Here is a 121,639-nt window from a genome sequence, read left to right as displayed (position 1 = left end):
TAACCCTAACCCTAACCCTAACCCTAACCCTAACCCTAACCCTAACCCTAACCCTAACCCTAACCCTAACCCTAACCCTAACCCTAACCCTAACCCTAACCCTAACCCTAACCCTAACCCTAACCCTAACCCTAACCCTAACCCTAACCCTAACCCTAACCCTAACCCTAACCCTAACCCTAACCCTAACCCTAACCCTAACCCTAACCCTAACCCTAACCCTAACCCTAACCCTAACCCTAACCCTAACCCTAACCCTAACCCTAACCCTAACCCTAACCCTAACCCTAACCCTAACCCTAACCCTAACCCTAACCCTAACCCTAACCCTAACCCTAACCCTAACCCTAACCCTAACCCTAACCCTAACCCTAACCCTAACCCTAACCCTAACCCTAACCCTAACCCTAACCCTAACCCTAACCCTAACCCTAACCCTAACCCTAACCCTAACCCTAACCCTAACCCTAACCCTAACCCTAACCCTAACCCTAACCCTAACCCTAACCCTAACCCTAACCCTAACCCTAACCCTAACCCTAACCCTAACCCTAACCCTAACCCTAACCCTAACCCTAACCCTAACCCTAACCCTAACCCTAACCCTAACCCTAACCCTAACCCTAACCCTAACCCTAACCCTAACCCTAACCCTAACCCTAACCCTAACCCTAACCCTAACCCTAACCCTAACCCTAACCCTAACCCTAACCCTAACCCTAACCCTAACCCTAACCCTAACCCTAACCCTAACCCTAACCCTAACCCTAACCCTAACCCTAACCCTAACCCTAACCCTAACCCTAACCCTAACCCTAACCCTAACCCTAACCCTAACCCTAACCCTAACCCTAACCCTAACCCTAACCCTAACCCTAACCCTAACCCTAACCCTAACCCTAACCCTAACCCTAACCCTAACCCTAACCCTAACCCTAACCCTAACCCTAACCCTAACCCTAACCCTAACCCTAACCCTAACCCTAACCCTAACCCTAACCCTAACCCTAACCCTAACCCTAACCCTAACCCTAACCCTAACCCTAACCCTAACCCTAACCCTAACCCTAACCCTAACCCTAACCCTAACCCTAACCCTAACCCTAACCCTAACCCTAACCCTAACCCTAACCCTAACCCTAACCCTAACCCTAACCCTAACCCTAACCCTAACCCTAACCCTAACCCTAACCCTAACCCTAACCCTAACCCTAACCCTAACCCTAACCCTAACCCTAACCCTAACCCTAACCCTAACCCTAACCCTAACCCTAACCCTAACCCTAACCCTAACCCTAACCCTAACCCTAACCCTAACCCTAACCCTAACCCTAACCCTAACCCTAACCCTAACCCTAACCCTAACCCTAACCCTAACCCTAACCCTAACCCTAACCCTAACCCTAACCCTAACCCTAACCCTAACCCTAACCCTAACCCTAACCCTAACCCTAACCCTAACCCTAACCCTAACCCTAACCCTAACCCTAACCCTAACCCTAACCCTAACCCTAACCCTAACCCTAACCCTAACCCTAACCCTAACCCTAACCCTAACCCTAACCCTAACCCTAACCCTAACCCTAACCCTAACCCTAACCCTAACCCTAACCCTAACCCTAACCCTAACCCTAACCCTAACCCTAACCCTAACCCTAACCCTAACCCTAACCCTAACCCTAACCCTAACCCTAACCCTAACCCTAACCCTAACCCTAACCCTAACCCTAACCCTAACCCTAACCCTAACCATGAGTCTAACCCTAACCCTAACCCTAACCCTAACCCTAACCCTAACCCTAACCCTAACCATGAGTCTAACCCTAACCCTAACCCTAACCCTAACCCTAACCCTAACCCTAACCCTAACCCTAACCCTAACCCTAACCCTAACCCTAACCCTAACCCTAACCCTAACCCTAACCCTAACCATGAGTCTAACCCTAACCCTAACCCTAACCCTAACCCTAACCCTAACCCTAACCATGAGTCTAACCCTAACCATGAGTCTAACCCTAACCCTAACCCTAACCCTAACCCTAACCCTAACCCTAACCATGAGTCTAACCCTAACCATGAGTCTAACCCTAACCCTAACCCTAACCCTAACCCTAACCCTAACCCTGAGTCTAACCCTAACCCTAACCCTAACCCTAACCCTAACCCTAACCCTGAGTCTAACCCTAACCCTGAGTCTAACCCTAACCCTAACCCTAACCCTAACCCTAACCCTAACCCTAACCCTGAGTCTAACCCTAACCCTAACCCTAACCCTGAGTCTAACCCTAACCCTGAGTCTAACCCTAACCCTGAGTCTAACCCTAACCCTGAGTCTAACCCCTAACCCTGAGTCTAACCCTAACCCTAACCCTAACCCCTAACCCTAACCCTGAGTCTAACCCTAACCCTGAGTCTAACCCTAACCCTAACCCTGAGTCTAACCCTAACCCTAACCCTAACCCTGAGTCTAACCCTGAGTCTAACCCTAACCCTGAGTCTAACCCTGAGTCTAACCCTGAGTCTAACCCTGAGTCTAACCCTAACCCTGAGTCTAACCCTGAGTCTAACCCTGAGTCTAACCCTAACCCTAACCCTGAGTCTAACCCTGAGTCTAACCCTGAGTCTAACCCTAACCCTGAGTCTAACCCTGAGTCTAACCCTGAGTCTAACCCTGAGTCTAACCCTAACCCTGAGTCTAACCCTGAGTCTAACCCTAACCCTGAGTCTAACCCTAACCCTAACCCTGAGTCTAACCCTAACCCTAACCCTGAGTCTAACCCTGAGTCTAACCCTGAGTCTAACCCTGAGTCTAACCCTAACCCTGAGTCTAACCCTGAGTCTAACCCTAACCCTGAGTCTAACCCTGAGTCTAACCCTGAGTCTAACCCTAACCCTGAGTCTAACCCTGAGTCTAACCCTAACCCTGAGTCTAACCCTAACCCTAACCCTAACCCTAACCCTGAGTCTAACCCTGAGTCTAACCCTAACCCTGAGTCTAACCCTGAGTCTAACCCTGAGTCTAACCCTGAGTCTAACCCTAACCCTAACCCTGAGTCTAACCCTGAGTCTAACCCTGAGTCTAACCCTGAGTCTAACCCTAACCCTGAGTCTAACCCTGAGTCTAACCCTGAGTCTAACCCTAACCCTAACCCTAACCCTAACCCTGAGTCTAACCCTGAGTCTAACCCTGAGTCTAACCCTAACCCTAGCCCTAGCCCTAGCCCTAACCCTAACCCTGAGTCTAACCCTGAGTCTAACCCTAACCCTAACCCTAACCCTAACCCTGAGTCTAACCCTGAGTCTAACCCTAACCCTAACCCTAACCCCTAACCCTGAGTCTAACCCTGAATTTAACCCTGAGTCTAACCCTGACCCTCTAACACTGAACACTGAGTCTAACCCTAACCCTTTCTGTTCCCTAATGCATTACCTATGTTGTAGCCTAACCCATACCTTACCCATACTCTGAACTTAACCTGTTCTCAAACTCCTATCCTAACCTGTACTCTAACCCGTTCTCGTATCCTAATCCGTACCCTAACCCTTTCCCTAACTCTCACCAGTACCGTCACACTGACCGTAACTCTAACCCATTCCCATACCCTACCCCCAATTTTGACCCTGGTGCTAATCCTTAATTCTATTTTCTTGTAACAACCTAGCACTCTCCTGATTGTTAAATCTCATGAAGACGTAACAAAAATACATCAACTAGCCAATGACATAGAATCCTCCACTTCCCTGTGTGTTACTACTTACCTGAAATTAACAGCACATTAGAAGCAAGTGTGTACCTCCTGCAAATGTCTCCAAAGCAGATAATCCAGTTTTAACATTGTAAACCAAGCGTTGTCATAAATTATTACATAAAGCTAAGCAATGTGATAAACAAAAATTGTACAATACAGAGAAATCACATCATCCCATCCACTAGACTCACCACAAGCTTTAAACAAATTCCACTCCTACTTCATAGCATAAACACTCGTGAAAATAGGACTAGGAACAAATTATTCAGTATGATACAAAGCAGTATAAAAAATGCACAGTCAATGTCAATCATCTGGAACATGGCCCAGAGAGTTCCTTTCACCTCTGTTATTCACTACTGTACAGGAAGTTCCAGGCAAATCCAGGATGAAAGAGAATAAACATAAAATTTTTACATATAAAAGGACGTCTATTCACAAACACAGTTGACATCATTTTACATATACATCTTGAAAGCACACCCAATTCATTGACCAGCTCAATTTTTAAACTGTGAGTAACTCAAATACTTCAGCAAGTAGATGATACAAAGTATCAATGAATCAAAATTTGTCTACATGTACACATTAACAATGAATAATCTCAAGAATTTAAGAGAACTGTATTTTACATGATGTCAATATTACTAAAATAGTTGAATCAATTTAATCAAGGTACAAGACTAGTAAATTAAAATGGAAATGACACCACTAAAAGAAGTGAAATAAAATCTTAAAAAAAAAAGACGACATTTTGTTTGTTGATAACAAAACTAAATATGGCATGAGTGCCCAAAGCGATCTACGGAGACAATATTATATCTATGACAATTTTGCAACAAACACAGAAGTTGATTTTAACATTTGTATATAATTTTAGAGACCCCAAAAATACAAAACAAACTTGAAAAGGGAAAACCAAACATAAAGCTTCATATTTTCAAATTTCATGTGAATTCAAAGCAATATAAAAATATGATATTGCCATAAAAACATAAATATAGATAAATGGCAGTACATAAGAAGCCCGAACATAATCCCATTCACTTAGGATCAATACAGTTTTGACAAGCGTGAATGTTTAGGTGTTTTTTTTTTTTTTTTTACTACTCTTTTCCACAAATGGTGCTGGGTAACTGGCTATCCACATACAGGGGAATAAACCACATATACAATTAACTCAAACTACATACATTGGGATATGGCTGATGGTTTTATATTATTGATTGTACTTAAAAAAATTAAAATCACCACGAATGAAAGAGACACCTCCTAAACACATGGAGGACATGGCTAGGTCGGCAGAGGCTCCTACGTGGCCAGACTGCCACCTAGAGGTGGATGTACACATGGTTCAACAAGTGCTGGCACTTATTACAGCTCAGCAAAGGTTCAAAGTAGTGTCTGTGTGTTAGTTTGGGGGTAGATATCCAACTATACTTATCTTTAAATCAAATTAAAATAATTATAATTACTTCACACATTTAAACAGGATTCAGCCTTTAAAATGAAGGTAATTCTGACACATGCTACAATGTGAATGAACCTTGAAGTCATTCAAGGGAAACAAACCAAATCAAACCAAAAAAGGACATACATTCTATGATTCTAAGATGAGGTATCCGTATAAGTCTAATTCAATAACAAAATGTACAATGTACTTGCCAGGGGGTTAGGAGTTGGTGTCTCATGGATACAGTCTCACTTGGGGAAACTGAAAAAGTAGTGGAGATGAGTGCTGAGAATATTTCTACAACAATGTAAATGTAGTCAATATCCAAAAACTACATGACATGAATGTAATGAAAGTGTATACTTAAAGCAGTAATTGGTCAATGCCATATGGAATAGATTTAATCACAATGAAAAACATGAAGTGCTGATATTTGTTACAACATGGATGAAAAATGAAAACATCCTAAGAAAAAGAGGCCATACAGAAAAGGCCATCCAGATCATACTCATCGTGTGCCCTTTAATTCGATCAAAGTTGGGGAAATAAGGGAAAGTCTCGAGAACAGTTCCAGGAAAAAACAAAACAAAACAAAACAAAACAAAACACTGGATCAGATTGGGAAAACCCATTGCCGTACAGCTGGAGCAGGTGCCAACAGTGGAACTGAGTCTGTGGACTGCGTTATGAAGTGAGAACCATAATGAATCCTCATTTGGATGTTATGTGGTGACACAGAGTGTCTCTACTCAAAGCAAAAACACACTAGAGATTGTCATGAGAAGTGGCATACGTGCTACATCAGTGATGAGTGAGAAACCTGAGCTTACAGATGAAGAGTACACTGTACTGCTACTGCACACATTCTGTATGTTTAAAATTATTGGAAAGTATTTTTTTTTAAATCAAACATATCAAATTCATAACAGGAAAGCAGAGAAAATGTCAAACTTCACTATAGAGCCCAAGCCTTCTTTCTCCATTTCCAGTTGATCCAAAATGGTTAAGCTAATCACCCTTGCAGGAATCTACATATTATTGAGACACCATAAGATAATTTCATAAGCCACTGTGTCTTGGTTGTTGTGAAGGACTTGGATGTGATAAAAAAAAAAAGTGGCAATTTTGAATTCTACTTTTCCACATCAACATACCAAAAAAAAACTGTTAAAAAGTAATAAATAACTTTAGTAAAGTTACATGATACAATATCAATATACAAAAATCAATTGACTTTCTACACAATAATAAAGAAGTTTCAGAAAGATAAATTAATAAAGCAATTCCATTTAACAATTGTACCAAAAATAAAATAAAATAAAACCCAGGAATAAAATGAACCAAGGATGTGAAAGGCCTGCACATGAAAAGTTAGAAAACACTGATAGAGAAATTGAAGAGGACGCACACAAAATAAAAGCTGTGCTCGTGCCCTAGAAGAACATTACTATAACATTCACGAAGCCTAAGCAGTGTACACATTAACTGCGAACTCTACCAAACTCTACCAAATGGCATTTTCTTTCACAGAAACAAAAAACAAGAAATCCTAACATTTGCATGGAACAAAAAAGAACCTGGAATAGCCTAAGCAACCTTGAGAAGGGAGAACTCAGTTGGAGGCGTCTCCCTCCCTGGCTTCACATGATGTTAGGAAGCCACAGTCCCCAGCAGAGATACAGTAAGGTATTGGCACAAAAACAGGCACATGGACCAGAGGAACAGAACAGGGAGCACAGAAATAAACCCATCTTTATGTTGTCAGTTAGTTTATGGCAAAAGAGCCAAGAACACAAAGTGGGAAAAGGACAGTCCCCTCCATAAACGGTGCCAAGAACATGGGACACCATACCCCCAAAAATGACACCAGACACTATCAACACTAGACAAAAAATCAAGTAAATTTGAAAATTTTCCACATCAAGTCCCTCCTCAGCTGGATCCTCTAAAAATGGACCTCCTTAGGTGCAATCACACACAGGAAGCTTCTCCCCACTTTTCCCTCACCTTTTACTCCCACAGTGATGCCTCCTGGTGATTCTTGGAGACATCTGGCTCCTGTCTGGGTGGACTTGGTTGGTCGAGTGTTGTCCTGAAGCTGAAGCCAAGGCGGGTCCTGAAGAGACCCAGCCTCCACCAGCCCCACAAGGAGCCAAGTTCCCACAGGAGCCAAACCCCCCAGTGAGACACGTGCACCTTGAGGGTCAGAGAACAGGCGTGGTGCCACCCGCTAGCCAGCTGGGAACTGCAGGCCACAACCACTCAGGTTTTACCACTCACACCAAAATGTACTCTAAATTGTTCATAGACAATTATAAAATGCACATCTGGGATTATTCTAAAAGAAAACATGTAAGGAAATCGACATAACCTTGTCTAGGTGATGAACTTTTACAAAAATCCCCAAGTCTATCCACAGAAGTAAAATTTATACCATGGAATTTAAAAAAATTAAAAATTTAAACTCTGTTTATGACCTTATTCAGAAAACCTAAAGACAAGACACATACTGAGAAACATAAATTTACAAAACACATAACTGATTAAGGATTTGGACTCAAATTACACCAAGAACTTTACAACAAACAACCCCAATAGAAATAGGTAAAGATCTTAACAAACACCGCTCCAAAGAAAACACAGATAATAAATATGCATACAAAAATGTTCTCAAAAATCATATACCAGTAGGAAATAGCAAACTAAAACAACGATGATATAACACTGCACACTCATTAGAACCACTAAACTCCAAAATAATGACATTACTTGTGATTGATGGAAGATGAAGAAAACCAGGAACTCTCCCTCACTGCAGGTGGAATGCATGTGTGGCTACTTTGAAAGACAGTTGGGCAGTTTTTTCCAAAGCTACTCAATGCTCACCTGAGAATCCAACATTCCACCTCTAGTATTTAGACAATTGCTTTGATAAAGTGTCCAAACAAAAACTAGCACGCAATTATGCACAGCAACTCTACTCACAATGGCTAAAATCTTTAAAATATGAGAATGTCCTTCCGTGCATGAATACACAAGCATTTTGGGGTACACCCATGGAAAGAGGACAAATGACACCCTAAAATACATCTCTTTGGCATGAAGATTACAATGGGCAGATTTCTTGAAAAAAATAAGACACATGAGACTCTATGAAACCCAAGTCAACTTTGCCTTTTGTGAGGCAAATTTACATTTATAAGGGAACTCTCCATTTGAAAAGTAACCTCCCTTTCTGTACCAGGAATAAAAGAAAGACCAAATCTAAAAAAAAAAAAAATTATCAATAGAGAAGGCTAAGACTTAAGTCTATATGATGAACATAACCTTCCTTTCTCTTGCTGTTAGAGAAAGATGGTATTTCAGGTGAAGTCGTGGGTCATTTCAGGGAATTACTCAATTTCCTGGGCATCTCCCATGCTTCAAGTAGGCACACAAGTTCTTGAACTTGTTCGTACCATTATGTAAAGGTAGTTAATACCACAAAAATGTGTACTTGAAATGATTTCAGTTAAAAGTGTCATATGCATTTTTAATCACAGTGAAAATCATGTACGGATGTAGAACTGATACAATTTACACCATTACCAAACACTGAAAAGATCCCTAGTGAAAAGAGCCATAAAGAAAAGTTTCACCAGATCACATGGTCACTGTGTGTGCTTTACACCCATCAAGGCTGTCACAGTGAGAGTCTCAGTAACAAACCCAGAAACAGAGAACAAGCAGCTGGACCAAGTGGTGACAGCTGAAGGGGCCGGCAGGTCACACAATAATGTGGAAGCCACACGGCTTCTTCACTGGTGGGTTATATGACGGCTCCTCAGGAGACTACCCCTGTTTGGGGTAAAACGCCCTACGGTATTTTGTATAAAGTGGCAACTGTGAGTAGTTTTTACCAGCATAGAAATCACTGGAAAGTCCATCACTTTTCAAAACAACCATATCAATCCCACAGCAGAGAAGTTGATAAGACAGACATCAAACCTTGCTATAGAAGCCAAGACTCACCCAGACCGAGGTCAGCCAGAGGTGTGATGCTCATTGCCCTTGTCGGAATCCACTTGTTATTAAGAGGCACTGTGGGAGGAGTACACCCGTGGCCAGCAAGTCTTGGATCCTGTGCATGACCTGGGATGCAGGAGAAACAGTGAGATTTTAACATTACAGTTTTCCGCAACACTTAACAAACATTTGTTAAAATAAATAAATTCAGTAAAGTTCAGTAAGAAATCAATGTACAAAAATCAGTTGCATTTCTATACACTAATAACCCATCAGAAGGAAAATTCAAGGAAACAATCACATTTATAATTGCATCAAAAAGAACAAAATATCCAGGAACAAATTTAACCAAGGATGTGAAAGACTTGCACTCAAAAAACCATAAACCATTGAAAAAGAAGTTAAAGAAGACACAAATAAACAGAAAAATGTTCTGTACTCATGGATTGGAAGAATTACGGGTATTAAATTGTTGATTCTACCCAAAGCTATTAACAAATTCACTGCAACAACAACGTAATGTTCAATGATATGTTTCATTGAAATAGAAATAACAATCCTGTTATTAATATAGGACAACTAAGGACCCTGAACAGCCAAACAGATTCTGAGAAAGGAGGACACAACTGGAGGCATCTCCCTCCCTAGCATCAAACTGTATCACGGAGCTGTAGTGACCACAGCAGTGAGGAACTGGCACAAACACAGACACACGGATGAGAGTAACAGTATAAAGAGCCCAGAGATAAACCCGCATGGCTGTGGTCAATGAATTCATGAAAATAGGGCCAAGGACATACAAAGGGGGAGGGACACTCCCCTCCATAAACATTGCTGGGAAAATGGGACACCAAGCACCAAAGAACGTCACTGGTGACCATCTCGACTGCACACAAAACTAAATAAAACCACAGTTTTCCACATCAACCTCTTTCTGAGCTTCCTCTGAAGACAGAACTCCCCTGAGCAGTCAGCTGCACACAGGAAGCTTCTCCCCACTTTGTCTCTTTTTCCTCTTATGGCACCTTTTCACAGTGATGCCCAAGAAAACTCAGCCCATGACAGCATGGACACAGTGCCACTGTCTAGAAGACGAAGCTCTGACAGTCCTGAAGAGACCAAGCCCCTGCCTGCTGCGCAAGGGGACAAGTTCATGGGCAGAATGCACCTGTGCCCTGTGGGTCAGAGGTGGATTTGGCGCCCCGCTGTGGACCATCAGAAAAGTTCAGGGGACGCTGAGTTCACAAAGCCCCGGGACCTCATCCTGAATGCAGTTCTGCTCTATGTAGTGCCTTTGGAAATCCAAACTGAAACACAGCCAAATAGCTCACTATGTTGTCTCAAAAACTGGTTCAGGGGCAATTAATTTAAAAAAACATATAGAATGAAGAGAACATAGACACAAACTACAACTGATAGCAAAATTCACTCATGATTGCCCATAGACAAATTTAAATGGCAAAACTATAAGAGTCTTAAAAGGAAAAGGGAGAAAACCTGTAAGACCCTGGGCCTGGTGATGAGTTTTAACTCACAACAACAAATGCCTGTGAACAAATCAACACAAAATTAGTAACGTGGACTTTATAGAACTATAAACTTCTACTCTGTGAAAGGTCTTATTCATAAAGGCAAAAGAGAGACCACACACTAGGAGAAAGTATTTGCAAAATGCGTATCTGATAAAGGATTTGTACTCAGATTATACCAGTAAAATCTAAAACAAACAACTCCACTAAAATGGGCAAACAACTCCACTAAAACGGGTAAAGATAGAAACAAACATCAAGCTAAAGAAGGTATACAGATAGTAAATAATCATGCAAAAATATATTCAAGATCCTAGTGGAAAACAGGTATGGCCAACTTTGGAAGTCAGTTTGGCAGTTTCTCCCAAAGCTAAGCATTCTAAACTTAGAGTCCCCTCAAAAGCCAACTCTTGAATTTAGACATCTGCTTTGAAAAACTGTTCAAACAGAAACATCAAGTAATGCACAGGAGGTCTATTCATAATGGCTTAGAAGCTCAATTGGTCAGTATGCCCGTCTGTAGATGAACTCCTAAGTCAAGTAGTGCACATTCATGTCACGGGGAGCAGAATGTGCCACCCCCCAAATAGGTCTGTAGCCTAGTGACTACTAGAATCTGAGTAATTTTTTTTAAAGACTCTCAGAAAACTGAGTAGAGGTTCTCATTTTGTGAGGGACATTTTCATTTTTTACAGAAATAAGTCAATTAAGTGATCAAGTAAGCGGTAGTGTCACAGGATGGAATACAGGATGTAACAAAGGATCTGTATTAGAAATGAATGATAACACCCACTGCTGATGGTGGAGCAGAAGGTGCCAGCCTCAGTGACTGCAGGAATGAATGGAACGTGTAGCCTACAGGGAAAATGTACTGCACGTAAACAGTGGGATCTGTAAGATCCATCCCACACAGGTAGGAGCTGAGAACGCTGAAACCACTCATCTGGAGCAGAATGAGAAATGAATTGAATGGACTGAAGATGGTGGGAACCAGGATTCTACCGTCTGACTGGGAGTTACAGATAAGCAGGGGGGAGATGTACACTGTCCATAAGATAATGGATCAAGTTGGAGGCATCAGTATAAACCCATCTTCTGCTTAATATGAATACAGACATTTCCACATAGAAATCTTTATAATTAGGAGTGTATACTATTGGGAAGGGGGAAATTTCACTCTCTCTCCCTCTTGCCTTCTTGTGGTTGGACTAATAACAAAACTAACACAAGACAGAGCAGCAGAAGAAAAAGACATTTTAATTCCTACACACAAAAGTCTCATAGAAATGAGAAGTAAGAGGTAGTGAAAACAGGCAGATTTTATACATCTAGAAAACTATAAATTTGTTAGGAATTGACAGCCCAAAGAAGTGTAACTTTTGGGTACTCAATGAAGAGTCTAAACAGAGTCTGGGCTTGGGGTTGTAAATTTAAAAAGTTACAAGTTATGTCTATATGCGCCTCTGAACCTTTCACATGACAGGCTTATTTCCTGCTTTCAGGGAGATAGAGCGGGGGTCAGAGTGTCCCTCCTGCTTTGGCCATTTCTAAGTAACTTAAATTTAAAACACTATGTGGTCGAGGCAGATTGGGGTGGGGGGACGGGTGGTGGTCCCTGAGCAACAACAATACACTGAGGTGGGAACACATGCACACATTTCCTTGCATTGTCAGCTGAGAACATTTTCCTCCCATATGTAAGTTCTTAATACCATTCTTCAATTAAAGGAATCAGGACTCTTTGAAGAAATGGCTTCTACTAGGACTGAGACAGTCAATATATGAGCCAGGATCATCTTGAATCTTGTATCAGAAAGTAAGGAGGTACCAGGGCGGAAAAACCCAAAATATGGAATGACTTCAAAGGAAACAGGAGCCAATGAAAGAGTTCTCAGTAGCCAAAGCAGGAATAAACCGAGCAACCAAACCTGTGGTGCTGGATTATAACCAAAAGACTAAAATAACTATTCAGGTGTCCACAATGGTGAAGTTAAATGATGACATAGGTTGTTGGGTTTTCTTGTTGTTGTTGCTGTTGAATAGATGGGATTGAATGGAGAACTCCTATGCAGAAGAATTCCTAATAATCCATGACATCCATCAAGGAGGTGGAGCTAAAGCCCCCTCCCCTGAAGTGTAGGTTCCACATAGTGACCTTCTCCTGCTTAGGTCAGAAGCAAGAAAAGTCCGAGATCCCACTGCTGGGCGTGTATCCAGAGCAAAACTCCAATGTGAAAAGACACATCCACTGATTTTTTTTTTTTTTACCACAGTGGGCAACATTAAATTGGGGGGAAAATTGTTTTCAACAAGTGGTGCCAGGCAATTGTCTATCCAGTGAAATTTTTTCATTTCTAAGAGAAATGAAATTGGATCCCTGCTTCATACCACATGCAAAGTTAACTCAAGATACATAAAAAGCTTAAATTTAAAGTGGTAAAGTGACAATCAGCCCTCATCTGCTGATTCCACATTTGCAGAATCAGTCTCCTTCAGATAAAAAAATAATAATAATTTGAGAAAGTTCCATAAAGAAAAACTTGAATTTGTGGCATGCCAGAAACTATTTAAATAATGCTATATTTTCTTCATAATTATTTACATACCATTTACATTGTACTATTTGGTATAATAATCTAGAGATTATTTTAAGTATACAGGAAGCTGTGCTTAGATTATTTGCCAATACTACACCACTTTGTATAATGGGCTTGAGCACCGACAGATATTTAGTATCCACAGGGTGTCCTGGAACCAATACCTCACAGATAGGGAGGGAAGATGTATAAATTCTCAAAGAAACAATGGGTATTAGTCATCATCACCTTGGACTTAGCAAATTTTTTAGATCTGGTAGCTAACACAAGCAAGGAAAGAAAAAAGTAAATCACCTTTCATCAAAGTAAAGACACTTGTACATCAAAGATGCTATCCAGAAACTGAAAAGACAGTACACAAAATCAAAGAAAACATCTGCACATTACATACTTGAAAAAAATTTTATCAAGAATATATCAAGAACTTTTACAACTCATAAAAGGACAAAACAAACCCAATTTTTAACATGGTAAAAGGACTTAAATACACCCTTCTCTATATGTAAACTAAAAAAAAAAAAGTACAGTATATTGTATATATGTATTTACATGCAATATAATGTATATGTGCAGTCAAACAGTAATAATCTACCTAATAAAAGTGAAAAATAAGAAAAACCAATAAATAAATCAAATTAAATATTTTTTAGAATCGACCCTTCTCCAGACAAGACAAATTGTCAACAAGCACACGAAAAAACGTTTAAAATCAGTCGTGATTGAAATGTAAATTAATACCATAATGCCATACCCTTTCAAGCACACTAGAAGCCCTACAATCCAGAAAACTAAAATAAAAAAAAAAGGAAAAGTGTAGAGAAATTGAAACTTTAAACATTACTTGAAAAATTGGAAAATGGTACAGCCCATGTTTCCAGTTACCTTATGGTTCAACAACTACACTCTTAGATATAGACCCCAAAACATCAAAAACAGCTGTCCAAACAAGAAAAAGGCACACAAATATTCACAGCAGCGCTATGCTCAATGGTCCCAAAGGCAGAACAATTGAAATGTCCATCAAAGGCTAAACAGATAAACAAACAGGGTACATCCATAAACTGCCATGTTATTCTGCCATATAAAGGACTAAAATGGTGCAGCCACAGTGGAGAACCATACGAGAGTTCCTCAAAAACTTACACATGGGGTTAACATGTGATCCATCAATGCCACTTCAGGATATATGTTCAAAATATTTGAAAGCAGGAACTGGAATAGAAATGGGTACACCCCTACCCATGGCAGCACTAATCACAGCAGCAAAAGGTGGAAACAACTCACCTGTCCATCAGCGGGTGAATGGATAAAGTACACGTGGTGTACACACAGTGGGATACTGCACAGCCTCAAAAACTAAGGAAATTATGACACACGCTGCAACGTGGATAAATCTTGAAGTCCCTATGCTAAGTGAAATAAGCCAGACACAGAAGGACAAATATTACAGGTTTCCCCTTATACAAGGCATCCAGAGAAGTCAGATGCAGAGATAGAAAGAGTGTCACTGCCAGGGGCTGAGGGGAGTCAGTGTTCACTGGATACAGGGCTTCACTTGGGAAAAATGAGGAAGATCTGGAGATGGATGGTGAGGCATCTGTACAACAATATGAATTTAGTTAATACCATAGAACTGCATAGGTAAATGGCTTAAATGGTAAATGTTATCTTCTGTATTTTTAATGACAATGAAAAATGTGAATGAATCGCTAATGATTCAAACTGGATACAGATTGAAAACATTCTAAGTGAAAGGAGACACACAGAAGAGGCCACCCAGATCGTACTCATCTTGTGCGCCTTAAGTCCATTCAGATTTTGAGAAAGGGAAACGCTCAGTAATAGTTTCAGAAAAAGAAAACTGGCACAGAAAGGAAAAAGGGATTTCCATAAATAGGGGCAATGGGGAAGGCTGAAGTGGGCCTGTGACTAGGGTTACAAGGTGAACCCATACAATCTCTTCATTTGGGGTTTATGCGCTGGTTCCCTGGGGGAGTATCCCAGGGTTAGGTAAAACCCACTGGAGTGTTTTATGTGAAGTGGCAAATGTGAGTACTGCGTAATGCTATTTAAAGTATTTTATACGGAACTTCATAAGAAAACTTTATAAGAAACTTTGTTAGAAACTGTATTACTTTTGAAAATAACCATGTCAATACCACACCAAAAAAGTAGAGAAGACATCAGATTTCCCTACAGAGGCCCACCCTAACACGATCCAGTTCACCCCAAGTGCTGATGTTCGTCGCCCTTGCAGGAGTCCACATGTAACTTAGAGGCACTGTGGGAAGATTAGAAGCCACTGTGTCTTAGGTGCTGTGGATGACTCCAGGATGGAGTCCCAACAGGGTGACTTCTGATTTCTAGCTTTCCACATCAAACCATCAAAAAACTGTTAGAACTAATAAATCATGTCAGTAAAGCTACAAGGTACAAAATCAATACACAAAAATCAGTTGTCTTTCTACACATTAATAATGAAACATCAGAAAGAGACTTTTTTTTAAAATCCCATTTACAATTGCATTCAAAAAAAAAAAACAACCTAGCAATAGACTGAATCAAGGCGGTGAAAGACCTGCACCCTGAAAATTCTGAGACACTGAGGAAAGAAACTGAACAGACACAAATAAATGGAAGGATACCCTGTGCTCATGGACAGAACGAATTAATGTTGTTAAAATGTCCATTCTACCCAAAGCGGTGCTCAAACTCAAAGCAAGCCTCGTCAAATCATCATGCCCTACATCAGAAAAAAACAGAATATCGTGAATTGACTATACTTCAATAAAATAAACTTCAGTGGTATTTTTCACAGAAACAGAACAAACTTTCTTAACATTCATGTGGAAACACAAAGGACCCTGAACAGCCACAGATTCTACAAAAGGGAAACAGGCTGGAGGCATCTCCTTCCCTGACTTCACACGGCATTACAAAAGCAGTCACCAAAACTTTGTGGAATTGGCCCAACAACAGGGACATGGACCAGAGAGAGTCTGCAAATAAACCTACGCGGATGTGGTCAGTTAACTCACAAGAAAGGAGCCAGGAACCTGCACCAGGGAAAGGATAGTCTCCTCAATGAATGGTGCTGGGAAAACTGGACACCACACGCCAAAGGACACAGCACACTGTCTGCACCACACACAGAACCTGACTAAGACCCACAGCGTCCCGCATCCAGCCCTTCCTCTCCCGGGGCCTCTGAGGAGGGATTCTCCTCAGCAGTCAGCTCCTCGTGGGAAGCTTCTCCTCACTTTCCCTCACTTTTCCTTCCTCCTCACCTTCCCTTCAGTGCAGCACCTCCTGTTGGGTCCTGAGACTGGGCTCCTATCAGTGTGGACATAACCCCCTGTAGTCCTGAAGCCCCGGCAGGTCCTGAGGAGATGCGGCTCCAGTCAGCTGCGCAGGATGCCAAATCCTCAGGCAGAATGCAGCTGGGGGAGGCGGGCTCCGGGCACGGCCAGCCAATGGGAAAGCGCGAACCCAGCTGCCCTCACAGCCAGCAGAGGCCCCGCCCCAACAGCGGCTCTACTCAATCCTTTAAACTGGAAATTCAAACTGAAATAGAGCCAAATACCCATAACTTCTCCAAATAGTTAGGGAAAACTTAATTGGAAGCCGTATGGAATGAATTGAATGGAGACAAACTTTAAAACTTACAACAAATTCACTCAGATTTATTCATACATATTTAATATCCCAAACTATCAAAACTATAGAGAAAAACATAAGAAAATCTACATGACCTCGGATTTGGTTACGTAGATTATGACCTTTGAGTTTTATCACACAACACAAAAAGCCAATCCACAAAACAGTAATATTGTGGACTTTATAAAACATTTCTACTCTGAAAGACCTTACTTAGAAAGCCAAAAGATAAGCCACAAACTGAGAAAAATACTTACAAAACACATATCTGATAAGTGGTATGTCTTATAATATACAAAGAACTCTAAAATAGCCCCATGAAAATGTGTAAAGATCTGAATAGACACCTGGCACAGGAAGACATACAGATAGTAAATAACGTACAAAAATATGCTCAGCATCGTATACCATTAGGGAATTGCAAATTAAAATCACGAGATATCACGGCACACCAATTAGGACCACTAAACTCCAAAACTATGACAACCCCATTGCTGGTGGTGAAGAACAACAGGGCTCTCCCTCCCTGCTGCTGGAATGCATGCACAGCCACTTTGTAAGACAGGTTGGAATTTTTTCCCAAAGCTAAACAAGTCTCACCTTGGGATCCAACAATCCCTCTTTCAGTATTTAGGCAAGTACTTTGAAAAACTATGTCCACACACAACCTGGGATGCAGTTATGCACAGCAGCTCTGCCCACACTGGCTAAAAACTTGAAATTAGGATATCCTTCAATAAATGAAGCATAAGCAAACGGGGGTACATGCATGTCAAGAGGACCAGAATGAGCCACTCCAAATAGGCCTCTTTGGCATAAGGATTAGTCTGGTCTGACTAATTTAAAAAATCATAGAAAACTGAGTAGACATTGCCCTTTTGGGAGTGATATTTACATTTAATAGGAAAATCTACATTTGTAAGCATATGTCCCTCTTTGTACCAGAAATAGAAGGCAAATTAAACCTCAACTACCTCTTATCAATAGAGAAGTCCTGACTTAGATCTGCATAACAAACACACCCTTGTTCACTGTGATTTCATGGTAACCTGCCAAAACCTACTTCCTCCCTCCCCAAGGCCTTGCTTTTGTTTTTAGCTAAATATTGTATTTAAGATGATGACTTTGGCTATTTCAGGGAGGGACTCAGTTGTCCTGGGTGTCTCCCCTGTATACAGGAGGTATACATGTTATTAAATTTGTTTCTTTTTCTCCCTGTAATCTGTCTTATTAGGGGGTGGGGGATGTCAACCAAGAACCTAGAAAGGGAGAGGGAAAACTGGTTTTCCTACCATACACACGCAGTGGAATACTACTCAGCAATAGCAATAAAACCACAACCCAAGGAAAGACACGGGTAAATCTTATATACTACTAGGTGAAAGAATCCAGTCTGAGGAGGCTGCACACAGTATGGCCCTATTTATGACAATTTTGGAAAAGACAAAACTATCCACATAAGCAGATCATGGGGTGAGGGTGGGGGATTGAAGTATTCCATGTGATATTTAGCTTGGTGTCACTACGAGTCTAAGCCCACACATTTGCACAACACAAAGGTCAATCATAATCTCAAAGTTAGTTGTTTAGGGTGTAGCAGTGTCGCAGGATAGAACACACAATGTGACAGAATACAACTATATTAGAAATCGATGGAAAAAACTCAGTTGGTGGTGGGGCAAAAGGTGCTGACCTGTTAACTTGGGATATGAGAAGAATCATTTTGCAAAGGCAAAATGTACTATTGTTAAACTGTGGGCTTTATATTATAAAGTTCTTTCTGGGGTGTAGTACCTAACAATTCTAAAACCACTGTGCAAAGGGTCAGGACATGGATACAGCTTTGGGGCAGAGCCCCACTCAATCCACTAAAGCAGCCCAGTTCCCAGACGCCGGCTGAGGGCGTATTTGCCGGCTGGCAGTGTTCTGCTTTCTGAACGGAGGTATCTTTGGTTTCTTGCTGCAATTTCGTGCGCGGAGGGGACACTACTGGAGCCGTCCCAAACGTTCACCTGAAGCCCGGAGCGCCCGGGGCGTGCAGCCGACTCCCGGGACACCCCACGGAACAGAAGCCGAGACATGAGGTGTGTCGGGCTGAAGGACCCGCAGAGCCGGAGCGGCCAGGGTGGGGCGGTGGGGCGGGGCAGGCTCCTGTCACGCCTACGCCACGCCCACGCCACGCCCCCTATTCTCTCGCCCCGCGCCCGGCGAGCGGCTCCCTAAGGCCCCGCCCCCAGGGCGGAATTTCCTGCCCACCCGGAAGCGGATTTCGGGAGCGAGGGTCCCCTCGGGTGAGTGAGCTCTGGGTCTCTGCGGTTCAGGCCCGCGCTCCAAGGCCCCTCCCCGTCCGGTCCTCCACGCCCAGGGTCTGGGGATGCGGAGGTGATGGACCCCGCCCTCGCCCGCTCCTGCCCTTGTCGCTCTGAGACTCGGGATGCCGCGGGTTAAAGTCGCCCCGAGGCCGTCCCCGGCCGCCTTTCCGCCTTCGGTCTCTTCACCGTCTTCCGCCCCCGCCCGCGCGGTGTCAGGGCCCCACTCGCAATGTGGACTCTCGCCCCTCACTGCCCGCTTCGCCCTTCCTGGCCCTGGCATGGCGCAGACCCCAGTCTTCTCCTGCGGCCGGGCCCTGCCGCACGCGCCCCTCCACGGTCACCGCCTCAGAAGGGCCCTGGAGCCCCGGGCTGGGGGAGGGGCCCCGGGTCCTTGTGTCCCGCCGCGCTGGCGATACCGGCCACGGTGTTTGCCTTCCTGACGTCTCACGGGAAAGTGTGCTCTTCCGGGGCAGAGAGCTTCTTTGTTCCACCCCCGTGGACGTCGCGCTGTGGCAAGGGGTGGGACAGGACGAGACCGAAGGAGTAAGGGAGAGTGAGGACTTGGAAAGTAAAATCGAGGGGGGAGGGAGGGGACGGATTGGACTTGGAAAGACAAAATACAGGTGAAAAAGGAAGTGACCTGGGCAAGAAGCAGTAGGATACGTGAAAACAGACAAAAGAGATCAACAGGGAGGTGGCCAAGGACAGAATAATTGAGGGGGCTTTCAACAACAGTAGCAGTTGGGGACAGTAGAAGGATAGATTCCAAATTCACTAGGGTTTTTTTCACTTTCCAAATTACTTTTCTTTTTAAACTTACCGTATCAAATTAAGATCATGAGGCCTCAGCGCTTTCCTTGTCTTTATTGTATACTAAAAGAATTCTGTAGTGCTTAGTAAACAAGTTTTACACTTTTCACTGTGCAGTTGGTAAGGATAATGATTTTTGTCTTAACGGTCAAAACCAAGTTTAAACAGGTAGTGTAGTATTCAACAGCATCTTTTCTTCAGTATATGATTTTTTACATTTACTGCTCTGTAAGCTACAGTTTCCACCTAAGTATATCGTCTCTTCAAATTCCCTTTGTTTTGCAAATATTGAAGGATAGGCTGGATGGTTCTGGAGCTTTGTTCTAACCAATCTTATCTGTTCGTGATGAATACATTACTCAGAGCTATTTCCATAGCTGAACTTTTTTTTTCCAGTGTCGATAATTAGGTGTTTTTAAAATTATTTATGGAAGTATATATTATGGAAAAGATAAATTAAATGCTTTTAGTCAATATGATTAAAACCATGAAAGAGAACTTGCCCTTGCTCAGGAAAAGGAAATAATTGTCTGGAATCTTTAGGGGCAGTGGTGAGAATGGCAAGCCTTGCCACTATCCAGTCCAGACCACCCCATGCCTGTGAGGTCAGTAATTGTTGCTCCCTCCTGTTCACATGTCCGAAACACATTCACACAGTCAAAAGGCAGCTGGTAGGGAAAGACTAATATTTTTTTAACTGAACACAAAAGAAAAAAAATTACTTTCTCCAATGATGAGATGGCACTTGGCTCTGGGAAGAGAGCTTGGAGGACAAAGGGCAATGTAATTGGATGTTAAGGAATGGAAGAGAGCCTGAGAAGCCTAGGAATAGGAGAAAAGGAGCAGTCTACCCATCCTCACCTGGTGATCCTGTGCTCAGCAGGTATTGGAAGACACTGTGGGGATTGTGACTTGAAAGGAAGGTCTCACCAACTCACATTCCCATAGCTGCCATGTAAAGTGTGGGCTCTACAGGATAGAAGGATATATGAAGTGACAGGCAGACAAGCTTAGCTGTTGGTCTCCATGTAGGAGTTTATTGTGCCTGCTCCTTGATTGTTCAGCATACAGCAGAGGACCATTTTTTCCAAATGTTGAATTTCTCCCTATGTGTGTGGTTGTGGCATGGCAGGAGATAAGACCTGAATGGCATATTCTCAACTCTCAGGAGTGACTTCTTAGATGAGAAAGGCACTCGGAGGAGGAAGAAGATGAGGAGTCAGGAATGAATACTTATTTGGAAAAAGTCATATTTCCTATCCTCTCCTTCCTGAAATGCTGTTTTTAGGACATACTAAAATCTGACTCAGATATCCTGCCTAACACGTTTCGTCACTCATCCACGGCCTCTCTCATCTACAGACCAGTTGCATCTTACTGTCAGCCAGTGACGTGCAGTGTGTGAAGTGGCTCCATCTGGGGGCTCATCGAGAGAAATGCTGCATGCCAGACATTGATTAGAGACAAGGACTGGGCACCATGTTGTCAATAAGATTTGCCAGTAGCGATTGCATAGGGAGCAGATCTGGATGTACTATAGACCAAGATTAAAGAAACTGCACACATTAGTACTCAATGTCAGGAATAAATAGAAAATAATGGAAAAGTATATCCATATGGGTAAATTTGTTCTACCAGGTTGTGTAATGCATTTGAAGCTTAACAAAGTGGATCAGTTTATTTGACCTCAAAATATTAATGATTTGCAGTAGAAGGGTGAGATTAGAAACATAACCCTGAGAAATTAAGGTTGCATTTCATCCACATCATGGAGTATATTTTTTCCTGTAACTGTTAAAAAATAGAATCAACCCAAATGTCTAACAGTAAGAGGTTTTTAAACATTGTTCATAGCACATTCATCCTAGGGAGACCTTGGTGTTCATGAATTTGTAAAGAATTGACTTCTCTGCACGTATCTCAGCGTTCTTCCATTTAGAGTAAGTTGGTATTTTATTACTGGGCCAAGAGATGATACATTTCATGTTGTAATAGATTCTGGCACAGTCTCCTCTTCACACATACACAAAACTGCAAAGAGATCCTCATCCATCACCAATTCCTGAGGTTTCCCCCATAGTTAAACCAGGACTTCATTATAACTGTGTATATTTGTAGATTTGAATAAAATTACAGCTCTTTGTTTTTATTTCCAATTTACTAATTACTTAAGAGACTGAATAAATTTTTTTATTTATAGACATGGATTTTTCTACTTGACTTTTGATGTGCATTTAGATTTTTTTATTTTTTAGTTTAATTCTACACATGTACACTTTGGTCTGATAATATTCATGCAGTGAAACCAAAATTCTTTCATGACCTCCTTCCACACCCCTTTTGGAAGCTATCATGCATTTCATATTATAAAATACTATGTTCCATTTCGTCCTAATATATTGTTTACTATTGTTTGTTTCAACTACTTAATTTGAATTATTTTAAAGTTTTAAGTAATATAGGTTGAGGTGTAATGTGACCTGTCTTCTTTTTTTTTTTTTCCTTTTCACAATTATTTTGGCTATATCCTCATCCCAAATCAAAATAGAGAGAAAATTGACTTTTAAAACAATTCTCAGTTTTTATGTGAAATGTTCCATATGACTTTTAGATTCGAGTTGCACCAAATTTTTGCAGCTACTGAGACTTTTTTGCTACCATGTCCTCTAGTCTAAGAATTTGATTTGGCAGACTTTGTTTGTGTCATATTTATGTCCTCACAAAGTTTTAAAATTTCTTTACATGGGTTTGTAAATTTACTTCAAATCAGAGTCATAATATTTTGCTGTTGTATGTACAGACTGGCTTTTGTGTGTTTACTTAGTTTTTAAATTATTGTTTCTAAACAGGAAATAGTGATTTCGGTATATTAAGATTGGATTTGTCCACTTGAAAAGAAATTAGGTATGATAGTTAAAATGGATTGTCTTATTTTTTTGATTTTGAAATCATATCTTCTGAGAATCACTACATGAGCTGCTTTACTCCATTTTTTTAAAGGGGGAGGTAATTAGGTTTATATATTTATTTTTTAATGGAGGTACCAGGGATTGAACGCAGGACCTTGTGCCTGCTAAGCACACAGTCTACCATTGAGCTATATATACCCTCCCCTCCAACACCATTTTTTAATTTCCTCTCCTTTCCTCTATTTTTCTTGGTCCTGACTCAAGCATCGTGTGCACTGATTCCTAGGATACTTCCTACCTCTATTTCCTTCTGATAATTTTTGAATAAATTTAGACAGGCCTCAGACAGGCCATCTTTATACTGTGCACAACCAAATATGAAGTTTAGTTGGCCTTTCTCAGAGATCTCACTGTTTTATGGCTTTTGGTTGTCCATGATTTTATACTTGTTTTGTACTTCTAAACCTATTTCCATCTCTGTAGAAGTCCCTCGGTCCTTGCCAAACTAAATTTTTAAAGTGTCATAAACAATGAGTGCATTTCATGGGAGCTTCCCCACCTCAACAAATGAAATACTCTAGTATATGTACACAGAGTGTTCTTGTCATTATTTATTTAAATAATCTCTTCTTAGCTAGACTTTTAACTCCATAGGGACAAATGATCTGTCTGTTTTACTCATCAGTATGAATTCACTCCCTGCTACAATCTTGGTTCTGAGTTGACATGAAACATGGATTCATTTATGGCAAAAGGAGATCATCACTTGCCTCAGATATGTTGCAGTACATAGGCTGAAAAGACAGGACATCTCAGTTACATGAAAATCAAATAATTGATATAGTTTACTTACAAAAGTAAAACTAAATCATTTTTACTGTCATAACAGTATAATTTTTAAAAAAGAAAATTAAACAGTATTTCTTTGGGATCAAATGCCTATGCTAAAATGAAAATATATTGCTTGATTTTCCTTCAGAAATAATAATGTCCTTCTATAAAGAAATGACTTAAGATTTTTAACTGTTTAATCTCCTTTTTAACATCAGTTTTTAAAATAACCTATTCAGAGACAGAAAGCAGAATGTTGGTTGCCAGGGGCGGGGGGAGGAAGGAATGGGGGTAGTTGTTTAATGGGTGTAGAGTTTCAGTTTTATCAGATGAGGAGAGTTTCAGAGGTGGGCGGCAGTGATGATTGTACAACTTTATGAATGTATTTACCACTGAACTATACGCTTAAACATGGCTAAGATGGTAAATGCTATGTGTATTTTACCACAGTAAAAAAATGGAAACATATTCTGTGTATAATAAAATGAATCCTGAAACAGATCATTTATTCTGGAAATCCTTAACATTTTGAGGGTTGTATGGCTTTACAGTTTTTAGGACATCAGCTAGACCTGACTTGAAGAGACCTACACTGGATGAGCTTTTTCTTGCTTGGTAGTAAAAAATGCATATTCTAGAGCCTTGAAAGATATTTCCCTTGGTTTTAGATATTTATTCAGCACATATATTTACATTTATATAGAGTTACACTTAGGTCCACAACCTGAGAATATGTCAGTAGATTACAAATCTTAAAAATAAAGAGCAGGAAGGATTCTCTTGCTGTAGATTTTCAGTACTGCCCAGAACAACCAAAATCCATAAAACAGTGAAATCTCTGAGAAAAGCCATCAAGTTTGCTTTTAAGACTTTTAGAAGAATTGCAGAATTAAAGGATATTATTTGTTGTCCTTAATTTCATCTACAGGATTAACCTAAAGAGAAGGAAGGAATCTCCTTAAAGAGGCATTTCTTGATTGATTTGAAAGCAAGTTTATTTAGAGAGATACACACTCCATAGGCAGAATGTGGGCCATCTCAGAAAGGTGAGAGGGAGAGAGGCCGAGAGGTGTGGGGGTGTTTAGGTAAAAGTAGATACTCCATAGACAGAGTGTGGGCCGTCTCAGAAGGCAAGAGAGAGAGCGACCTTAAAATATATTCTTAATTCTCTTGGTTCATAACAAAGTCCGTGCAGAAGAAATCTAAAAGAGTGTTTCAGGAGCGTTATTGTTGGAAACCCTTCTTGGAGAAGACAAAATAATTCAGGATGAGTGTATCCAGAGGTACAGGGTCAGAGAAAAGAAAGGACAATTGAGGCAGTAGAGGGCCAGGATGGAACGGGGGAAATCAGTAGTGTACAGACTGAAAGTAATTAAGCCTGAGAAGTTCCACAGTGGTTGCTAGAGGCAGGGACACGTGTGGCATGAGTCAGGGATCCCTGTATTTTGGAATTGCGAGGGAATTGGACGCTTCTGAATACCGTGGGTTAATTAGCAAACAAAGCTCATTTGTTTTTTCACAGTCAGATCTCTAAATTGAAGGTATTTGTATCCTCTTTACCACCAACAATAGTCTTAGCCCTCTGGCTGCGGGGAGAGCTACCCATTCTCACTTTTAGAGCACACCGTATGTTTCTTTTGGTTGTCCTGGGGGCTAGTTCCAGGTGAGGGATTGGGGCTTCATGGCAAATGAGTATGAAGACTGTGAACAGCTAGAGTCTCATGGCTTTTTCCTTCTTCCTCAGTTTGACCTTCTGTTGCTTGGACTGTGTGTGAGCGAAAAACCAGAAGACAGTTGCCAGCTGAACTAGTTACAATGGACTCACAGGTGAAAAGGGAATTACTCTTTCTACTGAAATTGCGTCTCTGTTACCAGCACATGGGCTTATTTCTACTGTAGGCAAATATGTTCTAAGTGCACTCAGGAGACTTTTCAAAGCTCTGAACTAAAGCTGTTCCCCCAGAACTCCGGAAAGCTCATGTTGGGTCAGGGACTCCTCAAGTGGCCGTCTCCTTCCCAGCATTAGACTCAGATGGTCTAGTCTCTGTCGATGCTGCATATTCATAGAAGGGGTGAGAGGGGGTTTCTTTTTCTCATCCAGCCCATGGCTTAGTTGGCAAAAAAGTTTTAGTTATTAACCATTTTATTAAGTGTAATGGGCTTATGATTGAGGTGAATATAGATGATAACCATAAGTAAGGAGCAAAACATCACAGCCCAATGGAGCAGATGTTTCCACGGGTGAGACCAGTCAGTCTGGTGTTACAGATGCTGCAGGGAGTGCTGATTAGTGTTGAGGGAAGACGAATGATGGTTATGCCAGAGAAGGCAATGAGGAGTCATTCCATTGTTTTTTAAATTTTCAACCTCTTAAAGTTTTAATAGAATGTATTTGTGCTTTTTGAAAACTTCTAAAAAAGAAAACTAAAATCCTCATTACTACATATGTCCTGAATCATACATTTTCCCCCTTTGTGTAATTTTCTCTTTATTAAAATTTCACAACTGGAAACAATATTTAGGGAGTAGTGTTTTCTTAATTTGGGCTGTGATTCAGGAGAAGGAATATAGGAGGCAGAGTAAAAGTTTAAGCCCTGAGGAATTTTTTGATTAACTGAAGAGGCCAGAATTATCACGTGGCTTCAGGTGTGCTTGAATAGAGAGACAGGATGAGGAAACAAAAGGCAATTTTCTTTATACCCAAATAAGTGATATTTGGAAGTCCACGAATAAGGGGAGGCTTCAGACTGTAGGAACGGTCAGAATCAGAGTGTCCTCAGTATGGAAGTCTCAGAGCCTCTGGCTTGAGCTGCTGAACTACTTATCCTTTGTAACGAACACCTCAGTTTTGTACAGATGAACGACTATACCTGCTGACCTCAAGATCTGTGTGAATTCTAGTCAGTTATGCAGAATCTGGACGTTGCTTCAATATTCTCTGCCATTTAGTGAATAAAAAACCTACAAGTTATATTTAGGAAATATTTGTTAGATAGTTAGCACTTTACATAGCTCAGTAGATCTTTCAGAACTCATAACAGATTATTACACAGTTTCATTGATGAAGAAACTGAGGTCAAAAGGGCTTAGTCATGCTAACCATAGTCATGCTTTTAAAGTGGCAGATCATGGATACCTCATCCCTTGTGATGAGTCTTTAGATTTACTTGAAGTTGGTTGAGAAGACTTTTATGATAAGTTTTCAAGTGAAAATTTAATAATCATGATATGGAAGTCATGTTTACAGATTTATTGGGAAATCTCCAGGTTATATTACACCATACCTCATATGTTATCTCTCTTTTTTTTTTAATTGAAGTATAGTCAGTTTACTTGTTGTGTCAATTTCTGGTGTACAGCACAATTCCTCAGCCATACATGAATATACATATATTCATTTTCACATTCTTTTTCACCATGAGCTTCTACAAGACATTGAATATATTTCGCTGTGCTGTACAGTATAAACTTGTTTATCTGTTTTATGTATACCAGTCAGTATCTGCAAATCTTGAACTCGCAGTCTAACCCTTCCCACCCTCCTCCCCACTGGCAACCACAAATCTGTATTCTATGTCTGTGAGTCTGTCCCTCTTCTATATATAAGTTCATTTGTCTTTTTTTTTTTAATTCCACATATGAGTGATATTATATGTATTTTTCCTTCTCTTTCTGGCTAACTTCACTTAAAATGACATTCACCAGGGCCATCGATGTTGGCCATCCTGCAAATGGCATTATTTTATCATTTTTTATGGCTTTATAATGAAGTTCTATGTATTTAGAGTATGTCTCTGTAGGTATATCTGAAAGTAAAATGTCCATGTCAACACTAAGAGTGATGTGATTGGACCCAGAATAATGTTTGAGATTTCTGTACTCTCAACCCCCACTTCCTTAGTGCTTGTCACTTGTAACATCCTCCTCAGCAGAGATGGTCCTGTCTGAAACAACGTCCATAATGTTTTAGGAATCAGTGACCTTCGAGGATGTAGCTGTGGACTTCACCCAGGAAGAGTGGGCCCTACTGGACACATCCCAGAGAAAACTATTCAGAGATGTGATGCTAGAGAACATCAGTCATCTGGTCTCAGTTGGTGAGTCCCTTACTGTTTCTTTTGTATGTATTCATTCATTTATCAAATGTGTAGAAAAGTTTTCCTATTTCTCACTCCAAACTCTGTCTCGATTTTTTCATGCTCTCACAACTACCTTATAGCAATTTTTCCTTACTTCTTACTTATAATTAGTTTATCAATCCCACTACAATGTAATCTTCCTGACACAATTTCATGTCTTTCTTGCTACTCAATCTCTAACCCTCAAACAATAGTGAGAACTCACTATTTTTGTGTGGGTAAGTAAATGGATTGATTTTTTTTAAATTATTTTATGGCAAGGACTGTGGTTTGATCAGATTACAGTGTTAAGAATAATAGATGTATTGTTTTTCACATAGAACCTAGATGTTTCTGGTGGATGTTGTATTCATTGAATTCTTTTTGGATATAATATTAAAACACTGTGAAAACTTACATTTTGACAATAAATGAAAATATTGGAGATTCCGCAGTCTGTCTTTGGGGCATGGGCATCAGCAATGATAGGTCATTAATGTCTTTGGGAACAAGTTCAAGAGCTGTCATTTTGCAAGTCAAAGATCATACATGTTATTTCAACATACTCTTTCTGTACTGAACTTTGGAGGTTATTCTTCCCCCATTAGTCTGTCCTGTACTGATGATCATGCACTGTTAGAAGCACAGAACTCAAAATCCACATATCTTTCTCCTATAATCAGGCAATCAATTCTACAAATCAGATGTGATTTCCCATTTGGAGCAAGGAGAGCAACTTTCAAGAGAAAGGTTAGATTTTCTGCAAGGCCAGAGTCCAGATGAGCTACAGGAAGCTGTGCTTCAATAGGAGGAGGTGCCTGGTCAGTGACTGAATAGGCCCTAAGAAATAGCAAGTGGAGATACCTAAGTTTAGTGATGTTTTTTAAATTTAGACAATGTCATAGGGGGGAAATTTTTTCAGATGATGTCATACCTTGGCAGGTAAAAAATTTCTATTCACATATCTTTCTGCCGTTGTCTTTGGCTTTAGGCAAGGTGAAATTTATGTACTCACTGTAGTTAAGCATTCACAAAAATTCCCTTTTCATGTTCCTATTCTATGAATAGGACCTTCTCTTTTCCTCCCCAACCTTTCATCTTTATTTTATTTTTCTCATATTTTAGTCCTGAGAATGACAGTTGTTACAGCCTACTATAATATGTTTCTTCTCCTTAGAGTATTTCATAATTTAACATTCTTTCCCATCTATGTGTCAATATTTGAAACATTTGAAAGTGGGCATTGGGTCTTTTCAACATTTTAGTCCTCCTAATACCACTATAGCAATTTATTTTTTTCCAGTCATTTCAGATAGAGAAGATGATCTGAAAAAACAAATGATATCCATGCAGCATATCAACAAGAAGGACGCACCTTTAATTAGGACAGTGGTGAGCTTCATGGGTGTGAATGTGTTCTTCCAAATGATGACCTGGGAACTGAACAAGTTAGGAATTTGGCATAATTACCTGATTGTAGGTAAAGTTGGGATCATGGGCTCCCACAGGAGAAAATTTTAGTTAGTTTGATTTTGGGGAAGAAACATTAAGCTGTAGTCAAAACCATAACCTGAGTTCTTATAAACAGACAATTAAGTAATCGTGGCTTATATTCCTAATCATTGAAACATAATAATGTCTTTAAAATTAAACATATATATCTGCATTTGGGATACTACGAAAGACACAATCTCTATGCTTGCAAGAGAATAAAACCCCATGTTTATGTACATAATACAGGAATAGTTTTAACTAGAGTCTGTCACTGAATGTTTACTCTTGAATTTATATGTAGAGAAGTGAATGAAGAAATGAGTAAATGTGGGCAAACCTTTAACAGTCTCTCATTTCCTTTCAAAAAGCAGAGCTCTCACACTCAAGAGGATCCTCTGGAACACAATGATTTCAGAGAAACATTTACTGAAATCTTAACATTGACTCAATATGAGATACCTCAAATGGGAAAGAAACCCTGTGTCAGCCAAGATTTTGGAAAACCCGTCAATTACTTGTCATCCTTTAATCTACATAAGCAAATTCATGCTAGAAGTACATCATATGAATATCATCAACGTAGGAATGCCTTTAATCAAAGTTCTGCCCTTAGACAACACAATAATGCCACAACTGGAGAGAAAACATTTGAATGTCATGTATGTAGGAAAGCCTTCAGTAAAAGTTCTAACCTTAGACGACATGAGATGATTCACACTGGAGTGAAACCACATGGATGTCATCTTTGTGGGAAATCCTTTACTCATTGTTCTGATCTTAGAAAACATGAAAGAATTCACACTGGAGAGAAATTATATGGATGTCATCTGTGTGGGAAAGCCTTCAGTAAAAGTTATAACCTTAGGCGACATGAGATGATTCACACCAGAGAGAAACCAAATGAATGTCATCTGTGTGGGAAAGCCTTCACTTACTGTTCTGACCTTAGAAAACATGAGAGAACACACTTTGGAGAGAAACCATATGAATGTCGTCTATGTGGGAAGACATTCAGTAAAACTTCTTACCTTAGACAACATGAGAGAACTCACAATGGAGAGAAACCATATGAATGTCATCTATGTGGGAAGGCCTTCACTCATTGTTCTCACCTTAGAAAACATGAGAGAACTCACACTGGAGAGAAACCATATGAATGTCATCTATGTGGAAAAGCCTTCACTGAATCTTCTGTCCTTAGACGACATGAGAGAACTCACACTGGAGAAAAACCATATGAATGTCATCTATGTTGGAAGGCCTTCACTGATTCTTCTGTCCTTAAGCGACATGAGAGAACTCACACTGGAGAGAAACCATATGAATGTCACTTATGTGGGAAAACCTTCAATCACTCTTCTGTCCTTAGACGACATGAAAGAACTCACACTGGTGAGAAACCATATGAATGCAATATATGTGGTAAAGCTTTCAATAGAAGTTATAACTTTAGATTGCATAAGAGAATTCACACTGGAGAGAAACCATATAAATGTTATCTCTGTGGGAAAGCCTTCAGTAAATATTTTAACCTTAGACAACATGAAAGAACTCATGCTATAAAGATAATAAATGAAGAGTCACCACCCATGGCTTCAAACTATAAACACTCTTGAGGACTCACAATAAGAAATACTATGTTTTGGGTTTTTTTGTTTTTTGTATATATATATTTATTGAAGTATAGTCAGTTTAAAATGTGTCAATTTCTGGTGTACAGCATAATGCTTCAGTCATACATGAACATACATATATTCATTTTCATATTATTTTTCACCATAAGTTACTGCAAAATATTGAATATAGTCCCCTGTATTATAAAGTATGAACTTGTTATTTATCTATTTTATATATATATTGATTAGTATCTGTAAATCTCAAACTCCCAATTTATCCCTCCCCACCCCCTGCCCCCTGGTAACCATAGGTTTGTTTTCTAGGTCTGTGAGTCTGTTTCTGTTTTGTAAATAAGTTTGTATTTTTTTTTATCCCACCTGTAAGTGATATCATATGGTATTTTTCTTTTTCTGGCTTACTTCACTTAGAATGATGATCTCCAGGTCCATCCATGTTGCTGCAAATAGCATTATTATATTCTTTTTTATGGCTGAGTAGTATTCCATAGTATAAATGTACCACAACTTCTTTATCCAGTCATCTGTCGATGGACATTCAGGTTGTTTCCATGTTTTGGCTATTGTAAATAGTGCTGCTGTGAACATTGGGGTGCATGTGTCTTTTTGAATTAAGGTTCCCTCTGGATATGTACCTAGGAGTCATGCCCTTTCTTCTTGTCCTCTTCAGGTCAGGTGATGCTGAGGTTTTCATCTAAACAGAGAAGCTAAATTTCTGTATTCTGGTTTTACTTCCTTTGTGTGTGTTAGATACTTTGCTTCAAAAGATAAGAATCATTTCTGTTGACATTTCTATCCATTTGTTTCCATTTGCTTTTCTAAATTAGTTGGATTTGCTTTAATTTCATTTTCTCCCATACATTACTGGAAGAATGATTAATGCAGCCCATTAACCATTTCACCATTTTATTGCTCGTAACCAAACCAGAATTAACTTTCCAAAATTATACAGCACGTTACCATAATGATTTACTAAAACCCAGATGTATTTAAAATAGTGCCTTTCTATTGTTTCTGCTTTTTTCAATTCAGTCAAAAAAGCAGTAAGTTTCTGCTGACAAAATTGCTTGGAAAACCCAGTTGTTTATTAGGTAATTTTGAATTTATCTTCAATTTATTAGGCATTCACTGTAACCCTGGCGACTGGGCGGGCATCTGTGGCAGGTTGTCTTCATTTTTGCAACTAGTGATCCTAACCAGGAACTCAGGAGATACTCACGACTGGACTATCTGACGCTTAGAAACACTCTCATCAAATGTGTTGAAATGAGGGCTCATTGAGAAACAGGACACACCCGCCTTTGCAGTTTTCAGCTGACACAGACCCAGTGGGGCTCTCGTTGGTTCGTAAGAGTTGTTAAGCACGTGTCTTCCCAGCTCCTCATTCAGGGACGTCACATCAGCAGCTGGAAATTGTCGGTGGTGGGAGTATTTACACTACAGAAACTGGCAAACACTACAGTCAGGGCTTCTCTCCCTCCTCCGAGAGCTGGTTTACCAGCATGCACTGGACATCCCCTAGCTGGCAACACCGCCAGGATGGCTCAGAACTCGTGGTGCTTCATGGCCTGTGCCCTCACGTGACACACCTTTGGTGGTCCTTAGAGCCCTCCTCCCCGCGGGGCTGAGGAGGGTGCTAACACTACACCACGTGGCTGGTTTTCTCCCCTGGCTTCCCCAAGCCAGCGTCCAGCATCTAGTCAGTGGCCTGGCCTCCTTACCCACCTGCTGTCCAGACAGCCAGCAATGCTCAGCCTCTCCCTCTCCTCCCAGCTGCCCACTCAGCCTCCCAGGGCCCCTCTGCTCTGCTCACATCCGCCTGTCGAAGGGTTCCCTGGAAAGGCTTTGCTCATCTCACCCAGAGGTTGCAGCATTGTGCCCAGTCCCAGGAGGACACAGTCAGTCGTCCCTTCTACTAGGCAGAGGGACAGAGTCCTGATGGACAAGAGACCAGGGTGACCAAAGGTGCCTGGAAGCTGGAGATGGTCAGAGGGCCGGCCCAGCGGATGCCCAGGGATGCTGTTGTTAAAAGGCTGCAGCTACGTTAGCGACCAAGCCCGGCTCATGCTGCCGCAGAGTCAGGTGGACGTAGGGAGAGGGGTCTGGGAACTCCAGGCTCAGGCAACAGCAGACACAGAAACCCGTCTCGTGCGAGAGAAAGAAAACGACGTTTGCAGTGGGAGGCGAGGCTCCTGTCCCAGTCCTGCTGTCCAGGCACCGCTGCCTGAGTCCTGAAGGTTTGGCCATATCTGCAATGAGGGATTGGGCTCCCTCTAGGAGTTCGCTCTGGGTTCTAACCGTCTGCCTCTAGTGGGTCCCACACAAAGCAACGTAGAAGCAGAAGAGCAGCAAGGACATAATCACACGTGATGAGCCACCTTCAGTATCACCTCTGAAGCGACCTGGAGGGCTGACCTGCTCCCATTGTTCAGGCTGTGGTTGTGTTGTTGAGGTCAAACGATTTCGGCTGGATGGTGGCCAGTCTCTCTCTCCCTTTCCGTGGGGAGCTAGACTCCCCAGGCCCCATAAATTGTCAGACCCTAGTCCCTGCCTGCAGAGAGCTTATGGTCTTCATGCAAAAGTGAGATTTTTTTTTTTTAAAAAAAGGTTGAGGGCAGTGCTGGGCTGGGATTTAAATAACTGAAATTCATTACAAGATACTGTGGTCATGTAGAGAATGGTAAAGATTACATGCACTCAGAGGGCTGGGGGCGAGGGACACTTAAAACAGGCCCCTCGGGGGCAATTTCCAGGAATGGTGGACGAGTGACTGTCAGACGAACCAATTCTCACCTAGATCCACGTCTGCCTATTTGTAGGGTCCCGGCAAGGTTGCCAACCTTTCTGGAAGCCTCGGGGCCTTGTCTTCAAGACGTGGTAATGGTAGGATTGACATCTAGGGTTATTCTGAACATAGCTGAAGCAGAGTGCTCAGCACGGAGCCTGGTGTGTAATGAGCACAAAGTCAGTGTCGGGCACTAACATCATTCCTGCTACTAGCAAGGCTTTGTTCTGTAAAGACGTGGGAGCTGACCTGAGTCTTAAGGAGTAGGGTCCTGTGGACAGGCCAATTTGGAACAGTGTGGAGATGCTCCCTTGAATTTGTGTGTAGAGTTTCGAGTCACAAGAACTGGGAGGTAATGGAGATTTACTATTTATTTTTCTAGATTGGAGTATCTGCTGTCTGGGGTTTCCCATTAGAGGAAGGTGAGCATGGCTCTAAGAGATGTTACAGAAAAGTCTGCCCTGTTAGATTCCATACTAAGTTATGAAACTATGCTTTTCACCTTTGACCTGCCAAAGTAATTTCTCTACACCTGTGACCCCCTATAAAAGTTACTAGCAATTTGTGCAACTGATGTGGCCCTTCCTTGGGTTCTTTTGAATTAAATAAAAATTTGATTGCTCTTTGACAGTTCTTACATGCATTTCCTGCCACAGTCACAGAGCACAACTCCCAGCAGCAGCGGAAGGTTTCTATGTTGTTCTGTAGTTCCTACAACTCTTAATGGGATTCTGGCTGCAGGGTAAGCACTCAACATATTTGCTAATTGTTTGATTTTTTTATTCAATATGGTGTATAAAATTTGACCAAGGATGTCAGAAAATGTTCCTCCCATAGAAAAAATATGTCTTGGTTTATGGTTTATTGAGGTTTAACATACTTATGGTAACACTGTCAGTCATATTTAAGACACCTGTAATCTCGTCCCAAATGACACCAGACTTTTCCATCACCGCAGAAGATGGCCTCTGTCCCTCCTCCAGCCCTGCAAACCCACCACTGAAGGGGTTCTGTCATCACGTGTTAGCTCCACCTGTTCTGGGACTCCCGTGAACAGAGTCATGACACGTGAACCTCTGTGCCTGCGTCCCTCACTAAGATAATAGTCTTGATAATAACCCGTGTTGTCCCACATGTCTGAGGCTCACACTTCTGCACCAGGGAGTGGTATTCACCACTTGCATAGTCCACAGTTTGTCTGCCCACTTTCTTGTATCTAGGCTGTTCCAATAAATAAAACTGCCACAAGCATTATTGCACATACTCCTTGTGGACACGTTTTCATTTATCTTTGATAAATGCCCAGGGTGGAATGTGCTGGGTCCTATGTATTAACATAAATGTATCCATAAGCCAGGTTATAGGCAGCCTAACCTTTTCCATATAGATCAGTTCACTGCCTAAAACATGCAAGAAAGACAGAGGGAAATAATGTTTGCTGAATAAATGGATACAAATATTTACACATTTAACATTCCCAATATCCTCAGAGGCAGACACCATGACCTTCACTGCAGGTGAGAAACCAAGGCCTTTTTTGTTTTTTAACTAGCAAAATACTTCTATTATTTTATAATGATAAAATAAGGACAGTAAAGATTCCTTTTTGGTGTATACCAGGGTTAAGGGAAGTAGAAGAAAAGGGGATTATCAGGATTTCTATGTGACAATACTTGCCCCAGCCTGTAAACCCCCCAGACTCTGTTTCAGCACATGGCAGGGCCACCTGGCTGTGGCATTGGACCAGGCTGAACAGAGCGGCTGCCGAGTTGGGTGAGGGGCTGTGGGGGTGCAGACTGGCTGCTCTTAGGATGAATTCTGCTGATGATACATTTTGCTGGGCAGGCAAAGAGTTCCTGAAATGGAGGGGTGAGGTGGCTGTAGGAGTCAGTGCAGTCTTCATGGCCCCTGCCCCCATTCCTACATCACATTCACCATGTGCTCCTGGCCGCCAACCTGGTTTACAACCCTAAAATTCTGTCCCAATCCCTGTTTTAAGGGTAAGGAGACCCAAGACCAAGAGGAGATTTGAAACAAATAAGCAAACACACAGATTGCCAGATGCTGGCTCCTCCCTGTGGCCTCACTTCCGCACCTGTTGGCCTGGCGGTGTCTCCGACAGAGGCGAGCTTTGGCCCCGATCCCTTCCAGATTTGTACATGCTTACGGCCCTCATCACCCTGCTTTTTAACTGTGTATTTGCCATCCTGTACTTCCTTGAACAGTGAGCTCCTGAAAATCAAGGATTTCAACCTTGCGTCCACACCACCTGCCATGGTGCCCAGCATGTGGTCTGTGTGGCATGTTCATGCTTGAGACACTAAGGTACATGCTGCTCTACCAGTTCTACACTAGGGTGACAGGGTTCTGTCTGGGTGGCTTGGTTTGGTTTTTATTTCTTACCCCAGTATCATTGCTGTGTAGAAAACAGAATTGGTCTTCATGTGCTGTGTAAAGATACCATTAAACCTAGTATGTGTTCCAGAGGAGGTGGACGAGGAAAAGCGACAATTCCCTGAGCCTGGCGGGAGCAAAGCTGAGATTTCAGGATCAAGGACACACACCCTGTCCTGTGCAGCATTTGGGAACAGCCGTGTGGCGGCCTCTAAGAAGAGTGGGGCCCCTGTGCTGGCCATCACCCCAAGCCCAGGTGAGGCACGCAGGTACCCAGCAACGCCTGTGACCAGTGACTGTCCCAGTTCACCGTTACGAGGGTCCCCAACTTTGGGGAGGGGCTGTAACGATGATTTAAATGTCCCAAGTCCTTGGATAGAATCACAACTGGATTATTTTAAAGAAAATAAAGAAACCTGGCATTTTCCATCACCAAGCAGGTACACATGTTAGACGAACAGATGCTTGGTGAGTAGGCCGCTCTTCCAGGGGACCATCTCCCCACACTGAGCCCTCCCCTGAGGTCCCCAGCCACAGGTCACCATCACAGAAACACCTCTGCCCCCTCTACTGCCTCCCCTCCTCCACAGGGGGGGTGTTTATAGAGGGCAGTGTGCAGGTTTGTCTTACAAGCAAAGAGTGCAGTTAGGGGAACAAGAGCTCTCAGAGGTATTTTTGACCACTGTTGACCATGGGCTCCAGCTAGTTCTCTGTGGATGCCTGTTATTTAGCTTCTTCTTGACCCAGCCAGTGGAATTCCTCCACAAGGAGCAGGTGGATGCTGGCAAATTAGGCTAAACTTAATACTCTCCTTATGACCCCTCTGGTGGCAGTGGGGTCTTCGCTTGGCAGTACCTATGGAAACTCCACCCCGGACGTAACAATTCCAATTACAGTAATTTACCTGCAAACACCCCACCACAGGTTTTAAAAATAAAGGCCCATACTACAGTTACTCATTGGGTAGTATTAATGGCGAAGTACTGGAAGGAACCTAATGTTCGTCCATCGAGAAAATCTAAATAAAGTATGGTAAGTCCACAGAATGGAATTTCCGCAATCGTGAGAGAAGGAGAAAGGGGGAGGAGGAGGAGAAGGGGCTGGTTCTTAAATATTGCCGACCTCCCTCCATAATAACGTTTGCATTATTTTAAAAGCATATAGACAAAGGACGCTATTAAGACAAGCACATCAGGAATACTTTACTAAAATATTTTTCTAAAATATGGGTACCTACCATATGCTTCCTGCAGCGTGTTCCAAACATACAAACATATTTCATAAAGAAAAATACTAAGATCAGATACATACTGCTCACAACAAACAGGCCCTGTTTTGAATATTTTTAATGTGCTCAGTTATTTAATTCTTATACAGCTCCTGTGAGGTAGGCACCATTATAGTCTTCGTTCTACTTGCGGGGAATGTGAGGTAGAGACCTTAGGAACTCATTGATTTCCACGCCTCCGGGCAGCGGGTTCTGATTCGAACCGAAGCCCAGCTGAGAGCTTGTTCCCCTGCTCTCGCCTCTCCTAACCGGGAAAACCTCGGGGGGCACTTCCCACCTTCCAGAAAGATATGCACAATAGTCTAAGTCGTTTGTACACAAAGTACTTGAGCCTTAAAACTCAGTACACAAGGTAACGAGGCGCACAGGGGCTGGGGGCAAATCGAAGCTGCATTCCAGAAACTCAGGCCGTTTCTGGCGGCGGCTGGCCTGTAAAGTCAAGCAGGTTGTGGTGAGCGTATATAGGTATCAGACTGCAGCCCACGCCGCCCTCCCGGCTCCCCAAGTGCCAACACGCACCGTACCTGGGGCCTCCCCCGCTAGGACCCCGCCCAAAGCGGGCCGGGCCCACTGCGCTCGCGCGGACAAGAGCGGGGCGGGGGGCGGCTCCCACTGCGCACGCGCACGCCGTAGGCCCCGGGCTCAGGGTAGCAACAAGGCCACGCGGAGCCGCACCGGCCAATCAGCGCGGCCGGGGGCGGGGCTTCCCCGCGGCGTTTCGCGGTAGGCAGCGGACGACTTCCGGCAATAAAGGCCGACGCGTCGCCGTCAGGTGCGGCCTTTGGACGTCCGCGCTCCAGATGGGCCGGGGACAGTCGGCGCTGCAGGTAAGGACTCGGACGACGCGCGCTTCAGGTGGGGACTGTCGGCGTCCGCGCGTCAAGTGGGCCGGGGACCGTCCGCGGGTCACAAGGCGCGGTCCCCCACCCTGGGCGTCCTGTCGCCCCCCGCCTCCCCAGGTCCTCCACCACCCCCGTCTCCCCGCCTTCCCTCCTGAACTCGCCCCCCGCCTCCCCTCCTGAACTCGCCCCCCGCCTCCCCAGGTCTTCCTTTCCACCACCCTGGTCCTCCTGCCACCCCTCGTCCTTCCACCCGCTTCCGCCTGAACCGCCCTCCGCCTCCCTTCCCCCGACCCACCCTCCCGCTTCCCAGGCTCGAACTCCTTCTCCGCCTCTCCCGGCCCCTCCCTTCCTCCCCTCGGGTCTCCCCGTCTGTCCCCGCCCTGCCCTGCTGAGCCCCCTTCTCCTGGAGCATCTGCCCGGGTCCGACCGCGTTCTCCCATGTCTGTGGCTCCGGGCTCGTCTTCAGTCTCCGTCCTGGCTTATTTCTCTTACGCTGATACTTCTGAATTTTGCATCCTTCCCGTCGCAGTAAGCTCGGTTTGACCGTTCTCTCAGCCCCTTTTGGAAGGAATCGGGGAAATCGTGGATTTTCCTGTGGAGCCTTATTTTCTCGCGTCTTCCAGACCCTTACCACGCACCCCTAGTCAGAAGTGATACACTTTCTCTTATTATTTCATAGTCTGTTTTCCCCTATCTGGGCGCACGGTTTCCATTTCCACGAAGCGTCTGTGTCTCTCAGGCCTTCTTGCAGTACCTCGCATTTCCGATCCTCAGCCCTCAGTTTACCCTTTCTTGATGTTCTTTCTGGACCAGATTCTTCCACACTTAAAAGCCATATTCAGGTCTGACCTTAAATTGTTTGACTCAGTTATTTGGAAATCTTGTAAGGAAAAGAAGGCAATAGAAAAGGCCAAATGCTTATCAAATTGAGGACCAGTCATCCTTATCGCAGAACAAAGAAAATTACTTTTTAAAAATTTATGAAGAAACGTAAGAAATAAGGAGAAAAGAAACTCCTTTGCCAGCTTTTCCCCCCTGAATTTCAAACTGCTTTACCCTTATTTTCACTGAAACTTGTTTATTTCTTATTTGTTTCTACTATATACAGCACTAGCTCTGGCTCTGCAGTTAATAGTTTTGAACATCAACTTGATAACTGCAGTAAGTACTGATCACACCACTTCCTTTTCACGTAACTTAAAAATAAATAGCAAAATACATGTAGCCTTTTCAAATTTATTATTTATATTTCCTGTCGTATATTTTCCTTGCCTTATGTATTTACATGTGTGTTTATATGTAAATTGACCATTACTTTAGATCACACCTGGTGATGTAGGTCAGATAAGGTAAAAAATGTAAAAGAAAATAAAACGCTGCAATTTTATGACATCTGTTTTTATAGGGTGTTCAGAAATTGCTGTTATAAAAAGAGAGTGATAGAGCATGGATTGTGGAGTGAGATTCCATGAGTGTAAATGCCAGCTCCACCAAACATTTTGCCTTCTTTTTCATCTATAAAATAGAGAATTGAACTTGTAAAATGGGGATTGTAGTATTTCCTGCCTTGTAGGGTAGTGTGAGTGCTAAATGAGATAACAGAGGTAAATTGTCGAGGGTGATGCCTGACCCATACTAATGTAGCAAGTGTTTGCTGGTCTCACTAGTTAACAAAAAGCATGCTTGCTGAAGGAAGGACGTTTCTTGGTTAGTTCTGATTCTTTCATGTCAAGAGTTTCTTTTTCTCTGTGTTGAAAATAAACTCTTGGAAATGTACTGTTTTTTTATTTCCACAGTCTGCTTAGCTGCATTTCACTCCTTCAACCTCTGGAAATGCAAACGCTTAGCAGGTGAAAAGTTCTGGCCAGCTATATTTGAGTCAACATGAGTTATCTGTAGAGTTTTGGTAGTTGTAAAAAAGAATCTTATCTCACTGGAAACACCAGGCTGACTCTTAACTTCACAGTAGGAAGTTAGTGTAAATGTTGATTGCCTGTGAGGCCTGAATAGAAGTGTATTAAGTGGTGAGTGGGCGTAGGGTCTAAATAGGTAAGTGCAGTGTTTGTGCGTCAAGTCTTAAAAGTACTTAAAGTTGGCTGAGGTGTAGGCTCGAAGTTTCTGTTGCCTAGTTAGTCGTTCTTTCTGCCCCATTCTCCCATTCATTCTCTCCTGCAGACCGTTCTCAAATCAACTGCTCATGGTGCTAGATTGCGCAAAAGCTTTGAATTATTTGGAGAATAAAGCCCAGATACCATTGACAGTCAGCGTTCTCCTGGTCCCCTTTCCATCTGCTGGTCTGTAGATTTCTCTGCCTCAGCCAGCCTTTCTGCTTATTCTCAGACATATTACATGTCTTCCCATCTTTAGTTTTTCATCCACTGTTTCTGTGATTGGTATTTTTTCCTTTCCTTTCTGTTCACTTAAGATCTAACCATGCTTTAGGGCCAAGCTCATGTCCTAGTTCCTCTTCAGAGGTTTCCCAGGTGATTTTGCTTTTTACTCTGAATTTGTTATTCTCTTTACCGTTCATTTGGTACTCACGTTACAGGATTGTAAGTATGCATATTTACACATGTATTTTAAATGGGAAACCAAGTATGTTAATTTAAATATATGAAGACTTCTAAATTATCCTAGAAGGAAGAAAACTAAAATAATAAATTTGTAAAACCTATGAGCATACAAATCACAAAAGGAAAAAATGAAACAAATACTGGGGAAAATTCTTTAGCTGCATGAAAGAATACAAATTAACATCACCATTTCTGCCTTTCAGATCAGTCGTGTTCTATAAAAATTATCACATGGGTAATAAATGTTTATCTAATAAAAGAAATACTAAAAATGTCCCAGAGAAAAAATAATGTAAACTCACTTGGAATTCAGATATGCAGAGATATTCACTGTTTACATTTTGCTGTATCTGCTTTTAGATTTTTCCAATGCACACGTATAAGTTTGTGCCCACATTTAGAAATACATAGAAGTATCACATATATTTTCCTAAAATTTGTTGCTTTCACTTAATATATCCTGAAAATCTTTTCATGTTAATAAAGATCCATACAATTATTGATTGTTAAGAGCCATTTACTATCCCAATGTAATAACGAATGTATTTAACAAAGCCTCTTTTGGATATTTTAATTATTTATAATCATTAAAATTTGTTCATATTACAAGGAATTCTTCAAAGCACAGTTTTCTACATAATCTCTCCTCCCCCAACCAGTTTTACTGAGATGTAATTGATATATAGCACTGTCTAAGTTTAAGGTGTACAACATACTGATTTGGCTCATACATCATGAAATGATTACCACGGTAAGTTTAGTGAACATCTATCATCTCATACAGATACAACGTTAAAAAAAAGATAGAAAAAAAGTATTTTTTCCTTGCAATGAGAACTCTCAGGATGTACTCTTTTAACAATTTTCAGATGTAACTCATACAGCAGTGTTAATTATCTCTATCATGTACGTTACATCAGTAGTACTTATTTTATAACTGTAAGTTTGTTCCTTTTGATTACTTTCATGTGCACATATTTATATATATATATATATTTACGTATTTGTGGGGTTGGGGTTTCATTTGTTTTGCTGTTGTTTTTGTAGTTCGTCAGCTAGATGGTGTACTCTGAGGGAAGGGACATACAGTGTAATAACAAATTTAGTCTGTGTTTAAGTGTTTCTGTCATTGAAGTAATCCTATATTTGGCCTATTAGCAGCATTCTGCATGGTTGCCACTTGATTTTTTTTTTTTAAACACAGTTTAAATGTGATATCAGGGATACTTTGGCAATTGTCGGAGATGGTCCTAACAGACACTGTTGTGTTGTATGTATTTTATGAGACTGAATTTGCCATTATCATCTGCTTCATCATGGTACTTGCCTTCTTCTGTAAGAGTGTTCTCTGGCCTGTGTCTGAAGCTTCATGAAAATCAAAATATCAGACACATGATGTTGGGGGCGATTTTAAATAATCTGACTGGACATGGTGGTGGCTTTTACATTTTAGGGTGATCAGTAGTTGTGAAACAAGTCTGTAAGATGAGGCTTATCAAAGTAGTGATGAGATTTAAGGAATTATTTTCATTGTCCTCTAAAGCAGGAATCTAAGTTAAACAGTATGTGACTGGAAAAGTTGTGTGCTGATTACTGATTAGTTTAGCGAGGTTTTGAGATCCTCTTGGATTACTTCGTCATGTACTTCATCCATTTCATACTCCAGTTCAGTAATTGGGTGCTTGTAGGTGGACCCAGGAGTATTGTTGAAGACTTATTATTTTCTTCTGAAACTTTTTTGTCTTTCTTAAGCCAGTATAAATGCCTATTTAGTAACCTGTTCTTTGTAATGGTAAATATAGTTGGGAGATGGTATTTAAACACTTTCATCTGTCCTGTACTCTGTGGCATATTTTTCCAAACTGATGAAATGTCTCAAATCTACCTAGGACATGAGGTTTATATAACACATCACTCTATTGAAACTGTTTCTGTTATCAACTACCTTTTTGTAGCTAAAGTCAATGTATGCTTTCTAATTCTTACCATACTGGCTTCTTTGTAAGTTTCTTCAGTTGATCATTTCTTTCCTAAAAACATTCTTCTCGTGGCTCTTGCTTTTCGGTGCCTTTCTCAGCTCATCTTCACCTGCTGCCCTTTAAATGTCAGGGCCCTGAGCACCGCTGCCTGGCTGCCTTCTCCCAGTCTGCCCACCCCCATGCCTTTACTGACTCAATGCGGATGGTTTTCCTGCTTGCTGTGCAGCCTCACCCCTCTCCCGGCCATGGGTCTCTCTGTGCGTTAGGGTGAACCGTTCGGTGATTGCTGGGCCGCTCTGGGGTGCCTAGCCTCGGTGCAGATGGGTGGGCATTGCACTTCCTGGAGGAAGGCAGGCTGCAGACAGGCGCTGTTTGCGCAGCACTTGTTACTGTGGAGACAGCGGGCAATGGCCAGGAGGCAGCGTCACCCTGAGTTCTTTGTGACCCTCAGACCTGGTCAAACCCTCCCTCCCTGAGGAAAGCCCCTTCCTTGGCTGCTTAGTGCCCTCGGAGTAAAGTCCAGCTCTTTTGACTTAACTGCCCCTCACTTGCTCTCCATCCTCGCTGGCATCCACTCCCCCTCACGTTGTCAGCTTCGGCGTCACTGAGCAGGAATGTTTCATGTGGTGTTGCGTCTGATTTCTGGCAAGTTTTCTCTGTTTGGTCTAATACTCCCTTTTTTTCCTCACTCCCTGTCCACACTCTTCTCTGTCAGGTGTGAGTGAGATACGCAGCTTTGGGCTAACATCAGCAGTGCTTGTCCATCTCCCGGTTCTAGTGACCACCGCTATCCCATCACTGGTGCCTGGCTAGCACTGAAGGCGTGTGCAGACATTTAAATGTTAAGTAAGAACTTCATTCACTAAAATTAATGAATAAATAACCTTTAAAAATTGTGCATCGTATTGTACATCTGTGACTTATGTAATACTGTGCATCACCTATACTTAAATAAAAAATCAAATACTCTAGGCAAAAAAATCATTAAAGAAATTAATGAATAAATGTTATAAATGAAAAGAAACTTTTACTAATTACACATAACATTTTTAACATAAATTAACCGTTTTTTTAATAGAACCATGCCATTTTTGGGTCAGGACTGGAGATCTCCTGGATGGAGTTGGATTAAAACAGAAGATGGCTGGAAAAGATGTGAACCCTGGAGTCAGGAACTTGAAAGGGAGAATAACCAGTGTAACATCAGTCACAGCATGTGAGTTATAGCTCAGCAAAGCTGTGTCATTTCCTGCTTAACATTTATGGATTTTGTTTGTTTTTCATGTCTCTGTGAAGCCCCAGGACTGCACTGTGGCTGGGAGTCGCCCCCACACAGGGCTGGTGTGAGGGAGGAAGCACGTCATTCAGCTGAAGACTGAGCCTCGTAGATGCCTAGGACCCACCCAGAGATACTACTTTCTTCTTTCTGTTTAAAACGTTTAATCCTTATGATAATCTGAGAGCTGAGTATTATTATTATTAACCTCCCATTAGAGCTGAGGAAGTTAAAAGACACGATTTTGGCAGCCTGCATTGGAGGCCCATGAGATGTTCTCTCTCCGAGGCCCAGGCTGTGTAGCGACTTTGTTCAGACGGTGACATCTTCTCACTCTGCTGCCCAGAGTCGGCCTCGTCTGCTCTGTGCAGGGTGGCGTTGGCCCGGTGCATCTGCACCCCACCCGCTGGAGTAGAGGTGGCCGAGGGTGCTTGTACCACAGGTGGCACGTCCCCCACAACTCGCTGGCTGGAGCACCAGCTGCCAGGGAGGCCGGGGTTGTCCTTCCCCTGGTGGCCGTGGTCCAGGTGGAAGTCAGACCGTGGGCGCGGAAGCAGGCGTGCGGCCTGGTGTGCGCGAGTATGGGGAAGCTTTGGCCCTCCTCCTCCACAGGGTCATAGGTCTCCTCATAGATTTTACTGCGCATTTTTTTCTCACATTTGCATAGTTATCAGTTGTGGATTTTGAACTGACAGGTCATCTGTTTTTCTGACAGGAATTTACTTCTTCAGACTAGAGATTGGTTTTGACAGTATTTAATCTTACATTTCAGATTATAGCAAAGATAACGGGTAATATATGTTGAATTTCTGTTGAGGCATTTCTGTCATTTTGAATTTTATTTAATGTTGATGGCTGTAAAATTTACAGAGTTGGTAATTACATGTACTGTTAGTATTAGGTAGTTAGTATTACACAGTTAAGAATTTTCAAGGTTATTTTTGTGTTACAATTTTTATAGCAAATTTTAAAAATTTAGAGTTGGTTAAGTGTATATAGAAATGTTAGGTGTCCCAATGTCCATGATTCAGTGTGGAGACTCCTCAAGTCACTTTTGTAGGATGGGTAAGTAGGTTACAGAGTGTTGGTTTTAAAAAAGCTGTAATGCGTGAGAGAGAGTGTTAACTGCTACATCTGCACTAAGGAATTTGCAGGTCTTTGTTTTTTCCTCACGTATCCTTTTTCCCCTCATCCCACATTACTGGGAGTGTCTCCACACACAGAATTAGAGAATACAAGCAGGACATGTTTGCTTGATCAGCTTCGTGGCCTCCCGTTTCCCTGAGCCCCTTCCCCGAAAACACTCCTACGTACCCACTTGCATTCAGACTCATTCCAGACTCCTTTGCAGTAGTAAGTAGTGCCAATGGGAGCTTCTTAGTGCAGGGGGTCCTTCCTAAGACAGAAGGCTGTGTGACAGCACTGTGGACATGCACTGTCAACAAGTGAGCGGAGAGATAGTCAGCACCCTTCCTTCCCCCATCCTGCTGCCTTTCTTTCACACACTGCCTGTTTTCTTGTCTTTCTGCTCCTCTTGCCCATTCCTACCAGAACACACATCCATACCTGTGGGGTGGGGTCAGGGATGGCCTGAAACTGAGGCAAACATCTGATATTTTTCCCCCAGAAGAAAAAGCAATTTTACTTTAGAAACAAAGCTAGAATTTGAGAAAGAAGGTAAAATTTTATGTTACCACCATTTTAAATCACTATGTAAAATGAGACCTTATCTTCCCCCGGATGTTTTTAGGAAACAGAGCACTCCTGTTCCTTAGATTTAGAGGCTGGGTTTCCTAAAATTGGAAAAATTATTGTAGTAAAAATCGTTTAGGCAATCGGGACTCTAAGTAAGTTTGTTAATTTTCTTTTTTCTAAATGGGCATGAAAATAGAAGACCTTTAAATATCCCCCTGCTTACTTTTCGCCACATTTTAGGATTGAAGTTCAGAGGAAATGGTTTTCATTTCAACACGGTCAGTTTGGGGGCTACTAGCCAGCCCACACTCTGAGTACCGATTAATCTACTCTTTTAGGCAACACTCATGATATTATGGAGGTTAATGATGATAAGCAAATATAAACCTCTCTTTTAAAAGTTCTAAAATTTACCCATTCAAAAGATGTCTAGAACTTAAAAAAACATCCTTGCTGCCGAGATCCTTGTGAAGCCGCCCTTCCCACATGGAGGGTGCAGGAGTCTCTTCACAGACATGTTTTAAACGTCGAGATGCTCTATGGTCCCTTCATGTACATCTGTCTCCCGGTCTGTCTCCCCCTTCAGACAAGAGAAGCTGGCGGGCCGGCCCTTCAGGGATTTCCCCAGGGCCCCTCGTCTCCTGTGACAGAAGGGTCAGCTCTCCGCTCCTGGCACCTGGCTTCATTTCTTTGACACTGTTTCTGGAAACAGTGGTTTTCTGCTTTTCTTTGATGTGTTTGTGATTGTAGTTAGAAAAGCTATTCAGATTTGAAAGCATCTACATTCTTATTTGAATCAATGGCAGTGAACTAGTGTGAGATTAAATATGAGCTACAACCAGGATCAGCCAGTTTCTGTGAATTGGTATATTTAACGCCTGCCACTGAATGGTAATTTGTTTGTCTTTTTAAATGCACTTTTGCCTGTCTTGATAATTTACAACTATTGCCAGTGTTGTTTAAGTCTATTCTGACAGTGATAAATGGATTCATTTGGCAAATTCAGCTGTTTTTGTTAAAAGTGAGTACTGGTTAGTGGAAGGAGCTTGTGTACAATTTTCTTTCCTTTTTTTTTTAAAGAAAGAAATGGAAAATTTTATTCAAGCCAAATTTGAGGATTACAACCAAGGAAGAGTATCTCAGAAAACTCTTGAGAACTGTTCTGCCCTTCAGAAGTCAAGACACAGTTACATAACCTTTTCTGAGACAGGCTGTGCATCGAATGGTGTATTGACAGTTTACATAACCCAGACCTAAGCACCACGTGACCCCTTATCAAGAAGGAATGTTATCTTTAAGGAGTTGTCTTACGAGAATGTTGCTTCGTATGGTTGAGTGGAAATTTCTGCTGATGGGGAAGGCTTGGTCAATGTATGATGCACAATGTACAGTGTGGGCAGAAAGGAGGCCAAAGGGCAGAGAAAATTTGTTGTTTAAATTTTCTTGTCTTGCCATAAAATATAAACTTTATTTCACAGTTCTCTCTTATATTCACTGAGAGTGACCAGGATATTCTTAAATATTTTTATGAATTAACTCTGGTGATCTTTCTCCCCTTTGCATTGGCCTCTTTTTTTTTTTTGTTTTTTAAATAGACTTTATTCTTTTAGAGCAGTCTCAGGTTCACAACAGAATTGAGCAGAAAGCACAGAGTTGGCACATAGCCCTCCCCACCCATACATATATACTCCCCTACCCCCAACATCCTTCATCAGTGTGGCATATTTGGTACAATTAATGAACCAACATGGGCACTTTATGATCAACCAAAGTCCACAGTTTACATTATGGTTCACTCTTGATGGTGTACATTGTATGGGTTTTGACAAATGCACTATGACATGTAGCCACTGTAATATCATACAGAATAATTTCATTGCCCTAAAAATCCCTTGTGCTCCATCTATTCATTCCTCCCTCCCTCCTTCTCCCCAAACCCCTGGAAACCACAATCTTTTTATTTCTATGGCTGTGCCTTTTCCAGAATGTCGTTTGGTTGGAATTGTACAGTTTGTAGCCTTTTCAGATTGGCTTCTTTCATTTAGTAATATGTCTTTTGAGTTTCTTCCATGTCTTTCATGGCTTGATAGATTTTTTTTTTCCACTGCACAAATTTTTTTAAATTTACATATATGTACTGTTCATTGTTTCTAAGAAAATTTAGAGCTTTAGCTTTTTAAACTTATATAGTTATCAAAGGAATAAAGCCAAGCACAAAATAAGAATTAACTCCAAAAGATACATACACCCTGGTATTAACAGCAACATTATAATTGCCAAGATACGGAAGCATCCTAAGTGCACATCAATAGTTGCATAGATAATGGAGATGCAGTGTGTGTAAGTAATGGAATACAATTCATCCATAAAAAAGAAGGCTATTTTGCCATTTGCAGCCCTTCATTCACTTTTTTTTTTTCACTTCAAAAACTGGAATTTTATTACCAGCAAAGGCATTTCCAGTACATCGAAAATAACAAAATACCTAGAAATAAACTTAACTAAGGAGATTACCTATACTCTGAAAACTGAAATGACACAAAGAAATGGAAAGATTTGTTGTGCTCTTGGCTTAGCAGAATCAGCACTATCAAAATGGCCACACTACCCAGAGCAATCCACAGCTCCAACATAACCCCCATCAAAATACTTGTGACATTCTTCGCAGAACTAGAACAAACAATTCCAAAATTTATAAGGAACCACAAAAATACCCTGAATAGCCAAAACAACCTTTTGTAGGTCTCTCTTTTTTTTTTCTCTCTCTCTGTCCTTTTTCTACTCTTTTCTTGTGGTTTGATAACTAGAGAAGGTCCTTCAACATTTGTTGTAAAGCTGGTTTGGTCATGCTGAGTTCTTTTAGCTTTTGCTTATATGCGAAGCTTGATTTCTGTATCAAGTCTGAATGAGAGCCTTGCCGGGTAGAGTATTCTTGGTTGTAAGTTTCCCCCTTGCATATCATGCCACTCCCTTCTGGCCTAGAAAGTTTCTGCTGAAAAATCAGCTGATAACCTTATGGGAGTTCCCGTGTTGTTATTTGTTCCTTTTCTCTTGCTAGTTTTAATATTTTCTCCTTATCCTTAATTGTTGTCAGTTTGAATGACTATGTGCCTTGGTGTGTTCCTCTTTGGGTTGATTCTGTGTGGTACTTTTTGTGCTTCCAGGACTTGGGTGAGTGTTCCCTTTCCCAAGTTGGGGAAGTTTTCGGTTATTATGTCCCCCCAAATTTTCTCAGGTCCTCTGTCTCTCTCTTCTCTTTCTGGGACCCCTACAATATGAATATTAGAGTGTTTCATGTTGTCCCAGAGTGCTCTTAGACTATCCTCATTTCTTTTTATTCTTTTTTCTGTTTTCTGTTCTGAAGTAGTGATTTCCACTAATCTGCCTTCTAGCTCAGTGATCTGTTCTTCTGCCTCATTTAGTCTATTCTTGGTTCCTTCTAGTGTGTTATTCATTTCAATGATTTTATTCTTCAACTCTGTTTAGGTATTCTTTGTATTTTCCAACTCTTTGCTAAAAACTTCACTCTGTGCATCTATATTCCTCTTGAGTTCTCTGAGCATCTTGGCCATCATTACTTAAAACTCTTTCTCAGATAAATTGCCTGTCTCCTCATCACTTATTTCTTCTGGGATTTTAGCCTGTACCTTGGCCTGGGAGATATTCCTCTGCCACTTCATATCATCTGTCTTTCTACATGTTTGTGGGTTCCTTCCACAGGCTTTGGGATTATTGTTTTCTTATTTCTGGAATCTGCCCCTGGTGGATAAGACTGGACTAGAGGCTTATGCAGGTTTCCTGGCAGGAGGAGCCAGTGCCTGCCCACTGCTGGGTGAAGCTTGGTCCTGGACCTCTGGTGGGTAGGGCTGTGTCTGGAGGCCTTTGTGACTTAGGAAGTCTGCTGACGGGTGGTGTTGTGTTCCCACCCTGTACATTGTTTGACCTTAGGCTGCCCTACAGGCTGCTGGGTGGGGCTGGGTCTTGGTGCTAATGATCCAATCATGATGTCAGCCTCCAGGAAAGCTCATGTAGATTAACACTCCTGGAATGTCCGCCACTAGCTTTTATGTCCCCTGAGTGAGCTGCAGCCATCTTCCACGTCCCCAGGAGACCCTCCAAATCCAGCAGGCAGGTCTGGCCCAGGTTCCTATGAAATCACTGCCTCTGTCCTTGGACCTGGTGCACATGAGTTTCCATGTACACTTCTCAAGTGAATGGTGTCTCTGTTTTCCCCAGTCCCGTGGGGCTCCCAGAGCCAAGCCCCCGAGCCTTCAAAACCAGATGTCCTTGGGTCTCCTTCTCTTCCCAATGCTGGGACCCAAGCTGGGGATCCTGATGTGGGGCTTAGAGCTCTCACTCCTGTGGGAGGGCCTTGGCAGCCTAACTATTCTTCAGCTTGTGGGTCGTCCACCCCTGGGGGGGGTATGGGGCCCAGTTATATCGTGCGCACACCCCTCCTACAGTCCTGCTGTGGTTCCCTCTTTATGTTTCCAGTTGCAAAAGATCTTTTTTGCTAGGTTCCAGTCTTTTTTTCGATGGTTGTTTAGCATTCAGTTGTGGTTTTGTTGTAGTCACGAGGAGAGGCAAGCTTGTGGTCCTACCACTCCGCCATCTTGACTGGAACTCCTTGTGTACAATCTTCTTGTCAGAGTAGTGATGGGGAAATAAGCAGTGTTACTCCTGTGGTTTTGAGCCTCAGTCCCTGGGCCTCTGCTAGCCAGCTCAGCCCCACAGACCACCCTGCTTGCTGTCAGACCAGAAACAGCTCAGTTATCAGTGTGCTGAAAATAAAAACCGTGTGCATCTTCAATTTTGAGGGGGTGGACTGCTTTTTGCATAGTCTTTTTTTTTTTAACTACAAGAAAGAATTTTTTTTAAAATAAAATGTGTTCAAGCTATTTAGTTATCATATGATTTTAATTTCTTATTTCATGCAGAAAATGGGAAAGCTTAAAATTGGATGTATTCAAGTGAAAAAATGTTTTAATTCAGATTTTATTTATAGTTTTACAATCTGAAACTGTCTTAGTTGAGTATTGTCTAAGTCCTTAAGGGATTCTAAACCATATTCATAACTTCTAGATACCACATTCTGAAAAGAACCAGGGTAAATCTCAGATTTTTTAAAACAAAGCAACAACAACAAAAAATTGAATGGTAGCCTTATAATTTCAAACCTGTGATTTGTTTCTTTGAAAATTAAATGGTTGCTTTCAGAATTTAACATGATTTTCATTTTGGTCTCCTGAATTACAAACCAGGTTTTTTGTTTTTGTTTTTGTTTTTGTTTTTTGGTGACAAATGAAATCCCTGTCAAAATATTTTAATAAGATGTATCTTTTTTTCAGTATCTTAAATAGTGAAGATGAAGAAATATTCAATAATGAAGAGCATGAATATGCATCCAAAAAAAGGAAAAAGGACCATTTTAGAAATGACACAAATACTCAATGTAAGATCATCTTCATTAATAATTTTATGATATTTCACTTGTTAAGGATGCTGGTGCCTGGAGTGCTTTGACATCAGTGCTGATGCAGGTATGTGAGTAGCAGCACCATGTCCATTGCTTCCCGCTGGCTTAGTGGTCAGGCTTTCACAGCTCAGCCATTTAGTTGAGTAAGTAGTAAGATTTGCAGCAGCAAAACAAAAGACAGCGAAACCCATAAAACAGCCTCTGTGTCTGAATGTGGAATAGCCATCCTGAATTCCGGTCAGTTTGCCCCCAAGCAGTGATGTGGAACCTGAGGTGTCTTGACTTTGGACTTTGGTTCAGGAGATGCTGCTGATTTGGAGCAGCAGGTGGAGGTGGTCACCACTGGAAGCTGTGCAGGATGGGTCCGGGGGTGGGGGACAGGGGCTCCGAAAGGCCCTGTGCCACTGGGAACATGTTAGTGAATTCCGTCATGGGCCTTGGAGGGTCCCATGGGGGATGGAGTCACAGTCTTCAAAGCTTTGGGGGTTTTTTTGTTAATTGAAGTATAGTCAGTTTACAAGGTTGTGTCAATTTCTGGTGTACAGCACATTGCTTCTGTCATACATGAATATACATATATTCACTTTCATATTCTTTTTCACCATGAGCTACTACAAGATATCACATATAGTACCCTGTGCTATACAGTATAAACTTGTTTATCTATTTTGTATATATCACTCAGTATCTGCAAATCTCGAACTCCCAATTTATCCCTTCCCACCCCCTTGCCCCTGATAATCGTAGTATGTTTTCTATGTCTGTGAGTCTGTTTCTGTTTTATATATGTTCATTTGTCTTTTTTTAAAATTAGATTCCACATATGAGTGATATCATATGGTATTTGTCTTTCTCCTTCTGGCTTACTTCACTTAGAATGACATTCTCCAGAGCCATCCATGTTGCTGCAAACGGCATTATTTTATTATTTTTTATGGCTGAGTAGTATTCCGTTGTGTAAATATACCACAACTTCTTTATCCAGTCATCTGTCAATGGACATTTAGGTTGTTCCCATGTCTTAAGGTAGTGTAAGTAGTGCTGCTGTGAACATTGGGGTGCAGGTGTCTTTGGATTAAGGTTCCCTTTGAATATATGCTTGAAAGTGGGATTGCTGGATCATATGGTAAGTCTATTTTTAGTCTTTTGAGGAATCTCCATACTGTTTTCCACAATGGCTGCACCACAACGCATTCCCACCAATGGTGTAGGAGGGTTCCCTTTTCTCCACACCCTCTCCAGCATTTATTGTTTGTGGACTTTTGAATGATGGCCATTCTGGCTGGTGTGAGGTGATACCTCATTGTAGTTTTGATTCACATTTCTCTGATAATTAGTGATATTGAGCACTTTTTCATGTGCCTGTTGGCCATTCGTGTGTCTTCATTGGAGAGTTGCTTGTTTAGGCCTTCTGCCCATTTTTAGATTGGGTTGTTTGTATTTTTCTTATTAAGTTGTATGAGCTGTTTGTATATTCTGGAAATCAAGCCCCTGTCAGTCTCATCTTTTGCAAATATTTTCTCCCATTCTGTAGGTGGTGGTTCTGTTTTGCTTATGGTTTCCTTTGCTGTGCAAAAGCTTATAAGTTTAGTTAGGTCCCATTTATCTATTTTCGCTTTTATTTCTGTTGCTTAGGTAGACTGCCCTAGGAGAACATTGCTGAGATGTATGTGAGATAATGTTTTGCCTATGTTTTCTTCTAGGAGATTTATTGTGACTTGTCTTATATTTAAGTTTTTAAGCCATTTTGAGTTTATTTTTGTGTATGGTGTAAGGGAGTGTTCTAGCTTCATTGATTTACATGCTGCTGTCCAGTTTTCCCAACACGACTTGCTGAAGAGATTGTCTTTTCTCCATTGTATATCCTTGCTTCCCTTGTCAAAGATTAGTTAACCATAGGTCTGTGGCTTTATTTCTGGGCTCTGTCTTCTGTTCCATTGATCCATGTGTCTGTTTTTAATGCCTGTACCACCCTGTTTTGATTACTGTAGCTCTGTAGTATTGTCTGAAGTCTAGGAGGGTTATTCCTCCAGCTTCATCCTTTTTCTTTAATATTGCTTTGGCAATTCTGGGTCTTTTATGATTCCATACAAATTTTAGGATTATTTGTTTTAATTCTGTGGAAAATGTCCTGGGTAATTTGATAGAGATTGCATTAAATCTTTTGATTGCCTTGGGTAGTATGGGCATTTTAACAGTATTAATTCTTCCAATCCAGGAACATGGGATATCTTTCCATTTTTTAAAGTCTTCTTTAATTTCCTTAATCAATGTTTTGTAGTTCTCCGTGTGTAAGTGTTTCACCTCCTATGTTAGATTTATTCCTACTACTTTGGGTGCAATTTTAAAAGGGATTGTTTCTGTACTTTCTTTTCCTGTTGATTCATTGTTAGTGTAAAGAAACACAACTGATTTTTGTACATTAATCTTGTATCCTGCCACCATGCCAAATTCTTTTATTAGCTCTAGTTAGTATTCGTGTGGAGGTTTTGGGATTTTCTATATGTAGTATCATGTCGTCTGCCTATAGCGACAGTTTTACCTCTTTTTTCCCAATTTGGATCTCCTTTATTTCTTTTTCTTCCCTGATTACTGAGGCTAGGACTTTCAAGACTGTTGAATAGGAGCGGTGAGAGTGAACAACTTTGTCTTGTCCCAGATTTTAGTGGGAAGGCTTTCAGCTTTTCACTGTTGAGTACTATGCTGGCTGTAGGTTTGTCATATTTGGCTTTTATTATGTTGAGATATGTTCCCTTTATACCCACTTTGGTAAAGTTTTTTATCATAAATGGGTGTTGAATTTTATCCAGTGTTTTTTCTGCATCTGTTGAGATGATCATATGATTTTTGTCCTTTCTCTTGTTGATGTCATGTATCACATTGATTGATTTGTGTGTGTTGGACCACCCCTGTGTCCCTGGGATGAACCCAACTTGATCATGGTGTATGATCTTTTTTATGTGCTACTGGATTCTGTTTGCTAATATTTTGTTGAGGATTTTTGCATCTATGTTCATCAGTGATATTGGCCTGTAATTTTCACTTTGGGGGGAGTGTCTTTTTCTGGGTTTGGTATGAGAATGATGGTGACTTCATAGAATGAGTTTGGGAGTACTCCTCCTTTTTGGTCTTCTGAAAGAGTTTGAGAATGATTGGTGTAAGTTCTTTGTATGTTTGGTAGAATTCCCCAGTGAAGCCATGCGGTCCTAGACTTTTGTTCACAGGGAAGTTTTTTATTGCTAATTCTGTTTCATTTCTAGTGATCGGTTTGTCCAAGTGGTCAGTTTCTTCTTGATTCAGTCTTGGTGGACAGTATGTTTCCAGAAACGTGTCCATTTCTTCTAGGTTGTCCATTTTGCTTTCATATAGTTGTTCATAGTATCCTCATATGCTATTTTGTATTTCTGTGGTATTGGTTGTAATTTCTACATTTTCCTTTCTTATGTTGCTTATTTGTGCTCTCTCTTTTCTCTTCTTGGTGAGCTTGGCCAAAGGTTTGTCGATTTTGTTTACTCTTTCAAAAAACCAGCTCTTGGTTTGATTGATTTTTTTAATCTCTATTTTATTTATTTCCTCCCTGATCTTTATTATTTCCTTCCTTCTGCTGACTTCCAGTTTTGCTTGCTTTTCTTTTTCTCATTCTTTTAGCTGGTAGGTTAGATTGTTTATTTAAGATTGTTCTTTTTTGAGGGAGGCCTGTATCACTATGAACTTCCCTCTTAGGACTGCTTTTGCTGCATCCCATAGATTTTGTGTGGTTGTGGAAGCTTTGGGATTTGAGTAACATGGAAAAATGTATTTAAATGGAATACCATGGACAGGCAGTAAAGGAGGAAATTTTATTAGGGTGTATACAAAATGCATGTTTATAGCTACATATGTTTTGATAGGACTGTAGTCACAGTTCACTCTTCTGAGTTACTAAGACTTGGTTCTGTCGTATCATTTCTCATGTAAAAATGTTTCAGCACCTTTAAAAAGATGCTGTTCTGTTAGGAAACAAAGCAGTTCTGTTTACATTTAGTCAAGTAAAGATATCTCTTATCCATACAATGTCAGATAATTTTTTTAGCATGTGCAGCTACTGAAGTTCTTTAAACTCTTCATTTTGTAATGATTTAACAGATTTTTAAAATAAAATTAATTTTTATTCTAGGTTTTTATCGTGAAAAATGGATCTATGTCCATAAAGAAAGCACAAGAGAAGTAAGTATTCTGTTATAAATAAGAGTATGTTTTGTATTATTTTTCTTGAATATGTGATGTCACATTAAATTATTTCTTTTGCAGTATTGAATCTCTATTCACATTCTGGCAGGTGAAAGCATGTGAGTGTCTTTGAGACAGTGATTTGTGTGTGTACATAGTGTGTGTCAGGGCCCCTGGTACAAATCTAAATCAGCAGAGGGCTATTTCAGAACAAGTGTGGATCCCCAGGTACTTTGATGTTTTCTCCCACGCCCCCCCAAAGCTGTTCATAGTGAGCCTCTGGGACTGATGGGGATGTGTCCTGGCTCTCCTGTGTTTTGAGAGGGTGAGGACATTTGTAAACCCCTCATTTATTTTGTACATTACCTAAGGTGCATTAGTAATTAAACTGGAATCTGCAGAGAGCAGTTTGAGCCCTACCCCTACCTTCTTTTGCAAACAGTCTGTTCACCTCAACTCTGCATGTTTCTTTTTTCTCTGCTTGGTATCTGGGGAGGCTTGTTTCCTTCTGCAGTCTGAGAAAAACATTTGCCTTATTTTGCAGCAATTGGGGAAAATAATTTAGGGGGCAGTTGTTTAGCATATATTACTTTAGCATAAGTTAACATGTTCCAGAAGTGTTAATGATGTGTGTTTTGAAACCAGCCCAGCTTTCTAGAAGCTTGAGGGCTAGATTCGAGACAGAATTTATTTGACCTCTTTGGTGATGGTTAATACTGTTAAATGAATGTGAAACCACTCTGATCCTTAAGATACACTCCAGGGCACCGTTGGAAGGTATTGGGTGGAATCTAACCTAGTCTGAACTTAGGAAAGACTATTAGATACTTTACAGTGGGAATTACCACACTGACCACAGGACGGAGATCCAGGTGAGGCTGGCTCAGGAAACAGAAGGGCACCTTCCTGCGAGTGTGCAGGGGTGTTTTTTGGATCCTGGGGATGGGGCACAGGCAGGCGCAGGAAGGGGTTCCCCCACTCTCACCACCACCTTATGCCTTTAGTCTTGTCAGTTGCTGCAGGCCAGCTGTCTACTGCTTTGTTCCCGTGGCCGACCCCAGATGGGACAGCCCCTGAGGTGGATGCTGTCATGTGGCTCAAATGTGCAATTTTAAGTTCCCCCTAAGAAGAGGCTGTGGTGAGATGGTGGCTGCCTGGAAGGAATCTGTTACACTAGCATTTAGAATTCTGTTCACTGAGAAGAGAAAAATTATCAGCTGGGACTGATTTCAGATTATGATCTGTGTCTAATTACTTCCTTCACAGCTCACAGGAAGATATTTTGCACAGAGTAGGTATTCAGTTAACACACATATTGAATGTTTTAAATAAATGTATGTTGTTGACTTGTGGCACATTGGGACTATTGTTGGGATCTGGGTGCAGAACCAGATCAGCCCTCTTAGTCTGAGACTACGGTGCTCCTGCTCCAGCCGCCCTCTGGACCCCCTCCTGTGTCAGTTTGAAATGTGAGGCAAATCTGTCTCCTCGTGTTTTCTGTGACTGTTCCCCACTCTCTGTCCCGACAACTCTGAGGTGAATATCTGTGTTCTGAGTATTTCAGATACAGAAGAGAGTTTAAAATGTCTCCTGCAACCTGAGGTACACATCTGTACCAATCAGTAGAGTATAGGACATATCGTTGAGGGAGAACATCTGAAATAGAATGGCAGTGCTTCTGGTCCTGAAAGACAGTTACTCATGTCACCCTTGTGGCCTTTGCCTCTTGGACCTGTGGGCCTAATTACTGGCTTCTTGGGTTTTGGGTTCCCAGCCTGGACACTGACCACCACTACTTCCATCGCCCCAGCCCTCTCCACCCAAATGCTGATTTTCAGAACCTCCCCCCAACCCCACCCGCTCAGCTGCCCCTCGACCCTGATCCTGTGTGGCTGGCCTGGGCTGGGCCTGCGGGCACACGTGACTCCCTGCAGAGGACTCGAACGTGTCCACATGTCTCTCTGTAGCAGGTGCTTCTTCACAATAGCCATGCCTTTGAGTATTTATTTGTAGTTGTACAGCCAGAACACATCCAGTTATTCTATGATTTTAGGGTTAATGTCACCTTCCCCCACACACATCCCAACAAAACAAATCAACAAGACATTTAATAACTATTTTTGTCGTTATATCAACAGTGGTGTAAAAACGCCAGTGCATGGGATCTGGATTATACATAAATGACTTAAATTTAGTATTGCTTTATTTTTACTCTCATCTAAATATGGAATAAATAAAAAACTAACATCCTTTGCCAAAATTAAAAAAAAAATCATACAGACTGGTTGACATTAACTGTTGGTTCATTTTGACTTATTGACTCATTCAGTGAATTTGAAGTATCGTGTGTCTGTCTTTCCAGAGACACGGCTATTGCACCTTGGGGGAAGCCTTTAACCGCTTAGACTTCTCCAGTGCGATCCAGGACACCCGAAGGTTCAATTACGTGGTCAGAGTGAGTGTTTTATTTCAAAGCCACTTGGTGATGCTTTTGAGTGGCTGGGTTTTGGAGGCGGAGTGTGAAATACTTAAGATGCTTTTGGCAGCTGAGTAAAGTTGTGCTTGTTCGCGGGTAGGAAACCCCCAGGGAGCGTGCCTGGAGGAAGCGTGGTCCTGAGGCTTCTCGGCGGGTGCTGGGGCACCTCCCCACGCTTTCCTCCTGAGGTTTCACTGAGCCCCACATGCAGCCTGGAACCTTCAGAGATAGAGAGGAGATCGGAGTTTTTCCTGGGATTCATTACCCGGTTGTTACATGTGCATTGTCTGCTTTGTTCTTCAGAGTATGAGCCCTCCTTAGTAGAGGAACAGTGGGCTAGGAGAAAAAAAGAAATTCATACAAAATAGAACTCCACAGAAGCTTTACTGTGTTAATGATATGTTTTAGAAGAGATTTTTATTCCTGGCCTACATCCAGGAAAGAAAGGGTCTTACCATATATTCCACGTGTGGTTTACTCTTATTTGCACAAAGATGAATCACCCTGTGACTTTCTCACCTTCCTACTGCTGTGGGCAGGGTAAGTGATGGTCAGGAAGCTGTTAATTTGAGGTTTTTAATGGTGCTGTGAGACTTTGGGAGGATTTTCCTTGTAATGGCTCCTAGGCATTTGGAAGTAGTACCAGAAGGATAAAAAGTTGGGGAGTTAAGTGACTTTAAGCTTGAGTGGATTATTCCTGTTTGATTTGGCCCCAGTCAGCGTTTGCCAGGGGACTGACGTGACCAGCACCTGGGGCTCCTTTGGGGCCGTGGGCTCCCCGGCAGCCTCGCCAGGCTGGGGCTGTGTTGTGGCCGAGTCCCATTGTGGGTTTCTGTGTTCTCACCCTGAGTTCTCACCAGACAGGGTTTCTGCCAGTTACCTCTTCTCTCCATAGTGGAACCGGGATTCAACTCCACTTTGTGGAAATATCGAGATTGAGTAGAGGGAAGGTGTGTCTGTTGACACATAAGAAAGATGCAGAGTCTCTTATTTTAGGGATGTAATGTTTTCTTTTTGTAGAACAAGGTTTGGTGGTCATATAGTTCTTCCACATCCTTCCTTGTTTTTAGTTGTCAGATTTGAAGAGGTATGTAAAATCTCTACAATATTTGTTTCTAACAAATTTTCATTAAGTTTCCAGCAGATTTTGTTTTATATATCTCACTGAAAGGAGGCCAGAGACATATAAAGCAAAATCTGTTGGAAACTTAACGGGTGTGTGGTCACCTGAGAGTCATACCACTGAGCTTCCCTGCAGCAGCAGAGGAGAGGGGACAGTGCTCCGGCTGAGGAGCCCCTTCCCCACCAGGGACCCTGCCTCACTCAGAGCAGGTTAACAAAGAAGGAACGTGACCAGCTTCGAGAGCAGCACACCACTGGGAGGTGAGGCGCCCAGGGAGGCAGGACGGCATGCAGACCAGACAGGTGTCAGGGTGGACATCACACTAGGGCCAAGGGCACATCTGTGTATCTCAGATGGAGAGGCCAGAGGGGACAAGGCTGCGAAGCCCCTGCCCCCTGCAGGAGAAGCTGGGCTGAGAGGGGCCCGAGGGCAGGCCCAGGACCTAGGACGAGATGGCAGGCAGGAAGAGGGGGTCTGAGGACTGGCGGGGGGACCCAGTTGTGAGGATGGTCAGGTATGTGGCCAGCTTGTGACTGGTCTTCACAGGAGACGGCGCAGCTGTGGGGCTGGGCAGACCTGGAGCCCATGCAGGACCACCTGCCCGGTCACCTCCTGCAGATGGAGTGCAGACACGCATCTGTCCTGGGGGAGGGGCCGGGCCTGCATCCCTGCAGAGGGGACCTCACCCTGACTCTCTCTCCAGCTGCTGCAGCTGATCGCCAAGTCCCAGCTGACCTCGCTGAGTGGTGTGGCCCAGAAAAATTACTTCCACATTCTGGACAAAATCGTTCAGAAGGGTAAGTGGTGACTGATACTTTTAATCATCTAAATCTTAGTTAGGAATTTGGTGCAAGGAGATTGGATTTTTCTGTCGTTTTCCCCAGTGTTAATGGTGTCAAATACTGTGATAGTGTCACTGCTGTTTCCTTCCAAGGTGCTTTTGCGCACACAGGGGTATATTATAATGACAAAGGGTAACTAATTCCTGAGCTTTAAGAAGACACCTTACTGTCCCTGGTTAACAGTCACAGTCCGCCTTCACTATGTAGTGTTCCCATAATTATTAGCAAGTCATGACTTAGTTGCTTAGGCGCAAGTGCGCCTGTAATTCTCTTTCTAATTTCATGTTTGTCTTGGTTTGTTAGTGGCCATAATAAATGAAACTGAGTTTATGCATATTATGCTATTTTAAATATCAGTTCTTTACAATGGAACACTACTCAGCCATAAAAACAGTAACGCCATTTGCAGCAACGTGGAGGGACCTGGAGATCGTCATTCTGAGTGATGTAAGCGAAAGAGAAAGAAAAATGCTCAATGATATCACTCGTATGTGGTATCTTAAAAAAACAAAAGACAAATGAACTACTATTTATACCTTAGATGATCGATTTCTTGAATACATGTAAGCACATCTGACGGTCCTTTATGACTGGATTACTGCATTCTGTTGATGCTTCTTTTGTGCTTGGCTTTATTCCTTTGATAACTATGTAAGTTTAAAAAGCTTAAGCTCTAAACTGTTCTTAGAAACAATGAATAGGACATATATGTAAACTAAAAAAATGATGTGCAGTGTATCGTATATATGTACTTACATGCCATGTATTGTATATGTGCAGTCAGATTTTAAAAATTTTACCTAGTAAAACTGAAAAATGAAAAAAAGTACAGTAATATTCAAAAAAAAGAAATTACAAATAAAATTAAAACTAGATTTCTGATTAAGTTCACTCAAAAAATAAATTTTACAATACAAATTCTATTTACAAACCAAACACAGATTCACAGACACAGAAAATGAACTATGGTTACCAAAGGTGAAAGGGGGAGAGGGATAAATTAGTGGTTGAGGGTTAACAGGGTTTACACATTACTGTATAAAAAATAGATGAACCAGGACCTACTGTATAGCACAGGAAACTGCATTCAGTTTCTTCCAATAACATATAATGGAAAAGAATCTGGAAAAATATATATACGTATGTATATGTATAACTGAATTACTTTGCTGTACACCTGAAACTAACAGTGTAAGTCAACTACACTTCAATAAAAAAAATTTTAAATGTATTTTAAAGGTATTACAGAATGAAGCACAAAATCATGAGACTACCAGAAAAAACAAAAAACAAAACTAACAAATATCAGTTCTTCATGACACATACAAAAGAAAACAGAGACTACTGACAGTTTTAAAGATAAAACCATAGAGTCAACCAAAAAGACTAGCAGACAATATTTTAAAGTTTTTTTAATCTCATCATATTTGTGATATCTCAAAAATGATGCCACTGTAGGGTTACAGTGAAATTACGTCATTTTTATTTTGGTAAAATAAACGTAAAATTTACAATCTTAACTATTTTTAAGTATACAGTTCAGTGCAATAAAATACATTCACACTGTTGTGCAGCCGTCTCCACCACCATCTCCAGAACTCTTCATCTTGCAAAACTGACACTCTGTCTCTGTTAAACACTGACTCCCCACCCGTCCTCCACCCCCGGCACCTCTGCCTACTTTCTGTCGCTATGAATTTGACTGTTCTAAGGACCTCACATAAGGAGCATCAAACAATAGTTATCCATTTGTGACTGGTTATTTCACTTATATAAAGTCTTTGGGGTTCACCTGAGGGTAGCACATATCAGCTTCCTTCCTTTTTAAGGCTGAGTAATTCTCCACTGTGTATAAAGCACAGTTTATTTGTGTTGTCTGTTGATGGACCCTTGGGTTACAAAAGCACCTCTCTTCGAGCAGCGATAGTGACCAATGTGTGGTTCTGTTTCTGTTTCTCCCAGTTCTCAGTGACCACCAAAACCCTCGCCTAATCAAAGACCTCCTCCAAGACCTAAGTTCTACCCTTTGCATTCTGATCAGAGGAGTGGGGAAGTCTGTTCTGGTGGGAAATATCAACATTTGGATTTGCCGACTAGAAACTGTTCTCAGCTGGCAGCAGCAGCTACAGAATCTTCAGATGGCTAAGGTGTGAATCTTCTGGCCCGAAAAGTGATTACACTCTGTGCTGTGTTGTCAGGGTCATTGCTGCTTCTCAGTGTGTGTGAAAAACTGTTAGAGCTTTTTGAAAGGTTTTTTTCCTTATATCTCAAAAGTGTGCATTAAACTGTTGTAAGATGAATTCAGACCAGAAGGGCCTTTCATGGCCTACAGTCGTCAGTGGGAAGAGAGCAGGGATGGTAATTAGAAGAGATGCTGTGGGTGATGAAGTCATTACCTTCACAGGACGTTAGGGGTTTGAGGCCAGAATGACGTTCGACAAGTTAAGGCTCAGTTGTATTGCAGTGACTGCGTTCGTCTGGCTGGTACTTCTGGAGGGTTCGTGTTTCCCACCTCGTCTTGTGCGTTGTGTGTGTGTGTCTTTCAGAGGGGACTTGCAGATCACGCCAGTTGCTTTATGTTTTCTGTTTATTATGGTAACTAGTTTCAACAAGAAAAACATTGACACTATTGACTAAGAGGTGTTTCATTTATCTCTGGTGCTGAACAAGAGAAAGAGTTAAATGGAATATGTGGCCTAGAGTGTAAGTCATCTACAAATTGCACCCTCGGTCGGGCCAAGGTCCGTTTGTCACTGCACTCGAGGCTCCACGTGAAGGTGGTGGTTTTCAAAGGTGACTTAGCTTTGGGCCACGTATTTGCCATTGAAATAAAGGATTTACAAAGAGCAGGGATCCCTAGTTCAGCTCTAAGGGGTGACCTGACAGTCAGGTCTATGCGGCCCTAATGTGAGGTCGGCTAGAGTGCTGCCCTCCTGTCATCCCTGTCCTGGGAGATCTGTCTGCAAGACATGTTCCCAGGGAGCCTGTCTGTCGAGGCCTGGACAGACGTGGCCACCACCCATGTGGCTGATGCATGTGGTGATGCCACGTCAGGAGGGGTGCTTGTCAGGGAAGGTCCCGGTGGGGCCAGCTGCTGTGCGTTATTCAGACTGGAGTGGGGGAGGTGGGCGCACGCATCCCGAGGCGGGAGGAGGAGGGAGACATGGGACCTGACGGGGCTGCCTGGTGCTGTCGCAGACTGAGTGTTTGTTCCCTCCCAGCATGTGAGTGGCGGCCTGACACTCAGCGACCTCCCGGTGCACATGCTCAACAACATCCTGTACAGGCTCTCGGATGGCTGGGACATCGTCACTCTGGGGCAGGTGACCCCAACACTGGCCGTTCTCAGTGAGGACCGGCGGCTGTGGAAGAAGCTCTGCCAATACCACTTCGCCGAGAAGCAGGTGAGTGTGGGGCCGGGACGAGCTGCTCAGGGATAGTATTTCTCAGGAAGAAGCAGAATTGACAAAAATCACTGTGCTCAAGCTTATTTTTCATGTTCAGAAAAGCCATGATTCTAAAAACAGCCCAGAACAGAGCAGAAGGAGAGTGAGTTCTCACTCTGTCGAGGGCAGGCCCCTGTCTTCCCCCATGATGCCTCTCCTGGGGCTGCGTGTGGCCCATTGGTGCTGCCCTGGGCTGCCCCCATCCCTCCAGGACCAGAACCAGCCATGGGACTGGGGATGGGGCGTGCACTTCATGTTTCATGCAGAAAATTCTTATGCACATAGAAAATCAGCTGATTCTGAACAGGATTTTGTTTGTCTAGTTTTGTAGACATTTGATCCTTTCAGAAAAAGGTCACATCGAATGGAAGTTGATGTATTTTGCACTTCAGAAATACTACCCAACTAAGGAGCAGTACGGAGACACATTACATTTTTGTCGGCACTGCAGCATTCTCTTTTGGAAGGTAAGAATTCTAAATATGTTGTTGGATTTTGAGGATTAAAATTTAGAGAAACAAATTGTTTGTCTGTATTTTCAGTGTAATGTGAAAAAAAAAAAGGAAAGTTGTATTTGTGATAAGAAATTTACTGATGTATCAGCAAGTACTGGGGCAGGGGAACACAAAGGTAAAACACACAGCTTGTGGTTGGAACTGGATGTGGGGCCACCTCTGTCCCCTTGGATGATGGTAGTGTGTGGGGGACTGTCCCCAAGGGTGTGGCTCCAAGCTCCCTGCAGCGCTCAGTTCCATCCTCTTCTGGAAACAGGGAAGGCACCCACCAGGTGTTGTCCACACTCTCCTCAGCCTCCACTGTCAGGACCCCAGCTCCATCCCTGGAGCAGAGGTGAGGCCACAAAGGCATCCAGGCTTCTAGTGTATTGGACCCAGATTTAGCAAGTGCAGTTCTCAGCAGGGACTGAGCCGTGGAGGCACGTCCCCTGCCATCTCCATGTCAGAATTCGTCAGCCTCCCCAGCCCTGCCCTGGTTCCCTTCACTTTTCTGTCCAGACTCATCTCCGATGAAAACAGGTCTCAGGTTGGGCAGTTTCTGCGCCTCCTCCTAGTAGAACCTGTCTCCTCAGCACGTTAACAGTCTTGCTCTGGAGTGCACTTCCATGGTTTGCCTTGAGTTTGTGGGGGAAATGGTGAAACTGGCAGGGTGGCTGCGGGGCCCTGAGCCTGCCTGGCCGGCACCACAGCTGTTTATTTCTTTGGATTTTCATTTATCTGTAAATTGTTGGAAAAGAAATGACTTCTTTACATTTTTTTTCATTTCAGATTATATTTATGGTAGTGTGGCTTTTTTTGGAGTTATAGCCTGTGGTCCAGGGGTGAGAGTGTCCATGTTTTAATAGAGCTTTACTTATTGTGCAGAAGGTGAGCAGCGTCCTGATGCCTCCATGTACGAATAGCAGGAGGTTATGTTAATTCTGATTTATTGTTTTATGTTTTAGTGTGACTTCTTTCTTGAAACTGAAAGAGGAAATGCCATCTGTGGCTGCAGTAGTTGTTTTTGTTCCTCGGGAGCAGGGACAGCTCCCGCTTCTCCTGGCCTGGGTGCCAGGCACGTGCTGCAGGGACTCGGGGAACATCAGGAGTCGGTCAGTTGGTGGGGACCACAGCACACAGAGGAGAGCTCGTGTTTTGTGCCCTTGCTCCCGGTCCAGGGACGGAAACACACACGCAGGCAGGTGCCAGCGGTCGAGTGAGTGGGGTCCCTGGTGCTGATGGAAACCGTGAGGACGTCTTCAGGGACGAGTCAGAGCACGTGAGACGCCCTGGTTCCCACTCCGAATCAGTCAGCTCCTCCCAAGGGTTTCCCGCTCTTCTTCTGTCCTAAAGAAATACTAGGAGCAGGAGTGTCTCAGGTACCGCAGTGCTCCTGGGACAGAAGTCTGCAGCCTGGCATGTGAGATGTTTTTCCAAGTACAGTGTTTGGGAGGGTTGGAGCCCTGTGTCCTGAGCAGTGAACGAGGGAGCAGACACTCTCCTTAGTTTCTGTGTAGCTGGTGTGAGGCTGTGCTGCGGGGGTGTCGAGGAGCATGAAAGTTCTGCGTTGTTAAAAATAGAGAGGGTATGTTTTAGCTTTCCAAAAGAATTTGCCTGCAGTTTCTTCTATTTATAAAAATTTAAAACCAGTCTTTCAGTTCTGAAATGTTCATCACCTGGGCCGTGGCTTCCCTGAGCCACGGGCCCCCAGGACTGGCTAGGTCCGGTTGCCTGGTCACGTCGCACTTTTTCTCCATAGACTGCTCCAGGAGACGCAGTTACAGCCAACATCATTTCTGAATCTGTGTGAAAGTTTAGAAATAGACGTGTCTCTAGCTCTGGCATAACCTGCTTCCGAGGTTGGCGCCTGAGGAACCCCTCTGCTCTGCACACCAGCCACTGGGCTGTCCTGGGCCTCACAGGCCTCCTGTGGGGTGGACGCTTCTCGAGGAGGTGCTCAGGGAATGGCACCTGCTGGTGTTTCTCTCTGTCTTTGGCCTGATGGAGAGACTACAGCAACTTCAACCCCCTCGAGTGTCAGCAGGGCCTGCGGTCTGGCCAACGCATCATCTTGGGCACATGGACCCTCTGACAGGTGGCCCCCCAGCCTCTTGTCTGCCCCCAGGTCTTGTCTATTGAGGCTTCACTCTGTTGGAGGCTGGGTGCCTTAGTGGAAGGCCGAGCATGGACGGTCACCAAGTTCTCCTTCCTCTCCCCGTCCTCCAGCCGAGTGTCTCTGCTTCTCAACTTGATGAAACTCCAGTTAAAACTGGGTGTCGGGTGGTGGGAAGCTGGTGGAATGAGTCCAGTTCAAGGCCAGGACTCAGGACCCTGTGTCCCTGTTGTCCCTGCATGTCCACTGCCAGAAGCGTGTGCGCACATCAGGTGTGGACACGGGGCTGCGGTGAGGGTGAGGGAGGCCGTGGAGTGGCCAGTCCATTCACCTTGAGCAGGACAGGCGACGTGAGAGCAGCAGGCAGGGGCCTATCTCATGTTGCAAACAGGTGAGAAAAAGGGGAGCCTGGCCGCCAGGCCTGAGGCTCAGGTGGAGTCCATTTCCCACACTCTGGCAGAGCTGACCCTCAGATGTTAAAGAGGGAGCAAGTGACCTTCCAGGAAGCATGCTCTGACGTGTTCATTGTCAGCTGAAGGTGGGGACAGCGGCCAGGCTGCACGTTTTCAGGGTAAAGTCAGGTGGCGCTTTAGCTCCGTGGCCTCATTGTCGTCAGTCAGACTCTGAAGCGGAGACATGAATCTGTGTGCTCAGACGGCCTCCTGTATGTCCTTCGTGGTACTTCCACTGCTCAGACTTAACTCCCTGATGATTCTAGATGCTTCCATAAATACTGCTGTCAAACCGACGTCCTGAGAACAGCCTGCCTCTTCCTAACCCTGTTTTCCCTTTTTTCCTCCCCCACTGCACTCCTTCCTGGCCCTTTCTCCACGCCTCCAAGGACCGCCGCCTCGCTTTATTACTCGAGGTACCTCCTGCTTTGCCGTGTGCTGTGCTTGTCCCCAGAGGCCAGTCCCCTTTGCCACCACAGGGTTCCCATGAGCTGCCATGTAGGCCAGCCTGTGGGGCGGAGGCCCAGCCGGGGGGAGGTGGTGGACCTGGCTGTAAGAACCTCGCTCAGGTGGACGGATGGCACCACAGGTCTCTCCCGCCTCCTCACAGGCCTTAGGCTGCTGTGTCCGTCTGTTTTCCACACATGATCTGTTCTGTGAGATGTGGTGCTGGGCCTGCAGGTGGGCAGGGGTGAACCCTGACCCACAGTGGGCATGGGTAGAGCAGGGCCAGGACCAGGGCAGAACTGTGGGCTTCAGGGCCCCCCGTCTCACACCTGCTGGAGCAGGGATTCCTGCGGGAAGCCTCCCCTGCGGAGAAGCTGCATGGCTGGATTCGTTTCCATGATCCTCATGGCTTACTGTCCACATACGTTTGCGAGGATGGGGCCTGGGGTCCATTTAAACAAACAGCTGGTGACGTCTGAGCCACCGTCTTCCCTCCACAAAGGTGCATCTGTGGTAATGCCTGCCCTCCTCCCGCAGGACTCGGGGCACCCCTGCACGGCCGCCGACCCTGACAGCTGCTTCACACCCGTGTCCCCGCAGCACTTCATTGACCTCTTCAAGTTTTAAGAGCAGCGTCACCCCGCCATGGCCGCTGGTGCAGGCACTGGAGAGGACGGGGAAGGCTGTGGGGAAGGTCCCTGGCATGTGGGGCAGGAGTGCACTGCTGTGTGCCCATCTTTGAAAGGCATCAGGCATGCCCAGCAAAACCATTCCTACTTCCTTCTTTAAGAAATTCTTTTCTGCTAATAAGCACATTAAAATTTGCAACTTTGCATATTTGTGAATGTGGTTCAAAAAAGATTCTATATTTTCAGCACATTTCTGTGCTGAGTTAACACTAACAGCCCATAATATGCTTCTAAACTGTTAAATGATAGTTTCTCGATTTTGTAGTAATTGGGGGTAGATACAGAGCATTGATCCTTGTAAGGACACTGCACAGAGTATTTATTTTTCCTAAGATGTATTTTAACTGTATTGATTGTATCCAGATGAACCCTCCCTGATGCAGAAGGAACCTGGGGAGATGTGTTCGGTGGTGGGCTGTGGTCCTGGGCTCACAGCAGACACTGCAGGGATGGCCCTGCTCTCTGCTGACCCTGGGGTCTCAGCCCAGTCAGAACAGCCCAGTGCAGCCTCACTTCACTGCTCTAAAACCACTTTGATAGGCAAAGTAATAAATCATGTTTACTGATTTTAACTTTGTCAGTTTTGCATCTTAACTGAAAAAAGTAGTATTAATGATTTTATTTTTGATTTCTTTATATAAGTATATAAAAGAAAATAAAACTCATGCATAACCCTGCCACCCAGAAATGGAGCAGTGGCCCTGGCAGCTGCAGGGGAGACTGAATAGGGTCGGGACCCGAGCAAGATCGTTTCTGCCTCCTTCAGAGCACGTGCAAATGTGCGGTTTTACATATTACATAAAGGTTCTGTATTTTCAGCACCACGTTCTATGCTGAACTGACACTAACAGCCAAGAATATGCTTCATTGTCAAACAGTAGATTCTGTGTGTGTGTGTGTGTGTGTGTGTGTGTGTGTGTATGGGTGAAGGCTTGAACCGTAAGCATTGAATATACTGTTTTCATTTAATAACCACCCTTTTTCAAAAGCGTGAAAATACGGTTTTTATTAGATAGATGGTATCACACAGATGGATCAGTGTCTGTCATTTTGTGATAAGCACCACGGCACATGTGCTTTTGTGCATCTGATTGTCTCCGTAAGATAAGCGAGAAGCAGAATGCAGGAGAAGCATCCAGTATTTGTAAGGGTATTTCCAGACCACTGGCAGGATGGACACTGTCACCTTTCTTCCCTGAAGGTGGGCACAAGAAGATGACTGTGAGGTTGGACCTAATGTGTGTTCTCTGCCTGTTTTACTTTTGGGGTGTTGGTTTTTTGGTATTAATTTCTCCTTAACAGGCATTAACCTACTGAAGTTGACTTCTTTTCTCCAAATAATGTTCACAGTCTTGGGAGAGAAGTCCAGCTGTCCCACGGGCAACAGATGCGCTGGGAGCCAGCGCTGCACACGGGCAGGTGAGTGAGGCCGGGCAGCGCTGGTAGCTGGTGTGGGTGCTGATAGAATGAGGGAGGGACAGCGCCCAAGCCCGGACCAGCTGTTCACAGGAGCTCCGACAGCAGCACCAAGTAGGAAGAGAAACAAGAGGAAACAAACGGTCCTGAGCTGTGCGTTCACGTGGTGCTTATGAGTGTGGGGCGGTCAGGGGGCCTGCCTGACAAGGGCTGCACAGGCGTTGCCACCTTGATGTGTGCGGACCAGGGCAGGGCCGGCTCTCAGGACAACAGGGAGTGGGCCTCAGGCTCTGCCCAGAGCCACACCGAAGGCACCGCCACATCTCCTTCCGCCTTTCGAGGTAGAAAAAGGCCCTCGTCTCAGCTGGGTGTGCGTCGGGAGCCACAGCGGGTTCTGCAGGTTCAGGGGCTGCTCTGGACTCTTACCTCCATCTGTGTCGTGTGTGTTCGCTGCCCAGGGCCATCCGTGGAAAACCGTCTCTTGAGGGACAGTGTGGAAGGATCTGTGTAACTTGCTTGTAAAAGCTTTTAGAATGATATACAAACAAAATGCCCACGTGAGATGTTTGTACACTGACTATATCCCACAGCTGTGCTGAACTCACTAACTCTAGTGGCATTTCTATAGGTTCCTTAGGAGGAGACACACACATCTTGTCGTCTGCACACGAAGGTGGTTGCTATTTCTGTTCCTTGCCAGCTTTCCTGCCAGGCCCTCCTGTGCACGGTGAGGCAGTGCACATGTGTCCCGTATGTTCGTGATCCTAGGACGCTCTCGGCCTTCACCCATGAGGGTGGTGTAACTGGGCATTTCCATGGATGCCCTCATCAGGGTGAGGTGTTCCCTTCCAGTCCTGCCTTGTTGACGTTTTTCTCTTTTATCATGAAAGTGTTGGATTTTGAGATGTGCTTTTCTGCAGCTGCTGAGTTGGTCTTGTGATTACCTTTTGTATGTCAAACCAGCCCTGCCTGCCCAGACCCACGTCTCACGTGGCTTCTGCACACCACTGGTGGGTTTAGCTTGCTGGGTTTTACTGAGTTTTCACCAGAGAGATGAATCTGTGCTTTTCTGGTGACGTCTTTGGTTTTGGCATCAGGGTGAACAGTCTCCTAGGACGGGCTCGCCTTGGGAGGGCCCCCACCCCTGCTGTCTTTAGGAAGTTTGTGGACGATTGGTGCAGGCCCTCCTTTAAGCATTAGGGTAATACACGGGAGACTGAACCTCCTGAGTGAAACTTTCGTTTGAGGGGCCCTGGGACCTGCCAACACCCAGCGTCACACTCTTACCAGCCTGCCTCCCTGCTCCGTCCTCTGTCGTTCCTACAGAGGGAGCAGGCCCTCACTTTCAGGAAGCAGTGGGGTCCCTGCGACTGAGCTTAGTGTCTCCCAGAATCCTGGCTGGGACGGTGCCGTGTGCACCTGAAGAGAGGCTGCACCAGCCCGTCCTGACCGGAGCTGTGGCCAGTGCAGTGGGTCCTCCCCTCCAGCAGGGGCACCTGTGGCTCACCCCCGTGTGTGGGCGGGGTCCTTGCTGTCCGGCTACTCCGTGGGCTCATGCGTCTCTCAGGCGTGACCTTTCGGAGGGCTGTTGCCCCTCCCTCACCCCCTCACTTCCCACTGACTCAGTCCCCCAGCGAGAACGCGGTGCTCAGAGCACAGCCAGCCCAGGACGGGACGCGGCTTTCACCCGCCGCCTGGCTTCTCTGCCTTGCGCTCGGGGCAGTGGGCTCCTCAGCACACACTGTCGTTCCTCCTGCTCAAGACCTTCCGAGCCATACGAGAGAGACACCCCGACTGCTGTTTGGATGAAATTTGCACAGATGAATGCAAGTAGCTTTTTACTGTTTAATCTACATAGAAAATTCAAATGTCACTTAATTTTAATTATGGTAAAATACACATAAAATTTACCATCCTAACCATGCTTCAGTGAATTCTTCAGTAGTGTTAAGCTCCTTTGTATTGCTGTGCAAAGATCACCACCATCATCTCCAGAATACTTTTCATCTTTGCAGACTGAACTTGTCCCCAGTGAACACGTTGATCGCCACGTCCCCCAAATCTAGGTGACACCTGTGTTTCCTCAGGGGCACCTGATCCACAGTGGGCGATCAGCATGTTACACACTCACTCCCTGCCCTCCTCCTGCATCCCTAGGCCCCCGTCTTCTCTGTCTCAGTGGATTTGACTCCTGTAGACGCACGTGTACCTGGAACCACACAGCATCTCCTTCCCTCCCGTGGTAGCGTGGGTCAGGACCGCCTTCCCTCACAAGCTGCGAGGTGCTCCGTCGTGGACCAGACTATGCTCATCCCTCATCTGTTGATGCACTTGAGTTGCTTTCACCTTTTGGCTGCTGTGAACATGGTCTACAAATCTCTCTTCTACAAAATGATTTTCTTTCCTTTGGGTTTATGCCTGGAAGTGGACTTGCTAGATCATGTGGTAATTGTATGTTTAATATTTTCAGGAACTGCCACTTTTTCACAGTGGCGGCACCATTTTACATTCCTGCCAACAGTGTGCAAGGGTTCAATTTCTCTGCATCCTCACAAGCACTTACTTTGTGGAGGTTTTTGGTTTGGTGGTCATCCGGATGGTGATGTGACATCTCACTGTGGCTGTGAGCTGTGTCTCCCTGGGGAAGAGTGAGGTTTAAGCAGTTTCTTGTGCTTGTTGGCCATTTGTGTGTCTCACTTGGGGGAAATGTCTATTCAAGTCCAATTTTAGTCACGTTTTATGTGTTTCTGTTAAATATAGAAGGAACTACTGCAGCTCTGGGTGTGTGTTACCTCATCAGACGCGATTTGAAAACGACTCCTCGCCTTCCCGAGGCTGCTTTCCGCTCTGCTGGCAGTGCCCTCTTACGCACAGGGCTCACACCTGGATGTGGGCCAAGGCCTGTGCCTCCTGGTCACACCCAGGCACTCACAGGCAAGTCCAGTGTCTTGAGCTTCCACCCTGCTTCCTCTAAGCCTTTTATAATCATAGCTGTTAGGTCTTTGATCTGTTTTGAGTTAGTTTTTGCATCTGGGGTAAGGAAGGGCCCAACCTCATTCTCTTGCATGAGGATGTCTGGTTTTCCCCTGGTTCACAGGTGTGCAGGTGAGCTGACACCAGACCATGCATCGGACCAGTAGCTGATGTTCCAGGTGGGCGCAGGTGGGGAAGCAGATGAGGCACCTTCTATTTCTGGTGATTTGATGCACCCTTGGGACTGCAGTCAGGGGGTCCAGCGCTGGGTAGCTGCCCAGTGACTTCCCTGTGGGCCCCAACCAAGTGTGGGTTTGGGGTCACTGTGCCATGTGCTTGGCCCAGACAACAGCTCCCCAGGCCGTGGAAGGGGTCGCCTGCCCATCCCACGGTTGCTGTCCATGCTGCACCTGTGACCCCCGGGGCCAGGGGCACCAGCCTGGCCTTCGCTGGCCCATGTGGGTTTTGCACACTGGTTAAATTGGAGCTGTGCGCTCCTGCTGGATCTGGCTGCTCGCCGGCCTGGGCCTCCCTGAGGCTTCACTGTAATTAAAGTGACCCTGCCCCTCTCCCCCACCCATGGGGAGGTTAGAAGAGGTGGGTCACCAGAGAGCCCATCTGTCCGGCCTAACCACCAATGTCAGATCCTGGTGTGGCCTGCTTTCAGCTCACTTGGACACCCGTGAACAGGGGCAGTGGCGGCCCCACCACCCATCCTCGCTGAGCACGAGCCAGCAGGCTCCCGGGTCCCTCGTGGTGTGTGGGTGCACTCACCACACGCCGGCCACTCGCCTGTCCTCTGTTGAAGCACTTCCCGTTCTGAACTCGGGGTTTTCTCAGGAAGTCTGATTGGCTCCTCACCTGGGACATTCTTCCCACTGGAGTTTCCACTTTGGGAACCAAAATGCAGGAACTCAGATGATGGCATCCTTCCTTCATCTCCATGTAGTCTCACTGCCAAATCCCGTTGGACCTGGGCAGCTGGACGAGCTGCAGTGGCTGTCCCTCTAGGCCACGTCCAGTCTCGGGCAGACTCGGGCTGGTCTTGCCTGTGCCGGGTGAGACGTGCCCCGGGCCACTCTCACCTCGGATGGTGGTGGCCCACTTCCTGCAGCACTGGCCGGGGCCGCACCGCCGGCCCAGGGCACAGACATGGGGCCAGCGCCCACATTCCTGTGTGGCCCATCCTCGTACGAACACGACGGAGCTGCTGGACAAGGACTCATGCCATTTGCCATGAGGATGGTCTGCGGGCTCCTCTGCCTTATTTCCAGCACATTCCAGGAGGGAGAGAAGATAGAGGTCAGGGTCATCCCTTCCTCCTGATGCGATGCAGTGTCACTGTCTCGGGGAAGCACCCGGCCAGGGGTGCTGACGACACAGTGTCTCGTGGTTTCAAAGTGATGCTGCTCTCCTAGATGTGGCACTAACCCTCATGTCCTGGGGTCACCCTGGCACTGACTCTGGAGCCGTGTCCCAAGGGTTCTCTCCAGGAAGAGGTCGGCTCGGGCCCACAACCAGCTCTCCTGTCCCCACCGCCCTCTGGATGCCCTGAGGTCACACTGAAAATCAGACCACCTCTAAGCTCCTGTTATGAGCACGCGACGCAAGGGCTGCACATGTTCCACCACCTTCGCACGCTAGTTAGCTGACAGTAATGTACCTGATTGTTCCTTGTGGTTCTAGAAAAAGGCACAAATGCTTGTACACCTGAGATGTAAACACCATGGTTACGTGTTCCACGTCAGACCTGAGGAACTGCTCTGGGGCACGTTCAGGAAACAGTCTTCAGAGGGAGTCAGGGAAAACCTCCTTCCTTCCACCATTAGCAACAAGGACACTGAGCTCCAGAGACGGGCGCTGGCCTCCAGTACCTACACGACCAGCTTCCCTCCCTGATCCTCTGCTCCCAGTAAAAAACAATGAAATCAGATAAGAAGCAACTGCTATTGAAATCAAGTCTCTCCCAAGAAAAATACTGTATCTTTGGTGCTTTCAGGAGAGGAAGACGTTGGACCCCAGGTACCCACGTCTGCAGCACTTCAGGGCCTCTGACCCGACGAGACACGCCAGTGCCACCCGCCCTGGGCCGTAGCTCACCTGCCACAGCTCTGCCCCAGGCAGGTGGTGGTGGGAGGTTGTGAGGGTGGGGCCCAGGCCCCAGGACTGGGGAGCAGGGTCTGCAGGGATCTATTCCAGAGACCCCACCCTGCTCGGAACAGGTGGGAGGAGAGGCAGGCGGGCCAAGCTTGTCCAGAGGCCTTGGGGTTGTGTAGGGGGGAGGACAGCACTCCAGGTAACATGGGACCGGAGTCTTCTCAGCGCCAGCAGGGGAGAGAGGAGAGCAGGGAGGGTGACAGTGGTGGGTCCGAGCCGAGAGACCAGCAGGGAAAAAGGCACAGGAGCAGCTGGTGGGTCCTCTCCCAAGAGGCCACTGTTTTGGGAAAAGGGTTGGAAGTTGAGCTGAAAGATGATTAAGTGAAGGACGTGCTCGCTGGACAGCCAGGAGCTGGGGATCTCTCCAGGCCTCACTCACAACTGGCCCTGGCCAAGGTTTCCGCGCACTGACACCGGGGCAGCGTGGTCCTTGAAGGCCATGCAGATTCACGAAAGATGACATTTTGAGAACGGAGCCTGCAGCCAGTGTTTACTCACGTGTCGTCACCAGAAGTGAGGCTGGGAGTGCGGAGACGGGGCCGCAGCACTGGTCCCCAAGTCATCAGGTGCAGACGCCGGAAATCACGCAAACTGATGGTGAGAGGATACAAACCACGTCTTTATTTAAAAGAAACCTCAGCATTAAGGATGAATTCTACCTTGAAGTCAGTCCCCTTCCTATTAAAAATGATGAACAAAACAAAGTTGCTTTGGTAAATTCTATCAAGAAAAAATATTTTCCCCCAAAGCACGCCAATAAATATATTAAAAGCCACAAACATAGTTACTTTCATTTGATCAGATACAACATAAGAAAAATTCATTTTCACATTCATTTTTGTGGATAAGAAGTATGGTTTGCATATTCCAACCCCATCTGGCTTTGTCTTCACATTGAGAAACAACACTACACAGGTGCATCCTGGGGGCGTCAACCAAGAGGGGCTACAGGCACTTCTGTCACTGCTCGCGGGTGCGCAGACCTGGGGGGGGGCCAGCATCCCCACCCCCAACCCCACGGGGCTCACTTCCCAGAGTCTCAGTGTCCCTGCCGCCACCTCTATGCAGGAATCGGCACAAGACACCCACAGTGGCTCCTGCTGTGACACAGCGCAGACCATGCTCAGAGCCGTCTGCACAACCACAGCAAGTGCCTTTACGTGCTCAGCTATCTACCTGAGGAGCAAGGTTTCCAACTCTGCTGTTAAGAAACAAAAATCTCCACAAAATGGATTTGAACACCACTTACAACATGTTCCTCTTCCAGGGCTCAGTGAAGTAAACTTCTTGTTCTGTTAAAACAAGAGATGATACGGAGACACAGGCAGATGGACTGACAGATGGTAATGACTCTGTCCCCCTCCGGAGCCCGTGGGAAAGCCCACGACGCCCCTTAAATGGAACAGCATAGACACTCTCGGGGAACAACCGGAGGGCGGCCTTTTTTATGAGAAGAGCGCACAGTGTAACTGGAGGCTTTAACCAAAGAAACCTGTAACTTCTCGCAGAACCTCCGTTACCTAAGACAGGCCCGTGCTCCTGTGGCTCTGAGCTGTCCCACCGTGGAGACACGTGCCTGGGTACCTGACATGAGGTCACTCAGTCAAGGACACAGTTCAAGTCTAGAGACACAGGAGGGGGTGGTGCTACCGTGTGGCAGCTCCAGGGCTCCAGCAGCAACCTCAGTCTCTTATCAAAGGGAAATAAAACCCTGGGTGTGCAGGAGAGAGGCACTTCCAGCATTTTATACAATCATAACTCCATAACGAGCAAGTCCGTATTTCCCAAAAATTGTGTCTAGTTACTAAAACTGATCCATGCTTTATAGCATTCTTTAATCTGCGATCAAAAACGGAGAACAAATTTTTAGAAGAAAATAAAGATCAATATTCAAAAGTTCAGGAGAAGTAAATAAGAAAGAACCACCGTCACCACCTGACGCACACACTGGAGGCAGGAGACGAAGCTGCGTCTGCAGGCAGTGGTGGCGTTTCGTGCTGGGTCCAGCACAGCCTTGGCTTCTGCAGTTTTCAAATGACTTACATATTTTTAAATTTAATACAAAAGAAGAGTTTAGTTTGCCAGGTTAAACACAGTGTAACGTAACTGGAAGATTCATTCTACACCTGGATTGCAGATTTCTGGCAACAGAAGGGAATTGCACAACCGCTACATTCTTGTGTCGTAGACTCTACACAGGTGCTACATGCAGAGAAGGTGTCAAGTCAGGAGCAGAGAAGCACGACCGAGGACGCGGGAAGACGGTTTTGTGGAGAACTGCAGTCATCCCAGGACAGCGTCAACGCCTCACGTCTCCATTTTCAGCAGCAAGAATGACAGGGAGTGGGTGTTTCCGTGGTAAGGCAGTCGCTGTGTGGTCTGCGGAATCACAGTATGCTGGGAATTCCCTAAATCAGCATATGAAAAGGACAGTCAAAAAATGAAACAGCTCAGAGCAGATTCCCTGCTCTCTTCACAGGGGGAAGACCAAACAACTGGATGCACTACTGAAAAATCACCACGATGCGGCAAACTCTAAGAATCTGAGTGAAATGAGATGCAGAAGTGCAAAACTAGGCAGATTTTGGTTTGATACTTGGGAGCTGCGCCGTCCGCGGACACCGTCACTCCAGCTCCTCCCAGTTGTCCGTCAGGTGGCCTCTGCTCTGCCGGCGAATGCTGACTAGCTTCCCGGCCGACCTGAGGCTCCAGCGGGAGCTGTTCCCTGCACCGGCCAGGCTGGTGTACTTGGAGCCCTTGGCGCCCTCCTCCCAACCTGGCCGGGACGGACGGTCACTCTCTGTGTCCCCTGAGTCGGCTGCCACATCCTCAAGGGCAAGTGTTGGAGGCTCCCAACCTTCAATCTCATCTGGTTTCTTGGACTGTGTATTCTGTTTTAAAACCAAATTGTCCCAAAATCCAGATTTCTTCTCAGTCTTCAACTCTTCTTTTAATCGTAAATTTGTTCTGTAGGAGATGAAAGAGTTAAGTGTTGGTGATCCAATAATCTTAGGGCCTCAACTTGTGTCTATTTTATAAATGTTCTTTAAAGAAAAGTTTTACTTGTTTAGAAAGCTCACACAAATTTAAATTAGAATTGGAATGTTAACATATTAAAGGAAAAGCCAGTCACTACGTGACATTAATGCCTTATTTAAGGTGCCATGCTTGGCAAAACGCCAGCAAAGATGTCCTCCTCAGACAACAGGGATGCAGATTCTCAAGGCCATGTGGAGGCTGTGCTCGTCTCTGAGCAAAGGAGAAAAAAGATTGCCCAGGTCCGGATTAGGAAGTGGGGGATTATTCCATTTATGAAGCCGATCTCACCAGGTTAATCATGGAGTTTCCAGGCTCAGAAGCTCAGGATACAGAGCTCCGGGAACCACGAAGAAACAGCAGCTGGTGGGGGGTGGCACTTAGCTGCCGGGAGCCTCCCCAGGTCATGGTGGTAAAAACACCGGCATCCAGACCTGACCCCTTACAAGTCCCACTGACCGGGCTGAGAGGGGCAGGACACAGCAGACACTGACTTCACTGACCGGTGCAGTCCTCACAAAAGAGACGGTATGAGGGCACAACCGTGTGGTCAGAGGAGGCTGAGGCCGCACGTGGCTGGCAGTGCAGAGGTGCTGCCATCCCCAGAGGGTGCCCTGTTTCCTGCGCACCAAGACTCACCTGCCTGTCACACTGCATTGCGCTGGCAACACTGTCAGGTTGTCACTGATATATGTTCTCGTCTTCAAATACATCTTTAAAAACGTCAAAACACTTATAACTTAGCAGCAGTGTTAGCTTAAATATATTCAATCTTCTAAAATCTTTTACAGTTTACCAATCTTCGCATTTTTAACTGTGTATCTTCCTTGATTTTCTGAAACTACTACATACCTTAAGCATGGCTCCAAGCTCCTTTAAAGCTAGTAAGTTCGGTTTACAATTCTTAAGTTCGAGAGCTTGTCTGAGACGCCTTTTTTCCACTTTTCCATAATCCTTCCAAACACGTACAGGTTACCCCATGACCTTCTACTGAATGTACATTTCATCTGTCTCCAGGCGTTGTTACCAGTACAACTCCTACTGCTTCCTCACAGGGCGAGGAGCCCGACTTACCTCCCAGCACACCCTGCCCTCTGCCTGCCAGGAGCGGCCACCACTCACCCTCTGGATTTGGGGGGTCTGCGCCTTTCCAGCAGGTGCTGTTCATCATCCTTGTAAGACAGAGAAGTCACATCTTTCCAGCCTCGGAAACTTGCTCCCTGAATCTGATAGAAGTTGGAGGAAAGGTCAACCCTGATGAGTAAATAAACAGGCCACCATTCTATGAGCCAGCAGCATGGAGCTGAGACTGAGAAGCTGGCGCCGTTTCTAGTGCAGCCGCCTCCACATACGCGGTGTTTCTCCCTGTGGCTGCAGGTAATCTCTGAGCTGCTGAGGACAGTCGCCCATGTTAAGTCACACTGAGAAGTAATCACATTTCACCCAAACCAGCGCTGGGAGTGAGGCCCGCACTAACCTCCAGTTGCACTCTATGAGAATTTTGTTGGTTCTAAGGCAAATGATTTTATACAACTTTTCCATTCCTGAAATCAGGGTGTGTCTTGTAATTAGTACCTGGCACTTTAGATTCATAGAAATACTGTAATAATAAGGAAAGAGAAAAAGGAACTATGTTTCCAGAAGTCCTGTGTGTCAAGTACCTTCCCCGGGAGCCACTCTGACACCCAGGCAGCCCAGACTCTCACCAACTACAGCTGCTTTTCTCTTCTTTTTATGGGGAGGGGAGTGGGGAAGGGCATCTCCCCTGGGGCAGACCTAGCTTTAAAATGATTTGAAATGCTACAAATGCAACATAAAAGTAAAGCAGTGCTGAACACTGAGCCAAGAGGCTGCCTGTGAGCACTGCTGTAAAACTGTCTACCAGAGCAGAAAACTAGCCACCCCACGACCAAGGACTTACTACTGCAGCCTGAACCCAGTGCCTGGGGGTCCCCGACAGTGACCTGGGTGCTTGGGGCCCCCTCTGGCTTGTTTGGGCTAGGCTTGCTGACCCCACTCTGGGTGGAGGCCAGCCGGCATCCTTCGCTGAGATGGCATGTTCCTGAGGGGGTGCTGTGTCCGCTGAGAGGAAATCGGAGGTCACAAAGAACAGGTGTCAGTTTGCCATGTCCGGGCCACACAAGACCATGAACAACCTCAATGGCTTTAAGACGCCAGGTGGGACAGGACATGTGGCCCCCAGGCTCCTCCGTGGGAAGCAGTGGTCGCCCTGCAGCAGAGGTCCTGCTGAGAAGGTGCAGCTCACGAGAGCACAGCTCGGCCCACTGCACACTCAGCGTGAGCCCATGTGGAGGATGCTGCGCTGTCACAAGGGCCAGGGCTAGGGTGTCATTACACCTGATCTGCCTCACAAGACATGCTGAAAGTTCTCTGGGTGAAAATAAAAGGGCTCTAACATCATAAAAACATATGAAGATGGTGTAAAACTCACTATTATAGGTAAATTTATAGTCAAAATTAGAGTCTGTAATATGGTAATGGCGGTGCATAATTCGCTTACACCTCTAGCTTAAAGGTTAGAAAGTACTAAAAACAATTATGACTCCAATAATCTGTTACTGAATACACAATATTAAAAAATACATAAACTGTAACATTAATGACCTAAAATATGAGGGGGAGAAAAAAGTTAAGTTGTTATCAGTTTAAAACAGGGTGTTGTGAAATATTTCATGTCATCTCCATGGTAACCCCAAGGGGAATACCTGTGGTAATTACACAAAAGAACATAAAGAAGTCAAAGCATAAATTACCAAAAGACATCAAAACACACACAAAAAAGAGCAGGATAAAAAGCAAGTAACGATGGGTCTATAATACAGCAAGAAAATAATTAAAGTGTCTTGCCTAACAATAAATATAAATGGATTAAAGTCTCCAATAAGAAGACAGAATGACTGAATGGATTAAAAAACAAGATCCAACAATATGCTGCCTATAAGAGACTCACTTTAGCCTTAAAGATAAACAGGCTGAGTGAAAAGATGGAGAAAGATATTTCAAGCAAATAGTAACTAAAAAAAAAGTAGGGACAGCTATACTTATATAAGACAAAATAGACTTTACAAATGGTAAAAAGAGATAAAGAAGGTCATTATACAATGATAAAGGGGTCAATCCATCAAGAGGGTACAACCATAAATATTTATGCACCCAGTGCTGGGGCACATAAATGTATAAAGCAAAAACTAACAGAGGTGAAAAAAAGCAACACAGTGACAGCTGGGGATGCAATGTACCTCACCTTCAGCAATGGACACAGACCATCCAGAGAAACAGAGAGCCTGCACACCACTTCAGACCAGCAGACCTCACAGACATACAGAACACCATACGACAAAAGCAGAATAACATTCTTCTCAAGCACACATTGAACATTTCCTAGGACAGACCATGTGTTAGGCCACAAAACACGTCTGAGCAAATTCAAGAAGACTGAAAGCATGCTAAGTACCTTCTCTGACCACGATGTACACCATCAATAAGATGAAAACTGGAAACTGCAGATAACACAGAAACCGAGCAACCAACAGATTTGGAGACAGACAAAAATGGAAACCCAACATACCAGAACTTACGGGATGCAAAAATAGTTGTGCTAAAAGAGAAGTTCACAGAAACAATAAAGATCTCAAACAGTGTGACACTATGCCTCAAGGAACAAGAAGAACTGAGCCCAAAGTTAGTAGAATGAAGAAAATGATAGAGAAGAAGTAAGTGAAACAGAGAACAAGGAAATTATAGAAGAGATTTACAAAACTAAGAGTTGGTTCTTTGAAAACAAACAAAATTGACAAACCTCTCGTCAGACTCCCCAAGGAAAAAAGAGGAAGAACCAAAATCAACAAAAGTATAAATGAAAGGAGACATTACAGCTGCATAAATACGAGGATCATAAGAAGCTACTATGAAATTACAGCTTACATCACAGAAGAACCACCACAAGAGAATCTATGAACAGCTGTAACGCCAACAACCAAAAGACATGGAAAGAGTCTCAAAAACATACAACCTACTGAGACTGAAAAGGGAAAAAAAAAAAAAAAAAAGAACGTGAACAGACCTATGTAACTAGTAAGAAAGCTGAATCAGTAATTTTTTTTGAAATCACCCAGTGAAGAAAAGCCCAGGACCAGGTGGCTTCACTGGTCAGGTTTACAAGACGTTTGAAGGAGAATTAACATAAGCCTCCTCAAACCCTTACAGAGAATCCGAGAACAGGGAGCATTCCCAACTCATTTTATGAGACCAGAATTACCCTGACACCAAAGCCAGAAAAGGACAGTACAAGGAAAGAAAATTACAGGCCAATATCCCTGATGAACACAGATGTCAAGCTTTTCAGTAAAATACCAGCAAGCCAAATGCAGCAGCACAATGAAGGGATCATTCACTGCGATCAAGTGGGGTTTATCCCTGGGATGCAAGCATGGTTGAAACACACAAAGCAAGTAAATGAGATACATCACAACAATAAGACGAAGGAAAAAATGATCGTCTCAATAGATGCAGAAAAAGCATCTGGCAAAATTCAACATTCATTCATGATAAAAATTCTTCACAAATCAGGTACAGAAGGAATATACCTCATGATAATAGGGGCCACCTATTAACATCATACAACTAACATACTCAATGACGAAAGGCTGAACGCTTTCTAGAAGATCAGGAACAAGACAAGGATGCCCACTCTCACCTCTTCAATTCAACACAGTACTGAAAGTCCTGGTCAGAGCAGAGAAGAAAAAGAAACAAACAACATCATAATTGGAAAGGAGGAAGTAAAACTTTTTCTGTTTTTTAAATCCATAATTTTATATACAGAAAATCCTAATGACTCCACCAAAAAAAGAAAGAAAGAAAGAAAGAAAGAAAGAAAGAAAGAAAGAAAGAAAAAAACTCTGTTAAAACGACTCAATAAATTCAGTAAAGCTGCAGGTTACAAAATTAACATTCAAAAATTAGTACCATTTCTATACACTAACAATACTTATCTGAAAAATAAAACAATCTGATTTACAACAACATCTGAAACAAAAAATACTTAGGAATAAATATAACAAGGAAGTGAAAGATTTCTACACTGAGAACTACAAGACATTGAAAGAAACTGAAGATACAAATAAATTGGAAGTATCCCATGAATATGGCTGGAAGAATTAATATTGTTAAAATTGTCCATATTCCCTAAAGCCATCTGTAGATTCAGTGCAATCCCTATTGAGATTGCGATGGCATTTTTCACAGAAGTAGGAAAACAATCCTGAAGTTTGTATGGAACCATCAAAGCAATCCTGAGAAAGGAGCACAAAGCAAAAGGCATCACACTTCTTGATGTCAAAGAAATGACTATAAAGCTGTAGTCATCAGAACAGTATGGTCCTGGCATAAAAACAGACACACTGACCAACAGAACAGAATCAAGAGCCCAGAAATAAACCCACGTATACCCTCATGTAATACTTGACAAGGGAGCCAAGAACAGTCTCCAGAGAAAAGAGAGTCTCCAGGAAATGGTCATGGGAAAGCTGGACGGCCACATACACGCGAAAGAACGAAACTGGCCCCCTATCTTACACCATAAAATTCACTTGAAATGTATTAAAGACCTAACTATAAGACTGGAAACCATAAAACTCCTAGAAGGAAACATAAGGAGAAAGCTCCTTGACATGAGTCTTGGCAATGATTTTTTGGAAATCACAACTAAAGCACAAGAAAGAACAACAAAAAATAAACAGGAGGGACTACATCAAATGACAAAGCTTCTGCACCATAAAGGAAACCATCAGCAAAATGAAAAGACAACCCATGGAATAGGGAAAAGAACTGCAAACCATATATACGATAAGCATTAATAGCCCAAATACGTAGAGAACTCATACAACTCATCACCAACAACAAAAAGCAATCTGAGTAAACAAAGGACGGAAGATCTGAACAGACGTGTTTCCAAAGTGCGCACACAGACGGCCAGAGGTGCATGGAAAGGTGCTCGGCGTCACTCATCGTCAGGGAAGTGCAAATCAAAACCACAGTGAGACAGCACCTCGCACCTGTCAGAACGGCTGTCATCAGACAGGCAAGAGGTAACAAGTGCTGGTGAGGAAGTGGAGAAAGGGAGCCCTTGTGCACTGGTGGTGGGAAAGTAAATCTGTGCAGCCACGTGAAAACAGTAGGAGGTTCCTCAAAAAATTAAAAACATGACCCAGAAATACTACACCACCTTTGGGTATTGACCCAACGGAAACAGAAACACTGACTTGAAAAGGTTTATGTTCCTTCACGTTTATAGCAGTATTTTTACAACTGCCAGGACGGAGACCATCCAAGGGTCCATTAGCAGGTGAGTGAAGTGGCGTATATATATACACAACGGAAGGTTACTCAGCCATAGAAACAAGTGAAATCCTGCCACTTGCGACAACACGGACGGACCTTGAGGGCATTGTGCTACGTGAAGTAAGTCAGAGAAAGCCAAATACCATATGATCTCAGTTATCAGTAAATCTTGAAAAATAAAACCAAAATACAAAAGATGAGATTTGTGGTTAACAGAGGAGAGTGGGCAGAATGGAGGAAGGCAGTCAGTGGCACAAACTCCCAGCTGTGAGGTAAACACACCCAGGGACGCACAGTGGGACTGCGGTCAACGCTGCTGTCATGTGCATCTGAAAGCTGTTCACAGCCCAGATCCTGAGGGTGCTCATCACAAGGAAAAAACACTTTTCCTTTTTTTTTTTATCTGTATGAGATGATGGATGTTAACTAAATTTACTGTTCCCCTCATTTCAAAATATATGTAAGTCAGGGTCACTATGCTGTCCACCCACACTTACTCAGTGCTATGTGTCCACTGTGTCACGTGAAACTGGAGAAGAGTAAAATAACTGGACCCGCACACTTTGCCTCCTTGGATGAGGAAAACAGAATCTTGTCTAACCAAGTTAAACACACTGAAGCACCATCCTTCAGACTGAGTCTCACAATTTGTCATCATAAAGTATTAAACAAAATGTCCCAAAGTTAAATACCAAAATATACTGTCATTTACATTTACTGCTATTTTTCCTCAAATACAAAGCTCCAACTTGAAGTGCTTTAATTATCCAAATGCAACAGCTGCCAATTTCTCAACCCGAATTTTTCTGGCAAAGTGTGTAACCCAGTTGTTAGGCACATCTGTGTCCGCATGTGGTGAAGGCCACGGGGAAGCAGCAGCCGCCTGCCTCCAGGTGCCAAGCAACTCTTGGTCCAAAAGAGGATCAAAACCCAAATTTCTCTAGAGCAAGAAAAATTACATAAATAAATGAGACGCACCATTTCAATGGCAGGGACAAAGGAAATACTATGCCAAAACCTCTCTGCAAATGAGAATCTCCTCAAGGGACGATTAAGAGGAGCACCACACGGGGCTCTGGTCAGTCCTGTCGGTCAGGGTCCCGTCGGTCGGGGTCCTCTGTCAGTCAGGATTCCGGAAAACCCCACTGCCACCCCGCAGTGGCGGAGTTCGGCCTGGGTGTCACCTGCACCTGGGGCGAGATGTGAGTGGTGGGGGCTGTGTACCACCAGTGTGGTCACCCCACCGTCACCTGCACCTTAGTCATTTCCTCGTGTGGATCAAACAGGTCGAAGTGCACGGGGCAGCCACCAGAAACCAGAGGCCACCTTCTCTGTCGTATCAGGTCCTCGCTCCAGAGTTGTCCTGTAGGAAGGGCTTAAAGCCATCACTTGCCCGCAAGGAAGGGCTAAGATACATGCCTCGAAGCTTCAAGTAAAAAGCATTCGGTGTGGGGGTGGGTGACATGGTGACGTACAGGGTCTTGGCGTCACCTTAGCTACCTCCACCCCGACTCTGTCCGAGGGCTCTGGAGAGGACAGTGACTGCAGGGCCTTACTTCCAAGCCAGAGGGAGACACCAGCACTGCTGCCAGTCCCCACCCAGGCATGGGCCCAAAGGGAGACTGCAGAGGCCACAGCCAGGGCTGAGGTTCCAGTTATAATGTAGTGAGTCCAGTTTTCTTTCTGACCATTTTAAATTCTAGAACTCACAATAACCTTATCTTTAAACACTCTGAATTTATTGAGAAATTGGTAATCCTGGCGGAAACAGATGGCACAACCCAGCCTAGGCCTCTCAGTCAAGCTGTGACCCAGAACCCTAGGCTGTCTTATCAGACTGGACTCTCAGCCACAGGCACAGTCTTGTGGGACCGTCACAGGCTCAGGGAATCCACGAGGTGCAGGGGCCGTAGAGGACAGTCATCCCACTCCTGGTCTCACTGAAGAGAAACACGGAGGCTCCTGGAGGGAGGGAGGGAGGGAGCAACATGGCCAGCCTTCCGGGTACCAGGGAGGAACCAACCAGCCATGTGACATCCAGGGAAGCCGCCCCCCACCCCACTTGCTCCCCACTCCTGGCCTGTCCAAGCTGCTGCACTCAAAACGCCAGACGCTGTGCGACACAAGGAATGCAGCCAGTGTTATATAACAACTGTACACGGAGTATCAGCTTTAACAGTTGTGAATGGCTGTCGTACCCATATAACTTAACAATAATATTGTACGTCAACTACACCGCAATTTAAAAAACCCATTCAGACAACGCAGGAACACAAAGAGGAACAGCCCCATCCTCTGCTGAGGGTGTGTGGGTAACAGGAGGCCCCTCCCCAGAGCCGGCGCAGGCCATTCTCCAGACCACAGCCGCACCACGCGGGCCGTGCGCCAGCTGCTGGGCTCTGCGTCCATCCAGCTGACGGCTTTCATTGTCGGGCTGGCGCTCACAGCAAACGCCACAGAAACTCCTTAGATTAAGCAGAGAAACAGCCAGGGCTTGGCGTGGCCTGCTCTGACAACAACATTCTGTACGAGGTTGTGCTGTGGAAACGGTCTTCAGTGGGGACCCAATGTCCGAGTGACGCCCACCACAGAGCAGGACAGGACGGGAGGGACAGCTGCCCACGCTGAGGTTACGACTCTCAGCCACTTTTGTTGACAGTAAAAAGCACGTGCAGCAGTTCCTAAAATGTGAAAAGCGTCTGTGATCAACCGCCAGCTAAACTTTGGGTATTTGGCTTACTTGGTCCCTTGTTCAACAATATTTATATCTTTTCTTTTAAATACGCTAATCATTTGACAGTCAACTAAATTATTCATGCTAATGGAAGGGAAGAAAGACATCGGTGAGTCAAAGCAAAGTGCATCTCTGTGCAAAAGTGGGCAGAAGCCTTGCACAGTCATGAGGGAGGGGCCCTAACCCCGCCAGAGGAGGGCTCCTTAGACCCACGTGGTGCATCCACGACCGGGGGAAAGAAGCCAGGCTAGAAGGGGCCGCAGCACTGACACCAGACTACCAGTACGACGCACGAGCAAATCAGAAAGCACGGTGCCAAGGTGCCGCCACCTGTCTGTGCAGATCCGGGGACACATGCCCACTTTCTGCACTAACGACATCTGTGTACATACATGCACATTCTCACGATCTGTCTGTGTGTACGTTCCACACAGACAGCATCTCTAGAGGGAACTGTCACCTGAAGAGACCTGGGCAGCAGATAGAAACAAAGACCCATCGTGTCCTCTTCCGTACATTCAGAACCTCCTACCATGTGTCCTGCTCGGACAGAGCATGGAAGAGGGCATCCCTGAAGGGCTGGCTGATGGGGGCAGAGGAGAGGTGGCCCAGGGACACCAGATGCTGGGGATGGACATGCGGGGTGCGAGGTGTTGCCAAACGAGAACCAAGTGCGGGGGGAGGAGCCACCAGATGGAGCCTGGCCCAGGGCTGATCTCAGAACAGTTTGTGCATCCAAGAAAAGTCTCACCAGGAAGGGCAAGAGGATGGCTGCGAATCTTCCAGAATCAAAGACAGACGTGGAGTGGCCACACGGAGCAGCACTCGGCTCAGAATGAAACTCGCTCCGCAGCCCACACCACAGACTGAAGGAACGTGCTCAGGCTGAGTGCCGCTGCAGGCACACGCTCCCAGGGACGCACACTCAGGTCATCAGCTAGTGTGACCAGCAACAGAGGCTGGAATGAAATGTGTCTTCCCAGTGACCCAGAACTCTGCACCTCAGGAAACAGGTGAAACAGAGCAGTCTCCGCCCCCGGGGAGCGTCTCTAACGCTGCAGAAGAGCGCTGCTCTGAAACTCTGGGCAGTGAGCAAACAGCTTGCACGGCCAGGGTTCTCATCTCCACCAAGGCTCTTCCTGCGTGGTCCTGACTCTACGGTGTAGAATCAGCACTGAGCCTGGAGGCACACAGGCAGTTCACAGCCTGAATTAACCAATTTCTCTGTGCTCCGCTATCGCAGAAAGTCAACATAAAGCTCGGGGTACCCCTTACATTCTAACACATCAGAAGTATTCAAAGACAGTAACAGACAGTCATTGTGACAGAAGAACTTGTGTTCTCAGCTTATGCACATTTTGGAACCCAAACTTAATAAATTCATTCAGAGCTTTTAAGCTGCACTTTTAATCATTTCCCGTTCTGAAAAACTCCTACCTTGTCTTTTAAAAATATCTATTTGAAGACTAAATGGCTAGTTGTATAATAATAATGATGATAATTATTTACTTAAGGCAGAATTTAAGTTAGGAATTTTTACTTCCCACACCCAATTTTTTAACAAAATATTTCACTGAAATAAAAATTAACCTTCTTAAAAGATTACTTAATATTCATTTGTGTACCCAATATAAATTATAGCCTTGACATAATTTTGGAGGCCTGATGAAAACAAACATTAATACATGTGGAGTACTCATGTAATTGAAAACTTAAAAACCATGCTCACTACAACCTTCTTTGGTACAAATACTCTTGTCCAACAGGTTTGCAAAGCGCTGAAAAGGACTAATCCAGTAAGTGCATTGAGTGTCCTGCACAAATCCATGCACATCTGTCATTAGGAGTGAACTGGCTTTAACAGCAGCTTTGTTACACACGCCCTCCTGTAAAACCCTGGGGCCCAGGGCCTTTCACAGGAGGAATGTTGTTCTTCATGCATCAGAGGCTCTGGAGTAAATGTATACTTCCCCTAAATCCACATCCTGGAACCCTGAACCCCAGTGTGATGGCTTGAGGAGGCGACCAGGTCCTGAGGGTGGAGCTGGAGATGAGGTGAGCACCCTTCTAACAGAGGCCACAGACGGCCTCCTCACCCTCCTTCCAAGTGAGGACACAGCCACAGAGCGAGGCCTGCCCCCAGAAGAAGGCCCTCACCAGGACTGTGAAAAACGAGCTCTGCTGTGCAAGCCGCTCCGTCTGTGCTGTGTTGTTACAGCAGCCTCATCAGGCTAAGAGGAAGATGCTTTAAATTTCTCTTCTGTTGGTAAGAAACTGGACAAGGGAATCCTGCTGAAGAGACAGAATCCGTCACTTTGCGACTAAAATCCCAAATACAGGGGTTTTACTTGCTAGAAATATTTCAGACAGACGAACTTCACCTGCTGCCAGAAGCCAAAGAGAAGCCCCACGAACGCCTACGCGCTTGGTACAGCCTGTGATTACCCTCTTCAGTTCCAGCGGTGGGAACACAGCTGACAGAAACCAGAGTCATCGGATAACCAACACTTCAGTGAGGCTCAGGGTGAGAAAAAGGGGCCAGTAATTATCCTCAAAGCCCGGACTTCTGCGTAGCAGAACAGAAATCATGCAAGAAGTGTGAACAGGCCTGGAAGGATCAGGCCTTGTCCGGGACGCAGCACCCGGGCCTGGGTGGGCTGGAAACCTGAAACCAGGCCCCGGCTGTGAGGAAGACATGGGTGTGGGAAGGGCTGCTCTCCTCCTGCTCCCTCCCCAGCTCGGCTTCCTCCCAGGGCCCATCCCCACTGTCCTGGGAGGAGGGACAGGCTCGGACTCAAACTGGTCTCAGCTCCAGGCCTCCTGTGGCAGGAGCAGTGGCTCCCCAGCCTTCACACTCACCCGGGCATGGAATTGTAGAGGGTCTGGGGTCTGGTCTCTGGACCTGGCTTAGGCAGTGGCAGCTAATAGGCAATCCCAGGCTGCTTCCCACCCCTCCACCAAGCCCCCTGCCCCTCAGGTGTGGGGGCCATGCAGAGAGAAGCTGGTCGTGGTCTCCACCCCGAGCTCCAGAGCTCTGGCTCAGAGACTCTGCCTGGGGCAGGGGCAGGGCACAAGCCAGCTGTGAGACAGAGGTAGGGTTTGGAGCCATGGAAGAAAGACTCTCTTCCCAAAGGCCCTGACTTCATTAGGAACAGAGCACAGAGAAAGAAGTGTAAAACCAAGGATGCTGTCAGGAGCAGGGAGGTTGTGGTGAAAGGCAGTCAAGGGAGGATTCAAGGTTCTGATAAACTGAGCAGCTGGCTTGCTGGAGAGAACTGGTCAAGAGAAACCAGAGCAGTTATCAAACAGGGGCCTCAGAAATGCTTCCCTCCAAGAAGCCAGTCAGACTGCATTCATTTGTAGGGCAATTTATGCCCCAGCGTATTGCTGAAAATAACATAGCCAGCCGGCAGTCAGTGGAGTTTAACAGCTGGATGCTGTCAGGGAAAGAGGAAAGAAGGCTGCCAGACCCACCCCATCCCAGGTGAGGCAGGTGCACCTAGAGCGGCACCTCCCCGAGAAGCAAAACCTGACATTCAACACTGGGGTGGGGGCAGTGGGGAAGGAATGGACCTCGATAAAACAACCTAGCTGATGTTAAACAAACAAACAAGTAATGAATAAACGAACAACAGGAACGGGGTGGCACCCAGAGCTCCCACAATACAGTATCTAAAGTGTCCAGTTTCTTCACAGAAACACAGCAAACACCCTAAAATTTGGACATACAAAAGGCTCCAAAGAAGGAGAGACTGGAAGTAAAAGGGAGAGAAGAGACACATCGTACAGACAGCAACCACAGAAAAGCTGGAGTGGCTGTATCCATGAACATTCAGATTTTTTAAGTCGCTAAAGAGATCATTTCGTAATGAAAATGTTTTACCATCAGGGAGATATAACAATTAAAAACATACAGGCACATAATAACACAACAGCAAAATACAAGGAGCACAAATGCAGAGAAATAAAAGGAGAACAAGTCGATTCAACAATGAAAGAGACTTCGGAACGCCACTGTCAATAACGGATAAAACCAGAACGACAGAAGACACGAGAAACACCACAAACTGACGAGACCTACAGGTGCAGTAAGCACTCTGTCCAGCAGCGGCGGGTCCTCCTCAGGTGCGCGTGGAGCAGTCTCCAGGACGCCCATGTACTCGGCCATAAGACAAACCTCAGCACGTTTAATGTGACAAAGTTATTCACAGTAGATCCTCTGATGACAGAGGAATTAAAGTGAAAATTAACAGCAGGAAAAACTCACAACTATGTGGAAATTAAACAACACATTCCTAAATAACCAACGAGTCAAAAAGGAACTCAGAAGGGAAATCAGAAATAGTCTGAAATGAATTAAAGTGAAAACAAACATTCAAGTTTCAAGTACAATTTGCATATACTGTCTAGTTACAATAAAACTGTCATATGTTCTAAGTAAAGAAGCAAAAAGTTTAAAGTGTTTGTTTTGCTTATTATGCTATTTTTTTTAAATCGGTGTTGTTTTTTTTAAAGAGAACTTCCTCAATCTGATAATGGGCATCTATGAAAAACTCACAGCTAACACCATACCAAATGGTGAAATACTAAAAGCTTCCCCTTAAGATCAGGACTGAGACAGATGCCTGTCTCATCACTCCTGTTCAGCACTATGTTGAGGTGCCAGCACAGCAATTAGACAAGAAATAAAAAGCATCCAAATTGGAAAGGAAAAAGTGCAATACTTCTATTTGCAAATGACATCATATTTTACAAAGAAAATCCTGATAAATCCCCTAAAAACCAGTTCAACAAGGTGACAGGGTACATGATCAATATACAAAAATCAGTGTTTCTGGACACCAACAGTGAGCAATCAAAAAATAAATTAAGAAAACAGTTCTACTTACGAACACATCAAAAAGAATACTTAGGAATATGTTTTACAAAAGTTCAAAACTTTGTCACTAAAAGCACTTGGGGAGGGGAAATGGGTGTGTAACTACAGCGCACAGGGTTTCTTTTTGAGGTCCTGAAAATGTGCTAAAGTTGGCAGGTTGCACATATCTATGAATACACTAAAAACCATTTAATCGTACCATTTAAGTGAATGAATTCAATGCGAATGCTATCTCAATAAAGCTGTTTAAAAAGAAAAGAGGCAGTGATTCTATTTAAAAATACTGTGGAAGGGGTGCAGATGAAACTCAGAAGCCCAGAGATCTTACTCCCAACACCTCTACCAGCCTTGGCCCAGCAATGGAGGAAAATGCCCAGCTCTTATTAGTAATTTTACGCTGAGACAGTGTGTAGCACAGCCACGGGGTGCACTACCCTTTCTGTTCATGGGTCACGATGCCCAAGCACGGATGCTCGTTGCCATAACTCATCTGCTCCAGTCCTGGTAACGGCACACCAGGGCCTACGTGAACCCGGGGACTGGACACAGAGAACCAGCTGCATGTCAGACTGCTGTAAGACTGAAGGATGGGCTCTATGCTGAGCCTGCAGGAACGGCTCCTAGAAGTCTGTCCCAGAGCTGACCAGACGGGAACAGCCAGCGATTCACCACCACAGCACCGGAGGAGCAGGAGGGCGCCGTCCTCAGTGCTTCTCAAGATCAACATCAACCCAGGGTCCAGGATGCTTCTGCCTACCCTGCAGACTCCAGGTCAACATTACCTTACCTTACAGGTGAAAATACAAGGAAGTGTTTGGCTACAAAGCCTCTCTGTGACTCCAAGATCCACATCAGCAAAATGGACTAGTTACCTCCATGCGCAGCCTTAGAGAAATGACACAGACACTGGGAAACGGCAAAACTACTGTCCAACTCTAGGGGATGAAGTTCCCACCCCAGGACCATGTGGACATATGTCAAGTGAGCTGGCGACGCAGCGCCCACAGTCCCACCTCCCCTAGCCCTCCCGGGGCCCAGCACCAGCAGGTGAGAGCACTGGTTTCTGAGCTTAAAGGATACCTGAAATTAAGGTTCTTATTTTGTAAATCAAAGGAACTGGATCTTGATGGCGTTTATCCTGAAAAAAAAAATCTAGAAAAGTTTTACAATTCAGACTTCATGACATTTCAGCTAATACCTCTGAATAGAGATGCCATACATGCTGGGAATGCAGGCAAAGTCTGAAACCTAGTGGAAACTCCCTAGTGCTGCCCTGGCCTGCATTTCACAGACCACACTGACCTCTGCCTGATGACACAGCTGTGGAATTAAACCCAACAGGCCCCTCCTCCACCCTCACCTTAAATGCACTTTCTGATCTACATTTTCTGTAATTTTTAAATGCTCACTAATCAATCTCCTGGCTAGCCAAAAAACTCTGCCTATGATACTATGAACTCTCCTTCTCTGATTAACACCACAAATACAGGCATTTAAAATACTGTGTATATTAGTATGTTTACAGTACCATCAAAGTAAATGATATTCTAGAGAGCATAACCCACTAAAGTCAGAAAGATATGGTAACTCTCTAACATTATTACCCAACATTACTTTGTAAACTCTATAAGGCATAAAACAGAAACGAGTAAGACTCCTGGGAAGAAAAATACAATTATTACTATTTAGGCAAAGACCATATAATTAGAAAATGGAAAAGCCCCAAATGAAGAACCATCAGACCTAGTGAAATGGCTAAATATAAACTAAACATACAAAAATAGTTTTATTGCAGTTAAAAAGAATAGAAAAAAAATGCTGCTCTCAAGACAATAACATTTAACATGTCCAGGAAAAAAAATTACACATTACCTTAACAAATTATTTTAAAAAGATGACCTGAATAAATGAAAATAAAAAATCATTACCTGAATGGCAAGACTAAGCATTAGAGAACAATGTCTTCTCAAATTACTGGTCTGGCAGCGTGACTTCCACATGGAGTGGGGGCAGACACAGCGCTGCTCCAAGTCACTCAGGCATCAGAAGACTCGGATCTAAGCCCACTCGCCTCCTCCCCAAGTCCCTCTGGATAGTGAGCTGCTGCCATCTGCTCTACATCATGGTCCTCAGGAGTGGGGAATACAAGAAAAAAAGGTGAAATTCAAGAAAATGAGAAAAAAATCCACAGACCTGAAGAAAATGTTTGCAAAACACGTATCTATCAGGTATTTGGACTATTGTCCAATATATACAAGGAGCTCTTAAAACTCAACAATAAGAAGGTAAAAACTCAATTTAAAAATGGGCAAAAGACCTGAACAGACCCCTCACAAAAGATGATATACAGGGTGAAACCAAAAAGGTGAATTTCTACTTTCCCATACAAAAACAGCCTGTTTTCCACTTTCCCGTACAAGAATGAATAATCACAGAGGTCAGTTTTAACTAGTGTCCCAGCCTTAGTGTGTGCTCATTTAAATATCAGGGGGTACACAACACATCTATTTCACGGAAAACAATTAAGCATTAAACAAGATATATGGATAGTAAATAAGTACATGAAAAGACGACAAACATCATATCTCATCAGGAAACTGCAAATTAAAACAACAGGTCTCCTACACACTATGAAAACGGCCAAACTGCAGAACATGGACACCACCAAATGCTGCTGAGCGTGCGGAGCAACAGCTCTCACTGCTGGCAGGAATGTGACATGAAAAAGTCTCTTTGGAACACAGTTTGGCAGTTTCTTATGAAAATAAACATACACTAACCATAAAGTCCAGCAATCACATGCCTCAGTATTACCCAGAGAAGCCCAAAATTTTGCCACACACAAATCTGCACATGGATGTTACAGAAGCTTCATTCATAATTTCCAAAACTTGGAAGCAACCAAGATGTCCTTCAGCAGGTGAATGGATAAATAAACTTGGTGCATCCAGACAGTGGAATATTATTCAGCTAAAAAGAAATGAGCCTTCAAGCCATGAAGAGACATGGAGGAACTTTAAATGCATCTTAAGTGAAAGAAGCCAATCTGAAAAGGCTACATGTGTGATTCCAACTCTAGGACATTCTAGAAAAGGTGAAACCAAGAAGACAGAAAAAAGACCAGTGGTTGTCAGGGGTTGAGGGGAGAGAGAGAAACAGGCAGAGAACAGAGCGTATTTAGGGCAGTGAAACTGCTCTGTACGACACTATAATGGTGGGTACGTGTCATGATACACTTGTCCAAACCCACTGAATGTACACCACCAAGCGTGAACCCCAATGTAAGCCATGGACTCTGGGTGATTATAATGTGTCAACAGAGGCTCACCAGTTGTAACGATGTACCATCTGGTGGGGATGCTGATAGTTGGGAAGGCTGTGCATGGGTGGACGCAGGGGGTATGTGGGAAATCTCTGTGCCTTATCCTCAATTTTGCTGTGAACCTGAGACAGGAGGGAAGGGTCAGGGCACAATCACTGAAGGAATGACACAGCAGCTGAGGACAGGACAAACTGGTTAGAACCAGGGTGGTGGAAGCTTCCTCTTCCAGTAGACCTTGAGCCTCATGGCACACCCACAGGCACCATGACAGTTCCCAGGCTGACCATAAAAGGTCAAAAAGCGGGTGGGGGGGCCCAATTCCTGGAAATCCCCACCCCTTCCCCAAAAGAGTTGGAATAATCCTCCTACTTGTTAGCACATGAAATTACTCAGCCCATAAACCCAACAACTTCACCCCTCGTGGTCGCTCTCTTTCTTGCCTTTTGAGATGGCCCGCACTCTGTGGAGTGTGTATCTACTTTTACTTTAACCTAAACACCCCCACACCTCTCGGCCTCTCTCCCTCTCGCCTTTAGAGATGGCCCACATTTTGCCTATGGACTGTGTGTCTCCTGAGCCACTCTCCCTTCTGAGTGCAATGGACCACACTCTGTCCATGGAGTGTGCATCTCTCTAAATAAACTTGCTTTCACTTTACTATGCCTCACTCTTGAATTCTTTCCTGCATGAGGAAAGAACCTATTCTCTGGCAACAAACCTGAAACTGCTCTAAAAAATAAGGTTGTATTAAAAACAGAAAAGATAATAATCTAGCTCAGTAAGACACAGACACACAGAAAGTAAACAGGAAAAGGAAGACATTTCTAAAAGTCTAATGAAAGACAATGGGTGCCACCAGTTATTAAATATAAAACTTCAGTAAGCAGGGCTGTGGAAGGGGAACAAGAATGTACAGCAGAATTCAAGGGAACAGAATGGAAAACCCAGCAACCCTAACACACAGCGATCTTACTAAGAGTGACATGACAAAGAGGGCAAAAGAACAATGATTAAAAAGAACAGATTTAGGACAAATGGTTATCCATTTTGAGAGGAAAAAACTTAAATACTTATTTTCATAACAGGCAGAAAAATGAATTCCACACAGATGAAAGAGTTGTTCCTTTTAAGTGAAGCCATAAAGGGACTAGAAGAATCTGATCTCAAGGAAGGAAATGCCTTTCTAAGCATAAAAGCAAGAGGAAAAACACAGAGAAAAACTGAGATTTTATCCTTTTTATAAGTTTTAAATAAAACACTTACATATTTAATTAAAAGTCTAATTTGAAATCCACACACATTTATAGCAAACCAAATATTGAGGGTTTGGTACAGTAAAAAATAGTTGGTCTGTGTCCATTTCCTGGCACAAAGCTTCCAAAGGCCTGGAATTTAGTCTTTTGTATGCTAATGAGATGACGCATAGGGGTCTGAGGGGGCTAGAGAGCTTCAGGATGGGGGCTGGTCACCAGAAAAGCCAACCCCTACAGTTAGAACTTTCAGTGCCTCCCCTGCCCCGCCCCGACCTCTGGGATGGAAAGACTAAAACTGAGTTCAGTGACCAGTGGACAGGGATTTAATCTAATCTGCCCTGCGCAGGCAGCGGGGGGGGGGGGGGGGGGGCGTAAAATCCCCTAAGTAGCAGGGTCTGGGAGCCTCCAGGTTGGTGCTGGCACTCACCTGCTGGGAGGTCAAGGAAGCTCGGTGCCCCTCCCCACGCACCGGGCTCCCTGCATCTCTTCCAATGGGCTGTTCCTGAGTTTCATCCTTTCTGATAAACCAGTAATCCTAGATAAAGTGCCTTCTTGCATTTCTGTAAGCTGTCCTAGTGAGTTATGGAACCTGATGTGAGAACATGGAACCCGACTTGCAATCAGCTGGACTGAAGCATGGGCAGCCTGGGCACCCACTTTTTTATTTTGGTTAAAAAATAAATAAATAAATTGACCATCTTAACCATTTCTAAGTATATAGCGCTGTCTCAGTTTGGGATATGCCATACACAACAGACCAGTTACCTTATAAACAACAGAAATTTCTCACAGCTCTGGAGGCTGGACATCCAAGATGAAGAGGCCTGCAGATCCAGTGTGTGACTAGGCCCCTTCCTGGGTCACAGACAGCATTTTCCCTGTGTCCTCAGATGGCAGGAGGGGCAAGGGAGCTCCCTGGTGCTTCATTTCTAAGGGCACTAATCCCATTCATGAGGCCCCACCCTCATGACCTGATCACCTCCCACAGGCCCCTCCTCCTAACCCCACTGCCTTGGGGACTAGGTTCCAACATACGAATCTGGAGGAAGATAGGGACCTTCAGTCTGTAGCAAGTACAGTACTGACTACATCATGTTGTTCTACAACAGAACGTAGAGCTCTTCCATCTTGCAAAACTGAGACTCCCACCCCCTGAGCAGCACGCCCCCTTTCCCTGACCTCCCTAGCCCCTGGCACCCAGCTCTAGTTTCTGTGTCTGAGACTCTGATTGTTTCAATACCTCATGTAAGTGGAATCGTGCAGTGCCCGTCTCTGTGTGGCGGGCTTCTTCCACTTAGCACAGTGTCCCCAGGGCTCATCAGTATTGGAACACTCCCCTCTCTTCAGAGGCTAAACACTGCTGCTCCAGCAATGTGTGTATACAGCACATTTTCTTTATCCATTCATGCTTTGATAGGTATTACAGCTGTTTCAAGTTTCTGGCCATTGTGAGATACAGATGGATGGATGGATTGGTTGATAGACAGGTAGAAAGATAGAAACAGGATTACTGAATCATATGGTAATTCTATTTTTAAAACTTTTTCAGAATCTCTATCCTGTTTTCCACAACAGCTGCACCATTTTACATCCACACCAACAGTGCACAGGGTTCCAATTTCTCCACATCCTTGCCAACCCTTGTTATTTTCTGTTTTTCTGACAGTGGCCATCCTGTGTGTGAGGTGATACTACGGTTTTGATTTGCATTTCCAAGCAAGTAAAATACAGGCAACTTGCATATTTTTTTTTTTTGAGAAATGTATCCTTAAGTTCTTTACCCATTTTTTTAATAAGGTTTTTTTTTGCTTGTTTTGGGGGGGGTTGTTTTGTTTTTGTTTTTGGTGTTGAGTTGAAGTTCATCACATATTCTGGATGTTAACCCCTTATCAGACATATGGTTTGCTAATACTCCACAGGCTGCCTTTTTACTGCTGACTGTCTCCTTTGCTGCACAGAAGTTTTTAAGTTTCATGTAGGCCATGAACTTGTCAATTTTTGCTTTTGTTGCCTGTGTTTTTGGTGGCATATCCAAGAAATCATTTCCAAGACTAACATGAAGAACATTTTACCTACGTCTTCTTCTGGGAGTCTTCTAGTTTCAGGCCTTACGTTTAGGTCTCTAATTCACTTTGAGTCACCTTCCGTATGTGGTGTAGTACCAGGATCCAGCTTCACTCTTCTGAACCTGGGCGGCCAGTTTCCTGAACTCCATTTGCTGAAGAGACTGTTCGTTCCCCACTGTGTGTTTTCCTCACTCTTGTCCAGGGTTCTCTGACCACACAAGTGAGGGTTTATTTCTGGGCTCTCTAGTCTGTTCCACAGGTCTGTATGTCTGTCTGTGTGCCAGTAGCATAATGTTTATGTTACTATAGTCTGTAATGTTCTGAGGTCAGGAAGTGTGAGGTTTCCAGCTTTGTCTTCCAAGAAAAAATTGGGGCCTATTCAGAAAGTATTTTGGCTAGTCATAGTTCTTTAGGATTGACTTCATGTCCATCTCAAAATAGATTTTTCTATTTCTGCAAAAACAGCCATTGGATTTGGTTGGGACGCAGTGAACCTGCAGCTCACTCTGGGCAGAGTGGACACTTAAACAATGTTCAGTCTTCCACTCCACGATCACAGGATGTCTCTCTACTTACCCTTGTCTTCTTTAATTCCTTTCAGCAATGTTTTCTAGTTTCAGCATTACAGCTTCTTTGTCCCCATGGTTAGATATATTCCTAAGTTTTTCATTCTTTATGATGCTACTGTAAATGGGATTTTTTTTTCTTAATCTCCTTTTTGGAATTTTCACTGTACTATATAGAAATACAACTGACTTTATATCCAGCAACTTTTCAAATTTGCTTACTGGTTGTAACAGGTTTTTGTGGAATCTTTAAGTTTTCTATGTATAAGATCATTTCATTTTCAAACAGAGGTAATTTTACTTCTTCCTTTCCAATTCAGATGCCTTTTATGTCTCTTTCTTGCTTAACTTCTCAGACTAGGACTTCCAGCACTACATGGAACGGGAGTGGTTAAGAATGGGCATCCGCACACTATTACTGACCTTAGAGAAGACGCTTTCGGTATCTCACCACTGAGTAGGACGTTAGCTGTAGCCTTTCCACATATGGTCTTAATTATGTTGTGATAGTGCCCTCGATTTATAATTAGTTGAATGCTTTGTCATGATAAGGTGCTGAATCTGGTGAAACGCTTTTTCTGCCTCAGCTGAGATGATTATGTGGTTTTTCTCCTTCACTGAGTTAACGTCGTGTGTTACACAATGATTTTCAAATGTTTCAAGTGCCCTCCTTGCACTCTAGGACTCAACCCCGCTTGGTCCTAGTGCATCGCCCTTTTAACGTGTTGCTGAATCTGGCTTGCTACTATTTTGTTGAGGATTTTTGTATCAGTATTCATGAGATATTCTATACTTTTCTCATAGTATCTTTTTCTGATTTTGCTATTCGAGTAATGCTGGCCTCATAAAACCAGTTTGGGATTGTTCCTTCCTCTTCAGTTTTTGGAAGAGCTCAAGAAGTATTGCTGTTAATTCTTCTTCAGACGTTTGATAGAATTTTCCAGGGACACCATCTGGTCTAAGGTTTCCCTTTGTTGGGAGGTTGCCGATTACTGATTCAAACTCATTACTAGTTATATGTCGTTCAGGTTTTTATTTCTTCATGTTAAGTCTTGGTTGGTTGTATGTTTCTAGGAATTCATCCATATCTTCTAGTTGTTCGTAGCAGTCTTTTATCACTTTTATTTCTGACATTAGTTATAATATCACATCTTTCATTTCTGATTTTGGGTTTTTTCCCTCTGAGGGTCTGTCAATTTTGTTAATCTTTTCAAAAAATCAACTCTTAGTTTGAATAATTTTTTAATATTTTTCTACTCTTTAATCATTAATCTCTGCTCTAATCTTTATGATTTCCTTCCTTCTGCTAAGTTTGAGTTTAGTTTGTTCTTTTTCTAGTTCCTTAAAGTGTAAATACAGGTTGTTGACTTGAGGTCTAATTTTTAACATAGGCATCTGCCACTATAAACTCCCTCTTCATACTGTTTTGCCACATCCCATAAATTCTGGTATCTTGTGTTTTTGTTTTCATTTGTCTCAAGGTATTTTCTGTCTTGTGATTTTTCTTTAGCCCATTGGTCATTCGGTGGTGTGTTAATTTCACATGTCTGTGACTTTCCCAGTTTTCCTTTAACCACTGGTTTCCAGTTTCATTCCACTGTGGTTCAGAAAGATCTCTGGTGTGATTTCAGTCTTCTTAAATTTGTTAAGGCTTGTCTTATGGCCTCACATGTCATCTCTCTTGGAGAATGTTCTCTGTAGACCTGAGAAGAGTGTGTATTCTGCTGTCGTTAGGTGAAATGCTCTGTACAGTCCAGTTGGGTCTGTTTGGTCCAGAGTGTTACTCATGTCTACTGTTTCCTTACAGATCTTCTGTCTGGTTGTTCTATTCACTACTGGAAGTGGAGTATGCAAGCTTCCTACATTATTATGTTGCTATTTCTGTCTTCAATTCTGCCAATGTTTGCTTCATATATTTGGAAGCCCTGATTTTATACATATCTGTAACACATACGTATATTATATATGTAATATACATACAGTTATATTATGATTTTCTCTGTCTCTTCTGACAGTTTGACTTATTTGTCTGACATACTGCCATACTTGAAAAAAAATCTATTCAGTTACTCTATGTCTTTTAATTGGGTTTAATCCATTTACACTGAAGTCATTACCAACAGGCAAGCACTTATTATTTCCATGTTGTAGATTGTTTCTTGCCTCTCTTACAGTTTGCTCCTCTTTCTATCTGCTCTTGCTTCCTCCCTCTGTGTGTCACTGGTTTTCTGCGGTGCCGCGCCGCGACTCTGTTCTCATTTTCCTTTGTGTAGCTACTGTAGGTGTTTTCTTTGTGGGGGGTTACATAATACATTCTACAGTTACAATGATCTATTCCAAACTGATAACAATTTAACTTCATCACATACAGAAACTCTGCTCCTGTACATCTCCCCTCCATTTATGTTATCAATGTCACAAATTACATCTTTTAATAATTTATAGTTGTTAGTTACTTATGCTTTTAACTTCTATACCAAAACTAAAAGTGACTTATGTACCACTATTACAGTGTTACAGAATCTTGTATCTGTCTATATATTTACCTTTACCAAAGAGCTTTATGCTTTCACATGTTTTCATGTTATACCTAGCATCCTTTCATTTCAACCTGAAGGGACTCCCTTTAGTATTTCTGGTAAAGCAAAGTCTAGTGGCAATAAAATCCCTCAGCTTTTGTTTCTTTAGGAGCTTTTATTTCTCCTTCATTTTTGAAGGACAATTTTGCCAGATACAGTTTTCTTGGTTGGCTTTTTCTTTTTTTTCTGTCAGCACTTTGACTATAGCATCCCACTCCCTCCCAGCCTGTAATGTTACACCCAAAATGCCCACTGAAGATCTTATGGGAGCTCCCTTGTATGAGACAACTCGCTTTTTTCTCGCTGCTTTCAAGATTCTCTCTCTGCCTTTGCCTTTTGACAGTTTTGTTATAATGTGTCTTGGTTTGGGCCTCTTTGAGCTTCTTAAATTTTAATGTTCATTTCCTTCCTCAGATTTGGGAAGTGTTGTGCTGTTGTTTCCTCAAACACGCTCTCTGCCCTTTTCTCCTTCTAGTTCTCTCGTACTGCATATGTCAGTCCACTTATTCACAGCCCACAAGTCTCTTATGCTTTCTACATGCTTTGTTATTCTTTGTTCTTTCTGCTCCCAACTCAATAATTTCAAGTGACTTGTCTCCAAATTCACTGATTCTTTCACTTGGTTGGTTCTGTAGTTGAACCTCTCTGGAGAATTTTTCAATTTAGTTATTGAATTCTTCAGCTCCAGAATTTGTTCAGTTCTTTTTTGTACTTTGTTGATATTCACATTTTGTTCATGCATCATTTTCAAGACTGTAGTTAGTTCTCTATGTTCTCTTACAGTTTTTTGAGTCTAAGGCAATTATTTTGAATTCCTAGGAAACTCAGATTTCAGCTTCTATAGGGGTAGTTTCTGGATATTTATTTTGTTCCTGTGATTGGACCTTATTTCCCTGTTTCTTCATATGCTCATTATTTTTTGCTAGGATTTGGGAATTTGAAAAAAACAGCCCCTTCTACCAGTCTTTACAGACTGGCTTCATACGGGGAAAGACCTTCACCCATCAGCCTGGCTAGAGGCTCTGGGAGCCTCTCAAATCTTCTCTGGGAGTGTCTTCTCTAAGCTTGTGCATTAGAGAGTTTTCCAGTTTCTTCTTCCTCCCTCTGCCATCTGTCTGTCCCCCAGGTTCTCTGGCTCTGCAGCCAGCAGCTGGGCTCTCGTCTGTCCTCAGTGGCCCCCAGCATACCCAGTGGGCCAGTCAGGTGAGAGAGAAACCAGTCCCTCGAGCAGCTTCGCAGACAGCCAGAACACTGGGCACGTGCTCCACGCTGCTGTCTCCCTCTGGAAGGACAAGGCCCGAGTTTGGCGCCTACCACCAGGTGCACTGAGGTGTGTCACTTGTGGGGGTGGCCATTGTGAGTGAAATGAAGCAGCTTTCCATGCCTGTTTCAACACAGATGTTCCTGGATTCATGCTCGCCTGGCTTAACTGCAACTGCTTAACTGGTTGCTGGAGTCATAAAGGCTTTTTGGACCGTGTGTTGTTGAGTCAGTGTCTGTGGGGGTGCAGGTCTGGGGCTTGTTTTCCACCACTGTGCTGGCATCACTGCTCTCAAGTCTGCCTGGGCACTCCGTTTGTGGCTGAGCCCTGAAGTCCTGTGAGACCCAGCCCTTAACTTGCAGGTCTGTGCTAACTTTAGGTAGTTAGTGTCAGAACTGAACTGACTTGAAGGACACCCAGTTGGTGTCGGGGAACTGGAGAACTGCTTGGTATCAGGGAAAGAAAAAACCAACACGGGGATATACATCTTTATGACAAAAGTGGAAAGGTGTCGGTTATCATCTCTCTTAATTATGGTCATACACAGTCTTTTCCCTGTAACATTTCTTAGCATACTTTCTTGCCGCATCAAACAAAATGTCTGTAATCATACCATGGGGCCAAACTTCCCCATTTATTTTTTAAAACACCATCACTATAAAACAACTTTTTATTTAAAAAAAACTATTATTCATCTTCAGTGAACAAGCTTAGTATTAGCTATAGCCAAATACTCGGCAAAGATCTAAAAAGAGATGTAAACAGTTACAAGGAAACACTAAATCACACCAAGAATTATTTGAAAGTTTAAGTAACTGATACAGAAGAGGTAGAATGAAGTAACTGGTACATGACTAACAGTGGGCCACTGGGGAGAATTGTGTAATAAAGCCTCTGGGCTATAATAAAATTTGCTCCTGCAGCACAGCACAGCACAGCACAGCACAGCACACCTCTGGATTCTGCTCTCCTCCATGGGGCAGAAGACGGCCCACCAAAACCACAAACCCACGCATAAAGAAGGACACATCCGGGAGGTGCACACACGGCCTCCTCTCATACGTAACTGACCAGCTCTTGGATCCAGAGCCACTGCTCATGCAAAGGATGCTGGGAATTGCAGTGACGGCTGGGGAGCTGTGCAGCCAATGAACACTTGACATTGAGGGGAAACCAGCAGTCTTTCTCAGAAGGGTACCTTACAGCCCCCAGGCTCTGCAGAACTAAGATGATGAACACCGTTACACAGAGTTCTCACTGTCTACAAAAAAGGTCTCCCCGTTCCTTCTCACCTCTGTGCTCTGTTAGGGTTAAGACGGTGCCTATGGGCACACGCTGTTCTCAGCGTCTTCTCCTGACCATAAAAGCATCACTCGTTTCATCGTGGAGTGAGAGAAAGGACCAAACAAGACAACCAGTTTATGTGACAGCACGCCAAGCTACACAAAGGCACACTTGTTAATTAATAAAATGTAAGCCCAGGAAGAGTACAATGAGCTCTAGGGCTGCCATTTACTTCCAGGTGCAGCAATTAAGACTTCCTACTTGTGCCCTAAATCCTAACACCTTCCACGTCAGACCTCCAATGACTAAAGCCACCTTAGCGTCAGAAGAGACTTCAGAGGTCCCCTAGTCTACACTAGGGGTCAGCAAGTGACGGCCCAGCCCCACTTGTGTGAGTAGAGTTTTACTGGAATGCAGCCACACTTGCTCACTTACAGGTGTCCTCGCCGCGGCACAGACAGCTGCAAGTTGGGCGGTTGTGACGAAGACCGTGCGGCCCACCCACCCCTTGACAGTAAGCATGCCCATTCCTGCCCTAAACCTAAACTTAAATCAGGGATTCTGGAGAGGGAGTAACTAAGTCATCTAACGTCACACAATCAGGGACAGCCTCCTGGCACCATGCTGCCCACCCCCTTTCCCCCGTCCCAGCTCACCCATCAGCTGACCAGTAAGTTCTGAAATGGAGAGCCAGGTTCTTGTAATTTTTTACACACAAATGATGAGCATTTCAGTTTCTCCCCCCAGCACAACAGCTGCGAAGCCCTTCGATCTGATGCCAGACGTGGTCTCAATGTCGACCTGGCTACAACCGACTCAGCGTCCTGCCACCGAAGCCCTTGGCTCCCCAGCTGCTGCCACAGGTGACACCTTTGTCCCGGTCACTCCAGCTGCCCTTCAGCCTTGACCCTCTCCTCCAAAGGCACCAGCTCCCTTCCACCGGCCTTGGCAAGCTCACCTCTTCCCGTTTTTCTTGGCTCCTAATCAATCCAGAATCCAGGCTTTTATCTCCCATCTGAACCCTTACACTAGAATCCTGTTTTATCTGCATCTTGCCCCTAATCCCACCTCCTCAGACACGGATTCCTTGTAAAAGAGCAGAAAGCCCTCACTCCAAAGCCTTCAAAATTCTTCTAAGAGGTGAGGTCCAACTCCTTCATGCGGCCTCCCAGTTCTCCCCGTATAAACCCCCTGTGTCCGTCCAGCTGGCTCATCCTCCACCCCAGACCTGCCGTGGGTCTTCTGCTCCCAGTCCGCTGCCATCTCCTCCTTTTCTCACTCTCATTCCTCAAGAACCAGCTGACATTCTACCTGCTCCTCCTCAAGTAATTAAGTGAAAAGGAGGTGTATGGAGGAAAGGCAGGCGGATGTCCAACAGTTCCTGTCTCACCATGCTCCCATGCTTTTCAAACACTAATTCTCCATAGAACCATCCACTTCCCACAGCAAGACTTCTGCAAACATACTATTATAAAACTTAAACACAGCAAAAAGTAAAAGCATACGATGATGTTTTTTATACTGAAATTTGAGCCAAAACACAATTTTATCAATGCTCTTTAAAGCATTAATTGTTGAAGCCCTAGTATTTTTTAATATAAAATATGAATATTTGGAAAATGAAGACAAATGTTATCCCAAATTTATAATGACCTGTAAGGTAAGAGAAAGAGTGTAGCAAAAAATATGAACTCAGAGAAACCTGGATTCAGATCCCTGTTAGGAGCGACGTAACTTACACAAGCTTTCAACTTCCTGAGTTCCTCAACTGCAAAATACAGCTGACGACTGTTACTTGAGTACGTAGATAACGGTCACCGTGAACAACACATCAGCAAGCGCTGAGTCAGCGCTCTTGGGGGGGGGGGGGGACTCCAGTCGGCCCCCTGCCGGCCTCTGGCCGCAGCACCTTCATCAGTCATTCAACACGTGACCTTGTAAGCGTGCTTCTGGACAAGCGCTCATTTAGCACATGCTCTCCAGCCATTAACGTTGGACCCATGGCCCACACGCCCTGCACGAAGCCTCCCGGACACCCATTTCCTCCCTGAGACACAGCCCCATCCTCCAGCAGTCAGGACACCAGACGGCACTTCAGCACTGAGCCTGGAGGTATTAAACCAGCAAAATCACCAATAAAAAAGAACAGAACTTTGGAACACATGGCACTCGACTGCAGAGAGGACACCTATTTACAGCGCGAGAGCTGGAGTGAGAAGTCAGGGTTTCGCCTGTCACCCTTGGCTGGGAACGTGTGTGGGACTCAGAATGCTCTCTGCTCTGCAGACGTCTCTGAGAGGCTGCGAGCACCACAACCACTGGTTAGGGGGTTACTCGTAACTGTGCAAGGATGGAATCCACGACTACCGAGGATCCACTGCACCTGTCCCTCTGGGCTGCCGCCAGGCTCTGCGACAACACAGGAAGCACTCACCACAGTGCCTGGCAGGCGGCGGGAGCCGGAATCCCACCTCCAAACCGTCACTTATTTTAAGAAACACCTCTACCAAATAAAGACTTCCATCTGCTGTATGTTGTAGCCTCAAGGGATGCAAGGCCCTTTCAAACCCAACAACAGGTCAGTATCTGACACTTAGTTTCAATAGTGTACATTTTGTACAGAATATCGTACTCCCGTCTGTAAGATTATAAAGCTGAGCCATAGTTTTCTTTCTTTAACACATATTTATTATCATCAAGGAAAGAGAAGGAGTTCCTAGGGACACTTCCTCCGCCTTGGCCCAGGGCCTCCAGGGTCTCCGGTGAGAACCCTGTCTTCCGCTCTGCCTGCTGGATCCCTCTTCTCTTCAGATTCTGCAGACTCAAGGGCAGACACTTCGGTTTATCAGACGATCCACGGCACCCAGTCAGACAAGAGCTCACTCAACGTGCGACCCGGGAGCAGGGAACAAGGCAAGGTGCACAGGACTCAAGCGGCTGTCCCTGGATCTTGGCTCACTCAGAAGTAATGGACAGACGCCCTCTTGAGCTTCAGGCTTTGGCTCTCAGTCCCAAAGCGAGGGCTTCTTACCCCTGCACACCCACCTCACTCCCCAAGCCCAGACGTAAGGCAAAGTCAGGCATCCTTCCCAGCAGACAACCTCATTAAAGCAGAGTCAGCACCGCCAGCCTCACCCCAGGGAAAGAGCACCCACCTCGGGAAGGTCTGGGCGAGACGAGGAGGACAGGTGAGCTACACTCTGTTTGGTGACCTTCAAATTCAGTTCGATACACATACTGAAACCCAGAGTCTAACACAAGTGTAATAATACGTAGCAATTTTTAAAGAATATTCTAAGTCACACGACCTTAAGATCTAGTAACAAATCAGTAAAAGTGAATCATATGAGTTAGGATTTTGAACTCTGAGGAATAACAATTTCAATCTAAATGCTGAATACAAGCATTCACAGGTAAACACCACACAGAGCAGCGTGCGAGGGCCTGAGAGAGACACTGACCCTAGTCATTTCCATCCTCAGATCCTCACTGTGCTAGGAAGTTGCGGAGAACCGGGGACCCCTGGGAACTGCCTCACTGATTCCTACAGAGCTTCCACGGCCCAGGCACGGAGAGAATCCACAAACCCTGAAGGAGCTGAGCTGAGTCTGTGGGGGAGAGTCTGGAACTGTGCTGTCCAACTCAGCAACCAGTAGCTAAACACAGCTCCTGGGAGCTGGAACAGGGCTGAGACAACTGAGGAAATGCATTTTAAGTTATTTAAACATCAGTTTAAAAAAAGATACTCAATTCAGTTATTGGAAAACTTTTATGTGTGTTTAGAACAATTTGGATAAAACAATCTACTTTTCCAGCTAGAAGGGCAACTGAGAGACATCTGTTGAAACTATAAATGTCTGTCCCCTTGGCCTCTGCAGCTCCCCTTCTGAACATTTATCCACAGATAAGTGAAGCGATTTATGCTCATGTTTGTAATACAAAGAGACTAGAAATAACCTCCTAAAGGCCATCGGTAGAAGTCTAGGGTTTAAAAATCTGTATCTCCACACCAGGAAATAGCCCACAACACTGAAACATACATACACACACACACACACACACACACACACACACACACACACACACACACACACACGATGCACCAGCCTGGCCAGCGGGCACCCTCCTCCTGCAGCTCCCCCCAGAACTGCCGGCAGTGCCTAAACCAGACTCAGGACCTCAAAATCCATCAGAAGAGGCCCAGTTAGACAAATTTTGGCATTTAATAATACACAGCCTTAAACATGATTTTTTTTCAGCTGCAGTGCTGAGACAGGAAGTGCTTCATGATAGACACATTCTATTTATTGAGAGAACAATTCAAAGTGCAGAAAAATGTTTGTAGTGGGAAAGCAAATGTATGACTCAAACACACATTTATGTATACGCACAAATGTTTCATGGATGGCCACACAAAAAATGTAACAATTCTTCCCACTGGAAAAAGGAAGATGACCTAACATTTACTATCCAGAAATCTTTTACCATATGCAGAGCAGATTTGTTTTTTAAATAAATATTAGACTCATTTAAATGTTTAAGTCTCCCCTTGTTAAATGATTACGACACATGATTCACCCTTTAAAACCTCGCTGTCACACTGTCATACGAAATGGATGTGTATTCTTGACAAAAAAGGCCAATCAGCTAAGCGCAGCTCAGGGAAACTCATTTTCCACAATACTGAACTATTGTAGTAACAGTGCTTCTTAAATACAAGCAATGATTGAATGCTTCACGTTTCACACTTATTAGAACCTAACATTAAACTACTTTTTCTTTTCTTAAAAAAAACACACAGATTACAGCCATTTGACCTAATTTTCAAGTAAGCTGAACAGAGCAGATGTGAATACAAACTACATGCCTTTCTACAGTAAGGCAAATTGTACTCCCAGCCCATATGTTTAACATGAACTGGCTGACTGATGGGGGGGGCGCAAAAGACTGAAAATGAAACAGAATGAGAACTTTCTGATGAGACACTGAATTTAACAAATACACTAAATCCTTCTCATGTATTAATTCCTACCTCTTTCGACTTTAAAGTTTTGTAAGTAGAAGTCTTATGGTAGACTTGTCATGAATTTTAAAATTTAATTTTAAGAGAAGCTGGTTTTGGGATAAAGATCAATCTTCCTGATGAAATGAACTAAATTTAGAGTATGACTAACCTGTCACAAAAAGTCTGTTTTTCTATATTAAAGTCCTTTCAACACATTAAACTACAGATACCATTAATAAAATAACATAAAAACTGCAGTCAAATCTCACGCCTAGAAGATAACAGGATAAAATCCAGATGGCTCTGGGTGTGATGATGATGTCAGAGACAGCACTACCGAACACACGACCCATAAGAGAAATCACTGATGACTGGGAACTTCATCAAAATTAAAAACTGCTCTGTGAAACATAACCTTAAGAGAATGAAGAGACAAGCCACAGAAGAGAAAATATTTGGTAAAGACATACCTGATAAAGGACCGTAATCCAAAATGCACAAAGGACTCTTAAAACCCAACAGTAAGGAGAAAAGCAACCCACTTAAAAAGTGGGGCAGAAAGTCCACACAGCGCACCAATTAAGATATACAGATGGCAAACAAGCAAAATAAAAAGATTCTCATCATAGGTCATCAGGGAAATGCAAATTAAACAGTGAGACACCACTACATCCCTATGTGGTGCCCAGCATCTGGACACTGACAACGCGAAGTGCTAGCCAGGGCAGGAAGCAACAGGAACTCTCATGCACTACTGGTGGGCACCCACAATGGCACAGCCACTTTGGAGACAGTCTGCTTTCTCACAAAACTAAACATACTCCTACCCCCTGTGCTCCAGGAAGCACTCTCCTTGGTATTTATCCAAGTGAGTTAAAAACTAATGTCTACACAAAACCCTGCACACAATGTTTTACAGCAGCTTTATTTGTGGTGCCAAAACTTGGGAGCAACTAAGGTGCCCTTCTGTAGGTGAACGAATAAACTGGTACATCCAGATAGTGGAATATTATTCAGTGTTAAAAAGAAATGAACTATCAAACCACAAAAAGACACAGAGGAAACTTAAATGCATACTGCTCAATCCATAAGAGAAGCTAATAAACATACTGTGTGACTCCAACTCTATGACATTCTGCTTGCTTTTTTATATATATTTTCCTTTTTTTTTTTAAGTTCTATTTCTTGGGGGGGGGTGATGAGGTTTATTTATTCATTTATTCTTTAGAAGTACTGAGGATTGAACCCAGGACCTGGTGCATGTTAAGCGTGTGCTCTAACACTTGAGCTATCCTCTTCCCCCACACCAGCTCTGACATTCTGGAGAAGACAAAACTATAAAGACAGTAAACAGATCAAGGTTTTGGGGGTTGGGGGGAATGAATAGGCAGAGCACAGGATTTTTAGGGCAGTGAAACTATGCTATATGACACTGTAATGGTGAATTCATGTCATTATATGCTTGTCCACAGAATGTACAACACCGAGAGGGAACCCTGATGTAAACTATGGACTCCAGGTGAAAATGATGTGTCCATGGAGGTTCACTGATTATAACAAACGGGATGTTGATAGCGCGAGGGGAAGGCGGGGTGGCCGTGGGGTGGAGGGGGCTGTGCGTGTGCGGGAACAGAGGGTATATGGGAACTCTCTGTATTTTCTACTTAATTTTGTTGGGTACCTAAAAACATAAAGTCAACTAAAATATACACAAGAAATACAGAGAAAAAAGAAAGTATAGCTTATAGTTCTGTAAACTTGAAGATCAGGGAAAAAAATGTTAATATGGTTGAATCTTGGGATATACATGGATGTTCAATCTCCTATCCTTCCCACTGCTCCCTGCTAGAAATCTGAGAGGGGGGAAAAAGAGGTTTAGGATTCATTAGGAAAAAGAAAGCAGAACATAGAAAGAATCAATTTAAAGTTTGTAAGAGTTCATTCAGAAAAAACAATATTGCTCATTTTTGACCAATTGTCATTAACAAAATTAAATAACTCTGTAACCACATTTAAACCGCACGTAAGTTCTCAACATTATCTTTAAAAGAGTTGCTGTTTAGAGTAACCATAAAATTATGAGATTTAAAAAATAAGAAGTAAGGCGAGCACTGATACTAGAAAACAGTGGTTTCTGAAGGACATTTCAGATAGAGATCATATTGAAATGCTTAATCAAGGGCATTTAAATCCTACAAAAAGTATCTATCAAGATGAAACAACTTCAGTCGCAAGGGAAGTTACTTAGCGCCAACTGGGAAAGAAAGAACCTTGTGAACTATTTAAAAGTCCTGAGAAGAAAGACACAGATCACCCCTAACTTCCATAACAGGTTTAACAGCAAGAGAGTTTACAAACGTCTAACAAAAAAGAAATTTTATGACCATCGTCCTTTGAAAAATAAAAAGCTGAATTTCTGACCTAAATTCAATACACATGGAAAGGAATGCTGCACTAGGAAGAGGGGTGGGGGCAGCGCAAGTAACGCATACAGGATCCACCTGGATCCTTTTTAATTAAAAAATTCTAAACATTCCAGGCATATCTCTGAACCAGTAAGGCCAGTGTCTTTGGATTTGCTGTATAAAGGACATTTGCCTTCTTCCTCCAACCAAAGGTTCACACAAAGGTTAAGATTTGTTTGTTATCCAAACAAGTACGCAGCCCACTTCGCACGCTGCTGTGGTCGCCAAAAGCGCTTGATCTCCGGGCAGGCCCACCAGCTCCCAAGGCCCGGGCCTCGCCCGTTATTCCGGCCCAGTCGCCGGCGCGGAGCCGGTGCCCAGGGTTCGGGCGGCCTCCACTAGACGGGCGGGTCCACCCACGCAGGAAGGCCGAGGCCTGAGGGCCACTCGGAAGAGCTCCGGGGGGCGACCGTCGCCCTCCCCCTCCCGGGCTGCACCCGCCTTCCCGAACCGGCGTGTAGGGAACAGCGAGGACGCAGGGTTCAGTGACTACTAATGTGGGGGGCACCACGAACCACTGCTGCAGCCCCCCGACCGGCCTCAGGGTCCTCACTGGCTGCGCGGCCCTGGCCTCACCTGCGCACCCCTACCTGTGCGCCTCTCCACCTGCGCAGCCCAGGCCTCACCTGCCGGCTCCCCGACCTGCGCGCCCCCACCTGCGACCCCTCACCTGCACCGCGGCGGCAGCGGAGGCGGCGGCAGGCGGCGGCCCCCCCCGCAGGCCGTCCTCCTCTTCGGGGGGCTCGTCCAGGAGCACCCGGCTCCGGCCCAGCTTCCACATGCTCGGGGCGGGCTCCGGCGTCCGCGCGTCCGTGCGCGCCCCTCCTCGGCCGCCCCGCGCGGACGCTGGGGCTGCGGCTCCTGCAGCACCGGACGCGGCGAGTGGGGCCGGGCGGGGCCAGGCTGGGCCGGGCTGTGGGGCAGGCCCACCCCCCCCCAGACTCGGCCCCCGCCCCCGCCGCGGCCAGGTCCCCAACCCCAACACCCAACCCGCCGCCGACCGGGTCCCGGCACCCAGCCGGACCCACCACCCGCCGGGCGGCCAGGCCACACCCCCAGCCCACTCCCCCGGCTTGCGGCCACCCCCGTCACTGCTTCCCCCCTCCCCCTCAGGCCCGCTCCCGGCCGGACCCCAAGGACGAGGCTCCGCCTCCCCCAGCAAGGTCCCCGCCCCCACGCCCCGCCCCTCTAGGCCCTAACCTTGCTTGCCGAACCCCAAGCTGACTCCTCCCGCCTCACCCCAGGTCCTCCCACCGTCCCGAGATGGTCCCCTCACCTCTCACCCGGGGTCACCCACACCCCTCAGCCAGGTCCCCTTCACTCCGAGCGCAGCCCCCCAACCCGAGCTGACCCCCTCACCTAGGGGTGTCCCCAAGTCCCAGCGCACCTCACCCGGGGCCGGACCCCTCACCCCTCGGCCCGGTCACTTTCACTCCGAGAGGCCCCTCACCCCTCAGCTGTCCCCCCTCACCGCGGGATTCCCCACTCACTTCGAGCGCGCCCCCACCCCAAGCTGACCCCCTCACCCCTCACCCCGCGGTCCAGCGAGGCCAGGTCCCTGGGGGGGCGGGGCGGCCGGGCTCCGGTCACCATGGCGACAGCCGCCAGACGCCGATGGGGGGCAGTGCGCGTGCGCACAGCCCAATGTCCCCGGCTCGCGGCGCGGGGGGCGGGGCTGGGGGCGGTTCCAGTTCCCGCCCGCGCGCCCAGCGCTGCTGCTGAGCCAGGGCTCTGGGTGCTGCTGGCGCCCGCCAGCGGGCCTCCGGTGGTTGCCTGTGCGGCTGGCGTTCTGGACCCCAAAGGCGGAGGCGCCGAGCGCACGGACCTGCGGAGGCAGGGTGCAGTTAAGCCCAGGAATGGACAGCAGGCGGTGGCCTCTGGGGGCAGCCTGAGCTCGGCCCAGGTGGGTGCAGGGACCCTGTTCAGCCGTGCGGGGCAGAGGGACGAGGGATGGGAGCTTTGAAAGTGTCCAGTTAGGAGCCCAAGGCCTGAGAGCACAGCGGACCAGGCCACCTTGGAACCCGCCTGGACCATGCTGGTCTCTCCATCCTGGGAGCCTGACCGTTGATGGATGATGAGACATGTGCCCCCTCCACCTGGTGTAGCTTACAGGCAATAGAAGGGACTCTGACAGGTAATTGTCACTTTCTCTGCAGGAGATCAGTTCTGCCACAGTCACGGTGAACCCCAGCCAGGGCTGGAGGAGGACCCGCCCTGAAGCAGACTCTTACCTCTCACCAAAAGGCACCTCATACATTCCCAGTACAGGATGGCTTTTACTTCCTGTCTCAGAAAGGGGCCAAACAATAAAATACTGAAAGACAGTCAACTCCATTGTAATCGGAGAAACACAAATGAGCGTAAACTGCCATTTTCCCACCTATCAAGGTGGGAAACGTTTGCAGAGATGTTCCGCATCAGGAGCTGTGCCGGGAACTCTTCACAGGCTGTGGGTGGCAGTGAATGGCACACTGCTTCTGGAAAGCATCAGTTTGTTAGCATCTATCAAATTAACATCTACAGAGAAGCTTTTTATTCCGTGTATTTCAGCATTGCTTATGTTTTCACACCAAGTATGTATTAACTGAGGAATTTAAAAATACACTTTATAAAAAGAATCCAGAACTGTAGGCATCTATAAACATTCTCTTACACTTTGTAACTTTACGACGCTGAAAAAAAAATATCAAATGTCCCTTCTGGGTTTTTCCAGAAGTGATTAGCAGCAAAACTTGAAACAGAAGAGGCTCTGAGTTTGTCTTTGGGAGAGGCCTGCAGGAGCCCCAAGGACAGACGCAGTGGTTACGGGGCTAGGGTTAGGGCCTGGGAGGGGCCAAGGAGCTGAGTGGGATAAATCAAATTTTAAATGTCACCTGGAAAGCAAGACTGTGGCAAGAAGCCCAGGAGTCCCCACCTTCCATTCTCAGTGAGTCACAAGGCTCATAAGATAAACACAGACACTCACCAGGACCCCAAATATCTCTCGACATACTGGGCACAAAGATTACAAACGTATGTAAAACCACAGAACACCCAACCCGGTGAAATTAAAGCCCTCCTTCTTCATGGGAATGTAGAAGAATGTTTAAAATGTATGTATACACACCTTTTCAAAGCAGGTCAAATATGCTTGGCCTTCTGGGCTGGGGAGGCTTCGGGAATGGAAATCCTGAGTGTCCACATGGCAATGGCTGTGGCAGGTACTACCAACACAGGATGAACCTGTACCCCAGGGCCCACAGGCTACTGTCAAAATAAACCCACTGCAAGAAAAAACATTGATACAAGTCAAAAACCATGAAGTAGAGGTTACAAAACAAAGCCAGGATCCAAACACAGGCCCTTCCAGATCACTGCAAACAAAGCGTGGAAACCCAACTCAGAACACTTCAATAAATAACACGGATCCCTTGATTCTCCCAAAGAGAGCGGGGTGGGGGTGGGGGGGCTGTGCCCAGACCACTGGCTGCCTTTCGAAACATCTGCATATCCGCATTCCTGTGCTTTGAACATTTTCTTTGCAAGTTAAACTGTAACCCCTTGCACATCCAGGCCATCTTATCTGGAATAAGAAGGCCAGGCTGACTAAATAAAAAAACTAAATTCCAGAATACTTAAACAACATTTTGCATTATTTCTAGAAGACAGCAGGGAAGGCCAGCAACCCAAAGCACAGTACCTATGGCAAGGGGAGGGGGCAGGTGAGCTTCAGGCATTCTGGAATTCTGAGGGCTTCTCAGGAGTTCTAGGAATGTGACCTTAGTCATACACTCATTTATGAGTTTTATAAAATTAACTAATGCTATCGTTAAAGTTCATAAGAGGTGCACCTTTCACAACCCAGTGTCACCAAAATACAACCCCTACACTTAAGAGCCCGTCTCTGGATCTAGAAGGACGTGGTTAAGGAAACTTCCGTGTACTGAGCCCTCCTTGGAGGAAGCCACTAACATTAGCCTGAATGGCCTTTACTGGCTGAGAGTGCTGACAATTTGCTGGTGTAGGGTCTCTGTTAACAAAGATCAAGTGTGCCATCTCTGTCTGAAGGCTCAACTTAGTGAGATTTTGCTATGGCAAAGTTAGTTTTAAAGGGCACCACATAGAATTTTCTAGCAACCAGGGCTATCTGAGCTGCTTCAGAGGACAGTTCCTCATCCCGGGGGGCTAGCACAGAGGCTGATCTGAACAGGGAAGGCAGCTGGACTTGAAATCGTGTTATTCCAGAGGGGTGGGCCAAGAGGCCAGCCGTATCCATGTGCTGCTGGTTACGACTGCCACAGCAAAGACCTACACAGAAATTGCCACGCTCCTGCCATCAGTCTTTATCGAAATTGAGGGAGGGATGTTGGTAACATGTGGAGACCGAGGCAATCTGTAAACTTTAAGATCAACGTGGCCTTGAAGATCTACTTCACAGCCTGATGTGTCACAGTGGTCTCTGTCTGTGCCACGCTTAACTGTGGGTGTATATCAAAATAAAAATGACACTCCATCGCCTTCACAGCTCTCAAACCCTCTCAGATACCTTCTGTACCTGGCGTGGTGCCGAGAGGAGCACGTGCACCACATAGTAACAGACCGACCAGCTGACCCCATTTAACAGTGTTGGCAGAAGCGAAACTGAGCTCTACAGCCGCTACTGAGTCTTGCTACATCCCAGGCACCCATTTTATTTTATACACATTATCTCATTTAATGGAAAGAACACAGAATTTGGAGCACACTGACCTGGATTACAATTTTAGCTCTACTTAAAAAAAAAAAAAAAACCTGAAAGGATTCGCACCAAACTTCAGTACTGGTTACCTGCAGGAAGTAACAGGGTGGGAAAACTCCGCTTCGGTTTATGCAGTTATATATATGAATGTTGACACACATAGACATCATATTATGGACAAGTCATGTATGTCATATGTCTAGTGTGTATGCAGGGTGTTCAAAAAGTATTTGATGTTTTGAATTTTTAAGAAATTTGCTACTCTATAAAATATAAACCATTTATACATTGCAACAGGGAATTTGCAACAATTACACAATGTGATTTAATTTACATTTAAATTAAATGATTTGTTCTAATTTATTTATCTTATTTTTCATGTTAAAACCCTACAATGATCTCAGTGACTACATCCAAATGCATACATAATGATGGTTGAATATACAAAAGCTCACGTTCTGGCAGTTAAACATAAGGTACAGCATAAATGTTACTAACAGTCACATGCCTGTTTATGGGAAACTTGTTTTCTGTTTTTGTACTTTTCTGTATTTTTCAAATTAAAAAGATCCTTGGAAAATATAAATAGTTCTGCTCTTTGACTTACTGACTGTGGGGAGTCCTTAAACGTGCTGAGCCAGGACTCTCCGGGCAGTGGTAGTGGGAGCACCTCCCAGGGGAGATGAGGATGATTCCACTCACTGGAGGAGAGGATCACACGTCCCAAATAAGCCATCACTCTCCCATCACAGGAATTAGGTTTTGCGGTCCTGCAGGGGAGGAAAAACTTCCCTGCACCCTCTTAGGCTCTGTGACTGGGTCTGAGAATTAAACTGACATGAGACAGATTAACAGGGAAAAAGCCTACAGATTTTATTTAAAATTTTATGTGCACAGGGGAGTCTTTGTAAGAAAAATGAAGACCTGAAGAAGCAGTAGGGATCCAGAGCTTGCACAATTTTTTAAAAAAACAGAGTGGGGCTGGGCAAGAGGAAGGGCACATGGTCGCCCCTTCTTCTCAGCTCCCACTGTCCTCCTCAGCCCCCTTCAGATGGGCAGGTTGGGTCCCAGCCTGGCCCCCACATGCAAGTACTGCTCCCAGCTCACATGCTCATCTGTGATGTCCAGGCTGGGTCCCTGGGATGTCCATGGAGGGTGCAGGACACCCCTCAACATCCCATGTTGGCATCTGGTCACTCTGGGTGAAGGCACCTGAGGAGCAGCCAGTGCAGGATGGGCTCTCTGACCGCCTCTTTCTGCCTGAAGCACGGCGTGAACTTCCCACGAGGAAGGTGCCCTCCCTGCACCAGGAAGGGCAGAGCGTTCTTATCCCCAGAGACGGGGGTCGATGCGACAGGGATCTGGGCAAACCATTGACGTGACCCCGACCTCCCAGCCATTTCCTGTCTGTTTCCCAGGCTCTGTCCCACAGTTCACCGCATCCTTCCTCTTGCCCAGCCCCACTTCGTTTTGTTTAAAACCCGTGCAAGTCCAGGTCTGATCCCCAGGACTCCTCTCAGATAGGTCCTACAGCCCGGCCCACCCAGGCCCAAGACCGAACACTTGTGACGCACAACACCCACTTCAGTGTCTCAATGAGAAGGACGCTGTCTTGAGGGTTGGGGCTTAGGGAGACCCTTCCCTTAACAACAGGTGTGAAAGTGACAGGGTCCCCTAAAGAGGCTGTGGGCCCCCGTTCTGCCCCATGGTGACAGGGAGAGAGGGCAAGTTGGGACCTAACACCCACATCCTTCTCCAGAAGTCTCGCTGCAGGGACCAGGCTGACCTACACACGGGAGGAGGTTCTTCCCCGAGCACCACTCGCGGAGGCCCTAGACGGGCACACCCGCAGAGTGAGTGTGATGCAGACATTGTCGTTCAGTTCATAGGAAGATTTTTCCAAAAAAATTAAGAGAAAATTAAAACAAGTGTCTTTATTCTAAAAACTATATATGTTTATTTTTAAAAAGAATCTAAACAACACTGGGAAAAAACCAAACTAAAGTAAAATTAATGTTGAGTCTCACCACTTCCTGTGTGTAGGCCCCCAAAGATGCCCACACCCTAATCTCCAGAACCTACCAATACGTTCGGTCAAAGGAGAATTCAGGTGGCAGATGAGTTTGCGTTTGTTAACAGCTGACCTTAAAAGGCACAGATCACCTGGAGGACCTGGGTGGGCCCAGTGTGATCACAAGGCTCCTTAAACCACAGAGAGGGCCACCCAAGAAGGACTCAGCCCCACCACTGAGCACTGGTGGGCTGGAGCCCTTGGGCAGCGGCCTCCGGAAGCTGGAAAAGGCATGGACAGGCTCCCCTGACCTCCTGAGGGAGCACAGCCTGGCCAACACCTGGATGTCTGGCCAGCGAGAACCCCCTCCAGATCTCCGACTTCCAGGAATGTAAGATGGCTCGTGTCTTCGTAAACCATGGTCCGCAGTTACTTGTCAGAGGCAATAGGGGACTAACGCTCAGGCAACTACTGCATTTGGGGAACCTCACTCCAAATCCCTGTTTAAATGTGTAAGAATTTTCCTGGTCACTCTTTTCTCTGTCTTTTTAAGAAATTATTCTCTCAATTCAAATTTTTCATCCCGACTTTTTTCGTCAAATGTCATGTAGTTAGAACTTTCCAATGACATTGACAATTCTCAAGAATATAAATCTGTATTTATCTAGGAATGTTCCCAGCCAAATCTCTAAACACCATAAAAATCTCTAGTGAGGGTCCCACAGGGTCAGGCTGCCCATGGACCAGGAGCAGCTCCGCTGGAGAGGTCCAGTCGGCCCTGGTGGCTTCCGGCCAGAAGTACGGCACCTCTTTCCGGACGTGCTGAAGAAGAGCATCGGGGACAAGCGGTCGGTGGTGGTCTCCACACCTGCTCCACTGTTCAGGCTCCACCGTCAGCCCCGCAGAGACAGTGAGGGACTCGGAGGCGCAGCTGGCCTCCTCCAGCCAGCCTCCATCCCGTCCTTCTTTCATTCATTCAACAAACATGTCCTGGGCAAGTACTAGATGCTGAGAAATGAGGAAAAGATTCCGTTCTGCACAGTGTTTCCCTGTTTTCATAAGAATGAAATAAACATGTGAGTCATGAGAAATCAGGGAGAGGTAAGTTCTTCTCTGTGCTGGGAGAACCTGACCACCGCCCTCGCCACAGGCGGTGGTCCCAAGACTGTCCAGCGGGACCGAGACCCCCCCAGGGGGTGGCGCACACTGTCTGACTCATATGTGTGCTTAGAACTGAGTTCAGAACCGTCACAGAACAGGTACTTAGAAACTATTAGTTGACTGAATAAATTTAAGTGAATCAACTCACAAAGCAATTCTACCCCTCACGTCTCTACATCTTTCTGAAGGGTCCTGTTCATTAAAAAAGAGATTCTCCTGCAAAATCCAGGGTGTGGAACTCATTGAGGACGTGGCACTCATGGGTGTGACGCAGAACTCTCTTATGGAAGGAATGCCCGGCTGACACAGACAGACAGTAATTATACTGATAAGAAGGGCTTTAGAAAAGACAGGTCTTAAAGACGTGTATTCATGCTGCAAACTGGATGAATGTCTTTTGGTTGAGATGAGCAGGTCCAGGAACAGAGAAAACTATGTGTCACATCTGAAATATGTTGCATGCAGGGGGAGTTTAGGCAAATGCAGCTGTACCCTTTCCATCCTGAGTAATTTGATGGTGTGTTGCTGCAGTATTTGAAATTGGGCCTCAAATAATGAAAATTCTACAAGCTGCCCAGAGTTTCTCTGGGTTGATTCAGGGGCTTTCTTCAAAGATGTATGTAGTGCCTTGGGAAAGTATTTGCTAGTCAGATCAATGAATCCCTAGATATTAGATTATTGACACTTTGAGGAGGGAAAACTAAAAGATCTATACCAGTGCCTAGGGACTGAGATGTCAGGACACCAAGAGAAGCCAGCATATTCTTAGTCTTGTGGAAATAGATGAAAACCATCCACACGAGAGCAGGCAGAAGCCGTGCACACAGAGCCCACTGCGGATGGGGCCGCCGTGGTCACCAGTGTTTGGCAGAGGCTCCAAGGTAGGCAGGGCAGAGGGGAGGTTCTCTGGAAGGTGGGGAGGGTCCAGCATTTCGAGGCAGCCCGGATGGAGGCTAAGGGTGGGGGATCGCAATGGACCGGCTAGACGGGGCTTCCTCAGGGCTGGTTAGGGAGCGTGTCTGGCGGGTCCTCAGGTGGACCTGGGGACAGAACCAGGGCAGCTGTCGGCTATGACCCAGTCCCGGCTGTTTGGTCAACTGTCATGGGTTGTGTCTGGGCTCCTTGGACTGGTTGTTGGAGACAGAGCCTGGCTTCCTGCACGTCCAGCCTCCAGCCTGGCTCCCTGGACTGGTGACTGCACGTGATGGGCTGGTTTCTGGGCTGGTGGCCGCAGAGGAGCAGCTGGTTCCTTGGGCTGGCTGCTGCAGGCTGTGGTCAGATTTCTACTCTTTATATGTCTGGCCATTGTTTGTATAAATACAGTAGCCACCCCCCACCATGGTTTCACTTTCTGTGACTTGAGTTACCTATAGTAAACTGTGATCTGAAAATATTAAATGGAAAACTCCAGAAATAAGCAATTCATGAGTTTTAAGTTGTGCACTGAGTATGGTGATGACATCTTGCTCCATCCCACTGGGACGTGGATCGTTCCTCGCCCAGCACGTTCCGTCCATCCGTCACTCAGTAGCTGTCTTGGTTACCAGGTCACCTGCCAAGGTGTCACAGTCCGGTGTTCAAGTGACCCTTATTTTACTTGGTAAGGACCCCAAAGCTCACGAGGAGTGATGCTGGCAACTCAGCATGCTGTGCCTAGTTTATAAATTAAGTTCTATCACAGGGATGCTGGGACAGGAGAAAACATGGTGTGTAGAGGGTTCGGTACCACCTGAGGCGGTTTCAGGCATCCACGGGGCCCTTGGAACATATCCCCACAACTGTATGTGTTAAGAATGTAACCCTTAAAAACTGGCTCTTGAACTGACGGGGCTGCAGCCCCCACACACACTTTGTGTGACAGCAGGGACCACGTGATTCCCACTTTCCAACTCCACGTGGTGGGGTCTAATGTGGGTATGAGTTCCTTCAAAGTAACATTCACACTCCCATCTCCCAGGCGGACTGAGATGCTGGCAAGTCCTTGTCTGCAGGCGCTCCTGTAGGTTTACAGATCATACATTTTCCCTCCCCATTGGAGAGATACAAGTGGGTAGAAAGGATGCTGTTCTACAAAGAGCTTTAAGAGGTAGTTAGTATTTCCTAGATTTAAAAAGTCATCAGGAGAGTCCTATTAATGTCTTGGAGAAAGTGGCTCAGCCGACTCACAGGACGCGCAGCACGGAGCAGGCAGACCACGTGGCTGGCACCGCTTAGATGTCATCTTAAGGCCATTTCTGATCAGAGCAGGCAGCTCACGCGCCACCTCCCTCCCCTTCTCCTCTCTCTCACGTCTGCTTTCATCTTCCTGGGTCGTTCTGTGGATGACCCAGGCCCTCAGGCTAAACAGCACTGAGGCCCATCCGCCCCACAGAGGGCAGTGCTGCCGCAGGCCCGTCTCTGGGCAGGTGCACCCCCAGCTCCGAAACTGCAGATACTCTGACTGCGGCTCCAAACGGTGAGCTCAGTGATCAACCATCATTTCCAAGTGGTGCCCACAGACTTCGAAACAGGCAGGGATTACTTTCCTGTGACAGGGCGCCTCGTCCAAGAAGGGGGGAATATCCCTTTGTCTCAACCACATGCTGACTGTGACTAGGGAAGATGAACGTCAAGCTCAACAAGGACACAGAAAGGGTCTTGACTTTGCAGGAGAAAAGGAAGCAGAAAAACAACGTTGGACCTTTTGGAGGTAAA

General features: G+C 44.7%; 3 protein-coding genes and 2 long non-coding RNA genes across 19 annotated transcripts; 4 read left to right on the top strand and 1 right to left on the bottom strand.

Annotated features, from left to right (window-relative positions):
- The first annotated feature begins 19,195 nt into the window (after nucleotides 1-19,195).
- Nucleotides 19,196-34,511, top strand: ZNF596 (zinc finger protein 596). Of its 7 annotated transcripts, XM_072950596.1 has the most exons (6): nucleotides 19,196-19,281; nucleotides 25,597-25,679; nucleotides 27,823-27,949; nucleotides 29,256-29,362; nucleotides 29,833-30,856; nucleotides 34,266-34,511. In XM_072950596.1, exons 2-6 carry the CDS (start codon nucleotides 25,668-25,670, stop codon nucleotides 34,307-34,309), a joined length of 1,314 nt encoding a protein of 437 aa, XP_072806697.1. In that variant the 5' UTR covers nucleotides 19,196-19,281; nucleotides 25,597-25,667; the 3' UTR covers nucleotides 34,310-34,511. The 7 variants fall into 7 exon arrangements, with proteins under 7 accessions (XP_072806697.1, XP_006198119.3, XP_015104176.2 ...); XM_006198057.4 differs by lacking the exon at nucleotides 34,266-34,511 and having other exon boundaries at nucleotides 29,274-29,362; nucleotides 29,836-31,683; XM_015248690.3 differs by lacking the exon at nucleotides 34,266-34,511 and having other exon boundaries at nucleotides 29,274-29,362; nucleotides 29,833-31,683.
- Nucleotides 34,512-38,258: 3,747 nt separating this feature from the next.
- On the top strand, nucleotides 38,259-67,841 carry FBXO25 (F-box protein 25). 9 transcript variants are annotated; one of them, XM_072950586.1, is made up of 12 exons: nucleotides 38,264-38,392; nucleotides 43,675-43,800; nucleotides 44,038-44,175; nucleotides 51,279-51,382; nucleotides 55,563-55,612; nucleotides 57,978-58,070; nucleotides 59,918-60,011; nucleotides 62,019-62,203; nucleotides 63,278-63,460; nucleotides 63,826-63,969; nucleotides 66,951-66,977; nucleotides 67,546-67,841. In XM_072950586.1, exons 3-12 carry the CDS (start codon nucleotides 44,042-44,044, stop codon nucleotides 67,633-67,635), a joined length of 1,104 nt encoding a protein of 367 aa, XP_072806687.1. In that variant the 5' UTR covers nucleotides 38,264-38,392; nucleotides 43,675-43,800; nucleotides 44,038-44,041; the 3' UTR covers nucleotides 67,636-67,841. The 9 variants fall into 9 exon arrangements, with proteins under 9 accessions (XP_072806692.1, XP_072806687.1, XP_072806690.1 ...); XM_072950589.1 differs by having other exon boundaries at nucleotides 43,675-43,805; nucleotides 63,895-63,969; XM_072950584.1 differs by having other exon boundaries at nucleotides 43,675-43,805.
- Nucleotides 67,842-68,929: 1,088 nt separating this feature from the next.
- On the top strand, nucleotides 68,930-75,016 carry LOC140689551 (uncharacterized). The gene is made up of 4 exons (XR_012064598.1): nucleotides 68,930-69,116; nucleotides 71,874-72,047; nucleotides 72,211-72,265; nucleotides 72,754-75,016. It is a non-coding gene; the product is annotated as an uncharacterized lncRNA (long non-coding RNA).
- On the bottom strand, nucleotides 74,842-112,612 carry TDRP (testis development related protein). Its single transcript, XM_072950593.1, has 4 exons — nucleotides 112,583-112,612; nucleotides 111,727-111,917; nucleotides 78,402-78,505; nucleotides 74,842-77,210 (listed from the first exon to the last, which is right to left on the bottom strand). Exons 2-4 carry the CDS (start codon nucleotides 111,835-111,837, stop codon nucleotides 76,868-76,870), a joined length of 558 nt encoding a protein of 185 aa, XP_072806694.1. The 5' UTR covers nucleotides 111,838-111,917; nucleotides 112,583-112,612; the 3' UTR covers nucleotides 74,842-76,867.
- Nucleotides 112,613-112,799: 187 nt separating this feature from the next.
- LOC140689385 (uncharacterized) lies at nucleotides 112,800-113,686 on the top strand. The gene is made up of 2 exons (XR_012064312.1): nucleotides 112,800-112,959; nucleotides 113,213-113,686. It is a non-coding gene; the product is annotated as an uncharacterized lncRNA (long non-coding RNA).
- Nucleotides 113,687-121,639: the final 7,953 nt, after the last annotated feature.

Source organism: Vicugna pacos, chromosome 26 (genome assembly GCF_048564905.1).
Source record: "Vicugna pacos chromosome 26, VicPac4, whole genome shotgun sequence".
NCBI lineage: Eukaryota > Metazoa > Chordata > Mammalia > Artiodactyla > Camelidae > Vicugna > Vicugna pacos.
This window is presented reverse-complemented; position numbering and strand designations above follow the sequence as displayed.

What these genes read in the sequence shown, in the direction of transcription:
- ZNF596 (XM_031691336.2), top strand. An exon ending in CAGTCATCTGGTCTCAGTTG is followed by an intron (nt 27,950 to 29,255) that starts GTGAGTCCCTTA and finishes ATACCACTATAG; the next exon opens with CAATTTATTTTTTTCCAGTC. An exon ending in CACCTTTAATTAGGACAGTG is followed by an intron (nt 29,363 to 29,832) that starts GTGAGCTTCATG and finishes CCTTTCAAAAAG; the next exon opens with CAGAGCTCTCACACTCAAGA.
- FBXO25 (XM_072950586.1), top strand. Translation starts at nt 44,042, where the DNA reads ATGCCATTTTTGGGTCAGGACTGGAGATCTCCTGGATGGAGTTGGATT. An exon ending in TGTAACATCAGTCACAGCAT is followed by an intron (nt 44,176 to 51,278) that starts GTGAGTTATAGC and finishes TCTTTTTTTCAG; the next exon opens with TATCTTAAATAGTGAAGATG. An exon ending in GGTTCAATTACGTGGTCAGA is followed by an intron (nt 58,071 to 59,917) that starts GTGAGTGTTTTA and finishes CTCTCTCTCCAG; the next exon opens with CTGCTGCAGCTGATCGCCAA.
- TDRP (XM_072950593.1), bottom strand. Translation starts at nt 111,837, where the DNA reads ATGTGGAAGCTGGGCCGGAGCCGGGTGCTCCTGGACGAGCCCCCCGAA. An exon ending in CCGCTGCCGCCGCGGTGCAG is followed by an intron (nt 78,506 to 111,726) that starts GTGAGGGGTCGC and finishes AACTTCTATCAG; the next exon opens with ATTCAGGGAGCAAGTTTCCG. An exon ending in AGACCCCCCAAATCCAGAGG is followed by an intron (nt 77,211 to 78,401) that starts GTGAGTGGTGGC and finishes CATCTCCTACAG; the next exon opens with AACAAATTTACGATTAAAAG.